Source organism: Oryzias latipes, chromosome 7 (genome assembly GCF_002234675.1).
Source record: "Oryzias latipes chromosome 7, ASM223467v1".
NCBI classification, from domain to species: Eukaryota; Metazoa; Chordata; class Actinopteri; order Beloniformes; family Adrianichthyidae; genus Oryzias; species Oryzias latipes.
In genome coordinates, this window is record NC_019865.2 from 10,843,678 (window position 1) to 10,971,611 (window position 127,934).

General features: G+C 38.8%; 9 protein-coding genes across 14 annotated transcripts; 3 read left to right on the forward strand and 6 right to left on the reverse strand.

The window, feature by feature from the left end:
* The first annotated feature begins 9,986 nt into the window (after positions 1 to 9,986).
* alx3 (ALX homeobox 3) lies at positions 9,987 to 14,094 on the forward strand. Its single transcript, XM_004070679.3, has 4 exons — positions 9,987 to 10,403; positions 12,632 to 12,906; positions 13,013 to 13,135; positions 13,288 to 14,094. The coding sequence occupies exons 1-4, from the start codon at positions 10,034 to 10,036 to the stop codon at positions 13,627 to 13,629; spliced, it is 1,110 nt and encodes a 369-aa protein (XP_004070727.1). The 5' UTR covers positions 9,987 to 10,033; the 3' UTR covers positions 13,630 to 14,094.
* A 3,354-nt stretch (positions 14,095 to 17,448) lies between these two features.
* Positions 17,449 to 21,946, forward strand: rbm15 (RNA binding motif protein 15). The gene has a single exon (XM_023956555.1). The coding sequence runs from the start codon at positions 17,613 to 17,615 to the stop codon at positions 20,148 to 20,150; it is 2,538 nt and encodes an 845-aa protein (XP_023812323.1). The 5' UTR covers positions 17,449 to 17,612; the 3' UTR covers positions 20,151 to 21,946.
* Positions 21,947 to 25,184: 3,238 nt separating this feature from the next.
* slc16a4 (solute carrier family 16 member 4) lies at positions 25,185 to 52,583 on the reverse strand. Of its 4 annotated transcripts, none has more exons than XM_011477026.3 (10): positions 52,309 to 52,583; positions 48,974 to 49,106; positions 39,976 to 40,078; positions 39,605 to 39,737; positions 39,291 to 39,434; positions 38,999 to 39,160; positions 38,257 to 38,898; positions 32,670 to 32,881; positions 30,665 to 30,758; positions 25,185 to 28,089 (listed from the first exon to the last, which is right to left on the reverse strand). In XM_011477026.3, exons 3-10 carry the CDS (start codon positions 40,066 to 40,068, stop codon positions 27,881 to 27,883), a joined length of 1,689 nt encoding a protein of 562 aa, XP_011475328.1. In that variant the 5' UTR covers positions 40,069 to 40,078; positions 48,974 to 49,106; positions 52,309 to 52,583; the 3' UTR covers positions 25,185 to 27,880. The 4 variants fall into 4 exon arrangements, with proteins under 4 accessions (XP_011475328.1, XP_004070456.1, XP_011475327.1 ...); XM_004070408.4 differs by having other exon boundaries at positions 39,976 to 40,108; XM_011477025.3 differs by lacking the exon at positions 48,974 to 49,106 and having other exon boundaries at positions 39,976 to 40,108.
* A 359-nt stretch (positions 52,584 to 52,942) lies between these two features.
* On the reverse strand, positions 52,943 to 56,513 carry lamtor5 (late endosomal/lysosomal adaptor, MAPK and MTOR activator 5). The gene is made up of 4 exons (XM_004070409.4): positions 56,340 to 56,513; positions 56,189 to 56,250; positions 54,278 to 54,395; positions 52,943 to 53,266 (listed from the first exon to the last, which is right to left on the reverse strand). Exons 1-4 carry the CDS (start codon positions 56,372 to 56,374, stop codon positions 53,206 to 53,208), a joined length of 276 nt encoding a protein of 91 aa, XP_004070457.1. The 5' UTR covers positions 56,375 to 56,513; the 3' UTR covers positions 52,943 to 53,205.
* A 2,225-nt stretch (positions 56,514 to 58,738) lies between these two features.
* Positions 58,739 to 62,618, forward strand: prok1 (prokineticin 1). The gene is made up of 3 exons (XM_023956248.1): positions 58,739 to 61,110; positions 61,680 to 61,805; positions 62,183 to 62,618. Exons 1-3 carry the CDS (start codon positions 61,036 to 61,038, stop codon positions 62,300 to 62,302), a joined length of 321 nt encoding a protein of 106 aa, XP_023812016.1. The 5' UTR covers positions 58,739 to 61,035; the 3' UTR covers positions 62,303 to 62,618.
* A 2,433-nt stretch (positions 62,619 to 65,051) lies between these two features.
* On the reverse strand, positions 65,052 to 67,420 carry LOC105354358. Its single transcript, XM_011477027.3, has 6 exons — positions 67,260 to 67,420; positions 66,862 to 67,170; positions 66,543 to 66,681; positions 66,343 to 66,461; positions 66,209 to 66,255; positions 65,052 to 66,095 (listed from the first exon to the last, which is right to left on the reverse strand). The coding sequence occupies exons 1-6, from the start codon at positions 67,339 to 67,341 to the stop codon at positions 65,943 to 65,945; spliced, it is 849 nt and encodes a 282-aa protein (XP_011475329.2). The 5' UTR covers positions 67,342 to 67,420; the 3' UTR covers positions 65,052 to 65,942.
* A 516-nt stretch (positions 67,421 to 67,936) lies between these two features.
* znf335 (zinc finger protein 335) lies at positions 67,937 to 82,381 on the reverse strand. 3 transcript variants are annotated; one of them, XM_011477031.3, is made up of 28 exons: positions 82,026 to 82,381; positions 79,969 to 80,162; positions 79,614 to 79,881; positions 79,418 to 79,495; positions 78,057 to 79,211; positions 77,798 to 77,977; positions 77,506 to 77,694; positions 77,167 to 77,419; positions 76,913 to 77,090; positions 76,687 to 76,799; positions 76,598 to 76,616; positions 72,484 to 72,600; positions 72,300 to 72,376; positions 71,994 to 72,154; positions 71,475 to 71,695; positions 71,249 to 71,348; positions 71,074 to 71,162; positions 70,728 to 70,984; positions 70,538 to 70,649; positions 70,252 to 70,449; positions 70,030 to 70,172; positions 69,791 to 69,930; positions 69,561 to 69,658; positions 69,397 to 69,477; positions 69,096 to 69,173; positions 68,973 to 69,014; positions 68,750 to 68,849; positions 67,937 to 68,579 (listed from the first exon to the last, which is right to left on the reverse strand). In XM_011477031.3, exons 2-28 carry the CDS (start codon positions 80,158 to 80,160, stop codon positions 68,458 to 68,460), a joined length of 4,761 nt encoding a protein of 1,586 aa, XP_011475333.1. In that variant the 5' UTR covers positions 80,161 to 80,162; positions 82,026 to 82,381; the 3' UTR covers positions 67,937 to 68,457. The 3 variants fall into 3 exon arrangements, with proteins under 3 accessions (XP_011475333.1, XP_011475330.1, XP_011475332.1); XM_011477028.3 differs by having other exon boundaries at positions 69,388 to 69,477; positions 82,026 to 82,379; XM_011477030.3 differs by lacking the exon at positions 82,026 to 82,381 and adding an exon at positions 81,228 to 81,899 and having other exon boundaries at positions 69,388 to 69,477.
* A 2,458-nt stretch (positions 82,382 to 84,839) lies between these two features.
* mmp9 (matrix metallopeptidase 9) lies at positions 84,840 to 89,119 on the reverse strand. Its single transcript, NM_001104880.1, is given in 13 exon segments — positions 84,840 to 85,528; positions 85,630 to 85,733; positions 85,839 to 85,989; positions 86,073 to 86,212; positions 86,292 to 86,514; positions 86,611 to 86,766; positions 86,859 to 87,032; positions 87,119 to 87,292; positions 87,620 to 87,793; positions 87,879 to 88,007; positions 88,107 to 88,255; positions 88,337 to 88,575; positions 88,837 to 89,119. Coding segments are annotated over 13 exon segments (2,073 nt in total). The 5' UTR covers positions 88,975 to 89,119; the 3' UTR covers positions 84,840 to 85,406.
* Positions 89,120 to 99,006: 9,887 nt separating this feature from the next.
* LOC101166301 (adenosine receptor A1) lies at positions 99,007 to 106,270 on the reverse strand. Its single transcript, XM_004070681.4, has 2 exons — positions 105,505 to 106,270; positions 99,007 to 102,091 (listed from the first exon to the last, which is right to left on the reverse strand). Exons 1-2 carry the CDS (start codon positions 105,843 to 105,845, stop codon positions 101,335 to 101,337), a joined length of 1,098 nt encoding a protein of 365 aa, XP_004070729.1. The 5' UTR covers positions 105,846 to 106,270; the 3' UTR covers positions 99,007 to 101,334.
* Between the last annotated feature and the right edge of the window lie 21,664 nt (positions 106,271 to 127,934).

Here is a 127,934-nt window from a genome sequence, read left to right on the forward strand (position 1 = left end):
TTTTTTCAAAGTCCACCACCATTTATCCCCCTGCATTTCAGTCCTGAACACCAAACTCACCCATTATTTCCTTGTTACCTGTTTCCCTTACATGTCTGTTATATTTGGCCTCAAACAGCCTCTTCTCCCCACTCGATACCCTGGATTATCTCACCCATCTCCCTCCAGAATTTCTCCCAATTTTATTCACAGTTTTCTGCAGAGAAAAAAACAAAAAGAACATGCAAAATCACACCTTCAACTTCCATCTTCAGATTTTATCACCCTTTTACCAGCTCAGTGGTATAGTGGTGGGGTGTTTGACCTGAAACTGGTAGTTCTTGGGTTCATTCTTTAAAATTTTAGCTAATTTTCACCTAATATTTTCCACCAACTCTTCTGTTGGGAACAGTTCTAGTTCACTTTTCTTTCCATCCTTGTGATGCCTGCTTTTCCCTTTCTCTCTTGGCCCACAAACACGTCTTCCTCTTTTCCCTCCTTACATAATCAACTGGTGCTGGTTGCTGAGTACAGGTGTTCAACCAGCACCGGTGGCGATCGTTGTTGACTCAGGACCAATTCTGTACGGAAATTCTTCTGGTGATTTGCACGTTTGATTTAGCTTTGGTTTTTATATCAGATGCCTTTACTGACATTTACAAAGACTTGGGACCGGCACACAAAAACACTGATTGTGCCCCCTTGTGGTTGTATTTTCAGCGTACCCCTGCTAATTTAACAGCACACAGAGGGCTTTTATCCATAACCCCTCCCTGTCACTGTCTATTTTGTCAGATTTTAATAGACGTCAGCTTAACTTTATCTATGACTAATATTCAGACATACAGGGAGCTGCTATCACATGTGCACATCTTTAAAAATCCACTATTGCTTCTTTTAAAAACTACATGAATCAATCAAGATAAATGCAAAATCATGTCTGGATGGGTGTCGGACTGGATTTTAATAAAACTTTATTTAGTGTTTGCACACCATGTGTGATCCTCTGTGTTTGAAATCTAAGATGAGTCACTGAGGGGGCAGCCTCGTGCCTCCCAGGACACCTAATACTTTGCATGCTCCAGGGCTGGTGAAAAGAAAAAAGGCACAATTGGATTAGATAACAAAATACACTCAGTGTTTGTTTTAATCAGTCTGGTGACACAGGGAGCTCTTGAAAGAGCTGAGTAAAGAAGGCCTGGAGAGCAAGAAAATCAGAGAAAAACGTGGAGCGAGGGAGACAAATAGTGACAGAGATGGAAAAAAGGAGAGACAGAGAGTGCAGCCAGGGTGATTAGTCCCAAGGCAGCGACTGCATAATGGAGACTTGGAGCTGGAGGGGAAGCTGTCTGGGGGGTGGCTGGCCTCTCAAAGTTCATTGTCAGGTCTCAAAACCAAGGGGACAGTGGTCATATCCACTATCCCAGCATTCTTCTGGATGAGCTCTGACCTATAAGTGGCCTAGCTGGTTTGTTTTCCATGATAATCCATGGAAACACATTACTTCCAAGTCAATCTGTACATGGCAATTGTGTCCAAAAAATAGAGATTTTTCTATTTAGATACAAGGTCATTTTGAGGCTGCGCAGTGGTTGGGTGACATCTGACTGTTTGGAGCGTTCTGCCTTCTAAACACCCAATATTATGCCGGTTTTTTTAGACAGTGTGCATCTCACAGTTCAACTTCAGACTTGCTGCTGATTTTCGTGCAAAGGAGTTTTCAGCTGAACATTCTGGATTTTTTTTTTCTAGGTTAATCCCCTGCTTCTTCCCCTATGACTTCTGAATCAGACACAAGCAGACTCCGTGACCCTAAATATGATGAAGAGGGTGGAGTGAGTAAGAGTGAACCGTTGATCTGATGGTTGATAAGGGTCAGTGTTGTTACTCAAAGCATGTGAAATTGATTCGGTGAATGTCAACAGTCTGTCTGAGATGTAAAATAATAAAAATAATATCCAGACTTCTTTTAAAAAAAGGTTTCACTAGAGTTTCACTTTTGCTGCTTTCTTCTTTGGACAAAAATATTTATATTTATAGTTTTACCTGTTTGTTAAAATGAAAATAAATACATAGAAAAGTTTCTAAATTTTTGTCTCTGTTCTCATTAACATTTAACTCATTAACTGTGGTAAACAATTTGTAAAAATATATTTAAAAACCAGTTAATTTTGGAAATTGTGACATTTACCAAAATCACACAAATGTTACCTTTTATTTATTCAGAGGCTTACATTTATTTCATAAATAAAATAAAATAAGTAAGAAATACATATTCAGTGGATCATGATACAAATATTGTTTCACAGTAGGTCCATTTTTATTCTATATAATTTAAATCTTTAAAAATAATTTTCCCTAAATTAATCCCACTACACACTTTGTACATGCTGAGCTATTTTCCAACATATGAGAAAGCGCTCGTGAGCGTATGTGAGCCCCCTGAGGACCTAACGGAGCGGACAGGACTTGAAATTTATGAGAAACAAAGTTGCTCCAAACTAGGTAGAGAAATGTTATTAGATATGCAAGTTATAGCAGCAAAGCCGGAGGAGTTTTATGATAAATATAAATACATTGACCAATTCATGATAACTTAGTTCTTAAAATGAATGAAACTTAGCTTAAGACAAAGCCTCCTTACTGAACCTTTAGTTACAGTTCTACTGAATGTGAAAATATCATGTCTGTAATCAAACTAAAAATCATGCGATCATGCAGGGTGAGACAGCATTACAAATCTGAAGGAGCAAGCCTCTAAAAGTATGGGTCTCTATAAAAATCTACTGTTTTTAATAGAGGCAAAATAATAATAAAAAGACCTCATATTTACCCTTCACCGTGTTGTTTGGAAACAAAATCCTCTGGTCGGAAGTGCAACTTCTGCTGCAGTGAAGTGGGCATAAATTAGATTTTCTAAAAACTTCACGCAGACTCAGACTCTTGCGTGTCTCGTCTGGGAGAGCGCGCCCACTCCTGCCTTGATCCTCGTAAATTTAGCTGATTTGTTCTAATGGTGGTAGTTGTCCAGCAGTGTTTTTTTTCCCCCCTTCTGCTGCAGGACTGCCTAACTGAAATTTAATGTAATGTAAGAGGAAAAGTTCATTTTAGTTGAGCTTAAAACACCAGCAGCACACTTCATCTGTTTTAAAAATACTGAGAACATGCTGAAGACATTACAGCTCCAGCTTTTGGGCTGTAAGTTGGAGGCTAGTATGATGTTCCTGCTGAAAGCTTTTCCAAATCACTGAGAAATCAAGTGAGTAAGTTGAGATTTTTGCAGCTGCTTTCTATTCCTCTATGTGCACAGTAATTCCAAACAGTTTATTTTCTATCCAGCCACTTTAGCCCCAAGGTCATTTGCTTTTTCACTTTCTAAACAGGCAGAAATCTCAAATGTTCTTTATTGGTGGAACTCCACTCAGCCTAATTCGCCACGCTTGTCTGCTCTTCCTCAGCAGTTGTGACTCGTATTCAGATGTATGTTGCTGCTTTCATTTTTTTTACCTCTTGCAGAAATGCCAGATAGTCATGTAAATTTCAAGAAGAAAGATTTTAGCATTTTTTTATTTGGTGTTTTAAGATGAGTGTATACTTTCTGCATAAACAATAGATTCTGGGGGACATGTACATTTGCATATTAATGTTAAATTTGTGTTCTTTTGCAAAATAACTTAAAGGTTTAGAATATAAGATGAGTGAGGGCATTCAACCAGCTTGAAGTAGTGTTATGGCCAGAGTCTGGGTGGCTGTTTTCGCGCTCTGTACCCAGGCCCTCAAGGCACCGGTAGCATGATGAGACTGAGCATCCGTTTGGAGCTTGACCCCAGCTTTCTGTGTGCAGTTCAGCTTGTACAGCTGTGTCTGATTGGAGAAGAACAAAGGAGTGAACCGAACCTCAAGACTTTGGCATCCAAAAGATATAGAGGAAAACGCTTCTCCCAACAGGAAGCACTGATGTTTTTACCAATATTTAATGCAATACTTAGTGGTTTTGCAGACCATCATCTTTTTGATGACTGCAGAGAGCTGCTCATAACAGAAGTGCAGATCTATCTATCTATCTATCTATCTATCTATCTATCTATCTATCTATCTATCTATCTATCTATCTATCTATCTATCTATCTATCTATCTATCTATCTATCTATCTATCTATCTATCTATCTATCTATCTATCTATCTATCTATCTATCTATCTATCTATCTATCTATCTATCTATCTATCTATCTATCTATCTTTATCTATCTATCTATCTATCTATCTATCTATCTATCTATCTATCTATCTATCTATCTATCTATCTATCTATCTATCTATCTCTTTCTCTGTGTCTCTCTCGGTCGGTCGGTCGGTCGGTCTGTCTGTCTGTCTGAAAAAGAAGGATGAATTAACTAATACTAAGTACCTTTCGCTTCTCTGTTTTAGCTCTGTGTGTGTGCGTGTGTGTGTGTGTGTTCAATCAATTAAAAATTAAAACTCAGCAGGCAAATAACACAGGACAGTGTTAGCTAGTTTTACTTACAGTACAGTTTTTCTCAGTCGCTTTAGTACAATTCTCAGATCAGAATTGAAGTTTGCAAATCCTTGTGTGCATTTCTCAAAACACTTTGTACAAAAAGCAAAACACTATGGATTTCTTGCAAAAGCCTGTAACTTGCTCAAAATCTTTAGTTCATCTCTCAAAACAAAGTCTTTATGTCATTGAACATGTCAGTGCCATCAGAATGTCAAGTCCTTTTGTCATTGTCTACGAACAAGACAGTCAAATGACTTAGTCATGTTGTCAATATAACTGTGTACTTTAGAGGGAGGTTCTGATGGAAACTATGGCTAAAGTTTTGATGACAATTATTATGACAATTATTGTAAAATGTTAGTCACACCTTTTTTTTTTATTACAAGAGACTGGACAAGATTCACATTTACACTTTTATTGTTCATATTGTAATTTGTTGACAGACCATGTCATACCAACATAGAAAAAACCCACTGCAAACAGTAACACAAAGGGAGAAAAGATGGGACAATATTCTGTCCAACAGTACAGGCAGTGCAGTAGGAATTGGTGTGGTCTTCCTACACCTATTGTCGTTCCTGTATGTTAGGCCACAAATTCTCATCCACATCACAGCGAATATCCTCTCTTGCAATGCAGCGAAATATGTTTGTCACATTGTGACAACTTGGTCAACCATTTTGCAGTTAATGACTTATACGATGAACAAATGACTAGGTGTTTTGAGGAGTAAGACTATTGCACAGTGAACTATATAATACATTTTGATCAACATGACATAAACAATTGATAATGGAGCAAAGAGCAGAGAATTGTACATAATAATTTGCATGGATGTACCAAAGTAATTGCAACTTGTTCAAAGAAGTGAGAAACTGCTAATATGATGTGCACAAGTGACATCATGATGTGAAGATTGAACAAATAGTTTTGGGAATTTCATTCTGATCTGAGAATTGTACTAAAGCGACTGAGAAAAACTGTAACAGCTGCAGAGGCCAAGTAACATTTCAAAGTCATTGAAATTACGTAACATTTTAAGAAAACTAATCTGATGTGGACACCCTCCCAACTGTCCAGAGATAAAGGAAAAACACATTTTACGTAGCTGTGCCTTTTTTTTATTTTTTTTAGAAAAGCTCCATGAAAGAGGCTGTGGTGCATGGAAGATGTTTCTATCCTTTAGCTCTGTTATGATCAGTTGCTGAGGCTCCTCCGGTTCAGCAGACAGAGCAAATATTGTTGTAAATGCATAAATAAATTAATTAATTTATTAATGAAAACACATTTTCTTACTGAAGTCAAACAATTCTAAATTCAGTTTATTCAACTTTGCCTACTTTTTAACTAGTTATGGTTATTATTATTAAGGACAAAAAAAAAGCTAAATTTCTTTAGATGATAATGTTAGACCCGCAAATCTCCCACAGAAATGTAATTGTATTGTAAATGTATTATAATATTTTGGTATGTTGGAGATTACCCCGAACGATTGTTTTAGATTACTGTTTAAAACAGCCTATAGAAATAAATGCATTTTATACTAGAACAACATCCATTGTTACAGCTACTATAACTATCCATGTATTAGTAGTATTAATAATAATAATAATAATAATAATAAAAAATAATAACAACAACAACAACAACAAGAATAATAATGACTTCCTGATTTTGACAAGAGCATAGACATGTGTGAAAACTGCTATTCACAAGGTTATTTTGTTTACCGACTGTGAACAGCCGGGCTGCACCAGTCTGTCCCTCATTAGTCTCCTCACAGCAGAGAGCTCTTTATTAAAGGAGACTGAACTTTAATAACCCTGCTGTGTTTCTATTTCTAAGCTACTGTGCTGCTGAGTTAGCAGCTTATTTCATCCTTTTAACCATAGGAAAAGAGGTTAATGCTTTAACTAGGCAGCAATGTCAGAACTTAAACTTGTGCTTTTATTGGTCTTTCGGTTTGTTTCCATTTGAAATTAAGTTATCATCAGACTTCGGTATACTGCATTGGCTTTATGAAAAGACGACCTGTGTTTACAGTTTTCATTATTGGTGGAGAAAATTACCTGTCATCGCTATCTTACAGGTGTGCTGTCCTTGGCGATTCAGTTCTACTTAACTTTGACGCAAAATAAATGGTGCAGCAAGTTTTTTATGATCAGCCGGCAACAAAGTACTGGATCTTTTTGCTTCTGGCTTTCTCACACTGTCAAACACAGAGTCTTCTGGGTTTGCAGATCAATAGAGGAAAGTTTGAGCTGCCTATTGTGACTTTTTTTTCCAGCAGAAAGATGAATGATATGTGGTTTCATGAAGAAAAATTCATTTTAGCAAACATCTGACAAAGAGAGCTGTTCTTCCTGTGTCCAGCTCCAGCTCTCATTGGGTTGCAGACAACTTTGTGATGCCTTATTTAAGGTCACGCAGAGGACAGAATCGCCACTTCCCATCTCCCTTCAAAACCCCAACAACCCCTTCCAGAGTCCCAGAATGCACCTCTTCCAGCCTGGCGACCCTGAGGTCGGCAGCTGTCAATCACAGTTCGAGCTGGAACTTCTGGACACAGAATGGAGGATGTGAGGGAGGCCTCTGAGAGGAGCCCCGGCCCTTGCATATGGGATCATCTCTGTGCATTCATTGGCGAGTAATTCAATTAGCTATCCTTCTCCTTTTCTAATGCAAACCTCAGGTTCAGTCGCCACCCGTGCAGGAAAGGAAAAGGCCTAAGGCTGCAACAACCAGAACAAGGCAGTGGGCCTGAATGACTTTTTTTGTGGTCCTTTATGTTGGTCCTCATGGAGGCTGGTCTGCAACGTCTCTCTATTAGTGTTTTTAAAAGTCTGGTTTTGTATGTTAAAGTTGCATCTGTTGTCTAAAGTAAGTGTGAGATGAACCTGTCCGTGAAAGGAAGTAAGGTGTCACAGGGTGCAGTAATGCAGACAAAGAGGATGTAGGGGGTTGAGGTGGAAGTAATTCTTTAGCCTAAGGGTTGCATGGTCACAGTGAGAGTGCGAGGTCACCTTAATCCATACTTTCTATGATCTGCTGCTGCTGGTGGTAGAGAAAGGGGGGGGGTGGAACTCCTTACAGGCTGAAGTGATTTCCTGTGCAAGTTCATGCCCAGGACACACTTGCGGGACAGGAGTTTGTGGCTGTAAATAGTTGAGCTGGTACTGTTAATGCTTATTACACCAGCCGCCAGAATGTGAAGATCTTAAAGATGACGACCCATACTGTGATTTATCTGCCAGAGTCCCCTGACGTGTACATTTCATGCTTTAACACTGTTACCCTGCATCTCAGAGATCACACATTCTTCCTCTTCTCGCATATCTGGGGTGCATTTACTCAGCTGGGTTTGTAAATTCAAACGTGCCCTGCTGCCTCTGGCCAAAGGCGACAAGCTTGCAGAGAGATTTAAGAAACATGTTTGGCTTAAATGCATCTTAGAACCCTTACTCTGACAGAATTCTGGACTTTTCTAACGTTTAAATTATTAAACTGTAATGCAGGATGACCTTTAAAGGAATACTATTTTTGATTGTCAGTGAGATTTAGGAGAACTAAACATTGTATGTCATGCCCCTTAATATGTCACATGTTTATACTAAAGTGTGATCCGTGAAAAACTTCAAAAATGAATTTTTGATAGAATCCTCATTTTATTGTCATGACCCTCACATGACAACATTTGCAAAAATGATATCTTTGCAAAGTATCTTGTTGTAAAGTTTCGGAGCTGAATGTTTCAGAAGCACTGTGGGCAAAAGCAGAATGAAATGGGGCTTGCAAAACTTCTGCAGCTAAATGGACCTGGTGTTTATACACTTGTCTATCACCCGGACCGTGCGCGGCATCGAGTATCCGGAGAAAAGATAAGATGCCCCAAGAACAAACGACAGCGTATCTGAGCGCAGTCAGTGCGCGCTGCGTTCGGAGAGATCCCAGATAAGGCGCGCATACATGTGTCAGAGCGCTTTCTCCCCATTCAGCGGGAATACATGCATCCAATTTAAGGAATGACGCATCAGCGACTCGGAGAACGCCTTCCTTTTTGTCTTGCTTTAAGAATACGGATGATAATGGACTTTTTAACGTTGCATTCAATTACTTTTATCCAAATAAATAAATAAAGGGCTAAATCCCAAAGTGCTTTAAATTAAACTTAATTCTACCTAAAAGCTTGAGTTAAAATGAATAAGAAACCCCCGTTTTGATAAATTTTTGAGAAAATCCTGTTTTGTGTTTTTTTCATCACATCTAAAACAATATTTAAATATATTGCAGCATAAATCTTCAAAATCTGCTAAATATTTGGCAAAAATCTGACCCCCCCCCCAAAAAAAAAACAAAAAAAACAAATACAAAAAACAAACCTTTTTTATACAGCTTTTTTTTCTTTTTCAGATAGCAGCCGACGCAGTCCGAGGAAGACTTCTTACATTTTTACAGTCGTGACGTTTAGGCTAAATCTTTTTTTTAATTATTTTTTTTATTTTTTGCGTGTCGTGCACGTCTCATTTGGAGAAAAAAAATAAGGATTTATTATTTGTATTTTGTCATTTTGTTTAAATTTCTTTTGTGTTCTTTGGTTTTATTTATAGTAAAAAACTCATTCTTGCGCAATTTAATCCAGTATATTTCACACTAAAATATTAGGCAAAATCGTGAAGGCAATAATTACTAATAAAACGGGAAACTTTAATAATAACAACTAAAACGGCAAAAGAAATAACACCACAACATTTATGTATATTTTAGCCCACATGACGTTTAGTGTCAGGACAAACGGTACGCGATAAAACAACACCAAACAACTAGTAATAATATTATAAAAACGGAACATTTGGCCAAACAAAAAAAAAAGAAAGTTGTTTCTGACCTGTTCTGGCAGAAGTTCTTCTGTCCCGGCAGCTGGTGCATTTTTCACCTCATTCCTCTTACCTTCCATGGGAAGAAACCGCTTTTAAAAAATAAGAAAAAGAAGAAGAAAAGCGAGCGAACAGCTGAGCTTTTATGTAAAAATGTTGTAATAACCAAAAGTGAGGAGAGAAATCTCCCAGCACCACAAACAGAAAAGTGGCTCCGGCTTGATAATGACTGACTGAGTGCATTAGTCTAAAATTATACGCAAAAGTTAAGTTTAGTTTTGTTTTTATTATTATTCTATATTTTAAAAAAACAGCCTATTTTAAAACAAGTTAGTTTGTATCAATTAACTTTCTTGTGATATTTTGCAAGTATATAGTCTTAATTTTCTTCACTCCGGGAAAATAATAAAATACGAATTAAATGGTTATTTGGAGTGACAGAACCCGCGCTTGATTGAATTTAAATCTGCACCAACGCAATAAGTCCCCCCCCCCCCCCCCCACACACACACACATCGTTTCACGGGTCTTTGTTTCTGATATATTAAATCCCTCCCACTTAACATGAACACAGGAGAAAGAAAAAATACGCCTCACTTACGCGCCCTCGGTGACAGCAGCCAGTCGCTTCTGCGTGGACTGACTGCTCAAGCGGTGAGATGGACGCAGACAGCTGTGCGCCGTTCCCTCCGCAGAACAGCAGGACGACACAGACAAACTCTCCCGGAGTGGATCCCGCCGCTGGAGGGGGTTCTGGTTCGTTTCTGCCCTGCGATGAACTTCAGAAACCGTTGCACTCGCACCTTCCTCCTCCTCTTCTGCCTCACCGCTTCAGCCTGCGCGGGGACCTTTACGCGGCGGCCATGAGCAGGTTTGGAGAGTCTGCGGTGAACTTTACGCACGGTTCTGCCACGGCGAACCCGTCCTGTTCTCCGCCCAAACACAGCAAATTTTTGGACGGTTTGAACCAGGATCAAAAAGCAGCGACGATCAGCCGCAAAGCAGCGTTTTATGAGAACAGCGCGGACGGTGAGTACAGAACAGATATTTTATCCATTAAAGAAAAAAAGTCTGCATCCACTTTATTTCATTTAGGAATTTAACATATTTAAAAATACATTTTAGTAAATGATTGCGATGAAGGGTGGTATAGAAAAAGAAAGACTGAATACAGACAAAGAAGCAGAAAAAACTACTAAGACTTTAGGTAGAGAAGGTGCATAATATTTTGTGAAATGTTTTTTGTGAGAAATTAATTGTCAGTTTTGTTCTTTTGTAATTTTTCCTTTACTGATGTGAAGTCGCGTTTTCACCTGCGTTGAAATAGCTGAGACTATGGGGCGCCCCCCCCCCCCAATATTGCAAATAATTAACAAAAAAGCCATTAGATTTAACAGGTTTACCTTCACATAGTCCTTTATTTATGGTGTTTAAAGTTGAGACTTGTTTGAGTCTCGTGAACTATTTATGATTAGAATTCACCCACCATTTCAAAATGTTTCCCTCCCCGTCCTTCTATTGCCTGTTATGCTTCAATTATGAAAAAAATGAAGAAAATATTTCATTTTTTCTCAGTTTTTTTTACTAAATAAAGAGGAAAATGATAACATTCAAGTGAGCAGGCTTCTGCTCGTATTTAGGCGTTTCTATTCGTTGATGTGGACTGTGGAAGCTTGTTGTGCTCTTTATGTTAGTCCGTATATATGGAACAAACCCAAACGCACTTTCAATCCCCCCCTAAATATGTAATGGCAGTGCAGTCCGTCTTGTAATTTTAATTATGTTTTTGAGAGCGCATCACAGAAGAGCTGGGTGCTCGATCATTTTAAAACAAGAATATTTTGACATTTAATTGCAAGTTTATAACAACACATCATCGTTTATCTTTCAGCTTTGTTTTTGAAATTAAATAACAAGATTTCTTCACTTAAAATGTATGAACTTAATGTTTACAAAAAAATATAAATAAAATTGCCCAAATAATTATTATGTTTGATTTTTATGTTTGATTCATTTTGTATATATTTCATTTTTTTTATTGATAACACTTTCTTTTTACAATTAAGAACAATGGTTGCCTAAATCTTTGAAATAACGGATGTATTTTTTTCAGTTTCCAAAAAGTTATTATTTTAAACAGAAGCAGAAGAATTGTTCTGCATTAGCCTTTTTTTAAATAATAAAAAATGAAAAATGAATGGAAACTGACCTAGCATAAAAACTCCTATATTATCATTGTTAATATTAATATTATTTTTAACGGGTTAAGCAAAATGCCAACATTAAAAAAAATACCAGCGAGAATATTTAGGTTTATTGTGTTGTTGTTTTTTTGTAACCAAATCGGAACAGATTTAAAGGCGCTAATAACAACTGAACATGTTTTCAGAATGTGATTTATCACTGATAGAACCTGATTAACTCAGTAACTCTGCAAGTTCCACCATTAATCTCAGAGAATGTCTTTGCAGTAATCAAATGGAGTGACAGCAGATGCAGTTTTCCATCAGTTTATTGGAGTTGGTGTAGAATAACAACACACTTTGTCAGGAGAAGTTTTTCTTTTAATTAAGCACAGTCATACTTTCATACAGCGATCAGTCTCTGTATGGAGGCTGTGTAATTTAAGTAATCTTTATAACTCTTTGAGACACAAAAGAAAAGTATTACATAATGGTTGGGCCCTAAAGATGCTGTTTGTGTTCTGTTAAAAATATTGCTGTGCCAGACTATAAAAGGCTATAACTGACAAGTTGCCCAAGAGGCGGCTGTTTCCACTGCCAAAACATGCTAATTTGATTGATCACAGTAAAAAAAAGGAAGCTCTGGTGTTGTGTCTTCACAGCCATCTTTTTGCTGCCTCACAGTTATTTAATAGTTTTGTTTTGATTATTTGTGTTTTATCATTTGTTTGTTAATACTTTGCAATACTAATTACCTTGTTTGTTTGTCAGATTGTAAAAGTGTAACTTTTTGAATATTTACTTTGAAAAAACAAGAAAATGTAAATTTTCAAGTATGTTAGAATCATTAATACGTTTAAAAAAAAATTTGAATTTTGGTACCGTGGAGCTCCGGAACGTCGTTAAATCTAAAAGAAATCTATGAAAAAAATATATGTTCAAACATAGAGCTGTCACTGAAAATGTGAAATGAATTACACTTAAAAAACAGAGTTAAAGTTTAAATGAAAAAACAGGTTATCAACATTTTTTAATGAATGTGTTTATTTTTCTGTCTTCCTCTGTGGGCCTCAGTCAGAGATAAGGGAGCACTGAAGAGCATGGGCTTCCCTGGCCTCGGCACAGATTGCTGTGGCAAACTAAAAGAACCAGGCAGCAGTTTACAAGGAGACTCCATTGCTGACTCCATTGACTTATCAGGGAAAAACAAGAAGCGCCGCAACCGTACCACTTTCAGCACCTTTCAGCTGGAGGAGCTGGAAAAAGTGTTTCAGAAGACGCACTACCCTGATGTGTATGCCAGAGAGCAGCTGGCTCTGAGGACAGAGCTCACAGAGGCTCGGGTTCAGGTACTTTGGGAAAGCTGTTTGGATTTCTTTCTTTGTGTTTTGATCGTCCATGAGAAGAACAATTTGTCGTCCTTAAACGTTCCTGTTTTTGCCACTTATTTTAAAGGTTTGGTTCCAAAATCGCAGAGCCAAATGGAGAAAGCGGGAACGCTATGGGAAGATACAGGAAGTCCGCAACCACTTTGCAGCATATGATATTTCTCTTCTCCCTCGCCATGATGCATACCAGGTTGGTCACTGCAGATCTAAGGATCTATGATTTATTTTGTTGATAATTGATCTTGCAAAAAGGTTACTTCAGTTGCAGCTCTTTGCTAATAATAGTTAAATGTCTTTACATTCCAAGTACTTGTTTTTCATTGTGTCCTCTTCCCGATGCAGAGCAACCTGTGGCCAGGAGCAGCTGCAGGTGGAGGTGGCGCTTCAGGAGCTACGTGTGTCCTTGGAGCGGACTCCATGGCCTCCTCCTGCATGAGTCCATATTCCCACCACCACAGCAACCTGCAGAGCTTTATGGGCATGCCCACCTCCCCCACCCACACACCTCATCACCACCCACCACACCATCCCAGCATCAACAGTCTCTACTCCCTTCACAGCTTCCCTGGTGGCCTCGGGCCCCCTCCCATTGAGGGACCAGATGCCGACTACAAACCGACAAGTTTGGTGGCACTACGGATGAAAGCCAAAGATCCAGGAAGCCTGCTGTCATGGCCCACATGACTACCACAGTACCATGCTGTGCTGTGTGCACAGACTGAGCCAAACACTCATGACCCACACACAGTCCAAGATGTACACACTTATCTCAGAAAATGACTTGTGTTTCCTTTTTTGTACTTAACTTCGCTCAAAGCCTATTCAAAATTGACAACTTACAACCCGAAAGAACAACCTTGCGTCCATTGTTCCAAACTCAAAGTACTGAAAACTGACTTCAGTTTGATGTTACAAAACTGGAAAACTTTTTTTTCTATTTAAGTATGTACAAAAAATTATATTCATCACTATTCTTTGTTGTGCTATGATAATTTGAGCAGTAATACAGATCCCAATCCACATTACTGTCTCAGTAAGAGACTACGTTTGATAAAATGCATATTTTAAAAGATTCGAAAATGAAACAAACTTATTAAATAACATTTTCTTTTGTGATTCTTTAATAAAAGCGAGTTTTGGAGAGCACCATCTTTGTGTTGAACATCTTTATTGGAAGAAAATACCTGTGAATCCTTTTTTTTAAGGTATATTTGATACCTGGTTTCTCACAAAGGCCTGAAATACCACATTTAGTGTCAGATGAACAGATGAAAAGAAAGCTTTTTAGTCTTCACCACAACTGAAGTGCAAAATCTCACTGATTTAAAAAATTTCACAGCTTGTGGTAATCAACCCATTTAACCAGTGAATTATATCTGACAGAGATTTGGGATTCTGTGCACATCGAGTTGGTCCAACTATTTACCATAACCAGATTAACATGTTCAACTTTCAAAATGACCAAAAAAGTTTTGTGGATTGAAAGGAAATGGCATGATGTGCATGTGGAAGATTTAGTTTCTTAAAATGTCTCTGTTTCAAATGCCCAAAAACATTTTAAGTAATTGTTAAAAAATGATCAAATAGCAATGTACAATTATATCTGGTTACAAGGCCTACATGACATATCCTATGTCAGACGTGCAAACATGTCAATCTGCTGCAGTTTTAGGAATTATAAAACGTAGGTTCACTGGTGAACAAAGGCCCCAAAGGACTGTATATGGGTTTAATGGGAATATTCTCAATTCTCTTTCTTAGCTTCACTATGACAACCACAGTCGGAACGGATACGCTGACATTCGCTCTCTCAGACATGTGTTTCCAATAGAAAAATGCCCAAACCCATCAGAAACACTTTCCACACCCACAGCTTCAAATTCCAGCAAGGCCCTGGGACTCAGCAGCCTTTTCTGCAGCCTCTACTGATTAAGTCCCAGATTAAGAAGTGAAGATAAGAAATGCTGTCAGGAAGAATATCAGACTCGAGAGATTGTCATCTTTAGTAAAGCTGGAGAAATGGCACATAATGGGTTTGTGTTTGGTTTTTGTGTCTTTTTTTTGGTCTTTGTACAGATATGAAAAAATGATCAAACTCAGCGAGATAGTACTAACCAACATGAAATCATGGCATACCTATGAGCTGAACAGCTATTAGTTTTAATCAAACTCTTGTGAAAGTTACTGTTTTTCCACAAGCTTTTATATGTCTTCATTTACTAACATAATCAATAACAGGTCAGCTTGAAGCAGTATGTAGTAAACACAGTTATCTATCAAATTCACTAAAAGCATCATATCATTAAAACAATTTAAAATAGGTTACTTTACCGTGTACAGCAATAATTTTTATGGATGTTTACAGACCTTTGTTCACATTGGAACTGTTTAAGCGTCACATCTTGTACAACAAAAAAAAAAAAACCTTCAAAAGATGATTTAGCCATTAACTGTTTAAGAGAACTGGACCAAGCGAGTGTGACATCACCCATAGAGTGTGGCTTATACTTCCAGTTCCAAAGACCTTCGTCAATTCAGTCTGCAGTTCTTAACATCGCCGTGTTGGAACCAGAAATCGTTAATGAGCAGTAATCAGTCAGAGTCGGCCTGAGATAGCATTTTTATGGCAACCACTCTCCCCAATCAGGAGTGAGCTTGTTGGACGTCCACTCCTCTACCACTTGAAAGTGTGCTCTGGAGAATCAGTCAATCTAACTCTTGTTGTTTGACCACATGCTTTTATTGAGGCATCTGCTTGGTCAGTTTATAACTTGAATAAGTTGCACTTCCTGCGCTGCCAGGATGAATGCTTCAGTGCTGTCCTGTAGGCCAGGCCTTTCTAGCCATTGGTAGGACTTCTTGACATAAGCCACTTCCTTAATGGTCCAATGGGACATCCCATGTAGGGGCTTGTCCTCCCATGAGGATCTGTCCTATAGCACCGCATCCTCTGCTCCCCATTGCCTGAGACTTTCACAGAGCACACTGTCAATTGGGGCCTTGAGCTTGATGTATTCATGCATCTTGGATTTTTCATCCTGGATAGTGGTTTCCACGCTCAACAGTCCTCGGCTAACGGACATGGTGACCAGTACATTTACCAGCTTGTCTTGAAAAAAGTGTGCTTGATCAAACAAGGCTTGGGGTAAATTTGACTTCCTATTTTTCCTTCAGACCTTTTGACCACTTCCATCTTGTGGTACATTAAAGAACACCTGTCTTCCGTTAAAAGCAAATTCGAATGATGCCTGATACACTTTACACCTCAAATTCAGAACACACACACATACATACAGTAAAACAAAATGAAAAATGAATAAAAATTTTAAATCATACTTCCAGTTTCACTACTTTCTGGACACTTGCAAAGAGGCTTCCGATTTAGAAAATAAATCATATGGAACATGTCCATGTGTTTTTGTTTGTATCTTTTAATATTCAGTTAATATGTTGATATTTGGGTCATTCCAGAACTGGAGGACATTTGGGCTGCAAAATTCATGAAGAGCAAACTTTGACTTTTCTAATTCTCTGCTATATAATCGTCAATAAAAGGTAATATCTGTCAAAGGCTTGATTAACTTTGCTTACAGATCAACTGCGAAATATTTATGACATTATATTGATGATGACAAGACTTGATGCAACCTTGTTATCAATTTTTGCAAGTAACAGGGTTGCAAACATGTATTAATATTGACTTTCTCTCAGGAGTAGACGCTAGTTGTTTAGCTGTCACTGAGTACCAATAAGAAAATTAATGTGATTTCAATGGCATGCCTTTTTGCATTTCTGACCACCCCAGAATGAATGGTGATATCTTGTTTTTCTCAGTTGCTACTTTACATGCTAATTTGATTGCTTACTTACTCATAAAAAAGCAACAACAATAACAATAATTGTCTTACTCTGATTATAGGGAAACAGGGTTGCATGAGGCGGAGTGAGACATTCAATCTAGGATAACTATGTGTTAAAAATAAAAGATCCACGTAACTTTTGCTCTACCCATTCTTTTTGAATACTGTTTGATGATGTCAAGTCCAGCATATCACTCTTTGCTATATTCTAACCCTCTTACCTGTTATGGTAAAAGGAATTGTGTGGATTCGGTGGGAAACACATTGTATTGATCATAAATAATATTTGAAATACTTCTTTTATTTAAAAAAATCCCACGGTTACATAAAACACCAATCAAAACAAGATATACCAAAAACTGAATCTAAAATTTAATTTTAACTGCTTTTATTGAAGATTTAATTTGGACAATGGGGGACGGGACAAGAAAAAATGCATTTTAGGGGGTACATTGAGCTTATTTGGCATTTTTTAAATTATTTTCAGTAATTATTTTCACTTAGTTTTGCATGTGGATTATTTAAAATAGGTTTATTCTGAAATGACCCATTTTTTAATCCATCGCTGTGTGCGTGATTGACGGGATTTTAAAAGGTTTTAACCAATCGCCGCCCCCCAAACACCGGCCAATCAGCGCATGGAGGCGGGTCTTCTCACAAATCTTAACAAAATGGCGACTGTTGTTGTTTTGCCGCAGGGTCGGTAAATAAATTCTTTGAACGTATTGGATATTTTCTACATTATTTTGTGGAAGGAGTGCAGGAAAAAGCCAGTTACCACAAAGAGTTTACTCTTCGTGGGCTGCAATGAAAGGAAAGGAGCGGTCGCCGATTAAAAAACGGTCCCGGGCCTTGGACGACATTCGAGAGAGGGGAGGATGCCACCCGACCAGCAAGAAAATGGGGGCTCTCTCCGTTTCCAGTGGGAGTAATAATGGAAACAGTTCGTCCAAAAGCGACAGCGGCTCAACGAGACGGAGCTTGTTGGGTGAGAAAAGGGACAGAGATTTTGAGGGCCATAGTCGGACTGGAAATAATCACAGCTGTCAGTCTGCTGCTTCCAGCTCCGTGGGTAAAAACCACAACCTGAGCCTGTCGCTAGACCTAGCCTCCCCGCGAGCCTCTTCGCGCGCGGAGCAGCGTGTTCCGCCGCCCAGCACCGAGAGTGAGTACAAAACACTCAAAATCAGCGACCTTGGGAATCAGCTGAGCGAGGAGGATATAGAAGATGGGCTTTTTCATGAATTCAAAAAGTTTGGCGACGTGAGCGTCAAAATTAGTCGCAGCAACGACGAACGGATTGCTTTCGTTAACTTCAGGAAGCCGGAGGACGCCAGGGCTGCTAAACACGCCAGAGGCCGGCTCGTGCTCTACGACCGGCCGCTGAAGATCGAGGCCGTTTACACGAGCAGGAGGAGAAGCCGCTCCCCCGTGGAGAGGGACTTGTACAGCGCAGCACAAAGTCACAGACACTTGCAGAGACCCCTGTCGCCCACCGGCCTGGGTTACAGAGACTACCGGCTGCAGCAGCTGGCTTTGGGACGGCTCCCTCCTCCCCCTCCGCCCCCTCTGCCCAGAGAACTGGACCGGGACAGAGAGTTCGCCCTGTTTGAAGCCAGGGCACGTCCAGCTTTCCTTGCAGAGCGAGCAGCTTTTCGTGAAGAGGATTTAATATCTCCGGAAGACGACCAAAGAGCAAACAGGACTTTGTTTTTAGGCAACTTGGACATAAACATTGCAGAAGCAGACCTCAGGCGGGCTTTCGACAGGTTTGGAGTCATAACAGAGGTGGACATCAAGAGACCATCACGAGGACAGACCAGCACATATGGATTTCTTAAGTTTGAGAACCTTGACATGGCTCATCGTGCTAAGCTTAGCATGTCTGGAAAAATAGTGGGTCGCAACCCTATAAAAATCGGTTACGGAAAAGCAACACCCACGACCCGTTTGTGGGTCGGTGGACTTGGACCGTGGGTTCCTTTAGCTGCCCTGGCCAGAGAATTTGATCGCTTTGGCACTATAAGGACCATTGACTACAGAAAAGGTGACACTTGGGCCTACATCCAGTATGAAAGTTTAGATGCTGCTCAAGCAGCATGGACACACATGAGAGGCTTTCCGCTGGGAGGCCCAGAGAGAAGACTTCGGGTGGATTTCGCAGACACTGAGCACCGGTACCAGCAGCAGTTCTTGCAGCCTCTCCCTATTCCACCGTTTGACATGGTGGCTGACTCGTTTGTCCACCGCGCCACGCCTGAACCTCTGAGAGTCAGAGATCGGACTCCACCTCCACTTCACTTCAGGGACAGAGAACTCTTTCCAGCAACGGAGTGGCCCAACCCGGCCATTCGTGAGCGGGTCCGGGGATCCCCCTTTGAGCCTCTGGAACATTTGGAACGCGACCGGAGAACTCGAGAGCCTTGGTCTTTGGAGCGTGAGCTGCAAGGGCGAGAACCAGGACGTAAGAGACGCTTATTGGAGGATGGCCGTCACCTAGATCACTCTCCTGACAGCACTGAGAGGACAGTGAGACGTAGACGTTCTTCTCCAGATGGCAGTCCTGGGGGCAGCAGCAGAGACGGAGGACGTTTCAGTGACTCTGAGCATCCTGTGCACAGTGAAACGGCCTCACCAGCCAGAGAACATGTCATTAGCCTTGAAAGAGGTGGGGCGGATCGAAGGGTTAAAAGCCAGAGTCTTTCTGAGAAAGGACTCTCATCTGCTGGTGAGCGGAAACGCAAAGCGGGCGACAGTGGCAAAGTGCCTGCCAAGAGAGAACGCTCTGAAAGCAGCTCTAAAGGAGCCCAGCAATCCAAACCTGATGGCACCAAACTCATTGTGGCATGGCGCGGAATGCTGCTCCTGAAGAACAGCAACTTTCCAGCCAGCATGCATCTCCTAGAAGGTGACTACGGCGTCGCCAGCGACCTGCTCATCGACGGCTCAACCGGAAGGCAGGTGAGCGAGCTAAAGATCACGCAGCGTCTCCGTCTGGACCAGCCAAAGCTTGATGAGGTGTCTCGGCGCATCAAAGTCGCCGGTCCAGGCGGCTACGCCATCCTGTTGGCAGTTCCTGGAAGCACAGAGGACTCCTCTTCATCTGATCCTATGGCCTCAACCCAGCGGCCCCTTCGCAACCTGGTGTCCTACCTCAACCAAAAACAAGCAGCTGGGGTCATCAGTCTGCCTGTGGGAGGGAGCAGAGATAAAGACAACACAGGGGTTCTTCATGCTTTCCCCCCCTGTGATTTCTCTCAGCAATTCCTGGATTCCTCTGCAAAAGCTCTGGCAAAAAGCGAAGAAGACTATCTGGTCATGATTGTGGTTCGTGGAGCATCTTAAAAAAAAAAAAAGAGAAAAAGTCACAATGCACTATGTTCAAGTGGAATATAAGAAAAAACAAGTCTGCTGTTTGTCAGTAATTATTGCATGCTGTGTTCTGCATTGTGGGGTACACTAGTATGGTTCTTGAGTGTTTGTAAGGTGCCATGTAATTCACTAAAAAGACATATGGTGCCCTGCAACCAAACTAAAAGGTTCATCTTAAAAATATCAAGTGAGTATTTGAATTTGATCAGTCACAAATGCTTCATTACAAATTGATGATTTGGGGATTTATTAGTTAAAATTCAGATGTTCTGCAAGAATGAAAAACCTCAGAGTATTTACACAATAACTCGGTGATAAAAGAAGCCCAACATATAAAAATGACTTTATTTAATTTTTGCTTTTAGATCATTTTTTTTCTGATCCACTATGTTGCATTACCTCAGCCTGTGCTGATGGTGTTATTGTTGGTATTCTGAAAAAAACAGCAAACCCCCCCTTACCTTCACCTAAAGTGCAGTGAATTGTCAGCTCTTTCTGCTTTGAGTAAATTGTGAACTCAAGATACTTGAGGAAATGGAAATAAATGGTTCTATTAACTGTTATAGAATGGCAGTAACAAATATTTTTGTTGTAAAGGGAGAACAGATATTCCAATAAGGTTAAAACACATCACACAACTCTTCAATGGAACTACATCCGATAACTTAGCCGTGTTCTTTAGTTAAAATAACACCATTTCCGTTAAAAGTTTCAAAGAAAAAATGAGTTGTGCTCTGTGTTTGACCTCGGTTCCACAGTAGTTAATTGAAGGTCACCATTTGGTTAGAGTCCATGTATTTCAGCTGCAGTTTTGTGAACTTTTGCTGGGGGAGGGGTCAGGTTTTATTGAATCAAGTTCCTGAAATTTTTTGTTTTTTTTTTGCCGAAATGTAGCATAACTTGGGGATGCTAATATCTGTGTGTGGATAGCTGAACACTAACGTTTAAGCGGTGTTCCTGCCCAGGGAACAGCCCATAATATGCAAAACGAATGAATGCAAATACTTACATTGCAATTTTAGAATTTTATTCGTTTTAAAGCTTTTTTTTTAATTTAGTGCCCCCTTTTTTCCTCCACACATGGATGCTTGCAGAGTGAATAAGTTAAAGTACAGTTGAGCAGAAAAGCTGGAAGGTTTGGTGATTTGTGACAGTCCAAGACATTTACTTCCTGTAGACCCACAACAATCAAAATCCGTAACATGCTGTTATAGCGGGAGAAACCTGCTATTTTTTTTTTTTTTTTTACAGCAAGTAGATCCGTGCAGTTTTATGGTTTTAGATGTACATTAGCAGTAAATGTAAAATTTTAGAGCTCTTTAAGTATTTCTACTTATGCTTGCCAATATTTCCCCAAAGTCTGCTGACCCTATGAGCTCCAGTATGTTTGTCATGCAGTAGTTATTGTGTAAATGATAATTTGCTGACTTTGGTTTCATATGTACTGAAAACAATGTGTGGCAGACTTGTAGTACATGTGACCAGCAGACCCGCTTAAGGGTTGGACTCCCGTCAAACGAGCTGCAAGACTCTGCAGAAAGAAGCGGCGCCCTAGTGTTTGTGAGTCCTCGCTGACGAGGCAGCTTTTAAGTTGTGTAGCCCATCTGCACCTGTGATGACTTCTGTTTTAAATGGAAAATTGAGCAATGTACGCTGTGTCGTGGAAAAGGATGATCCGTTGTGCCCATGCCAAGCTATTGACATACCTGCAAGTGCGTTTGGGCCCTAAATGTGACAGATTATCAATAAATTGTTCATTTGAAGGGAAACCTGTTTCTTCGGTGGAAGTGAATTGAGGAAACACGCTGCAATAACTTATTGTGTTTCAAAGGAGTTTTCACTCGAGTGGAGACAGTTTGCACGTTGTTTAGCTCCAGTGAGGAGAGACCTGTGTTTCGTGTGAGGATAACTGTTTGCTTACAGGCCGGTTCTGTACTCTAAAGTTCCTCGGCGTACATGAACGTCTCCCACAACTCCTTCATTTGGCACACGATCAAGATGGAGGAGATACCACCCGCCTTTGCTTCAACCAGCGCGAAACGGCGGCCGATTTCGTTCAGCCGTGCAGTTTGGAAGGGCTGGAGCAAACAACGCGACATGCCAGGTTCCAGCTGTGGCCCAGAGATTTCTCGTGCATTGTTCCGGCCTCTGAGCAGGAGGCTAAAGAAAGTTCATCGCTGACTGCCACACACTGCTGCGGAGAATGTCTGTGACATAACTGAGATCTCCAACTGAGGCTGCTTGTCATTACACTCTGCCCAGTTATGATTTGATTTGACTTGTCATGTTTGCATCAAGGGGAGAGGATTGCTTCAAATCTCAGCTAGGAATATTGTTGACTGCTGTCTTTGTGCTCTCCTCTCGCCGAGCCTCCTCTGAGGAGCTGAGCCAAGCAGTTTGTTTTCTGTTCTGACGCTGCGTCCCGCCGTCATCGGAGGCCTGCTGCAGCGTGGAAATGAAAAGTGAACAGGCCTCTTTTGTTTACATTGTCGGCCATCGCTGGAAGGAGCCCAAGCAGTGGATCATTCCCTTGACTCAACTTCTTCTAGGAGATCTGTTTATTTTGCCAGTTTCCTGTTATAAGTTTAAGGCCTCTTCACACAGGAAAGAAAGTTTTCTGTGTGCTGCCTCCATCCGTTTTAGCTGTTATCTGTGAGAGAAGAGAGTCAGTGTTCAGTGCTCAAGGAGGCTGCCCCCTACGTGAGAAACATCGCCACCTTGAGGACGATGGGGGCCTTCTTCTCTTGCTTGCTGAGGATTCACAGTTCCACCGCTTGACAGTCTGGACAGGGGGGGTGTCTGCAGGCCTGCTTGCAGCACGGGCGTCGTGGTGAGTGCCATGCATCAGCGCTGTCTGCCATGACTGTATCCATGGCTCAGGCAGCATTGGTGAGTATTAAGTGTCAATGCCATATTTTTCTAATCAAAAACATTCAATACTTTTCCTTTTAGCCTTAGCTTTTCTCCATTAGAGGGTATTGATAATATACAGTATTTTACAAGCCAAAAAAGGATCATCATCTTTCACTCTTTTGCCTACAGTGTTGTTTTTAGAAGTCAGACTTAGACAACATATACTCTCTGCTGAAAAAACAGTTCTGATTTGCATTTGATCATTTTAAAAAGTGATGTAACATCCATCACTGATGGATAAGATGGTGAGGTAAGTACCAGAAATTTGGTTCGACTGAGTTATAACTGAGTGTATATTGCTCAAAATTTAAATACTAATTAAAAAAATAATTAAAAAAACACTTAGGTCTGGATCAGTAAGACACAATTGTGTGAAAGACTGCAGACTTTTGACAGACGTCCAAAAGTTGATTATTGATATCATGAGCAAACATATATATACGTAAAGGGTCATGCTAAAAAAAAAGCTGTATCCAAAAACATGGATGGAAATTTGGAAGTCGGTTTGCTCTAGCAATAGAGGTAACAGTCCTACGGAAAGAAAAGCTTTCTGGGAAAACTCTAATTTGTCTTTCAAAACAGATCATCTAAGTTAAAGTTAAAGATGTTTTGTATTTTCTCAGTTCTAAATGACTTGCATCATTTTGAGAAAGCCCCTTGGATAAAAGAAGAAACGGCTTCAATCTAAAAGTGGTGACCTTTTTTTTGGTTTTTTTTTTAACTTTTCCTGAAAGGAATTTAAAAAGAAATGCTTTCAAAACTTTGACGGAGACTTTAAAAGGGCGGTCAGCTGCAGGAGTTGGTGCTTCAAGAACCACCATGACACAGCAGCATTTATTATGTTTGGCTTTCTTTAGCCAGAAAAAACACCACAGACGTTTTTCAATCTAAGATTTAAGAAAAGAGAAGTATTAGAATGTCCTCTTTTAAGATTACAGCTACTTTTCTCTTTTTTGCATTTTGCCCAGAAGTGTTCAGGGTTTTCCTGAGGATTCTTGTTTAACTTTTGCTGCTTTTAAAATCCTTATCATTCCATATTCAAAACAGTTTTAAAGGACTTTTTTCTCATTTCACCAACATTTCTGAATATGCTCTATTCCTTTGACTTAGCTGTTTAAATGATTGATTCATGCATTTTTCAGTTCAGGTTTAAGTAGCCGACTGACCAAATGGCATAAAACATACCTGAAAAAAACCCCGAAATGGTCAACAGGAGTGGATGAACAAAAGGTTGAAGTAATACTTTGCTAGAATTCCTGGTTTAGACAAAACCGCAGACACAGAAATGCCTGTTTATAGTCCCGCATAAACCTATCGACTGGTTCCACAGTGAAGATTTATTTTCTGCAGTTTGAGGAAAACAAAGAAATAAACGTAACCCTGCCTCTACCAGCAAACACATCTTAGTAGTTTATGTATTAAGTTTGGACAAAAATGAAACCGATCACAGAGTATTCAATCGATTGTACAAAATGACACTTTTAGTAGATCATAGCTAAAGTCAATTAACTGAAAAAACAAAAGAAAATACTTCAAAGTACTTAAAAAAAGTATTCATATTTGACTTTAGGTTTTATTTGGAGCTAAAGTCTCAACTCAAGAAAAATGATTAAATTCAGTTAAAAATGACTGATATAGAGACAACAGTTGACTAAATCCAGTTTTTTACTTTTTAAAAAATTTCCATTCATCTCTGTTATAAAGCAAACTAGGTGAGCATATTTACAAATAAAGATTTATGCTGTAATTGGGGACACTTTGGGGTTTATATCAATAAACATAAAAATCATAAAAATGTCTGAGTCTCTGCATTTACTGTATTTAGTTTTAAAATGCATCATTTTATGGTAATTTAAGCAGATGGAATTCCAAATCCAAGTGCTGATTAACATTATTTGCTGTCCTGACATTAAAACACTAAAAGCTTTTGAATCTTTTGTTTGCAGATCCACCTGGACAGCGTCGTTTCCAACGCTGGGTCTGCACACGTGTACTGTAAGTAACAGTTAAGTTGACTCCATATGTCTGACATGAATGGAAAAAATACTGTAACAAGTCTTTGTTGGGTTTTACAACCAAGGAAAAACATTAATATAATTGGATTAAGGAGTCACTTTTTTATTAAGGGTTGTACCAATAAAGCATATTTTCCCTGAAGAATATCTTGTGCATTTATTTTCTTTTGATCTACTCTTTCTTCTGAGATGTCTGAGTCACACAACCGCAGACTAACTCACACATGAGTTCATCACAGCCATAACCCATGCAGCTCTGTTACCAGGCTGAAACAGGAAGTGTTTGCTGTCAGGGGACAAAATCCAGGTTTGGTTTAGCAAAAACAAAAAACAAAAACACTGGGAAACACTTATTCCCAAGTTAATGCACATAAAGCAACAAAGACTGGGGGTAAAATGTCTCATTGGTTTGCATGTGTGGTGGTTAATTTACAATTGAGAGGGCTTTTAAAATCAAACATGTTTTTTTAAACATATGCACAGGATATAAGTAATTGATCCAAAACATTCTAAAGCATCAAATACTAAAATAATTTTACAAAGTAGACGGGCTTCAGTGGCCCTAAATCACAGAAGCATATTGCTGGTGAGTCAAAAGAGCTTTTGTGCTTTTCTGTCGTTATAGAACCAATACAAAGAGCCTTGCTCTGTATTGTGAGAGTGAGATGAAGGGGAATCATTTGTCACTAATTGAGATGACATTCTTAGAGTAGGACTCTTCTTTTGCCACAAGGGGGCAGCAGAACAAAACACATGCTGAGGCTGTTTTCAAGTCTGATAGAAAATATGCTAATTTAATCCATCCCATCCAAAGGGTTTTATAAACTAACAAACAGTAGTTGTCTTAATGTGATCTTTGGCTGTCATTTCAGAGAAAGTTTTATAGATGATACATGACCTTATAAGGCAGTTGTGGAATAACAAAAAACCCACCATGAACACAAAAACCGATAAAAAATTCCCATGTATGAACAGAACAAAAGCGTACATTTGCATTCCCATAAATTGGCTTCCTGCAGGCACCAAATGGTCTGAGTATTATTGTGTAAAATTCCAGTTGGGGGTTTATAGTCAGCAATTCATCCATCTTAATTGGTCAAATATGTATATAAAAAGAACAAGATCCCACATTATTATAGAAAACATAAATGTACAGCGGAGTTCATTGGTTATATCTTCCCTCAGCTCCACTGGGATTGAAAAATGTATGAAACTTTAAGAGGAAAAGGGCTTTCGGGCTCCTGATTTGTGCGCATAAATTAGAGGAAAATCTTTCTTGAGCACTTGCAGAAAACAGATGAGGAGCTATGACTGAGGATTGGACATGTTTCTAGGTGCTGCACTTAAAAAACAATTTCTGCTATTCATGTAAAAGTACTTTATAACCAACATGACAAAAAGACAAATTTCAAGTTGTTACCCATCGTATTTAAAAGACAAAAGTTTTTACAGATAAGTGTGTTGCTCTCGTTTGTGCAGAATATTGTTGAAATACCTCAATGGAACTGAGAAGAAAAAAACTACATTAAATAAAATTTAACATGAAATGTAAGATGAAGAGAGGAGATGTAAGACATGAAGAGAGGCTAAACAGCCAACAGTTGACCTAGGAAGCACTAAAAGCCTAACGTAGGCTGGCGTGCAACCTCAGAGTCAACTATTTTAAACTAGCAATGCAGGTTAAAGCTGTCAAACTGAATGGCTAAGGTGGTAAGAGGTTTTATAGAGTACTCTTATGCAAGAACTGACAGCTGTGTTTTTAGTCTAAGTAGTTCAATCACCATTTGAGGAGCAAATTTAGTGTCGAGTACTCCTGGTCTATATATAAAATGGGAGCAGTTTAAATTTCAGTTTAAAAATAAGGGACGAACGTTGTAGTGAAGCATCAGTTTGCGCTTGATGGTCTTCCTGAGGGTTACCTTATGTGAATGCATCAAGTCAGGAAGGAAAAACAAGGCTCAACTATTAGCATACTTTCAGGCTGACTTTTGGGCTCTAAATGGCATCGAGCTTTTAAAAAAAAAGCCATAAAACAGAAAGCTAATGCACACATGTCTAATATGAGATACAGACGAAGGTATTAGGACTTTTTTAAAAACAGAACTTTTATAAAGGTTTATAAGGAGAAAAAGCTAACACTTAAAAAGAAACCTGTTAAACTAAGCTAAACTAGTACATAATCACATTTTCCTGTCGCTGTGCTTTTTTGGCTTCATAGTTGGGATTACACATGGTGTCCCAGGAACAGGCTGCAATGATGTGAGTGATGAGTGTTCTGAGTACCTGGAAGCTAAAGGTCAACAGAAAATGACATGTTATCTCAGCTTGGCCCAAAGTGCACATCAGTGAGTACAGGTATGCCGAAGCAGGTAAATGCTTCCAGAGAGGTTCGCTCTTCATGAATGTGAGTGAATCTGACTTTTGTGGCATCTTCAAAAGCTGGACTATGAGTTCATGTTTACTGGTTATTGATACTTGGGAAAAGAAAAAAGGCAGCAGACTTTTTTTTTGTTCTTCAATAAATTATGTGCTTGGGATTACCCTCAGTTTTGATGCTTGTGCCTCTGACAAGAAAACATACAGTATTTTGGCTTTTTAGAGGTTCAGCATAATAAAAAGTTCACACCCTCATGAGTTTTTATGTTATTTTAAGGCCGATGCTTAAGTGAGCGCTCGAGGTCTTGATTTGAAGCCAGTGTCCAAGGTCCAAGGCATTCAGGTTAGAGGTCGAAAGCATGCTGCCTGAAGATACAAGGCCTTTCCTGGAGTTCATGCTTACACAACACCATTCTGCAAGTGGTCAGGGGCAAAGCAGCCGTTGGTCTTACAGCTGCTCTCTGCTGTCTTGGTCTGGGAAAGTTTCTGTCTGGCCTTCCAGCGCTGAGCCAACGGCTCCATGAACAGCGAGAGGGAGGAGAGTAGGTAGCAGAGCCCCGCCAGATAAAAAGAGCAGTCATATGTTTGAGTGTAGTCATACAGGAACCCTGCGAAGCAGAAACATGTTAATGGCCACTCCAATAAAAATCGTGTTTTTTAACAAGTTATTGTGGCATTTTTCTCATGATGGAGGGCATATATAAAGACAATCAATATTTAAATTGCAGTTCTGAGTATTTCTTTATTCAAATCATTGTAAATCAAGAGCAGACGTAAACAATGTCATTGGAAAAAGCGTGTAGGTGTGAAGTAGACGCAACCACGAAGAGTCACACGAGCTCTCTGCTCTGCTCTATTGAGATGCATCCACTTGCAGACAAATAGATCCATGAGCGTCTTTGTATTCCTTGTCTAAGCTGTAATCGGGCTCGAAACCGTATGGCTGATTAGCTCAAATACTGATCACAATTTTTGTTGCAGCGGTAATGTTCCTTTAGGGCTGTGAGGGGCTGTAAGCTAGGGGAAGAGTGGGTAAGCAGATGGATGACGGGAAGTGGGCGGGCTTACCCCGCACCAACAGTCACGCCCACAACTCAGATTTCAAAGAAACTACTTCCGCTCTGCAGAAACTATGTTCTGAAAAACAACAGATTTTTTTATGTAGGCTAAAAACGGCATCATCATACTTAGACTGGGAACGCTTTTACAATAGATCAAAAGATGATCTGATCTGATGAGTAAAAGGTTACTCATCATTGAACAGCCAGCTCAAGTAAATATTTGGAATCAGACTCTTAAGGATGACACAAATATTTAGACCTCGGAAACCCTCGATAGAAAGTCTTTCAAATATAAAAATGCGTTCCAGCACAGTAGATGTGCATTAAAGTCACAAGATTTAACCAATTGGACTGAGCTAGCAGAACCACACAGACACAGTATTGATTGCGCTCACAAATAAATCTGCTGATTGGTCTAACCTTTGTTTCGTAGCCCCACATAGATAACTTGGACACTCAGTGATTTGGACTCTCGTGTTTGTGTTTCTGAGACTATCACAAAATCTATGAGCTGTGCCGGGTAAACTTCAACTCATCGCCACAAAAACTCAACGAGCTGAAAAACAGTTGGCCTTACTCCAGGCGCCTCCTACAGCTGAAAGTATAGAATGAGAATATTGTTATGCCTCGTGGCCAACTGTCAGTTTCATACTTGAACAGCAGGGAGGATAAAGACAGCCCCAAGCTATTTCTGTCCCAACCTAAAAGGGCCATTAGTCATGTTTCAACCTTGAAATATATAAGCTCCTGTGAGGGAATTGCTCAACTCAGTGAGGGGAGACTAAGTCATCAGGTTCAAGGGCCCCTCACTTCAAATCGGGGCCAAATGTTTCTCATTATGGCAAGAAGGGGGGTTTTCCTAGAAGGACCCAGATATTAGAAGAAAAAAAAACATGGGCTCAGAATATGTGTTTAAAGCCATATGTAGTTCTGTGCTTACAAGACACAGTTTTAAAAGGCAGGAGATTGTTTCATAATGGAGGTGACATTCAACACAAATTATTTTTTTCAGCAGACAGAAAACACAAATACGGTAATAGTGTAGGAATATGACATAACAAAAAGCAGACACACAATATATAACTCATATCAACCCTACCTGTTATCTGATCCCAAAAGAAAAAGTTGCTGCAGAAACTTTGCTGTTACTGCAAAGGGTCTGACTTGACATGCTTACAGGTATGTAGAAATGTGACCCTGTAACCTTTGTGCAGAATTTCCTAAAAGTAAATCCAGATTTCCAGTACACACACATGCTGGCACAGGTTGTAGGTTGTTTCAGCTTTCATGCTGCAGAGTGGTTGCTTGCTCGTGACAAGCAGACACAGGTTAAGTTCACACAAAATGTGTGCCAGCAATATGGGTTTAAAAGTTACTCTTGCAGCTGTTTATCACATTTAGATCCTTTTTTGGCTGAAAATGAAGTTGCTGGATATTTTCCTAAAGATATTCTGTCATGGTTCTTAGGTATTTTTTAAGCTAAAAACAATCCTAATTTTAGTAAATTTACAAAAAGTGCCCTTAAACTAGTATAGAAAGGATACCAACAGGGGGCAGTACATCACACAGCCAGATTCATTCTATTAGCAATCCTTCGGTAAATTTTTTAAGTATGCCGTTGTATGTTGTCCATAACAAATAACACAACTTCAATGATTCATCAAGTTTCTCAACTCAATATGACGCTGGACTTTACACATTGCTTTTTAAATCAGGGAGTTTTTTACAAAGCCAGAAGTCTGCTGAAAAAATGGATTTACCAACTCAAAGCTCTAGTTTCTCTGAGTGTAGCTTTTTGATTGATTGTGTTTTTGTGCACAAAGAGCACATTAAACCCCAGTAGGTCAAAATAAACAGCCACCATGATGTCAGAAATTCCTATTCAAAAGAAACCTGGCCTTAACACCGGGAGGTAATTTTATGTAACTGCCTTATTCGGAAAGGAGCTAAAAGTATTTGTTTACGTTACAATATACTGTATGTGAGCTTTATAAACCAGAACTTATACGGGCTTAGACATTTACGGATGAATACAGGACTACTCTGTTTTTTCAGAAACAGAAAAAAATGTAGAACTGAACTTGTATGGTTTCAAAAATCTTACTTGAAGGTTTTAACTCACCTGCCAAAGGAGGACCTGTGAGGCAACCCAAGCCAACAAAGAACATGGAGAAGCCCATGGAGTTATTGAGTTTCTCTGACCCGACAAGATCAACCTGCAGGAAAAAAACACAATCCTGATGCTCTTTACTCTGTGATATTTTCATTTTTGTTAATAAAGGTCAACACTATATTTTGTTTCACAACTGATTTTGAAATAATTCTTGTTCAACTTGGTTGCTCGTAGTATTCTTTTAAGTCAATATATTTATTCAAGTGATAATTGCAAATCGATATGATCTAAAATAGTAATTACATCTATCAAATTAAGTTTTTAGCTATTAATAATTACATACCGGTACTATAAAACATTTCACCAAAGATCCCCTGGTTTAAAAGCCAACATGAAGAATCGTCTATACATGAAGTTATTATAATATGGCAGTACCTAATTTTTCCATTTTCAGTAGTAATATATTGTACAAATTTCTACTTCATTTAATTTATAGTTCATACTGCTTAAGCAGCAAATGTTGAGCATCAATTCTTATTAAAATTGTGAATAGCTTCTGAAATCACCAATGTCATGACCTGCCAGACTTTTATTTAGATTTAAAGGGTAATAGGACTGAGAGAAAATAGTGTGCTGCATTTAACATTTACAACACTATTTTGTATTTTGTAATACCACAAGAGTATAAGTTATAATAATGAAAAACAGAATAATGGACCTAAATAACCAAATCTTCACCCTGAATTTGATTTATATCATTCAAAATTTAACTTTTTGAGCTTTTAAGTGTATTATAATGTTAAATAAATAAATAAAAAACACAACCCAATGCGGCATTTTGGTGCTATCAAACATTTCTTTGCATTCCTCCAAAAACCTACAGTCTGAGCACCATCCCCTCCCAATCCACAAAATAGAGCGGCTTCTCATATTGTGAAGGAGAACAGCCCCTTTCAGTAAGAGTCTGCCCTGCCAGCCCTGCCTCCAGGCTAACACACACAGGCTAACACACGCACACACTTTCTCCCTAAGCTAGCGGTGTTTGGCAAAAATACATTCATTTTATTTTGCACAAAATGCACATCCATTTTGCAAAATTCTGATGTTTGTTTTCAGGGGTGAAACTCAGACACGCTCCCGAGGCCCGCTCTAGGTTGACGTCATTAAATGGGCGGCACCCAATACGGAGTGAAAGGCGGTGCCTCAGAGATCGAGGCGTCTTACTTCTGCGTAAATCCAAACTCAGGCCTAGAGACATATCCTGACCTTTGATACCCCATCTCTGGAAAGAGAAACCCAGTTACGTACTTCCCCATTTCAGGTTTGAGAACACGAATGTGACCTTAAGAGACTGAATACCGAATGACTTCATATGCTGCCCCACCTGTAACTGCTGCTGAGAGAAGAGCTCCACCAGCCTAAGAGAACATCTTTCAGTATATTTACATAATGTCATAAAACCATTTGTTTTTATACGGAAGAACAGTAAAATAGTGTGAAACACATTTGCCAAGATTTTTGGTGAGAAAATGAAAACGATTTTAATTACACTTCATTCATAAATGGGAGCAGTGCATATGAGATTACATAAACACTGAAAGCAGGCTGTGGCCTCCCCAGGCTCTGCGCTTCTCTTTCATTCATTGTGGTGTTTGGGACACAATCATGGGGAGGAGGGAAAATGTAATAAACTATCTTAGAAGATGGCAGGCTCTAGTTTTTGCCATCAAACAAGTCTTTGTAGATCTGTCTGGTCATGTCGCACAGAGTTTATATTTTTTTTTACACCTACCAGTACCCTTGGATTTCTACTTGTGGCCACAAGCTTTTCGTTCATACAATAATATGAATCTTTGCTCTAAGTAAAGCATATATATTTTTAATAACAGTTAAAGCTGCCTATTGAAACTGTCTTTTCCTGTGAAAAACGGAATCATCACACGCCTTCCATAATCTACCATATTCTAGTTTTGAAAAACTGTTTGATCATTGTTTAGATTAGGTTCAACGTTACCAGAACGGGAAGAAGCAACGCCATGTAACCGCCGCAGAAAATGGCGAAGAAGACAGCATAGACCATCAACAGGATGTAGGAAGTTGCCAGCGGGGAGAGCAAGTTGACCAAGCCGCAGAGTATAAGGTAGGCTTTATGGAAGTGGTATTTATGGAACAGGTTCCTGTCTGTCACCCAGCCAGAGGCCAGCTGTGCAATGGTCTCCGTGATACCTGTAACAGAGTATGAAGGTGGATCATCACAGGGATGAGAAATAAGACAAAAAACAACAACCCTAAAACTAAAGCAGGTTTATGACCAACAACCCGTGTAATTCAGTCAACCTGTTCATATCAACATTTCTTTATCCTTTTCTTGGGCACCCGTCTTGTTTCTTTGATCCTTGGTTTTGCTGGGGAACAATGACAGGGCAGAAACAGACTACTGTGCTGAGGTCAACTGGAATGTGATAGGCCATGCAGAAACTGCAGTGTTGTATTGACTGCCACAGGAATAGCTACACCAGACAGTGCTAGTCTATTGATCAATGACAAAACTGGTTCCGTGCAGATCATATTAGCCCATCCCGTGTGTAGCATCTGCAGCATCTCTCCACAAATGGTATCCAACAGAGAGTTGACACCCTGTAAGATCCTGTTGAATTTTAATATACAGTTGGCTTTTCATTTCACAGACCAATAAAAATATCACTATGTACTTACTAGGTAAATAAGGCTTCAGCTGAGCAAAACCTCATGCTATAATACACTATATCAACAAGGACTTAAAAAAACAAACTGAAGTTTCAGGAAAAAAACATGGAAAAACCAAGTCAACATGTTTTTCAGTTGCCTGTGTGCTTTTAGCCTATTTTTTACTCTTCTTCAAAACTTTATTTTAATTCATTCAAAGTTATGTAATTTACTATCCTTTGCTTTCTACAGCATTTCACTTTTTTGTGGCTTTTCCAGTATTTCTGTTGTAGATTTTCTCAAAAATTTGAAATTATTCACCTGTTTCATGATTCAATTTGAACTGACAGATAAACTGTTTTGCATTTGCCTGTAGTATGCTCTGGTATGTAGAGTTCATAGTTTACTAAGACTGAAATAGCTAAGCATGCCTGATAAAATAACCACATTTGTTTTATCTTCATCACTGTTTTGGACAATTGATGTGTTACTCTGTGGGGGGTTTCTCACACAAGCTCGGGTCCTCTACCAGAGGGTCCTGCAGTATCTTAGCTGTTCCTAGCACTGCGCTTTTCTGAACTGAGAGGTCTGAGGTTTTTCCAGGTATCTGTTGTAGCCACTCCTCCAGCTTGGGGGTTACTGCCCAGAGTGCTCCAGTTACCACGGGCACCACTGTCACCTTCACTTTCCATGCTTTCTCCAGTTCTTCTCTGAGTCCCTGGTATTTTTCTAGTTTCTCATATTTCTTCTTCCTGATGTTCCTATCGCTTGGCACTGCCACATCTACCACAACGGCTTTCCTCTGTTCTTTATCCACCACTACAATGTCTGGTTGGTTCGCCATTAACATCCAGACAGTAAGAAGGGAATGGACATATCCGGCACCAATGAACTGAGCTGCAAAGCGCGGATCAGCAAGCTGGCGACTTGTCAAAATCTGACGCACTGGAAAAAAAACAAAAGCCAGCTTTTGTGACAGTCTCATTCTCTACCACCTTTGGAGGTGTTTCCCATACCTCTGTCTCTGGTTCTATATAGCTTTTCTTTAGCGAGAGAGAGAGAGAGAGGGGGAGAGAGGGTTATTTTGTTATATGGTTATTTTATTAGGCATGCTTAGCTTTTTCAGCCTTAGTAAACTATGAACTCTACATACCAGAGTATACTATAAGCAAATGCAAAACAGTTTATGTCAGCTTTTTTTTTTCTTTTTCCAAACTGTGTGTTTGTGGACGTTTTTATTCAGAAAGGTCTAAAGGACACTGTAAGCCACATTGCATGTGCATAATTGCATCTGATGAAGGTAGGTTATGAAATTCAACTGTCTTCAATCCTTAGGGCTCTCAAAAAACAGAGAAACATGAAATTGTTCATTTTTGAACACCTCTGCTTACCTAACGGGTTTTTAAAAATCTCTCTTCGCAGAGGCTGCAAAGATGACATGAGGCAGCTGTGCAGTGTTTATGTGTCCTCCTTTTGTGATCCATGACACATCCTGGAGTGTCCTCTGCTTGCATGCAGACAAATTGTGAGTTTGTTTGTGTGTTTTAGCCTCAGCAGGTTGGTTCAGTCCTGCAGCTGTTCCTGGTCAGCATAAAACTGTTTGAATATGGCCTCTCCAAGTAGCAGCACCACAAAGAAAGTGCATCTTAGGAACTGGATCTTTCTATTTTCTTTACTGTGTCATCAGGTTAAGATGCACGACTAGATCGGATGTTTGACCTGGTTTATGCTAAAATTAACCCAATAAATCACTCCATTTTAGCATTTTTTAAAGCCTAAAGCTGGACAGATTGATTGACCATAAAAAAGGATGTTTAGTCCTACGATTAAAAGAAGGCTGTTAGGGACGCTGGTTTTCCCAGCTTCCATAAAACCACTGCTACCTTGCCTCGCCTCTTTCTTTTATGCCCACTACTACATACTGCCTCAGTCCTTTTCTATTACCCACTTTAGAGCTGGACTCAGACAAAACTTGGAGCCCCTCTTGTCTGCACGCCAGCAACTTTACTCAGCTAGCTGTTGCTTAGCGACTCCATTTAGTTCCAACATTGCTGACTGAGAGTTGACGAGCACACTGACCCGGATGACAGGGGGTTTTCCTTTTCTTATGAAAATAAATGGCAACAGTGGGTCACAAAAAGAGGGACAGTGGCACATCGGGATGGTGGCATTATAGAGAGGATGGCACCCGGGTGTTGTGCTGTCCTCTTTTTTTTTCTCATTACGAGGCACGTGAGCACAAAACGTGACACAGGAAACATCTCTAACTCAAAGGAGTCTGTCAGATTTGCCCAGTTCTGGTATTAATCAACAGAGACATCTACATATTTTATGATCTAGTTATACCAACATCTAGAATCCTGTTGAAAAAAATATTTTTTTTAAATATGTGTGCAATTTCATGCTGTGTTCTTGTAACAGCCAGCTGCTTTTTAACAAAAACACTGCAAAATGCACTATTACGACACACACCTATGAAAAAGTACAGTCATTTCAATTATTCACAAACCCTAACTGACAGGATCACGTCCACATGTGGTTGATTTTCAGAATGTTTTGACTGTATCCTGCTTTTATGCTGCGGCCTCATTAATGGCACACTAGTCAACCCACCCAGTCTGTCCAGTGGACCAAAGTTCAGCTTTTATGTAAGCACTTTCATTACATAAGACTGCAGTCTGAGAGGCTCACGAATAATTAATACCTAGAAGTTGACTGAGTACTTCCTTGCATCACTTCTACAATCCAGTCCCAGGGAAACTTGAAAGATGTTTCTTACTGTCACTGCAAAAAGTCTGGTGGAAGTCACAAAACAAACTACTAATACATTTTCTAAAGGCAATAAAAAATTATATTATATTTTATCCCCAAAAAACTTTTATGCATTAAAAATGTCTACTAAATGACTTAAATTTATATGTTCTTTTTATCATTTATTCTTAAAAATAATTTAGGTAAAAAATTATAAATTGTTTTTATGTTTAGATAATTTATATATAAAAAAAAATCTACCCCCAAAAAATAAGATTCCACAACACATTTACAAATAAACTAACGATAAACTCTAACAAATGGCTTTAACCATCAATTTCACTTTTGTGCCGCAAACCTCCTAGCTGCTGTGAAAATTATGCAATTTAAAAAATTAAAAAGTAGGGATCATTTTGTCACTGTTACTCTCAAAAAAGGGATCCATTAACATGAAAAAATATACAAAATTGAGTAGGATAGAGAAGAAGTCAGTATCACTGGTAAAAACAAGCAAATACATTTGATTTTCAGTTTGTTGGATTATCCATCTATTTGTCAAATTTCCATTTAAAACAAATTCTACTGGGTTAGGAAACAGTTTTCACATAACTAGCAATTAAAACTAAATGAAGTTGGAATTTTTATTAAGGAAAATCATGACTATTCTTATCTTAAAAACCTTAAAGAGAACCTGGTTAGTAAAGTACAAGAAAGCCCTGTATGGATTGATTGATTTAATTTGTTAATATGGCATTTTCTTATAAAAAAAAATAATCTAATTTTATTTGATCAGTTTTTAAACCCAGTGCACTTAGCACCACTTTATGGCAGCAAATGGATGGACTCCTGATCATGTGATTCGGTGAAAAATTTGGATTAGATTTTTTAAATTGATTTTGTTATTGACAAATGCATTAATACACTTGTCATTTCATTCACATGATTATAAATATATATTATACATTAAAAATAGATTTAGCAGATATTCACATGAGTCATCCAGCTTGTGTTGTTCAGCACAGTTACAGCATAAATGATGCCTCATCAAAACCGTAGATTACTGCAGCAGCAGCTTTACCAGAACACGACCTAGGTGCATACACTCACACCAAGAAAGTTTGCACCACAAGAAAATGGCCCGTCTAACATCCTAAAAGAAAAAAAAGACATAAACAAGGAGTAATTACAGTTACACGCCTCCAAACTCCTTTTATTCTACTTCAAAAAATAAAATAATGGCATTTTGCTGAGTAATGTGTAAACAGCTACTGGTTATTTTACATGTATTTTCAAGGTGTCTAAAAATCTGTAATGAATAACTAAAGCCCTAGTCACAACTGCCCTTACAGGTGGATACCTACAGAGTCTGTGGTTGAAAAAATGACCAAACCTCTCCAAGGCTCTCACGAAAAACACGGTTATAAGGTGAGCTCGTAAAGGGAAAATGTTCACGCACATTTTTCTACGGGCATGCCTGCGGGTGACAGGTCATAGCGAACACTTATTCAACATGCAGGGTAAGTACGCGTGACAGGTTTCTTTCTTTCCTTTAACCACCTCTCCCAAAAAAAAAATCTCACGCAGGGAGCCCGTTGGTGCTGGTCAAGTGGTAAGTGTGTGCACCTTAGTCACTGTCAGAAATTAGACAATCAGAAGTAGTTTGTGTTGGCATCCTATGGGTGTCCTATGGTCACTTACGTATTACGTGCATTTCCATTTGCACATGGTTAGATAGGGGCCATTACTAACGACAAGAGTGTGGTGTAAGGGCACCGTACAACAGCCATACATCATAAGTATGTAAGTATTACAAATACTTCAGGATACAATTACACACTTACCGTAGGATGTCCTTTGAGCCTCAAGGGATCTGCAAGAAACACCTGTACTCCCCTTAAAATGTGGCTGGTCACGTGTACGACCCTTCACGAAGGGGTTGACCCACAGCACCCCTACAGGTCAACCCCCTTTACAGGTGCACGTGACTAAGGCCTTAGGTATCATTTTGACACCGCATGCTTTGAAATCCTCAGTGATATCTGACATATACTCCTAAAGTATCAGTCTTCAATGTACACCTTGCAAAACTGTTTTTTCCCCCAAAACAATTTTATAGAGTACCGCTAATCATATTTAGAGATTGTATTACCTAAAGTAAGCCTTACCTGCCACAGAGATGATAAAGGAAGCATCCATGGGGTCGATTCCCAGAGTTCGAGCTCTAGCAGACAGGTGGAAATAGGGTATGAAGTACGCCAGCTGACTGAAGACCAAGGACCAAGTGTAGATGCAGAAGAACGGGTCCTTTAGTAACGAGAAGTCCAGTACTTTGACCTTTTCAGCTGTCACTTCAGTGGGTGTAACAGCATTTGCAGAAAATCCAACGCTGGTGGATCCATTGCTGCAGCCATTGAGTTCTGATGGAGTCTCTGGAGTTGTAGGTTTGTCCTCATGGAGGGACTCATTGCCTTGAATACCATTAAAAACCAGTCCAGTCATTTCTGAATTCACTGCCTGCTCCTTTAGTCCTGAATTAAATTCCATCCCATTCTTCTCAGTGTCTCTTTGAGGTGAGGGAGAGGATGGGAGAGAGTCTGATTTGGAAATGCCATTGGATAGATGAGCAGAACCACTTAGGCAGCTCTTGGAGCATTCTTTTTCCACTGAGCTTTTCAGGGAAACAGCAGGGCTCTTTTGGGATGGTAAAGAGGTAGTATTTGAAACCGGAGGTTTCACATTGATGGGTCGCAGAAGCATCCCAGAGGCCACGAGGTTCAGCATGAGACCACCAAGAATTAACATTGCCCCTATATGGTTAAGAAGGAAAGCTCAAGACATTACATAATACTAGCTCTTGTAGTAAAAAGAGTTACTCAGTTACTCGTAAAGAGATTTTTCTTTACCCACCTTGCCATGCATACTGGTCCAGAAGCAGCTGAGTGAATGGAGCAAGAGCAAATGTCAAGCCCATCCCTGAGCGCCCAATAGCATATGCTGTGGCCAACCTCTTTCGGAAGTACAGTGCTGTTACTACAGAGAAGGCTTGGTACAACAGGGCAAAGCCAATTCCTAAAGGGAATAAAAAGAAGGTAATCCTGATTAAACCCAGGATCAACATGCCTGACAAGATCATTGACATCAGTGACAAAAAATAAATGGGTGTTTTCAAGTTTCAAATCAAGTTTGCAATTCAACTCACCTACTATCAATCCCATGCTAATGTAGAGATATACCACACTACTGGCAAAAATACTTATGAGAAATCCTGCGCTAACCAGGACAGCTCCAGATATTGATGTCACTCTGGTCCCCAGCTTTGCACAGGCTATGGAGGCGATTGGTGCTGCAGAGGGGAAAGAAGTTACACACAGATGGTTCTCACACAATGAGTGATCATTATACATAACAGGCATGTAATCAGTTGTCTGCTGTCTCAAATATTCAAAATTAATCAGATTCGATATAAACTTGCTTTGTGACAGAGAAATATAGATCTTCCTGCTGCACACAGACCTCCTGACAGACGCAGACTAGACATGATGGAACCGATCCAGCTAATGCTTTCCGCTGAGCCTCCAAACTCATCTTGGAATGCCACAAAGAAGATCCCAAAGCTCTTTAGCGTGCCCATCACCAGGACATTCACCTGTACATCCACACATAAATTCATACACATTTAATGAGGAGGAAAGAAGGTGCTTGTTGTTTTACCAGTATAGCACAGTAAGGCTTTAGATGTATTTACTTATATTCAATAATAACAGGTGTACCTCTGTGTTTACAGTATATAATGTGCTTCCATGACATATCATTGGATAAATGTGGGGAAAGCCATACGAATGACAATAAGAAGAGAAGAATCATAAAAACCGAGATGCACATACTAGAAAACAGTGAAGCACAACCATCCAGCCCCAACCTCCATCCGGGGGGTCCTCATATTGCACTGCCTTCTCTTTCTCCTTCTTTGAGGTCATGGCATCTTTCCTGAACAGATTCATGGCAGTCTATGTTTTACTTGGAGACATAAAAAAAAGAGACAAATACTTTATTATTTTTAATGCAGGTTCAAATAACTCAATTTTCATGGAAAACAATTGAGGACATGGTCAAAAGTGCCAGTTTAAGCCCAAATGTAATAAATGTATTTCATGTTTTTGTGAGGCATTTAAAAAAAAACACTTCTGGACAGCTTAAAGTGGCCAACATTTGAAAATAGCAAATAATCAATCAATAAAAACCCATTTAAAACAATTAAAAAAAAAAAACAATTTAAATATTAATATATTTTTCCATCAATACAGTTAAATAAAGTGAATAGTAAGGGTACAATGAGTTACAATGTGGAGTATTTAGATGATGAGTCACAGAGCTCTGTAACAGTTAAACCAAACATGGTTATTTTTTCACCTCTGCGCCCTTTCTGCAGAGACCCCTCCTGACAAAATGTCAAAGCTGGATTCCAATTAAACTGTTTCAGAGAAAGAGCACTAATTTGATCGAGCAAACTAAAAGTCTGCTGCCAATTTTAACCTTTTTCTGATGATTTACTGGATTAACAATGGAGTTATTCAGTTCGGTAAAGCAAAACTAATTGTCCAGAGAAACAAACATAATCATTGATGCTCAGTCACTTCTAAACAGTTTAACATCAAATGTAGAAACAGGATGATTTTTTTTTTACATGTGAAAGGTAAAAACTGGGTAAGACCTAATTAAGCTCACATTGTCTTGATTTCAGGCCAAAAAGCATTCTTGTCTCTCTTGTTAACCCTTGTGCTATCCTATGGGGTCCAGATGACCCGATCCTTACATTGACGTGTTCTCCCTACCATTACAAATGTGGATAAAGGTGAAGAGGATTTCATGTAATCCATGGACACCACTGAAGATCACAAATCATTGGGGAAAAAAAGGTTTGGCGCACTGTCTTGTGGGGTCTAGATGACCCCACTCCCAATGTTAAAGTGCCTAGGATAGCACAAGGGTTAAACATTGCTACCCAAACCAGCATTTACCAACTCTACAATGATTGAAATTATCTATTTGCTTTGTCTTTTTGTAACTACATGTTGCTCTAATGTAAAAGTACAATAGAGTTTAAAAATGATCAATGATCCAGGTTGTGATTTCTTTGATTTTCGCTTAATAGCGTTTGGCTGCATTATAGTAAGAACATTTTTTTCCGCAGTTTGACGTCAAATGTTTTTCAAGATTTTTTTTAACATCAAAAGAACAGAGAGGACGGTGGGTGGTGTCTGATCAGACCACTGTTGTAAACCAATCAGAGGACAGTTCTTTTTGTGAAATCTGGCCTAGAAGCTGTGTTCACAGTACATTACATTCATACAGTAGGTTTCTGCAGCGCTCAGAATGCCCAATGCTGGTAAATGCACCAAAGAAGAAAAGGAACGCTCAAGGCAGTCATTAAAAAAAGGGATTGGTTAAGAGTTGTTTTCTCATTAATTATGACTTTAATTTCTGTGCAGGTGTTTATCTTGACTGAAGCTTCTTCCAAAAAAGTTTAAGCAGATCTAAAGTGTTAAGTAAAAATAACAACAAAACTCGACACAATTACTTTTTTTACACTTGTCAAACTTGTGAATTACTTTTAACAAAAAATTACATCCAGAAAGTATCAAAACGTTTGACATTGAAAATACTCAGAATAAAGCTAAATTGAAATATGTACATTTAAATAAATGAAGGCTTGCTTTTCTGTATAGAAACACATGACAGCCTGGTGGATGTAGGCCAGAGAGAACATAAATCCTCTCAAAATTACATATTAAGGTGTGAAATAAAAATGAAAGCAAGAATGTATCATATTTTATTATTTCTTACCTTTAAAAATAAACATTCTCCTTTTTTGTTGCTACTGCAGCAGTTTTACTCTATAGAAAACTGGGCTAATGTGCTTGTAAAGCTCATAACTGACTAAAACCTAAAAGTCTTAAGAAATCCTTGACTGTGGGATTGAGAACAAATCTTACTTATTTTTTATGAATGGGAGCCTAAGAGGTGCATTTCAGTTTGGTTTTACAGTCATGTGCTGCATGAGTGTCACAGACATGACTGCAAAATTTGACCACACTGCAATAGTTTGTTTACATTTCCTGGGACTTTGTTCTTATCCTACATGTTGGATTCCCCCTTAGAGAATGTCCACACACTGTGGAGCCAAGCTTTGAAACTAGCCAGACGTAGGAGTCCACATATGACCCCAACATCAGATCAACCTTTCCTGGGCTGATAAACATCTGCTGATTCATCAGATTTGCGCAAACTATGACAAAGAAGAGCTTAAACATGTCATGGCCTCCAGTCAACACAAAGATTCATGCACAGTACCTTCCTTTAGTGCCATTTCCTCATTAAAAATACATTACAAATAAATATAAAAGGACAATGTGCCAAAAATAAGTGAAGCAAGTGTGGCTTATTTTTATTAATTACCCTGAGTGAGAATAGATGAAAGACCTAGATGATCTAACCCAGAGAAAACTTACCTACATATCAAAACCAAATGCATTTGGCATAAAAAAAGTTGGTTGGGTATTTCATGTGAAGAATCACAAATATTGATCAGAGCAGATGCTATGTGACATCGTCCTGCCATGCTATCACATCATGGCACATTGCAGTGAGACTTATTCACAGTGAATTAACAAAGTTCGAATGCCAAATTCTTTGGCATCTGGAAACTTTATGCCTTAGTCAAAACTCCCCAAACGGGTGGATATGGGCTGCCTGTGGGTGAAGTTGGTTTGTGTGAGGATCCTACGGAGTTCCAAAAGGCACTTACATATCACCTGAACATTTCACCTCACCAATGATTAGAATGTGGCACCAAATAACAGCATCACCCCTACGTCACAAGTGGATGTAGCTTATGTTATTGTTAAAAATACTTCACGATACACTTACTCATTGAACAACAATGGCACGTTCCATTTTCATGACTTCCCAAAAGGTGCCCGCAAGAGGTTCAAGGTAACAGCAAGACACACTTGTGCTCACCTTAAGATCCAGCCCCCCTCTCTACGACCCTCAACGGTTCCGGGAAACCCAAAATTAAAACCCAAGAATTTTTTCTTTTTTAGAAAGACAGAGAGTTCCTACTCCACATGCCTGTGGCATAACTATTTCAAGACCTGCAGTAGGCGTCACAATTGAAATGAGTTTATGTTGTGGATGTAGATTTTTCTTTTTTTTGGTGACAAGATTCATACTGTATTTACAACATCTATGTTTTTTTTCTAATTTAAAACATTGGATGACTTAGACGTTTTTGTCGCATATTTCTATTTAAAAGACAAAAAACCGGTCACTCCTGTTTTAAAGTGCAGTTTGCCAATCATAGTTTACCGCCTGAAAATCAAACATAAAAGGAGCATCAATGAAAAACGCTGAAACAGAAAGCAAGCTTGTAACTTTTTGCCAGCATGTGTAACTTTAAAGTGAAGTGAGTTAAACCTATTAAGGAGTATTTACATACAGTCTCTGCACCTGACCGTGCTGCAGCGCGTGGGGAGCATTAACCTCATCTCAGATGCTTGAGAGCAAAATCACTTAGAAGAATGTAATACATGTAGCACTGCTGTGGTCACAGACCAGCATCACTACTTCAGCTTGACATTTATAAAAAGCCAGAGACCAGATGCGACAGACAGCATGAGTGGATCAAACCTAGATAGAATTGGGCCAGTGTACTGCACCTGTAGTTCCATGAAGGTGGTCATGGTACAAATTGTCCCGAGAGAACTTAAGGACAAGTTTAATGGTCTGAGATTTACACAGTCAGAGTGATGACTTGTATTTTAAAGCCTCATAATTACAAGGACAAGAGGAATTTCTTACTGAAACTTACTGAAAATATAAAATATTTCCTGCAAGTTGAGTTTTGTATGTAGTTATTTATTTGTTTTCAAGAAAATCATATCCGATGCTGACCCACATTTCATCAGCAGCCCAATAAATTAAAAAGTAGACCCCTGCAGATATTTTTGTCTTCGCCATTTGAAGACCTGATTTATGGGTACTTCAAGCAGTGTGTTTACACTGAGCAAACTGGAAACAGACGCCTTAAAGGTACAGTGAGGGGTTTTCTTGCTGGTTTGCAGCAACTTCAGGTAATTCTAAAACATTTTATGTGTTTAGTAATTAGACGATTTATCTTTTTGTACGGTATCTAAAGGAAAAAAAGGATGTTTATGCAGTTTCAAGGTTAAGTATCTTACCTTAATGTTGGGTTAAAAATGGGGGCTAGCTTGTAGTTGGTTGGAAAACAATCATTCACAAAAAAAGTACAAATTAAATAAAACAGCAAACTTTGAATTACTTGTGAAGGTTGTTTTAAAAATGTTAAACCGTTTATTTTTCAAAAACTTCAAATGTGTGTTGCTATGGTGATTGTGGATGTATGCAACAGAGCACTGTTATGGAGCTGTTAAAGCAAAATCTGACCTAGTGAGAAAAGGATAAGATATTTTTTCTTAACAATTTTCTTAACTCCCATGTTTATATGTCCAACTTTACACCATTGATAAACACAGGTACAGCCTGGTGTTAACATATTTTGTAGTATATTTCCTTTTCTTTTGTTCTATTCGTGACAAATGATAAAGATAAGGTTTTTGTTTCCTTTTGCTAATTTTATTTTAGTAGAACTCATAGTTGTGCTATATTAAAGGCTTTTTTAATTGCTAGGTGGGTGGACCTATGGGTGGATTTCATACAACCCTCACTTTACTTTCTTCCTAATGCTGCGTTCACACCAAATGCAATTCATGCTTCAAATTTGTGTCAGCCACCTCTAGTTGGATGTATTTGCTTCTCAATCCTTGTCCAAATCTGTGTTTATAAATTTGACACCCCAGGTGCGTGTGGGACGAGCTACCGCCAAGTGTTGTAGCCTGATTGCTAAATTTAGTGGTGTCTGTTTATATGTAATTTCCAATACATGGAAGACACCTGAGAGATCGGATATATTTATTTAAAAAAGTTCTACAAAAGCATTGGTAATTGTGTCTCCATGTTTGGGATCATGAGATCATTCAGAAACTCTCCAGGTACAGTGAAGCTTCACTCATGCTGCAGGAGCTGCATCCCTGTGACCAAGTTTGACGGCTTGCTGTCCCGCATTAGTCCGAGGGGGGAAAAAATCAAAAGAAGAATACAATATTCTCATATCATATCGTAAAGTTCAGGAGCAGAAAGATCAGATTCTCCCCATGTTGGAATTGGATTCCATGCGCTGACCGCGTCACTGAACATGCCACAGGCCCAAAGCTGAGTCCCTAATGGGTTTTCGCCAACATTCAGATTGTTTAAAATCTGGACACACTGCCCTGCGATGCCCAAATCATGCCGGGATGCTCAAACTGTCGGAGTTTGGCAAAAACTCTTTCCTTTTATATGCACAACATGCATTTCCATCTTTGCAGAAGTTCGGATGTTGTTTGTTTTCATGGGTGAAACACAGACATGATGTCAAGGCCGGCTCTAGGATGACGCCATGAAATGGGCGGCACCCACAGGGAGCCGAAAGCCAGTGCCTCCAAGATTGAGTCGTCCTAATTTTAGGTAGGAAATGAACTGCACAAATAGGTCATATTTCATTCAAAGATCGTTCTTTGATATGCCAAAGGTAACATTTTATCATATACATGGTACGATTTTTGTTTTGCAGAAACTAATCAGTCGTAGACAACTTCACAAGGTTTCCTTGAAATTTGATGCCCTCATTTAAGTTTGTGCCTTACATCAAAAAGTTTAAAAAACACAAAAGAATGTTACCATTCGAAGATCGATCTGCAACCAAAGAATACACGATTTTTGTTATCTACGTTTTCTTTTTTATCTTTAAAGAGTTTAGAAATCCCTATTGCCACATTCTTTCTCTATTTCCTCACTAAATAACACAACCAAAAATCCAAACTAAAAAATACCAGAGGGTAGCAGAATGCCAGTGCATGGCGTCTGCAAGCAAAGTAGCGCCCAAGAATCGGGCATGTCCCATTGGATGAGGTCAGCAGCTCACGCTCACCATTTCACTTCAACCAGAACACCTCAGACTGCCAGCACAATTCAGATTCCCGTTATCCCAGCTATGGCATGTCATGGGGAGGACAGGAGAATATTCACCTCACCTCACCTTGAACGTAAAAAATACAAAACACATGATTGTGAATTATGGGAGAACCAAGAATGAACCAAACAGATGTTTCCATCCTGACAAAAGGTGAGGGCGCTTGAAGTGGTGGAGGGCTTTACAGACATGGATGTTTTTCTGGGATCCTTTATAGGATGATACAGATGATAAAGTGCAGTATGTCTGGCAGGATTAGAAGAATGGACAATTTTCTTGGCATGAGACAGTTCTTCAGGACAACTGGATTCTCAAAGGTTGCTCTAGAAGACGTTTTCCCGCTAATATAAGAGTTGTTTCTTCAGTTTTAACTGTTGATGGGGAATTTGGTGCTGACTGCATCATGTGACATAAAACGTTTTATACAAGATGTTGCCAAACAGGCCCCACGGCTCTACTTCTTGGATCTCTTCCAACTGCTAGTACATGCACTTGTGTCGGGTAGCGACAGTTCAATGTGAGCACCATATACTAAAATGCGTTCAAGAATGCCCGTTTAGGACGCTCTTGAACGTGCATCACATGCCCGGTGTTGTACGTAGCATGAGTCTGAGGGAGTCTTCTGTACACTTGAATGTTGGATCCCTGCCTTCCTTGATATGAAAAGAGCAGTCCAAGACAGCTAAATAATGGTCCTTGGCATTTTCCCATTTTAAATAGTCATTTTCCACTTCACTGGTAAGATGAGTGAAAAGACAATCCCCATCCGTCCAATCTATCTATCCATTCATTCAATTTCCAAACCTGCTTAAACCTTTTTTGGGTCACCAGATTGCTGGAGCCCATCTCAGCCAGTGTTGGGGAAAGGCATGGTTTACACACTGGATGGTTTGTAAGGCCATAACAGGGCCACATAGAGACATACAACTACACACATTCACACCTATGGAACAATTTAGATTTACCAATCAGCCTAAGAAGCGTGTATTTGGAATGTGAAAGAAAGTGCCCAGAGAAAACCCTTGTATGCATGAGGAAAAAAATGCAAATTCCAATCAGAAAGGAACGGAAAGGAAAAAATGCCCATTTTCCATTTTACCGCATTACAAGCAACAAGTATCATACTAATCAAGATGCTGCAAAAACCTAAACACATTGTTTTACTCTCTACAACCAAACCCTGCAAAATGCATATTCTGTAGTATAATAAAGGTCTTAGAGCTACAGCATTAGTAGTAGCGGGGTTTCAAGGGAGCCCAAACCGACAGTCCAAACAGGAGTTGCAAAGCTGAAAGTCAAAGTTTTAACATCAACATTATCCTATCTTGAAATGCTCACATGCACTGTAGGTTAACATGATTACGCAGTCTGTTAAAAACAAAAATCTGCGCGTCTACCCATTAAAGCAGCGTCATTTATGAACAAGTTAAACATGACGTGGTTCAAACTGGTTCTGCTCAGTCTGTGTGCCAACCGCACCCCACAAAATATATACCGTTTTTTCCATGTAGCATTTAAACATGTTTGGTGTGTCTGAAAGCCATTGGACATTGATTTATCTGTAAAACCCGGATTCCCCAGATCCCAACACTTAAAACAGCTCTGCATTTCTAAATCCTGAACTTAAAGCTGACAGCGCAAGCAGACAAAGTGCAGCTGCATGATGCAACACTTACGGATATTAGCTCAAGTTTTACTGTATGTAAATGTCCTGATCCAAGTCCAAAGATTTTTGGTCAGGCCCTGACGTTGGTATGTCATGTGGGGTAAAACACCAACATCCCAGAGCCAACATAGTGTATAACCTACTCAGGCTGATACAGAGCAGTCATCACAGAGTTCATTTTAGGTATAGTTATTGATGCCTTGAAAAGTTCATTTACTTTTGCTGAAAAGTATGCCAACAGAGTTCCAGCATACTGGAAACAAAAAAAGCTGGGATTACCCACTGGATGCTTTTCCACACTTATTGACACACTTTATTGTCAGTGTTGCAACCCAGTTTTTGCAGAAAGAATCCTGCAGTCAAAAGGCTCCTGAAAACATCTGCAAGTGCTCACCTGTATTTCTGTGTAACATTTTAGGATCACAACCTACACTTAAACACATCATATGCTGTCAAACATGCTCAAGAATGCAGCCATATTTGTGGCATGTAATGCAACAGGACACTTCTGAAATGGTAGAAAACTGGGGCCCTAGTCGTCACTTTGAAAAGTTTACAAAGCAGTCAGTCGGAAAATTCCACAGAACCTCTTACAGCTGTCCTTGGTATGGAATTTGCTCTCTGAGCATCCTTATTTTATCAACATATCCTATTGTATGCTAAGATAGTAGTTAGCCAATGTGTCTGCTCAATGTGCATGCGAATTCTGTGACCCCGGAATTGATTCATGGATGCTTCAGTTGGAGAAAAACTGAAAAAGTTCTCCTGCAGCTCTTCTTATTAATGTTGTTATTTTCATGTGTTCTTATAAACAAAAATATGGTCAACAGAATTCACACATTTGTGAGAATGAATCTTATAAATAAGGTTTTTATATCAAAAACACTGGAGCTACAGTATAAAAATGATCAAAAAAGAGCATTAAAAAAGGTTGTTACTTCTTTTTGATCCCCAGTGGTTTGAATATTTTGACTTGTAGGACTAGTTATCAAACTCAGACTTTCAGGGACAAGGGAGGCATTTGAAGCCACGTGAACTCAATAAATTAGTGGGTTTATTTAAAATGTATTCTGGTAAATCCTGTTGGGTGCCAGCACTTTTTGGGTGTGAGAGAGCAAGTAAATACCTGCGTTGCTGTCTTCTGTAGTGTGCTTGTAGGCACTGCAGGTCAAGGCAATACTCACAACACCTATGTTCTCTCTGTCATTCTCAGACTGCATGAAGGACACTTAGCATTATAACAGTATCCAGATGCACACCTGCAACAAAAAGAAGAAAACAGTGAGGAGAAAAAAATATTTTGGATCAAAAAGAGTGTTCGAAAGCAGTGCTTCTCAATTACTTTTAGCAAGGCCCCCTTAGGAAAGAAAAAATGCCCCCCCACACACACTCCTACTCGCCACGGTGACAACATATTAGGTTAGTATCTATAGAAATTGTGTAAGTACACCTAAAATTTTATCTTTTAACATTAACAAAAGAAAAAAATATATAAATCCACTTTCAACAAATATTACATTTATTTTACCACACAGAAACTGTTGTTGTCTAAAACAGAAAAGAAGGTTAAAGTGCCTGAAATAAAAAAATCTGTGATTCCTTATTTAAACTAGAAACATTTCGACCAACTGAACCATTTGATGCTGAGAACAATAATTGTCAATAAATAATATTAAATGTAAATTAATGTGAAACATGAACACAGCAGCACCAATATATTTAACGTTTTTCGTCTGAAGAAATAGGTAAAAAAAACATTGTGCTGATTTTTTTTCTAAATGATGGATTCTTTATTTATGATCTTTAAAAGTGCAGCTGTTTTCCTGCATTACCTGCTGTCTTTTTGTCAAATACTACACCAACTACAACAGGAAGCAGGAGCGCGCAGCTGCAGGGACGGCAGTTCACAGTTTCAGGCTGTTACAAACTCTGTCATATAACAGATAATAGGAAACCATAAGTGGTGCACATTTTTTCCAAGCACTGAGCCGCTGTCACCGCCCCCCTTTTGCGCCTCGAGCAATTGTGCGTGTTATCTGTAGCTAAAACCGCCACTACTGCGCGCCCCTGCTGGCATCGCATCAGAGGCGCGCCCCACTATTTGAGAAGCACTGTTCTAAACCATGTTCTGATTTTACAGTTTTAGCCCAGAAGAACGATGCAAACCTTCCTTACAAACCTGGTCAAACCCCTTGAAACAAATGCAAATATCAGTTCTGGCAACTAAATCAGACAAATAAGTCTTACAGTCTTCATTGGATCTTGCAGGAACAAAAACCTTCAAACATTCTCATCCCAGGGGGAAAAATATAATGTAAAACCAAAGCACCTTCTCATAACAGGCAAGTTCGGAAAACAAGCAGTAATAAAGTTAGCAAGATCTTCCTCCACAAACCTTTCTGAAGTGAAGAAACAATCCAAACTACACTCAACCTTTTTGGTGGGAACTGCTGTTCTCCTTTCTCACTCAAGAACTGACACTGCAGGCTCAGGGATTAGTTTAAACATATCATAATATGTCGTGTGACACTTGCAGAGAAACTCCCATATCTTGAAGAGAATGTTGTGGCCTAACTGTAAACTTAAATTCTGCACAATCCTGTCTTCACACCTGAACAACACAATCACCTCAACTGTCAGAGGCTTGCTAGGCCTAAGAGGCTCAGATAAATCAATATCCCAATAAAGTTACTTACTCTAGAAGTGGTTCAAACCAAAAATCACAGTTCCATAAAAGCAGTATTTAGATTTGGCGTAAGTGACATGTAATTTCACTGTGAATTAACAATATTCATGGTTATTTTCAAATAACTTTAAGTCGTAACCTCGTTGTCTCTGCTTTTCTAACAACTCCAGTGATTAAGAAAACTCCAAGCTGTCATCTTTGAAAGAAAGCTGCCTGTCTACTTCCTAGAGCCCAGAGAAAATCTATGCATGATCCCAGGGGCATTGTGAGATTATGCAGTGAAAGCATCATGTTTAACTGTAAGCTTCTGGCTAAGTCCTCAGGGAACGTACATAAAACCGCATTATTGTGGAAGACAACATAGTGGTCTGAACACTGCAGCCAAGTCAGCTTTCATGATATGAATGTGATTGTATTTTCCAAGAGTCAGCATTAGGGTAACAATATAAAAAGAGTTGTATTCAAATTAAAACAGAACTCCCTCTATACTGTTATTTTTCATCTAGCAAATAAATATAACAAATGAAAAAGAAATCAAGCTAACAATGGCTCTAATGTATTCACTATCTGAATTTTTTAGCATTGACAGAGAAAATCTAATTAAGATAAATGTTGATGGCAGACCCAAAATTGGTCTAAACTCAGAGACCTCACAGGCCGTTTTTTTCCAGATTAGTTGCGCAACACCTCAGTTGCATATTTAAGATATCAATCTAACACTGCGCTGTTTGTCAAATGTGCTCTCTAAAATCACCAGCACACTTTGATAGTTCACATAAAGTCTATGAAAATATCTTTTTATTTAAAATGCTAATAAAAACAACCTTTGTATGGACTGTTAGTGTTGTTAAGCGCGATTATATGCTCCTGAGACCTGGTCTTGGCGTGGGGTGCATGTTTTATTTCTATAAGGTATTTGTCTCCATATGTGCACATGGGGGCTTTGAATTTAATGCACTTTAAAATATTTAAATGAGGAATACACTGTTCATCTATATTTTGCTTTAAACTTTTAAATGAATGAGTTTGTTGCTCATATATTAAAAACTATTTTTTTATTATTTGCAACATTAATTCTAGTAAATTGCAATTTATTTTTGTTTCGTTAAGCCACGTTGACAGTTTAGTGACACTTTAAAAATAGTCTAAATTCAGTTATAGTAAGAGTTTGAAAGTAAGACAGTTCCCTGATTTCCTGTTTTATTAACAAAGCCACAAACGTGCCATGCATCCTTGATTGTGTTGTATATGGATGAGGTAGTTTATTTACAAAGACACAAAAAAGTGTCTCTGATAAACATTTTTGGTCGAGGCATATGTCTGCAACAGCGCACTAGCCACTAAATAACAACGTAACATAAAAAAGTAGCATCTCTTTTACGCAATTACCGTAACAACGTTTGGAAAACGCACCAAAATACTTTTAAAAATCCTCTTTTCCTCCAATGGAAAATCAATTATCTATTATTTCACTTGAAAGCCATGTTGGACACCTTGTTCAAATGAAAAAAGAGGCGTTGTTCAGGCAGATGCACAGTCCTGACAGGCTGTCACAATAAGATGTTATGATATGCTGCAAGAATAAATACATTCTGTTTTAAATAAAGAACAAAAGAAAAGAAAAACACAGCAATAAAAAAGTTTTAAACGCTAATGAAATCAACTAAAAACTTTACGCACACACAACCTGATGTTTGAACAGTTTGTTCTTAAAACTTTCGCCTCCAATAGCAGTGAGACATGAGTGAAAAGTCTGCAACAGCAGCGCCACATACCTGAAGTTATTGTCGTCTTGGTCCTGCTTCTGACCTCATTTGAATCATGAGTTCAACCTAAAGGGAATTGTGGGCTTTTCTCGCCACGGCGCTGTGCGTCTCTGCAAGACATGTGCAAAAAGCGGGGAGGGAAAGTGGCAGAAGCTGCAGCAGAGCCCAGTTCTCCTGGGATGACTGTGCCATAACTTTGCCTCTATGCGCGGCTGCCGCTGGACTGCATCTCAAATCCCAGCCTCAGCATCGCGACAGTGGCCAACAGCCGCAGAGCGCAAAGCCTGCGCTCTTAACCGAGGGGTCACGTGACCAAGACGCACAGGCGAGCCCCATCTGAGGGTGCGGGTTGGGGGGTGGCGCTCTGCAGTTACAGCATCCATGGCTGTTCACTTGCAGGACAATTGGTTCTTCCCACCAAAACAACCACTTTAGTGAGCTCAACTTTCTGCTCCAAACAGAGAAATCTTCCTAATAAAGTCTTTGCATGTTTCCCTCTAACAAGTATGAGTTAAGAGGCTTCACTCCATGATTGTCATGATTGCCTGAACCCTGCTACTCTATTCAACTGTGAATGTCAACCTGCCAAGGAAAATAATTGGTAACCCATGCAGGCTAACGATGAAAAGAGACAGAGGACACCTCAAAGTCAAGTTAAAGTTTATTAAGAGACATATTTCTGTGAATGACTGTCCTGTTTTTTACAACAGCAATTTCAGGGAAATCCCCACAAAACGTGCACATCATATCAATGCAACTCCATTACAACTGTTTTAAATAGAAAACCACAATACTTAGAAAATAGTTTTTCTTTTTCCTGTTTTTGCCAAGATGCTGCAGAATTTTATTATGAATTCAAGTGAGCATCTCATCTTTACAATAAAACTCCAGGAAGTCCCGTTGTCTTCACGATGTAATTTTGTGGACGGCTATTGTGATTGTCCCGTGACTTCTCACCAGAATGTTTCTGCAAAAAGCAAATCAGAAATTAAACAATGCATTGGGGCAAATGTTCAGCAAAGTGAAGAAATCATTCTAGGTGATTGTAAATGATCAGTCAGACATAACATGCCAAGATTTTGGGTTGGCAAATGTTAATCAAATTTGCATCAGTCACACATTCACCTGTCCATATAACATCAGTCTACACGTGTGGAAGCAGCAGAAGAGCCACATTTCATTAATCATTTCTGAGCTCATCACATATAAAAATGTAAACATTTTTCCTTTGGCTTAGATAGAAAAAAGAGATTTTAGACACTATATTCATTTTTTTTTTATTTGAGTATAAATTGAGTTGGTAATTTCATAACTATATAGTTGTTGTTTTTGTTTGTTTGTTTGTTTGTTGTTCAGCTTCATTAGAAGTTTTTTTTTTTTGGTGTTGTGCTACTTAGACAACAGGATTGAATTCTATTTACTTGTGTTTTTGGTAAATTTCTAATTCCAAATGACAAAGTCCATTTCAGAGGTGGGAATTCCACTACATTCAATAGTTTAAAAGAGTCCAGAAGGTGGCAGCATAGTCCAAAAAAATAAATACTCAAATCCAGGTCTGCCTATATGATTATCCATGAGTCTAACCCTCACAACCACTTAATCCTGGATAATATGGTTTGTTTTGTATCTCACTGTTAAGCCACTTTGAATTAAATCATCCATTAAATGACTTAAATGTACAGTATTGAGGAGGTGGGGAAATTATTATATTCCAACATCCGGAAGTTCCAAAAGTCATGAATAGTATAGAGGAGCCAATACTCAGAAAAATAATTAGGCATGGTCTCCCACGTGACCAGCAGGTATAGAGGATGCTCATCTCTGCTGCACCTCTGTGGCACAGAAGTTGAAGCTGATTGCACAGCGTCTTGGAACTCTTATTTGTACACTTCCACATTTAAAACTACAAAGGCACACCTTAAATGCACTAAAACTAAGAAATAGAAGAAGTTGTGCAAAGGCACAGTCCATGGCTCACCCTGACTCGGACTCTAGGCACACAGTCGGTGTGTCCGTCAGGTCTCTGGTGAGAGCAGCTGCTTGTTTAGCCAGAACAGACACCACACCTCCATGTTCATCTGACAGAGATCCACGACCTAAAAAAAAAATATGTCAAAGACCCGCTCTGATGAAAATTGTGTTTTAAACATGTTCTTTTGGCATTTTTCTGATGATGGAGAACATATTCAAAAATGCATTTTTCAGGATTTGTTTATTCAAATCGTTGTGAATCAGCAGAATCCAGACTAGATCCATGGACGTCTTTGTTTTTCTCATCCGAGCAGTTATCGGGTTAAAAACTCTAGGACTGTATAGCTCTGATACTGCTCGCTATTTTTGATGTACCGCTAATGTTAGGCTTGGGGTCTGAAGGGCTGAAAGCTAGCAGGAGAGCATGTAAACAGTAAACAGATGAGTGACGACAAGTGGGCTTACTTCACGCCGACAGTCCTGCTCACAACTCAAGAGGTGAATTTTTAAAAAAACTAGTGCTGCTCTGCAGAAACTTTGTTCTGGAAAATGACTATTTTTTTTGGGTCAAAAACAGCTTCATCATAAATAAAAGACTAGGAATGCTTTTGAAATAGATCAAAAGATGATCAGAGTGGGACTTTAAATGATGACCTGCTTTAGATGCATCCTTCTGCTCATCAGATCAGTTCATTTGGACTGCAGTCTTTATTTAGAATTTAACTTTTTTCTTAAAGTAAATCTGATTTCACGTTTTTACAATGTCAGAGCACCAACAGTGTGATAATTTAACATGTAGCTTTAACATCTGGCAGCAAAGGTGTAATAACCAGCAGCAGATCAGACCACCACAGTGAGCCAGAATTCTTTGCTATGTTTGCTGGTCTGAACTGTTACTATCATATAATAGATCAAATCAGTTTGCCTCAAGAGGAAATTGTTACTTATTCAGTTGAAGACCCATTTTTAAATTATTCCGACTCAGGTCTTCAACACGGAAAACAGTCGATCAGTCATGAGAGCCAGGCATGTCCAAAGTCCGGCTTGTGGGCCAAATCCGGCCCCCTTTCAAATTTTCACCGGCCCGTAGGCTCCTACATAAAATCAACAGAACGCGTCCTGCAACAATATCTAAAAGCTGTGTGGTTGGCTAAATCAGACTTTATAAACCTGTGGAAACACTGTTGTGCGACCCTTTTGTGACACTCTCTAGCTCTTTAAGGGTCAACCTCTTAAAGGACAAATGGAAAATTTGAACATTTTTTCAGTGAAATATAAAACAACTGTGTCTGCCTAATGGGCCAGAAGACTGTGGCTGTTTTCATGGAGTTCAATATCAAGAGAAACTACCAGATAAGACATGCTAATACGACAAGCTAACTGTGAATGAACTGTGCAAAAAATATACAAATGTGACAGTAATTTTGGTAAAAACGTAGTTAGATGTCTGTTTTCTATGTGAAGACTGTCATGTAATCATGAAATGTCATGAAAAGTATCCCATTGCAGTATATTTAATTTAATGTGTTTCAAATAGTTCTAAGATTCACTGCAAATATGGGCCTCTTTGGAAAAAGTAACACATCCCGTTATGTAAGCAAAGGATGTCTTTAGGAGACAGATGTCTACACATGATCTGCACTGACCTAAACACTATGGGTCTTCTTTCTGAGTTACATCTTTGCCTCTCTCACTCACTGGCAACATTTCTCTAATGAGATTAAAGACTAAAACATCAGAAATAACAACATGATCTCTCATAAACAGCTGGCGGTGGAAACTTGTGTTTTTGGGGAAACTAAACTGTTGCGGGAATTTATTTATTAGCGAAACTGACGAACTAGAGAATATCGACTACGGGGTACTTCGTGAATAAATACATGTGATGTGACTTCCTGTTAACTCTGAAGAGTCTTACAGCCCAAGTTGTGTCCTTGTTGGTCCGTGCATAGAACCCCAACAACAGCTGGATTTTTCATGCTGCAGAAAAAACACGAAATCAAGAGAATTAGCCAAACGAATGTACGAAATGTAAAGAAACAAGCTAGTTAGCATAGATTAGAACTCACGTATCGTCAAGGTGTTGTTCGAGGGTTGACTCCATCTTTAGAAAACCGTAAAAAAATCAGAAAATGTAAAGTTCTATGGCCCAAAAATTGTATTTTTTGTTGTTGACGTTTGTTTCCTTAAATTCCTCCTGACAATCATGTGACTGTGACGTACAGTAAGAGACATCGCCAGGGTCAAACAAGACGAAGCGCGAACGGCTGAGCCAACTCAAAACTACAAAACAACCAACTAAAGACAGACTGATAACTGTATCTTTTAGTACAAATTAAAAATAATTGGTTTTCAGTAGAATAGAATAGAATAGAATAGAATAGAATAGAATAGAATAGAATTGACGGCTTAATTCAAATAAATGATTTTTGGTGTATTTTTTAATTCTTGTGACATTTTTCTGATGATGCAGGACACATAAAAAAAATAAGATTAAAATTGCATTTCTGAGTATTTCTTTATTCAAATCGTTGTGAATCAGTAGCATGTGCAAAAATGCCATTTGAAATATCCTGCAGATCTGACGTAGAAGCTACTACAAGCTACTACAACCAGCAGCATTTTCCATTATGATGGATTGGCTTGTAGATGACTAGATCCTTGTACATCTTTGTTTTCTTTGCCAGAGCTGACATCTGGATCAAAACGGTATGGCTGCATAGCTCCAATATTGCTAGCCATTTTTGTTGCATAATTTTAGGTTGGGGGCTGTGAGGGGCTGTAAACTGATGATAGGAAGCAGGGATTGGCTTAGTCCTCGCCAACAGTCCCGCCCACAACTCAGAGATGAATTTCTAATGAACTACTGCCACGCTGCAGAAACTATGTATGTCCCTGAAAACGACAAAGGTTTTTTGATTTAGCCTAAAAGCGGCATAGTTATAATTAAAAGACTACCGGTACTGGAAACACTGAAAATAGATCGAATGATTATTGGAGTGGGACTTAAACTGTTTATCTTACTGCAGTGCAGTGGCGGTTTTTGATATGGTCGATGTGGGCGGTCGCCCAGGGCGGCACTTCATAGGGGGCGGCATTTGCCGTTCCTGAGGCGTTACACATAATATGCTACATACTAAATTCAAAGAGGAAGCTTGGAGCTTTTAATTTGAAATTGCTTGAGCAGCCGACACTTAATGCTTTTATTTAGACACATCAGACTCTAAAGAATGTCTTCCTCCTATTTGCTCTTCACACTTATGGTGCAAAAAAAAAAAAAAAAAAAAAAAAAAAAAGAATACCTCAGAGTGAAACAACGTAAAACCGGCACATGAAAATGAATTAGGCAGAACAAACATCCGTGCTCAACCCAATTTCGAAAAAAGCAGGCAATGGAGATTATTTCCCACAATTCTTTGCTCCGACACAGCAGACCCGATGCGCACGTGACCACCGCCCTCTGCTGCAAGACGATTGCGGCCACACCTCTTTGTAGTCTTTGGAACATAAGTCAAAAAACTCGAGAGGGGAGCGCAGCTCGCCGGTGGCTGGCTGAATCACACTAACAGGTGATTGGGGGTCTTTTTCTATCTGACAATCAACTCTGAGCCGCAGCTGCGCGCTGTCGTCATGGAGACGGAGCCGCGTGTGTCAGAGGGAAGGGGAGGGGGAGGGGGGATTAGATCAGACCATTTTTTTAGGATTGAGTTTTTTTGGAGGATTTCTGCTGTTGGTGTTGCACAAATTTAGGGAAATGCCAAATATTTTTGGAGTAATCCCACTGATGAGTTCTAAGATTTAGTCTTTAATGTTCTATAAGACCTAAACATATTAATCACAATAAGTTTTATTTTTTAGATCTAATCCCTCAGATATGTTTCACAGAGACACACACAGGACGTCACACATTAAGAAATTATTGCTAAAAATGAAGCAGGAGTCTAGCTCTAAAAAAAAAAATGCTCTAAAAAATGATGAAAGAGCAAAAAAAAATGGAATTATTTGATATGTAATTTCTTATTAATATTTCCAGGCTTTCTTTGTTTTGTTCTGCAGCATGTTCATATTTGTATAATTTTGACAGAACATATTTATATGGAGAACAAAATATTTCAAGTTATTTAAGGTTTAACTTGAGTTATTCTGGATTAATGTTCCTGTTTTTATTAATATTTATGTTCAAAATGTTCAGTTTAAAAGGTTTAAAAGTTTAGCTTTAGTGTGTTCAGTAAATGTTTATCTTCTTCGGCCCAAAACCTAAAGCGTGTTTTTAACTTAGGCCCCTGTGTGACTGAGTTTGACCCCCCTGTAATACGAGTCTAGAAAATTCATGCATTTTTTGAGTAAAATGGCTAAATAGAAGACAGGGAACACAAATTTTGTATGTGTGCGGGGGGGGGGGGGGGGGGGCGCTGGTGGGGTTACTCGCCCAGGGAGTAAGTTAGTGTAGAACCGCCACTGCTGCAGTGGTCCCTTTTTTATTTTTCTGTTTTTGCCAGTCCCTTTTCAGGATTCTTAAACCCCAACCGATCACAACAGATTGTTACCCAATCCTGAGTCTTGTTCTGTTGGTGGTTTCTTCTTCATCTTCCATTTAGAGGGAATTTTCCCTTTTCCACAGTCACCTGTTACTTCCTTACTATGGAGATTACACTGAGCAGCTTTTGATGTTTCGCTGTTTGTCACTTACAATGGCCTTAAGTGGACAATCAAGATAATTCTAAGATATGGGAATGATTTAAACTAAATTTGATAATAACTTTATATCTAATAAGGTTGATGTGTCTGAAGTGTATTGCTTTGTGTGGTGCCTTGAGAACATATCTGTTGTTTACACATAAATAAACATAATATAGCTAAATAAACGTTTAACTAGCTTTAAATAAAGTACACCAAACAACATATAAAAACAATAAAGATGCAATAATGAGAGCTAGATAAAAGTAAAAAAAAAAAAAAACAGAGTAAAACCAAATTAAGTTCCAAATTTATTTACTCACCAAAAGACCACATATTACTTAAGAGGCAGATTTTACACAGCTGATAGTTAAATACAGTGATGAATAATATAATAGCAATTGTATCATTGAAAGTGAAAAAAAACAAAACACCAACAGCATTCTGTGCATTTAAGCACCATTCATATACTTTTAGACCAGAGGTGGGCAATCTTTTAGACTTGTGGGAAGCAAAAGGGTTCTAAAATTTTGTAAGAGCGGCCAGACCAGGAGCAGATAAGTGGCATGTTTTGGTAATCCACCTCAAAAAATAAATAACATGGAAACTAAATTTAAAAAAGGTTTTATACTTCAAAACAAAGGTCAATTTATTTGTTATGTACCATCTATGGGGAGACATCGCAATTACAGAGAAAATAAAACAGGATTGAGGATTATCACTATAATTTGTTCCAGTTTGGCGGGCCAGATGGAATAGAATTTCCCCTGGCGATAGTTTGCCCACCCCTGCTGAAATCTCACCTTTGTTATCATTTCAGATTGAAGCTGAATTGTTATCATTTAAACTTTGAATTTCTAACCTTTAACATATTTAAAGGTGCAAATCATAAACAAACTTAACATGTTTATGGTCATTTATTTTTCCTTAATAAAAAAAAGAACTGCACCTTATTTTTCATTTAATAATAAAAAGAAAACAAGATGCCCAAAATATCACCAGTAAAATGATCCATAAGCTTTACAGTTAATTGAATCTTTCAAGCTACAGAAACAAAATGTTAAAATTCTGAATGACTTAAAAGAAACAACAAACTTGTTCATTAAAGCCTGACTTCAGTGTAATCATTACTCCTGCTGATGCGTATTGTCAAAGGAACTTTTTGTTAAGTTTTCTTGAGATATGTTGGCTCATCTTTCTGCACAATTCCTCCTGTCTGCCCCAAGATGGGGAGGCTTCAGCACTGCTGCTGACCATGCAGAATTGAGTGAATGTAATTATGTGACCACTGCACTGGACAAATCCATCACTTTCTTAACAGCGAGTAATGTCCTGCTGACTAACCCGTGGGCTCAGTACTCTTTCATTCTTTTTGTATCTTAAATCACAAGCTGTCTGCATATGCGGAGAACCAGCTTCCCATCACCATCTTAACAAAGGATTTACTGATGTGTTAGGAATCTGTGACTAAATCTAGCTTTTAACAAGAATATTTAATATTATTTAACAAGAATATTTAATTTATTATTTCAAAAGTTTTATTTAAATGTTACTTTTCAAGTTGATAGCAAGGTTAAAACTTCAAAATGCATCACCATCATCAAGACATCCCATCAGACCCCAGTTTTCCAACATCTCAAAATAGTGCTCTAAGGAAATTACAGTAAAAACAAATATTTTGCGTGTTTTTTTTGGTAAAGATTACTATTAACTGTTGATATGTACAATTTTTCAATCAAAATCTCAGAAACTACACCCAGCTTAGTTTTGAAGGAGTCAAACGGACAAAGTTTTATGCGTGAAAAATACTACATACAGCCTCTGTCCTCTGGACGGATAAGATGATGAATCTTCTGAGCAGAAAGGCAGAGAGGGCGTAGAGTGCTTCTGACACCAGGAGGGAGGAGAAAACGTTGGGTAGGGGGAGGGGGGGTCGCAGGTAGATAAAGAGTGAGAATTTGCTCTGAATCTGACCAGTTCTGTTAATAACCAGCATCGCATCCAGAATTTGGGAGTCAAGTGGAAGAGCCACAGTGTCAAAGTAACGTTTGAGGGTGTTGACCGCTGCTACTTTTTACTGTTCCTGTCATGGACATCAGGGTGGTGTTGCTGTCCCTCCTTATGGCATCACTCAGCTTCTCCAGAGGAGCTGTTATCACAGGGGTGAGTCACAAATATTGTCTCCTGATTCCTGCTTTTATTTAATCAATTCACAAAAAGTAGGATTAGACATTATTACATTTTTTTCTTTTGCAAAAGAAAATATGAAACGTACTTCTGTTTACTAATTGTGAAATTTAATTATATATATATATATATATATATATATATATATATATATATATATATATATATATATAGTTTAAAATAATTTATTTACACAGAAACTGTATCTATCCATCCATCCATCCATCCTGCACATTCAAAATTGGATTAAAAAGGCTGACGACAGACCACATCCTCCACATCCTCCTCCTCATCTTTCCTCTGGAAAATTCCAAGGAAATTAACTCAGTCTTTAATTGGCCTTCATTTTTAAAAAGAATAAGAAGATGACAGAGATGACAGGCAGTTCATGAAATATTTCATGCTGTAAATCCCAAAGTAAATCTTTGATGCAACAGTTAAAAATGTCCCTTAAGCACTCTAGCATAAATGGAGACGAAATATGATTGTTCTTTTTGAAAAACCAAAATAATACCGATCCTCCTGTGTGTTTGTCTCTTCTGCAGGCCTGTGAGAGGGACGTGCAGTGTGGCTTTGGTCTGTGCTGCGCTGTCAGTCTGTGGCTGAGGGGTCTGAGAATGTGCATCCCAAGAGGCGTGGAAGGGGATGAATGCCACCCTTACAGCCACAAGGTGGTCTAAAATATCAACCAAATCTCTATTTTCAAGCTGCACACACACTTAAAGCCAGGCCCAAACACCTTTTCTCTCTTTGTCACTCTTGTCCTCAAAGATTCAGATTGTATCAAGTGCAGCCAGCTTTTTGAGAAGTCGGAGATATCTGCAGGGGCTATTGATCTTCTCTGAAATGAATGAGCCGATTAGAGTTATATATCTTTTTGATTATCTGAACAAGTCAACAGTTAACCCTGCTAGCACAACATTCATCCCTGCAAGTGACTACAAACACTTTTTTTTAAAGAACTGCAACTCTTTTGTCAGTATATAAAGGATATAAAATGTCAGATTAACGTAGTCTGCTCTTTTTTTCTTTATTTCCACACTTGCAGGTGCCATATGCAGGGAAACGGCTACATCACACCTGCCCCTGTCTTCCCCATTTGGTGTGCACAAGATATTCTGATAGCAAATACAGATGTACTGATGACTTCAAAAATATGGACTTTTAGTGGATGCTTTTAAACCTAAACAAAGAAGACCGGAACAGTCTGCGGATGGCAAACATCTCTATGTGTGTACTCGTTATAAACAAAATACATGGTTGGGATTTACATTTATGCACTCCACAAGGACACAACGCAACAAGTATAGCTAAAATAAAAATAATTTATTTACAAGAGCTGCTGCAGAAATGAGGCATTTTAATCTATATACCAAATGATCCTTCTGTATGTGTCTGTGAACCATTACGACTTGATTCCTTTATATTCACTTTATGTTAAATTATGCAGTTGTCAATAAAGTTTGCTCAAATCTTTTCTTTCATGTGTGGGATTTCTGTGAGCTTTGTTATAACAAAGAAAAAAAAAATCAGAAGGATAAATTGAACATAATAACTGGGAAATAGTATGTATATATTTAGTTAATGTTGATGTCAGTTACAAGAAAAATTCGACAGAAAACTTTTTTAGGAAATGTGAGAAGTTTGGATGTTCACAGGATATTTATCAACATTTGAAATAAAAGCACAAATAAATGGTAAAATAAAAGTCTCATTGATATTCTCTCTTAGTTTTGTTTTGCCGTATCTGCTGATGTGTCATTTTTCAGGTAAAAAAAATCCAGATAAGGAATTATCTGTATTTTTAAGTCACGGCATTCAAACATTTATTCTCATCTGAAATCAACCGTAAGCTACATTTTTTGCTGAAATTAAGGCAAGTTTTTCATAGACGATACAGATTTAAATGAACTGACTTTTTCAAAAAGCAACCCTCTGACTCTGACCAGGCACATGGAAAGAATAAGACATAAAGAAGGGTACCAAATGTATTTCGAAAAACCTCCCAGAAACACAGAAGTCCCTTGCGAAAACATTTTGCTTTAAATAGTCAAATTGGATTTCATATTCTACGAATGTTCAGAAACACAAATATTAAAGATGTAGAAGGCCAAAACACACAAGTACTTGATTACACAGACAAGACAAACATGACTGGGCAACAAATGATTCATTTCATTGCTTCCCTTTGACCCCATTTCCAACTCAGACCCTTCTCAGAACACAAAGTATAAAAGATTCACAGATCAGCATTCAGGAGGCTGTGGCTGCTTGTTTTGTGAATGTTTGGGTTTAGGACTTTTTCTCATAAAGGATAGACAGCTTAAGCCAGCTCCAATAAAGAGTGATGGGAAATCGCTGAGTAATGCTAAAGTTCCCACCGTGTTATTCTGTCACTGTATAAAGTTGTGTGCACACATCCATGGCACATTAACTCTACAAAACTGTGAAGTCCAGATACTGTAAGTACTGTGAAAACTTCATCAACAGTGCACCATGGTTACAAACATCCAAACCAACCATTTAAATGAACATAAATACTAGATCTGCAGAAAAGCACAAGGCTTTCGAGCAATAGCAACCTTAAAAAGCAGCTTCTCCAGCTTGATGTTGACAGGATGACTGAATATAACTGAAAGTGCTGAGGCAACCAAAATCTCTGCAATGTTCAGGTCTATTTAGATTTCAAACAGGCATGTCACCTTGATCCATGTTCAGTAGCTGTTGTGTGTCCAGATGGGCTTCATCTCGTGTCCAACAGGTGTTAAGTATTAAACTGACTGAGCTGCTTTCATGGTTTGCTGGGAGAGTCCTGGGATTCTGGGCTGAACTTCCACTTCATTAATTTTGCCAAAACATGGTGCCTGTATTTTGACAACAGAAATGGGCGTGTCACAGACCAGGTTTTCCAACATCCAGAGGAGGTAGTGAGCAAAGATGGAAATGATTCCTTGAAAGAACATCTAAATCTAATCCTCAGTATTTTCTTATTTCTATCCTACACTTGGATTCTTGTTTTCTTTTCCAGCAGAAGTGAACAGGGCACGAGAGCATGAGCTGTTGCTGACAGCAGGCCCACTAAAGATTTAAGGTCCTGAAATAACTGTGACCTGACACGAGAACCTGCATTAGGCTCTGGACTACACAAATCACCAAAATCCCACTCACAAAACGATGGACATGTACAAAGAAATGTACCCAAAACTAATACATTTGAGCAAAGATCTCAAGTGAATTAAATAAACGTGAATGAAACATTGTTAACTCAAAACCTCCCGGATTAATTTTTACATTATTTTTTCAGTCTTGCTAGTCGAAATGCAACCTGCTGTGCAGGGCTGCCAGGTGATCGTTGGCACGGTGGCTTCCATAATTGTTGGCGCAATCCGTGTTTGTAAGACATGAAAGTCTTGGTTCAAGTTTCTGCTGGCCACTATGGAGATCTGACTCATACAGTCATGCTTTACCATTTGTCACAGATTTTCCCCATTTTTTTGACCCAAGATTAAACAGCCAACAAATGCTCTGACGTGAAAAGTCTAATAAAAATAATTAAGCAGGACCAGCCTGGCGCCTTCAGCTGGAAATCTGTAGAACACAAATAAACGAATCTTTTGCCGCCATGCTCCTCTGCTTTGCCCTTTTCACAAACTGCACTGCACATAAAGAAAACACTTCAATTCAGCTTCATCCTGAATATGATTTTTTATTTTACTTTTCTGCTCTTGTGTCTCTTCTAGGTTAATACGATCACCTAAAAGTGATGTGATTTATGAACAAGTACTGTTATTTTCTCCTTTCTCCTCTTAAACCTTCATCAAGCTAATTCCCTCCCTGTTTTCCAGATTTAGTAAGGCATATCAAGAAAGCATCTGAAGTAATTTGGAACATTGTGTTTAATCAAATAACCAAAGCATGTGCTACAAAATACTTTATTTTTCAAGCAAAAATAGGTTTTTATGTGCTACCACAATAGATTTTAGCTAGTGGCTGTCAATCCATGCCATGCCTTACAACAAAAAGAAAGAAGAAAAAAACGCTTGTGATGCTCTGAAATGTCACAGAAATAAGAATCAGTGAATTCTCTTCCACCTTTGATCCAGAAAGAAACTTGACCTTTTGCAAAGAATATTAAAATAAACACATCCAACTTTTTTTTGGTCTGAATAGAGGACAATACCAGATCTGGTAGAGGGTCAGGTACCCACTGACGTAAAAAAGACAATAAGCCAGACATTGATAGAAAGTGAGATAACCTGATGTCATGATGAGATATATGTCTGAAGATCCTCAAGTACAGAAACCACAAAGTCATTGGCTCATTTTAAGATGACAAGTACATTTAATCCTATCAGAATGTATTCCTTTGTCAAGGAGCGTATTTAAACCAAATAATGTAATAATTTATCTAATTGGAGTTGCAATTCCACAAATATAAAGAACGTATGGTAAATCCTACCCTCTTCATTCAACCTCATGAATATAACTTAACATCAACAAAGTTATGTTAGCAGAATAGGAGGTTTTAAGGAATGCTTTAAAGACCCACTCCGATGGAAATTGTGTTTCCTTGTGTTTTTAACATGTTCTTGTGGCATTTTTCTCACAATGGAGAAAATATATGAAGAAAATTAAGGTCTTAAACTCAAATTTCTAATGAACTCTTTGCAGAAACAATGTCCTAGAAAAATGACGTGTTTTTTGGGGCCAAAAACGGCATAATGATCATTAAAAGACCACAGGCAACCCTTTTACAGTTGATAAAAAGAGGATCGGAGTGGGATTTTAAATTCATCAGATGTGAAAAGCTAATTTGCCAAAACAGAGTACTCCACTGTCCCATCATGCTCTGCTCCGGGGCCACCTGCTTGTGTTTTGTTCACCTGCAGGTTTGCATAAACCACCTCAGGTTTCTGGTGAGCTGTAAAGTCCACTGTTGTGTAGACGATGCCATTTGCTTCCTAAAAATATAAACTGTGTCAGGAGGCTTTTGCTGGAATAAACAACATTTAAAGCCCAAAAATGTCTCCCTGACAATGAGTCATATAGACTACATTTCCTGTTTCGGACCTACCAAGGCATCTTGTTTGAGTGACTCACATCGAGTTCCTTCACACGTGTCTACAAAACAAGGGAAAAAACAGCACAACATTAGTGCTTCCGTCTTAAAATAGAAACCATTTGTTTCTGGAAAAAGATTAGGTTTACCAGATTGTTCACTTTGTGCCTTGACTCTGCAATAAACAGCACCGATCACTGCAGTGACAAAAACCATCACTGTGATGGACACAACAGCAATAAGCGGCAGGCTAACCCCCCGGGAAGCTCTAGAAAGAAGGCAAATGTATCTTATGTGATCCTGAACAACTACAGCAATGCACGACATGACTGAGCAACTGAGTGAAGACCTGCTGCTGTCGCTGCGGTCCTGAGCCAGAACAGGTCCTGTGGAGTCAGGGAGTTCTGTGGAGCTGGTGGGGGCTTTGGTGGGGGCTTTGGTGGTTGTTGTCAGGGTAAATTGAGTCTGCTCACTGTAATCGGAAACTTCTGCAAGGGGCAAAAGCATGAATTCACTTGAGTTAACAACCAAAAACAAACCTACATGAATTACTGAAGCCTTCTCTGAGGACAATAGCAGGCACAAGATATCATGAAGATGTAAAAGAATATTTGAGAAGACGATGAACATCTCACAACAACATAACCATTAAAAATGAAAATTCTTACCAAAAACCTCAATGTAGTAGTCACTGTAGACTGGGGTTCCTTGCACACGGCATCTGTAGAAGCCTGCATCCACCAGCTGCACATTTGAAATCTCAAATTCAACCAAACCATACATCTCAGTTTTTCTAACTCTTCCTCGCAGGGAATCGCAGGTGTAGCCTGCACTGTCAAGCAGCCTGTAGCAGCCTCCGGGATACAGTTTGCAGCAGTATTTGGTGTAGCTGTTGTAAAAGGGAGGAAAGGAGAACTTCAAGGAGATGGGCAGAAACCTCTCCGTCTGCTGTTGCTTCCCTTCTGAGTGACAGAAATCTGGAGAAAAAACAAAAAACAAAACTAAAAAAGCATTTCTATTCATTGCAAAAACAAATACTGATGTAGAAAAACCGGCAAAACCTTACTTAGTAAAATGAACAAGAAAAAGACCAACTTCATCTTGATTGAGATTGAGTTGAGTTTCTTGCTTAAGAAATAGAGATGCATAGTTCCCTCTTCTCGTCTTGTAGACAAAGACACGAAGAGGAAATAGTTTATTCATCAACTGGGTGACTTTTACACTCGTGTGGCTGCTTTGGGATGGGTTTCAAGCAGCTGTGAAGAAATATATTTCAACTCAGGTTAATATGAAAAGAGTTAAGGGTGTACGGTCAGAGGACCCTTTAGTAGGTTACCCTCCTGCCAATCTGGGGTTATACTAAAAAGTTCGCCACAGACAAAAGACAAAACATTAGAGAAAATTGTAAACACAAAAAGGCCCCAGAATTCTTAAGGTTAAGATTGTATTTTCCCCCTTTTGCATTTAAATTAAACAATTCTAAATTAATTCACTCGAGAAATTCTAGTTTGTGTTTTCACCTGATGAATTAAATTATTTTTTGTGAAATGTTTTGCTGGAATGATTCTTTTCTGGAGTTTAGCCACAAAAATGGTCATTAAATTCATGATTTCATATAAAACACAGTACAGTTAAGCTCACAAATCTGTCACAACTTTTTACTTCCTCAAAATTTCTGTTGAGCTATAAGTTTATTAGTGAAAAATAAATGTCAGTGAGAGTACAGAGAAATATGCAGGCACGTTGGGATATATGCTCATGTACACAGAGTGGTTTATTTGGTGTCAGCTTTTATCTTATTATACACTTTTTACAAATGAAATCAAAGCACATCTACAGAAGAAAATGCAAGAATACAGCAATGTATTTACAATAATGTTCCACAAAGTTGCAGCAGCGACACAAACAACAATGTTGTAATATTACCAAAATAAAACATTATCTTTCTGTTTTGTTCCACTAATAAACTAAAACATAATATAATTTCCTAGAACTGTGCGTGAACATTTGCTTGAATAACATTGCCTTGCAAGTGGAAGCTGCTGAGGCACATATAAACTGGAGTTTAGACAAAGCCTCTTTAAATAAATGCTTGTTTACAAAAAGCTGCTAATGTTGAGCTGAGCTGCTGCCAAGAGCAGATGATGCTGCAGAGGAGAAGATGCTTTATTTTACAGCCAGGTAAATGCATGAATGCAAATATAAGTTGAGGTCACCGTTCCACCTTGGTTTCTTTTCGTCCTGCTCCACACGCTTTGATTATTTTACTCATTGGAGAAAGTAACGACGTCGTACTGGACGCCCTGTTGCTGCAGCTGCTCCAGCTGTTCGGGTGTAGCTTCAGTGTAGACGGTCTGAGTTTGCACCATGGCTGCGTCTGCTGCAGCTGCAGGAGTAAAGATAAGTTTGTCTTTAAGGTGATATTTTTCTTCATGGTATTCATTTATGTTAGAAATAGATGTCCTCATTCTACCAACACATTTCAATTGCTTGAAAGTTTTTTATTAGGTCCATTTGTGGACATTAATACATAGTATTTGATATTTATAGGATTACCTGCAGAGTGAGCAGCAGCTTCAAGGTCTTCAGGATTCACCATCTGTTGTTCACAGTTGACTGGCAGATACTGGATCTGACCATCATGACTTACAGCAATCTATACACACAGAAATGACAAGGCATTGACTTTCTTGACAAAAAAACACCAATTCATAGTAATAATAATTTAAAACGTTTTCTCTTAAGGTGGAATGTTTTAAATCAGTAAAAGGCCCCTCACCTGTTGCTCTGGCTCGTACTGGATGATCTGTCCGTCTGCCATCTAGGGAAGAATTGCAGAAAACAGACATTCTCACTTCCAAAAGCAATCGTTGTCTAACAGAAAAGGTGGAACAACACTAACCTGTATGTGGTTACCATCAGCTACAACCACGTATTCCTGAGGGATTATGAGCTGCACTCCGTCCTGTGAGATTATGTACTGAACCCAAGAGAGCAAACGTTACAAAAGAGAGGTGATACAAACTGAGCCAAAAAAGCCACCCCTCTGAGTGGTTTGCTGTTTCGTTTCCCCAACACCAAATGTCATCACATGAATAATGATTTATAGAGAAAAATTATATTGAAAACATAATAATTGCTTCTATTATTCTGTTGTTTTTTTAAGTAAAATAAAAGAACTAAAAGCTGCTAACCTCAGTCACCTGGTTTTCTCCAGTCATGAGCTGCTGAACTGCTGTCTGCCCATCAATGGTTGTTATCTGTTGGATGTATGTACCTTCCTCCTGAAAAATGCAAATAGTTATTTCAAATGAAGACATTCTAAGGAAAGAAAAATCCCCTGCATTTTGGTATCTTGTGCTGTTACCTGGTCAGACATCGTCTGCTCCTGAGCTACAACAATGTGATCATGTCCCAGAGCCTGCAGCTCCTCTGGAGTGATCCCCCTCTGATGAGACTGCAAGGCTGTTGCATGCACAAACAAACATGTAAACCGTTTTATTTTTGCATTTGGTGATGCTTTCAACAAAGATTGTATTTATTTTCAGCCTGTTGGTTTTATCTGTTTTCAGAACCAAGTTAGCTGTAGATCCTCACACTGCAGTGTGGCTAAAGCCTCCTCATCACTCTGCACGATGATGGTTTGCTGAGATGTGGCGGTGCGGCTTTTGCGAGTGGGATGATCCTGATTGTGGAGACGCTCCATGTGAAATTTTAGATGACCGTTACGATTAAACCTAAAGACAAAGGCAGGAAAATGGTCACTAATAGCTGTTCGTTGCAGGTCCCGTTGCACGTCCCGTCTAAATCCAACAGATATCTTGTCACGGACCAACCTTTGACTACAAAATTTACAAGCAAATGGTTTCTCATTGGTGTGGGTCATCATGTGTCTGCGCAGGTCTTTCTTGTTCTTTGAAGCAAAGCTGCAGCTTGAGCACTTATGGGGACGCAGGTAGGAATGCTGCCCCAAGTGAGCCTGACAGACAACGTCAGAAAGACAAACATATATTTGTAACTTGAACAGAAATTCTCAGAAATGCTTCTGTAGGACTCACTTTGACCTCAGACCAGGAGGTGGAGGTGAATTCACAGTCTGTACACTTAAAGGTGTTGGGGTCCAAGTGCGCCCTCTTGTGGTTTTCCATGTCAGAACGTCCATGGAAGGTCTCCATGCAGATGCGACAGGAAAACCTCTTTGTGCCGAGACTGGGAGAACCCACTGCAGAAGGAGAAGCTGGAGCTTCGCTGCTCAACTGGCAAAGTCAAAAATCACAATCAGACACGTATAAAAGGGCTTACATCTTTATAAAACACAAATCAGACATTTTAAACAATGGTTACCTCCACTTGTTGCAGAATGCCATCAGCCAGTGCAGAAGTCAGATAGTACTTGTCACCCTTTAGGCTCTCAGATTCTGAGACTTCTAAAATCTGAGAACTGTTCTCACCATTACTGGAGAGGCGACAGTTTACAAGATTAGAATTTATTGCAACTTTATACAAATGAATCCAGGTGTCATTTAAAAGTTACCTGTAGCTGGCGTTGTGTATTTCTGTAGCAGCTTGCTCCTCCACACAGAAATCTTCTGCTGCCTCACAGGCTTCGATGGCGATGTGGGTTAGCTCTCCTGTTTCAGAGGTGGCAGCCTCATAGGCCTCCTGCAGCACCGTCTCTCCATTTTCAGACACGTGGAAGGTCACAATCTTTTGTGTTTGACCGGGTGCCGCCGTTACAGAACTCAGGGCGCCATTTTCCAAGGTTTTTCCATCCGACTTCAGCACTGCTACCTGTGGAACACAGCCAGTTCACACCGTTCAACGCAACAACATCTACAACGGCGTCTCCAACAAATGTACAGAGGGATGTTTTAATGCACCTGCAAGCCGTTTCCCACTAGTTCTCGAGCGTTGCTCATATTCAGCAGCAGGTCCAGGGCGTTTTGAGCAGAGAGATCAGAGGATTCAGCTGAGGAACATATTCAAGCATCATCAACTCTCCTTTAACAGAAACAAACTCCTCAGAAAATTTGCCATAATAAAACCATTGCATACTTTGTTCATAAATTATTGTAGTGTTTCCTAAGGCATCTTGAGACACTGAAGCTTTATCCATCCCCTGCATGGCCTGCAGAGTTGCAGAATCCACTGTGACCTACGAACAGATGTGTAATGAAATAACACGGCTCACTACTGTCCCAGCTGCTTTCAAAATATAGAATATGATGAAGCTAAATCCAGTCTGGACCTGAACAAATACCTAAACTTTGAACAAACTCACAATAGTATTTTGCAAATCTTGTGCTTCGTCGTTCTTTTGTTTGAGATCTTCAATCTGCTGCAGGCTGAAGAAAGGTCTTCGTCGTCTCATTGCAGGCTCTTCGGGGTGAGCTAGAGACCATTCGTCAAAAGCTTCAGGGTGGCGGCACTGCACGTGTAGCCTCAGGTTCTTCCTGTGCTTGGTCATGAAGTGACACATGTCGCAGGAGAAGGGTTTCTCTCCTGCACACAAATACAAAACAACCCGAATGCCATACATACACGTATCCACTTTATAAGTCTCCTTAAAGAGTGCAGTCCTTTTTCAACAGAAGAGAGGAACATTAGAATTTGACAGGTATTTTTATGTTTGAAATATATATATATAAAGTAATAGTTGCATAATACTTGTATTGCTTTTCTCTCTTGTTTTGGTATGGGATTAATGTTGATTCTTGTGTACCACACCCAATTTATGGCCGCCACTTCTATTCTATTCTGACATGTTTTGCCAGACACAGACAATAATGAAGACACTGACCTGTGTGCTTAATAGCCAGGTGGGAGACCAGAAATTCCTCTTTGGATGTGGAATATTTACAGTAGTCACACTTGAAGGGTCTGTCATTAGTGTGGGACAGCTGATGATTGAGCAGCAGCTTCTTGTTCGAACACGTATAGTCACAAAACTCACATTTAAACCTGCCAAAGGCACAATACATAGTCAACACCTATATGACCTCACAGCCGTCTCCAAAAGTAGATAAAAATCAATGGATGTATTTTAGTCAAAATGCTGGTATGTGTGTTTTCTACAAGTTTGGAGTTTTGTATTTTTGAGACTGACTTGTTTTCTCCAAGACTCTGGATGTGGGTCAGCAGGTGCATTTTAAATGTGTACCGCTTTTTGAAGGATTTTCCACACTGCAAAGACAGAAAAGCATTTACAAAAAGTAACAAAGATGAGGAACCTTTCATGGCAGAAAAATAGAAAAATCTGTCATATTGTGTGATTAAAATACATTTCTGACCTTGTCACACATGTGTGGTTTCTCTGAGCTGTGGGTCTTCATGTGCTGGGTGAGCCTCTTTTGCATGGGGTAAACTCTGCCACATACAGGGCAGGGGAACTCTGACACCTTTGGTGCCTGGAAAGATATATCACGTTTTATTTTAGCTTTAAGTTAATCCTAAATTTTATACAAAATAGAAACATCAGCACTTTGATCAAAACTGGGTGAATCATTTTTTTTTTTTTAAATGCATGTTCTGCAAATAAATACAAATCTTCATTACCGCATTTTCCAGACTACAAGTCGCCCTTTTTTCATAGTTTGGCAAGGAGTGCGACTTATACTCCGCAGCGACATATATTAGAAATAAATTCATTGTTAACCCTCCTGTTATGTTCATTTGTGAGGAACAGAGATGATGTTCCTGGGTCAATTTGATGTATGAGGTATGTTTTTTTTTTTTTTTTTTTTTTTTTTTTTTTTTTTTTACTTTGTTTTTATTGAACGTTTTCAGTTGTCAGCATTTACATACACGGGTCAGCAACCACAACAAACAACAGAACAGACACAACTAACTGCAATTGGGCTGTTTTTCTTATTGTTATTACATTTTTTTTTTTTTTTTTTTTTTTTTTTTATTAATACCTACACGAAATCCTCTAAACCTTTTATTGGTTTTCCATATAGTTGTACCATTTTTTCCATTTTTTTTTGAAAACGTCTAATTTTAATTTGAGTAGAAATGTCAATTTTTCCACTGAGTAAATGGTCCATATGATCTTCAACCAGTCTTCTTTTCCAGGGGGCTCTACTTTGTGCCATTTTTTTGTTATCGTTTTCTTGCTTGCCAAGAGTAATATCCTTACTAGGTAAACATCTTCATTCAGTACAGAGTCTTCAATATTACCCAGATACAGAGTTGTAAACTCGTTTGGCAGGTGATATCCAATAACATTTTTTATGACAGTTGTTACATCATTCCAAAAAGATAGTAATTTAGGACATGACCAGAAAATATGAGTATGATTCCCTTCTTGACCCCCACATTGTCTCCAGCAAGCCTGTAGATTTTTTAGTTGTCTGCTTTTGATTTGGGGCGTTATAAAATACCGTGTGAGATTCTTCCATGCAAATTCCTTCCATATTTGAGAGCTGGTAGAAGAGCACTGTGTGAAACACATTTTAAACCAGTCTTCTTCTGTAATCTTTTGATTAAGCTCAGATTCCCATTTACTTTTAATGTAAAATGATGAACTTTTCCTGTTTTCAGTAAAAGAACGGTAAAAAGATGAGATAACCCTTGTTTTACTGTTTTTATAAGCGTCTAATATTACTTTAGTTATACTGTATCTTTTTTTAGGTTCTAGGTTAGGTTTAATTTCCCTTGTATAAAAGTCCTGAATTTGTAGATATCTAAACAAATCTTGATTTCCCAATCCAAATTTATTTTTTAATTCCCTAAAGCTAAGTAGATTTCCGTCTTTTGTAATAGAGTACCATGCAGTTATGCCATTGTCTATCCAGTGTCTAAATGTTGAATCATATCGGTTTGGTTGAAATTTTGGATCATAAGCAATCCAACTGAGTATTTTTATTTCCTTTTGAAGTTTGTATTCTTTAACTACTTTTTCCCATAGTTTTATTGTAAAGGATGTAATTAAGTCAACATTACTTTGGTCATAGTCAGTACATTTAGCGTCTCCTATAATCGTTTGTATTGGTATGTTTAAGCTTTTAATCTCTAATTCTTTCCACCTTGCTTCATATTCTGGTACACACCAACAGACTAATGGTCTCAGCTGTGCTGCATAAAAATATTCTTTGAGATTTGGTAATGCCAACCCCCCTCTGTCTTTTGATAACTGAAGGGTGGAAAACCTTATCCTAGGTTTTTTCCCATTCCAAATGAATCTAGATATATTTTTATTCCATAAATTAAACTTATGCTGTGGTATTCTTACTGGTAAAGCCTGGAATAGGTAGAGAAATCGTGGGGTGATATTCATTTTAATTATTTTTACTCTAGAGCTGAGATCTAAGGGGTAAGTTTTCCATTTTTGCAGATTTTTTTGCATGTTTTGTTCAATCGGATCAAAATTTGTTTCATATAGTTTGTCAATCTCTTTAGTAAGGATGACCCCCAGATATTTTATTGTCTTACTTTCCCATTTCAAATTGTAACTTTCTTTAATCTGTTTAGACGGAGAGTAGTTTAGTGTAAGAATTTGGGTTTTATCTATATTAATTTTATATCCGGAATAGTGACCAAATACTTTCAAAAAGTCCATCAGTATAGGAAGCTCGTTGTCTGGGTTCTTGAGAAAAATTATTATGTCATCTGCAAAGAGGCCAATTATGTGCTTTGTGTTGCTTATCTCTATTCCTTCGAGGGCTTCGTGTTGTCGCAGAGCTTGTGCTAATGGTTCGATGTATAATGCAAAGAGAGTTGGGCTTAAACAACAGCCTTGTCTTGTGCCCCTTTCTAATTTAATTCTATTTGACAGATTTCCATTTACTTTTATTCTTGCTGTTGGGGCTTGGTATAATGCTTTAATAATTTTAATAGAATTCTCCTCAAATCCAAACTTTTTAAGGACCAAGTATAAAAATTCCCAGCTAACACTGTCAAAGGCCTTTTCTGCATCTAGGCTAATAAGTGCAGATTTAATTCCCTTCATTTGTACATGGTTAATGATATGTAGACTTTTCCTAATATTGTCTTGTGTCTGGCGTCCTTTAATGAAACCCGTCTGGTCTTCATCTATTAGATCAGATACAAAAAGTTCAAATCTTTTGCTTAATATTGATGTATATATTTTAAAGTCTACATTCAAAACAGAAATTGGTCTGAAGTTTTTGCATAATTTTGAATCCTTCCCTTCCTTAGGGATAAGAGAAACCACTGCTTCCTGCCATGAAGGGGGGATAGTTCCTTCCTTTAAAGTCCAATTAAGGCATCTCAGCAGTAAAGGTGACAGGTCACTTTCAAACAGCTTATATATTTCAGAAGGGAACCCATCACTACCGGGTGTCTTGCAGGTCTTTAATTTTCCAATAGCTAATCTAATTTCTTCTGTCCTAATTTCTGATTGTAATACTCTGTTTTGCATTTCTCCTATTGATGGTAAATCAAGTGAGTTAAGAAAGCTAGTTACATCGTCTGCACTTGCTAGTGAGGGCTTTGAATATAAATCTTTGTAGAAATTCTGAAAAATTTCTAGTATTTCCTCTGGATCATCTGTTAATTTGTCTGTTTCGGGTTTTTTGATACTAGTTACTGTATTATTAGATTGTTGTTTTCTTAATCGTCTTGCTAACAATTTGTTTGCCTTTGGGCCGGAATCATGATACATTTGTCTAACAAACCTTGTTTTCTTTTCAATTTCTTCAGTTAAAATGTCATTTATTTCTGTCCTTAGTGTTTTAATTTGTTGCAAGATGGTTTGAGATTGACTTTGCTTATGTTGTTTTTCTAAGTTGTTTAAAATTGCCACTTTCTGGTTGTATTTATCCTTTTTTTCTTTATTTTGTGCCGATGTAATGGCAATTAAATTTCCTCTCAAGACTGCTTTTAACGTATCCCACAGAATATTGGGGTTTACCAATGTATGAGGTATGTTAAGTGTTAAGAGTATGTTAAGTGACTCAGAGAATCAGCAAACTTTTTTTTACAGTAAGATCTTGAAGGCTAACAACATAATATTCTATTTTCCAATGATTTCATAGATTCAGAAATGCAATAAAAATGACAACTGTTTCTACAAATACAGGATGACAACAGAGTATTAGTTGGCCAATGATGCTTCATGAAAGGAATAAATAAATAAGTATGAGAAAGAATTACTGTGAAATTATGAGATAAACAGTCTGCTATGATTGTGTCATATGAGTTTGTGCAAGTTATTATATCTTGGTCTCAGATTTTGTCAAATAAATTTCCCGTCAAAATGCGACTTATAGTCCAGTTCGACTTATCTGTGTTTTTTTCTACTTTGTAATGCATTTTTGGGCTGGTGCGACTTATACTCCGCAGCGACTTATAGTCCGGAAAATACGGTATTCTATGCAGATTAATTAGTATTCAAAAATACTTTAACAAAGTTTTCAAAAAGGGAAAAAGTAGTTTTCTTACCAATTCAGTCTTTCTTTTCCTGTAAGACAGAATAGAATGAATCAGTCAGATGTTCCACACTTTTAGAACGTGTTTCTTTAGATACTAACTTGTCTTTGTTGTGGACGGCTGAATGGCGAATGACATCTTTGCGGTAGACACTTGAATAGTCACACTCCTCACATTTAAAAGGCTTTGTGCCTTCGTGATTGAACATGTGCTCCTGTAAAAAAATTAAAAATAAAAATCAATTCTCGGTAGTTAAAAACGTTTTTTGAAAGGATGAATAGAGTCGTAAGTAAACGTTAGGAATGAAACTTGTTTTTCTCTGCAAACCTTGAGAGAGGACCAGCGCTTGCAGCGATAGTTGCACTTCAGGCATTTAAAAGACTCTGGGTCATTGCCTTCATGAGAGTTTACATGAAAGCGCAAATCGTCCTGAGTAAGGAACCGGGAGCCACAGATCCAGCAGTTGTGAGGTCGCAGGAGAGGTTTAAAGGACTTATAGTACCGACTGAAACATTAGGAGAGAGGTTAAGCCTTGTCCTATTTCCTAATCATTTTTAAAACATTTAACATTTGAGACTTACTTTCGATTGATGTATTTCTTATATTTCTTGCGTAAGAAACGCTTGGAAGGTCTGCCACGCTTTTTTGGGAAAAACTCCTCCTCGGGTTGCGAGTTGGATGACGGGTCTTTGTTTTCAGAGTCTGACTGGCTTATTGCAGCTACCGCTTTGTCTCCAAGAGACAACATTTCTGTATTGTTGCCCAAACCAGAGGAGCTTGCCTCCTCGGGTGTGCTAGGATCTACACCCGCCATCGTGTCAGTGCTTTCTGCTTCTGTGAAAGAAAAGATTTAGAAGAATCACATCATAGATATTCTGAATTGATTCTGTTAACTTTGCTCCAATGTACTGAAAGCTAACCTTTACCGCTGTGAGCTTCATCAGAAACATAGTACTTTCTTGGACGGCCCACCTTTCGCCGAGGCCGTCCCTGTGAGGAGGAGGAAGAGGAGGAGGAGGAGGAGGAGGAAATGGGAGTAGAGGGTTTCCTCAGAACAGCTGGAGGTCTTCCTTTGCCATCATCATCAGCAGGGCTGTAGTCACTGTCCTCTGTAAACAAACAGATTATCAACAGAATAGATGAATTAAAGTTCAGAGAAGGAATCAATGTAAGGCCAGATTTATTTAGGGTGAAATCTTTAGTCTCCCTGACCTGCAGGATCATCAATAGCACCAGCATCAACAATATCGTCTTCCTCCTCTTCCGCTTTCTGAGGTTTATCCTTCATCTCTGCTGCCTTCCTCTCCTCCGCCGCCTCCCTCTCTGCTTTCTGACGGGCTAATGTTTCACTTTTAGGAGGACGTCCACGTTTACGCTTCTTTGGTGATTCTCCTGCAAAGGAAACAGCTGTGATAGTGACAACTAAAGAAAGCGGTCACACATTGCAGTAGTGGGTGATCAGAAGGCCTACCTGCAGGTTTGAAGTGCTTGTCCTTCATATGGTTGATGAGTGTGTCCTTGGACGTGCTCTTGTATGGACACATCTTGCACTTGAACTGTTGTACGATCACCACCTCCATCAGGTCCTCTAACTCAGCCAGGTTTGGTGGCTGGTTTCCAGAACCCTCAGCTGCAGGTGGGGTTTTCATGTCTCTGGACTGTCCAGCTTCATCATGGGAACCTTGGGGCTCTTCTTGTCTAGGAGACTGTCCAGCTTCATCATGGGAACCTTGGGGCTCTTCTTGTCTAGGAGAGCTCTGCTGGGCAAGCAGAAAAGACACATATGTGCCACTGCTGCTAATATAGATCCCACTTTGGCTTTCACTGCACTCCAGTGCCTCAGGGAGTCCACCAGAACCAGCTGTGTCTGCCTGTGGGGGTTCTGACGAGGAGCTGTCATCAGCATAGACAGACGCCTCAGGCCCATTGCTGTTCTCCATGTAACAGGAGTGTTGGGGCTGCTGCTGAGAGTGCTGCGGTTGATCGGGGTCCTGGTTTTGCTCGTCATCTTCATCATCATCATCCCTTGACTGGTACCTGGAACAACCTGGCTGCTCAGAGTCTGCACAGTCTCCACTGTAATCAGCCCCATATTGGCGTCTTGTCTGGGTCTTGTGGTCTGCGCTGCTGTCAATGTAATTGCGGGAGTGCTGTGGCTTCTCTCCGTCATTAATTACACACTCAAAATACCCGTTGCTGCACTCTACCACGTGGTGACTGCGGCTGGTTGGATTTGAGTCTGCCCCACTGCACTCCACATATCCCAGCATGTCCTGATCACTGTTATTCCCGCTGTAGTCAGGAAAGCTTGACTGAGAGCGCGTTTGGTCAGGTTCTTCAACTGAACACTGCACATAGGAAGATGAGGACTCCTTTGTCTGGTCTGGTCCGTCTGCACTGCAGTCCATGTACTGGGAGGGGTGGGAGTGTTGAGGTTGGTCAGGCTGACTGCTGCTGTCCTCAGGGTAACCGGAGTATCCAGGCCGATCATCGGGCTGGTCAGGTTCCAGACTGCCCTGCAGGTCTCCTTGATCCAGACAGGTGGATGTTGGACCTTCAGGGAGAGCGTCAATAGCCACACGATTGGAGAAAGAGGAGGATGACATCTGAGCCACCATAGGAGCCCCTGCATTAAACAAGCACATATTCATGGTTTGCACACATTTTATTTAAAGAAACCACAAGTTTTCTTGTGCCTCAGTAAAATGTAAGAGTTTTCTATTTTGTCTAAATAAGTTGGGAAATATAAAACATATTTTACTTGTTTTGCGACCACATTTCATGATTTAGAGAATATTGAAATTCAAATGAATAAGCAAATGTGCAGTATACCATCATCTGGTCCTTGTAATATCAGGTACTGTGTAGTTTCTGCACCTCCATCTTCTGCACTGGTAACTGCTATGCATCCTTAAAAATGACACACAGACATAATTACAAATCTGACCCATTTTTCAAAAATAACTTTACATCAAAGGTGTCCTGTGCATATTGTACAATAAGAAATAAGAATTTTCATAGAATATACCATTCATTATATCAGGGCCAATAGTGGATTCTATGATCTTATCAATGGCAGAGCCAAGATCGGATGAAGTGGAGGCAGTGGAGTCAGAAACCACCATGGCTCCTTCTGACACGGCGCTGGAGTGGACCAGCACTTGTGCTGATTCAGACACCAGCACTGATTGAGTCACAGTGGACACACTGGTGGACGGAGCAATGGAGGACGAGTCTGGGAGGTGAACTGATGAAACTCTGACATCTGTACTGGAGCTGGTTTCTGGAATGAACACCTTTCCAGAAAGTAAAGACAACAATCCATCATGAAAGACCAAGTTTATGATGGTTTTCTCCCACAAGAATAAAGGAAATGAACTTACCACAAGACCCTCTGAGCTCTGTCCCACATGACAGTCTGACTCTGGGGCCTGCGCGTGAGGGGCAGCAGCATCACTGCTATCTGCGGACATGGCCTCAGATGACTCCATACCCATTCCACTTTCAGACGGCTCCTCCATCCCTGAGGGCCCTGCATCACTGCTGCTCTCCACCTCATTCTCCTCTGCATCCATAACTTTCCAAAGGAAAAAGAAATCACAAAGCTAAGGATCAAAAATACTTGATTAAAACAGTAACAACTTGGTTAGGTTACCCTTGGACTAATATCAACAGCTGAACTTCAGAACAGTCTCATAGAATATAGACCGAGATTTGAGATCTCAGTTCTTATTCTTTTTTTTAGCACCAAGATGTGCAAACATCTAAATGACTGTCAACTATTTAACTGACTTCAAATCGAATTGACTTATTTAAGACTGAGTTAGCAGATATTTTTAAACTTTTTTAAATTACTTTGTGGTCCTCTATGTGCAGTAAGTATCTTCTCTGATAAGCAAACACAGCTGCAAGCTCATCAAATTATGTCCGAGTCCTCATGAGAAATAACTCGGACTAGAAAAATACATAAAGACGCTGCTCCAAACGTCTTCTCATCAAGTCACTGCTGAGTTTATCTGTAGCATGAATCCTAACATAGAGCCAGAAGCATCATGAGACTGTTCTTGACCTGCAGATCATCCCCGTGTCTAAATGAGGATCTCATAAAATGTGCAAAATGCTGAAGATGTTATAAATCTAAAAAAGATCCTCAAAAAAACATGGTTGTTTCATTGGCCAACTGTATGATAATCTTACGCTTACTGTACTTGATGAAATTTTTCCTACAGCATGAAAAGGTAAGAAAACATTGATGACTCTGCCTTGTGTTTCATCTGACATGAAAAGAAGTTTTATCATAATATTGTTTCTGGAACACTTTGGGTTTGATCTAACCCAGTTTAGATGAAATAAAGTCCCACACAAACCTGCAGAAATTGTATTCTTTTACAAATATATTATTTGACTTGTACTTTACAAGGGTTTGTACCAGTTCAAACACTATTAGTTACGGTAATTCAAACAAATAATAAAGACAATGCTATTTAAAACTGCTGTCAAATGTAAACAAAACAAATTGTAAAAACAAAAAAACATGGTTAATAAATAAGGCAAAACTCTTTAATTTTACAAACTCCTTAAATCTAATGTACGTGAATACATTAATTGGTTCGTTGTTAAAATACCAGACAACCCAAATTACCTTTTGTATGTCCGTGTTAGTTTGCTTTTAGTGTTTAGGAATTGCTTAACTCTATAATGAAGCATCCAACTTATAGTTCCCTCAAGTTTGTGTTAAAAGGCATAAAAGAAATCCGTCGGAATAAAATAAATAATGTAATTCTCCAGTTTGAATTATAACAGCAATCCTTTCTGAGTATAGTATAGCCGGGGTAAAACAATGGAGGAAGTTAGCATGAATGTATATGTTTGGAGTGGGAGATTCTGTGCTTTAACAAAAGAAGATAGCCATCTCTTGTTCACTTATTGAGACACACTTTATTTGTGGAGAAATTTGTCTTACGTTATCTCATTTTAATCCGTCAGAGTAATGTTTTACCTCAATATGTCTACGACCACAACGGCTAATGGGTTAGCATTAAGCTAGTTACGCAGCATTGTCGTTAGCTCAATCAGTTCTTTTTTATAACAACAAAACTGCATACATCACATATGCTAAAAAAATTGTTTGCGTCTATTTGACGTAATACATTTTAGGGACTTAAATGTCCTAGCATTTATGTATAAACTGAGCGTTCACAAATAGCCGAATTAACCCAAACTGCTGCGTTTGGGCGTTTTGAGCTGGCCTAGCTGCCCACGATCCTGCCTGCTCCGTTGCACCATAGACGTCTATTTTCCACTCAGGCATTCTGAAAGCTCTACTGGTCAGGGGACCTCGAGGGCCTCAGCAGTGGCAGACCGCCCAAATACTCTCCCTGAAGAAAATGATTTTAAAAAATCCATCTCTATTATTGGGGTCACAACTGTTTTTTCTTACCGTGTATGTTCGTGTAGAAGAGTATCGTTTAGCGTAGACGCGCCAAGTGGAGCACAAAATGGGAACTAATAATGGTTGGTTCTTTTCAGTCGGGCGCCATGAGTATCTCCTCGCTTCCTGTCCGTCCAACCGGATCTTATTTATATTTTGGTTTATGACTGCGTCCTCCGCCATCAAGGAGTTATTATTTCTGACAGATTTTTTTTACAAGCTTTTTTCCCTTTAATATTTTTTCATTAATAAACGTGTCTGTGAGGGAAATAAAGCAAAACAAAACAGATCTATGAGCTCGTGGACTAGGGTTTTTAGCGGCGGAGTAATACGATCTCAAATACTTTTGGGATCCAGTTTTAAAAAATAAAGAAATCACATTGTTCTCATCTTTCTTTTGGACTGGTGGAATGGTTAGCTCTTGACATAAATATTGTGTTGTTGTTGTTGTTGTTGTTGTTGTTTTGCCTTTGATGGAAAGTGTATTTATAAAAGTGAGCAAATAGAAAACTACCACACCACTAGGACTAGCACAAAAAACATTTGATTTGCCAAGCAAAATATGAAAACTCCAATGGTGGGTTTTTCACACATCGAAAATAAAGTAGCCACAGACTGTACGTAGTTTTAGGTGAGTAACAATTCATTTAATCAGTGATCTGATTCATATTATAATTTAAAAGTCAATATTGGTTCATTTTGAACAATCAGATTCACTGACCTAAAATTGATCTTTTGTCAAAAATTCAACCGTGACTCAGAGATAAATACCTGGGTACTGAACAGTACAAGTGAAGTTTTCCAGATTTCTTGCAACATAATGAAGTGTAAATTAAAAATGTGTACAAACACAAAAGTAAACAAGAATTAAAGGCAAATCCATTCACATTTTAGTTTCATGAAGTTCAGCCCTCTGTTGTTTTTTCCACATCAAAATATGACATTTGGAACATCATTAGAACATTCTAACACACAGATCACGTCTTTGCAAATTTCAATGTGTTTCCACACATGGGACTGTAATGAGGGCTTGGTCATTTTTTCCTGCCATCACATGTGCGTGTTGTTAGAGGTGATCCACTTGGTCATTTTTTGTTATGGTTAAATAAACCTACTGTCCCTCAACCTAAATGATATTTTCCAGATTTCTATAATTGATTTATTTCATTTTGAAACAATTTTATAATGGCATAGGTCATTTAAATTAACAACTTGCCTCATACAGGGCGACCTGTTTGTGTCATAGAAATATAAATGGAATCATCGATTAAGTGTCACACCCCATAGTTGCAAATAATTGTGCCTCCTCTTTTGCTTTACTACATTTCTTAGAAGGCTCAAGGCACTTTACAGTCACAGGCCCATTCACCCATGCACAGACTCACTCACTCGTGGTGGCTCCGCTGCTGAACACTGGCACCAACCTATAACTACCAAAAGCAATGTGGGAATCGGTGTCTTGTCTAAGGACACTTCAATACAGGAGTGGGCAGGGTGGGAGCTGAACTTGAGAAATTTCGATCAGAGGTTGACCAATCTATTAGAAATATCCCAGAATTTCAGAACCAGTGCTCTGACACATGCAAGATCAACATTTTTTTGGCATTAAAACACATTTCTTGAGTTACTTCACACATCAATTTTCGATAAGGGATTGATGATTTAAAATAGATATTACAAAGGACCAAATACAAGTACTCAATAGGACTAAAACAGTCCTACATAGTTTTTTTTAATCCAGTGAATAAATACATGAAATGTTTTCCCAAGTAGTGTCTTAAAATTTAACTTAAAAGCACAAATTGAGCTTGTAACAGACTCCCAAACAGACAGCTAGTTTAATGATTGTGGGGGCTGACTCCTAAAGGATCTCTCATCAGTTCTGGACAAGGACTTCCACGAATCGTGGGTATGCAAGGGCCTTGAAGAGAAAATTCTTGTTAGCTGATAGGCATGAACATTATCATTTAGACACCATAGAGCAAAGTTATTGAGAACTCTATGTGTTAGTGGGGATGGATGAAATGGAGTGTGTCAGCACAAATGCAGGTTAGATACAGTTTATTCTATAAGGGCAATTAGAAGGAGCAGAACTAGTAGTGAATCCTTTGAGCATCCATTTAGAAAGACAAAGCAGTTATTCCTATCAGCTACATGCAACTTTAAACTTTAAATTAAAGTGATCATAGCTATGTATGGGCAGGCATTGCACAAATGAGCAAGGAATTTTAAATCTATATTTCTCCTACTGAACAACAAGTCCAGTGCCTGAAACAAATATCAAATGACAAAGCTGAAGATAAATTTTGCCAACACATAATGATAGGATGGTAAGTGAGGAAGTTATCTAACTGAGTGCAAAATGTTATTGTGGATTTAGAAAAAACTGTTGCACATTTGATAGCAAGCTAAAGGTGTTTAGTGAGTGATGAAAATTTGGGGCTACAAAATATGGTCCAGGCTTCCACTGTTTAACACCTCACACTGCCAGATCTCTGGATGTCTCATCCAACGTCATGATGGTTAATAATTTGCAGGTGGATAACTTTCACAAGTGATCAAAAATTTTCTATTGCATGCGTCCACAATAAAAGTAACAAGCAAATCCCGTATACTGTAGTAGTACATTATATTATAATTGTAATTTCCTACTGTTTTTTTTTGTCAACATAAAAGTGTTTACTGTGATATGTCTCTAATGTAGTTTTTGTGCTGTAAACTTTTGTTCTGGTAAAATCAAGTTTTATCTTAAGTGTGTTGTTAATGTCTGCAGATAGTTAGAAAGAAAGCGCACAGCATCCAAAGGACACATTTCACACACAATTATAAGTCACATAAATAGTTTTATTGACTGAGATGTGTTGCCTTCCAGTGCAAATGTTTGGCTTCCAACAATTTTCAGAAAAAACAAAACCAAACAAAACAGGATAATCAAAAACACATGAGGCTGCAACAATAAAAAATGACTTTAGATAAATTCAAACATATATAGCTATAAATATCAAATAGTTCAATACTGTTAAAAGTCTGAACCTGTCAGACATAAAAATAAATATGTAAATCTGCCATCAGATTCCAATTTTTTTGTTTAAGGTTTGGCTGTAGATCTCAAATTCCAGGTAAACACACACACACTACTGTTCACCCAGATTAGAGACAAATTAATGTCAAAGATGGAAATTTGCTGACCCGTATGATCCCTTTGAACTAAAGCTAGGCCAACACATGCGTAAGGATTTATCACCATAAACGAAGCCAAATCTCACATCATAGAAGTACTCACATGGTACACAGAGGTTAAAGGCAAACATCACATTCTTCAAAGCATTTATACATTTGCAAAAGTGCCCTGACATTTTAGACTGTTTTCATCTCATCCTTCAATTCATTTCAGTAGCGACTTGAGGGATTGGTGCATTTTAGGAGATCATATTTCACGTAGCCAACACGATCCACCTGCCTACGACTGTTCATCCGCCAGTAGAATTGGTCACGACAAAAGAAGGTGCGACCTAAAGGAGAAATATTCCAAAATAAGAAAATTAATAAAAATTGGATCAGTTATCTCTGCAGACAGATTGTTTTTCTGGAGGTTGAGTTCAGATTTATTTACCTTCATAGAGAAACACATCATGAGCATCAATGGGAACACCACCGAAGACAACATCAATGTACTTGGGGTAGCCTTTGTCAATTTTCTGGGTCTTCACATCCAGTCTGTGTTAATCAGCCACAAAAATGACAAAATTCTGTTAGATTCTTTAAAAAAGACAACAACTAGCAGTTAGAATCTAAATGTGCACCCACACTAAGTACACTCACCTCCAGAAGTTCTCACCACTGAAGAGCAGCACTTTGTCCTTTCCTTTCTGGAGTGCTCCTTCCACTTTCTGAACGCTGTCCGGCAAGCCAAGCTTCTCAATGCTGCGAGGACCCAAAACATTCTTACCCGTGTAGACCCAGAACTTGGTGCCTGTGGTGACAAAAAAAAAAGGCTCATTGAACATGTGGACAAGATACCAGTTGTTTGATTTAAAAAGGATGAAATCTTATTACCTGAAAAAAAGTACAGCTTCTTGGTCAGGATATCTTCAAAGGCAGAGTCAATAACAGCTGGGAGAGCAGGCCATCTTTCAGAAATAAGCATGGGGCTTTCAAGAGCTGCATCCCCCTTTCTGGACTTTCTCCAAAAGTGCCTGTTGATTATGATGTAAAAGTAAGATTTTCTGTGTCTTTGCTCAAGATCTATTTGAGTAGAATGGTTCATTTACTTACCCGTCTTTAAAGAAATAAAGATCTCCTCCAATCACAGTGATTGTATCAAATTTGGTGACCTTGCATGCATCCTTTGTTGGATCCAATGGATTTAAAGTTGTGGTGGCAGGGCGATTGGTGGGTTCAGGTTCATCAGTGGAGTCAGTCACATCAGGGTCTGGGGTGGCTGTAGTGGTGGGAGTGTTTGGTTGAGGGACAGTTGGTTTAGGATCTGTTTTGCTTCCTAAAAAGAAACACATGTCAGTGTTGTTTGGAAGAACAGAAGGCACTTTTGATGAAACTCAGCATTATGAAGTGATAAATTATTCCATGGACTCACCATAAAGATACTGAATGCCTTCAATATCATCTTCATGCAGAGAGAAGTCTTCCACATAACTGTACATAGGGTACATGAGTGCATCTCTAATATTGGAGTGATCCAAGCCCAGGGCATGTCCAAACTCATGAGCTGCCACCAGGAACAGACTATAACCTGGAACAAAAGCAATCAAACTTTATCAATTTGAAAACTCATAAAATTCAAATGAACTTGACATTATTTTGTCATTAATTTACTTTGCTTACCCTGATCAGGACAAAAGCCCCATTTCTTATCATCATCATAGCTGGCAGTGGTACCACACCACAGCTTCCCATCTCCTCTTCCTTCACTAGTACATGAGTCGTACTCCTTCCCAAGGAACTCAAATGGAAAGTGGCAGGGCTCTCCTTCAGCATTTCCTCCAATGGTAGTTGTATCTGGCCAATCACAGATGCAACAGTTCCACATAAACAAAGGAAAAGGCCAAAATCAAGATTCACAGACAGGGCTTCATGAGAATCACCAGTATTTGGGCAGAATCCATATTTCTTGTCCTGGTCGTAGTTGCTTGTGGTGGCGCACCAACGGTAGCCATCCCTACGACCTTCTGTGGTGCAGCTGTCATACTCATCCCCCAGAAAGACGAAAGGGAAGACGCACTTAGCCCCATCAGAGTTTCCTCCGATTGTGTAAAGAACTGTCAGAAGGATGGTCAAAGGTAGGTACAGATGAGTCTCTCTTTTTCATTTTGTAAAATTTAATTTTAACTTATTTAGTTTTAGTCTGACAATGATGCTCAACGCTGAAGACCAATTGTGCCAGTTCTCCAGAATTTCTTGCCCTGTTTACTGCAGACCAAGATCAGGTGTGTTAAGTCTATCAACACCTAATGTGATCTTATAGAGCCTGTATCAGTGACTAGGTCAGGGGTAGCCAGAAAGAAAGCAGGGAGGTGTGTTTGTAGGGCCAGGATTGCACAGGCTTGATCTAGACATTGATTTTAAGCAGAAACTGTCAAACTTACGTTCACTTGGACAGAAGCCGTATTTTCCATCTCTATCATAGTCATCTGTGGTAGAACACCACGGCAGCTTGTCTGCTCGACCCTCGCTGGTGCAGGAGGTGTATGTTTTGCCGCCGAAAACAAAGGGGAAGTGACACATGGCACCATCAGCGTTTCCATAGTAAGTCTTTACCACTGGAAAAGAAGATTTTGTGTTTAGCACATTCTCCTCTCTTTCCACTAGATGGAGACAATGATACATGCAATGAGGCATGGTTACCTGGTCCTTTTCCCAGAGTCCAGAACTCATCATCATCAAAGTGGGCATCTCCCTGTATGCCCTCACCAGGAGGATAAGCATGAGCTAGAAGCCCATCTTTACCATCAAATGGGTATAGATCTCCATGGTCTAAGTAAAAAAAAAAAATCACGTTTGTGTAATTTGATGCATCAATCTGATATATGTCAATATATAAAATAGTGAAAAAAACATACAAAAAAGAAATACCTTTTTTTCCAAATGATATCATGATGTCAGCGGTGCCATCGAAGAGGCGGGTAAAAGTCAGAGGAGTCACATCACTCCACACCTTAAAAGCTCTGGCAAAGGCATCATCAGTCACTGAGCTATCCAAGTCTGGAGAATAGTTCAAGATCCTGTGGAGGAACCCAAATACATATGAATGGTGACAAATCTTGATGATTTCATTTAATCAGAAACTAAACAGCTTCACTCACCTATACGTAACATCACCATGATCCCATTTGAGGTCTCCATCAAAGGTTTTGTAGTTAGCTACATCAGGGACACCACAGCGAGGCTGTTTCATGGCCTCCAGTGTTTGCATGTCCAGTTGTCCTGTCTCGTCTAGGCCCAGTTGCCTCTGCATCCTCTTCAGTGCCTTGGAAGTAGAGGCCAAGGACTGGAAGCCACTGCGTTGGAAGGTGTCCATATAGCCAAACTTCTTTAGATAGCTCTGTAAAACAACATGGCAAAACCATTAAAAAACATTAGAAGCCATCAATCTGTCTACTAGAGAGAATTTGGTGTTGAAGACTGTCTGCATTTTATGACAGTAAAATAGAAACTTCTGTAAATGGTTACATCTGAAACATATATCAAAGCATGAGCATTTAGATGTGAATGCCTGTAAAGTTCATTAGTTTCCTGCACTTTTTAATTGTTTTGTAAGATTAATCTAAAAAAACGACAAAAAAAACAAACATCTGCTACTCACCTCTGCCAGGTCTGTGTCACTCATGTTCTTTATGACATCTCCAGGGAAGGTGACAAAAACAGACTTGAGGGGAACACTCCATGAACTCTGGATGCTGATCCCCAAAAGTAAACACCAAGCAAAAGCACTGCATCTCATTTTGAGATCTAATGTGGACTAGTGCAAAAAGTAACTTAAATACGCAGTCAAATCTTGCTGCTAAGGTAAAAGAAAAAGATTATCAGCAGATCAGTTCTCCTTATTCTTCAGTCGTATCTTCTTTCTTTGTTTTGATCCTGGGCTCTTTTCATCTGGTTGTGTTGTGTTTCAGGTTGGGGACCTAGTATTTATACAGCAAAGTGTTAGTCACTTCACCTCATTCCCGCCTACCCAAACCTCAGTCCTCCTACTTATATCTTGCAAGAGTGTATGGGCTGAATCAACTTGGGGAAATTCCAAAACATCCACATGTAACTTTAACTGATGTATTTTTTATTTTTATTACAAATTTAAAGACAGTGATGTTAATCAGTACTAGATGGAAAATAATAAGTTACTATTGGTTCAAGTTGTAAAAGTTTTATTGAAGGGCTGTTGTCATTAAACCAAACTACTAATGAGCTTATACTATAACTTTGAGTCAAATGCAGTTTGATGGTATAAAACATACTTTTAAAATAAAAAAATCCGATAAAAGTACAGAGACGTGATTTCTGTCAGTCTTTTAATAAGAAGAAATTCTCACCATCTCCTCATGGAACTCAGCCAGACACTTCTGCTTTTTCTTTTTTAAGCATTCATATAAATATATATGAAGACATGTTTACTTCAAGTTCTCTTCATAAATAGATACATTTCCTCTAGATGTCAGAGCAAATAAAAATTGGGTCAAGTTATTTAAAAGCAATAATAAAAATACTAAACCTATTTGTAATTGTTCAATGTTATGGTATTCTTAAGATGTATTGACCCGCAATTTAAAGATTTTTTTATTGTGTATTTATACCTTTGTTGTAGGGATGATTAAAAGTTTAGTTGTTACTTAAAGTCTGTAGATTTGTGGGATAGTCTGTTGTTTTTTTGTGTTTTTCTTCCTTGGCTTTTTTGGGAACTACCATCTTCCTCATCACAATATTTGCTGATGCAACTACCCCAATGGCTCCATCTCCAAAATCACCAGTTCATTACTAACATATCCTCACATCATTTGGCAACAAGTGTTACATCACATGTTTGGGTATTCTTCCTTCAAAAGTATGACAACGCACTTTTTATAATTGTGTCCAACAACAGTCAACTATATCTCATCTCAGATATCTCTTCATATCCAACAATCTGAGAGTCAGACAAAGGAAGGGTACGTCGCAGTGTCACACATTTAGACAAACATTCTCACATTCACAACTAGAGATAATTTAAAATGATTAACCTATGATGAATGTTTTTGGAGAATGGGAGGAAGCCAGTGCCCAGAGAAAATCCACACATGCAGCCTAGCTGGGGCTACACTATGTTCAGCCAGTGTTAATCTGTAATCCCAAAAGTAGAAAACAGTTGTTGTATGGTTAACATAGTGTCGATGTTTACAGAAGGAAAAGGTGTAATGTGGGCAGATGTGTCCGGGCCAGTAAGTCATGACTCAGTCTGATCCTGCATGATTGTGCAAAGATGCAGGACTGTTTTCAGAGAACACATCGCTAACATTCTTTCTTCCCATCAATTTGTGTTTTTATATTCAAACAAAAACATTTGACCTGACATGGGTAAAAAATAATTAATTCGTTCCCAAGAAATATCATTTCATGAGAGAGGAAAAAAAGCTAAAAAATAAAAAAAACTAAAGACGAAAAACTAATCTGAAAATGTCTAAATCTCACATGTACTGGTAAGCCCTGTTCACATCCAGGTGAAATTTTGTTTTACCTCCAGAAACATTGTTAAAAAAAAAAAAACCAGAAATTTTGCATTGAGGAATGAAGTGCTTTTTATTTTCTGGCCTTTTATGGAAGTATTTTAATTATCAGTAAAGAGGAGGTGAAGTTGTTAACCTTTTTATTCTTCTTCAGAAAAGTGACTTATATGTCTTCCACCCAGTGACACACATCCTCTAATAACTCAGCTCCAATATAGATCAATTCAGGAAATGCTGTCATATCCCTTTTGTATCAAGCACTTCCCTTTTGTTCTCCATTGACGTGTGTAAAATTGGGTCTTTTTATCCAATTACTAAAGTAACAGGTGAATAGTAAAGACTACATATTGTATTCAAAATATTAGCACAAAGTCACTTTTTACAGAATGTACCAATAAATGCCTGTCAGAAACATAAACAATAGAATCCGAGGCCACTTAGATTAGGTTTCAGAGGAAACATTCAGACAAATAAAATTATTACAAATGTTTTTTCTTTTCCTTTTAAAGCCTTTCAGACACAATAACAAGGTTATTTCACAACAGACTTCCCATTGGATCCCTAGTGCTCACTTGAAAACATCTGCCACTGATTTTTCATGGCGTCATATGTTTAATGAATGTGGCTCCATGCAGCTTAACAATTGCCGCATTTCAATTGCTTTGCCACTTAGTTCCTAAAATGGCCTCTGGCAAAGAAAAACAAAACATATACACATTTTCACATGGTTTTTGCCCTAAAATCCCCCTCAATCACAGGACAGCCGCTTGGCACACACTGTGCACTCATACGAGATGGAAAACTGCGTCATACGAGTACTGGATAATATCAGAGTGGAGCGCTGAGATCCCTGCCACTCACGTGGGTGGAGTCTTTATAATCATTTTAAAAACATTTAAAACAAAAGCATCAAATGCCAACTTCGTAACTTTTGTGACGTCTTTGTTTCTTTCCCAAAGGAGCAAAAATAGCATTAGAATTAAACAGAACCACTGGTCTTTGCTCTGAACGCTGCATTTTAAGGTCAGTCGTTGGGGAGGGTGAAAACTGCACAACCTCAAAATTTAAGCGGTAGTGTCTTCTGCCAAATCCCAGTTTATATCAAGCTCTAAATTTCTCTCTGACGGCCCAGATTCGAAGTTTACAGTTCAGCATCACATATCACGTTTTGTCATCTAGTTGTGAACTGTTAGATTTAAATTGCCTAGTTTGTTGACAAGAGATGTCCTTTATTCACAGTGTTTCTTTTTTTTTTTTTTGTGGGCTGATGCAAATGTAAAAAAAAAATCCCCGTCCTGTCAGTTGATGTGGTCTGTAGACAGCTTCCTTCTTTTAGCTGCTGTCGTACAACGGCTAATTTGTTGATTTTTGTGGTGGGACTCTGAGACTTAGCAACATGCAGAGCCTTCACTGTTTTTGATGTGGAGGAAATATTTTCCCACGTCCAATTTCCAGGTACTAACCAAGCAGTGCTGAGTCTGCTCTGCTTTACAGTAATTCTTGGACTGTTTTTTGTTTTTATGCCCAGTTGAAGCTTGTTTTTGATTTTCAAGACACCATCCCTGGTTTCTATTGCGCTTTCTATTTTAGTGATATTTTACTGCAAAAGGGATTTGAGATGGCAAAAGGTGTTGAATTTCCTGTTCAGTTGACTGGATACTGTACATGCTTTAAAAAAAAAGAAATACATATATATATACATATATATAATGTATTCTGCGTACAAACACTCCCTCTGTTTTATGTACAGTCACCTGACTGGGATTGTAGGAGCCTGAAAACCCAGTTTTGACTCATGTTTTCCAGGAGCTGAAGAAAGGAAGGATACTTCTGCTTTACTAGTCACTTTATTTAATCCAGACTGTTACTCAGCTTGAGGGGCATTTTAGTTCCACTCAAAAAACGTGTTCACACAAGTTTTTGACGAGCTCACTGCGTTTGGAAACAAAAAAGCTAAAAAAGACAAAAAGGAAAAAAGGTGAACAAGGCAAATTTGTTTTGCAAGGTAAAGGGTGCCATGGGGCTTCCTATCCTGACTGTTAGAATCAGTGACACTAGTTTAGAAAACACTAAACACACAGACTTTCATTGATTGGATGAAATGTCGGAGAAAGGCCTACTGGTTCATAAAGGTCAACAGTAATGTTAGTTTTATAAACAAATCATCATTTCTCTCTTCTCCCTTACTTGTTTCCCTTAATGGGACCATTCAATAGCAAGAATGTGGTAAACCCACCTGAGGGACATATGTGGGGCTAGAGCCCAGCCTCATTCAAACGGATGAAGCAACTTGGATGAGTGGCGAAATGTTTTAAGAAAAGAAGACAAGAAGTCCTGAGGCCTTGACTCAGTGTCAAGACATCATGGAGACGAATGAGAATCTTCATTAACAAGGTAAAAAATTGCAAACACAAACACCCGTGTCCACTGTAATGCAAAATATGTCAAGACCTTCTAAAGGGCCTATACCATACAAAATCATTGTGAGCTTTTTAAGTGTATCATAATGTTTATTCTACACAAAAAGAAACCCTTGAGAGGTACAGTAACTCTTTTAGTAACTAGGGCCCAGTTTAAAATAAATCCCTCATTTGAAACAGAATCTAAAGTTTCCATAAAAATGCTATGACTTAAAACAACATTTCCTGTTAAGCAATTTCTTGTTTTTTCAGGCAAAAATGAACCGTTTTGTTTTTGTTGGTTTAATACCGGATGTAGGAATTCATAATTACTTTAATATAAAATCTACATTTCTTTAGGTTATGTCCTGTTTATGGGAAAGCAATGGTTCATGACCAAACAAGATTTAACAAAATTAATCATTGATCAAATCAATTAAAAAACTATATTGTTTACTTATAAATCTAAATCCAGAATTTCAGCAGAAATGTCATGCTCTACTTGTAACCACTTCTTCTGTTTTGCACCTGACTCATCAGCTGTAAAAAACAGATGATTGAAAAAAAGCCAAGAAAAAAAAGAGTTTAAGTGCAAAGTTCTGTAAGATGGACTTTATTTAGACTAATTCCTAATTACCTGTCATTTATTATGCAACTTTTCCTGTTGAACCGTGTCGTTGCGGAACTGTAAACCCACCAAGATCCATTCACACTTCTGCACAAAGTTCTCTTAACAACTTTTTCAGGTTTCAGGGTGGTCATTCCCTAAGCTGGCTTCATATGATATGGTATATATTAAAAATCTTTAGTGCCTCAATAAATTTACATCATGACTTTTATCTGGTCTCATCTGACAAGAACCTTTTACATACTTCTCAGATCATTTTTCATTCATAACACCATTTCTGCATGTGGACATGTGATAACTTTTACATGAGGCCAGTGTTAAATGTCTGTACATTATTTTCTTTATTTTCATTCTGTTTCATGCTGTTTTTTTCAAGACTGCTCTGTTGACCTACAAGCTGAAGGCTGCTGTGTTGGGAGTTTTGTCTTCCATTTTTCACCTTGAGGAAGAAGTTTCTGAGAAAGCGAAGGGAGTTTGGGATACAAACTGATAAGCAGGAACTGTGAACCGAGACTCCCCTGTCTGCAGCAAGAACTTTAAAGTAGTGTATTGTTAATTACTGACCTTGCATCTCTTAGACTCATTATTCTTTTCTGTAACCAGGGCAACCAATTGTAAATAAAATAAGAGGTCGGAAAGACATCCAGAGAGCTTTTGGAGACATAGGCGTTGGACGGTTGTCTGTTTCGGCTCTCCTTGTGAGAAAAATCGTACTGGGCTCTTGTGTGTGTTTTATAATACTGTCGTGAGTTTTCAGAAATAACCTTGAAAGCCAGAAATAAACTACAGAAAAATAAAAATTTCATGCAACAAACTTGAAGAAATCAAAATAATGTTATTTTATTTATTGATAAAACACAAATAAAGCTAAAGGATGGTCTCTTTTTGATTGTTTGGGATGTCTTTGGCATTTAAAACATTTACAAATCCTTTAAGTCTTTGGAGAGAGCTGCCCAACACTTTCTTTGATTTCCACTTGAGTACTCCACAGAATTGGGAAACACAAGTAGTGATGAATGAGACAGGATATGACAGCGAGTTGGCAAAAATTTTTTGCATTTGTGCAGATGTTCTGCAACAACTTTGTGCGTGTGTGATCTCGATGGTGAGAATGTGCTTTGTTGTGAAATTTAGAGCTTTGTGGATCAACCATATAATTTGGGTTGCATGCGTAGGTTACTTGTGTGACACAGTTTTGCTGAAATACTTATAGGGAGATAAGTGTGTCTTTAAATTATTGTAAGAAAATGTGGGAGTCTCAGTCAGGAGGAAGACAGGGCTTTATCGTCAACGCCTTTACTCAAAGCCACCAGACTCTTCGAGGAAAACTTAATTTTGTCTCATTTTGATGGTGATTTGTCTGAGCTCATGTAATTATACAATATCACTGACAGCATACAGGTTTGGCCGAGTGCCATGAGGGCGGAGGGGGGGACTAAAATCTGCACACGGCAAGTTGAGGCAAGCAGATTTGTGTTGACTTTATGGACAAGCATTTTTTCCCCTACCACTGTTGAAAGTAAACGACTGCCAGTTACAAGCTGTGGGTTTCATGGGTGGGTTCCAGCCAAAGCACAGCCACAAAAAAAAAGAGGAGGGGGGGGGCAGCATTGGCCTTTACGCCAAATACTCTTACTGCTTTTTTGACTAAACATAAAACGCCTTCACAACACTTTTTAAGAGTTGTTTTCAAAAAACTGCCACAGAAATATATAAAACAAGGGTGTGTTAACCCCCCCATCCATTTAAAAGTTTAAAAACAAGATTTGAATGGTATAACACTGCAAGCCTCTTATGCAACGTATGCTTATTCAGCAGGTTTTACAAACCACACCTTCAGAAAATGGGAAAACGAATGGGAATTTCCCTCCTATGATAAAGAACCTGATAACAGGATGGGAGTGAGTCAGGCTCAGCACTTCAGCTGCCTCTGCACACTTTGCTGCACATATATGCAACTTTTCCCCCCTCAGGACAAAGACCCATTTAGTGATGCATGCGCTATGTCATTTTCCCGCAATAGAAGAAAACCAACGTGAACCCTAGATTCGCCATTTCCGGTTACACATCTGGCGATGACTCCAACCGGGTCACTTGTGTACACAGAAACAAATCCAGCCAAACATATTATTAAAAATGTCAGCAGCATCATTACATGCCTAAACAGTGTAGTGCTGAAAAACCCAATCTGGTTTGTACTTTGGTACAGAAGTGCATCAAACTGGATTTAGTTGAGCAAGAAAAAGATTTGTTAGATGAAGAATGCTTGAAAACAGCTGCTTCAAATGTAAATATTTTTGTCTATTTCTGCCTAACTTTTAGCAAATTCTCAAGTTGAGGAGGTTTTAGAAAAGGAAGTCTTTGAAATAGTATTTATATTGCTCATTCTGAATCAGCAGTGAGTACGAAAGCTTGCACCATGCTGCCGTTCTCAAAGAGACAAATAGTAGTTAAGAGACTTTCTCCACATCGATAATTGTTGAAAAGGATTCGGTTTTAGTGCGCTTATTGCTGCTTTGTCAGATTTGTTTCAATCAGGTGAATCTAATTAATAGAATGCAGGGTAATCTATGAAACCGCTTTTGACTAAAAAGCAGTGAAAAATATAGATTCAGCCCAGCTCTGAAATAAAAACATTAGAGTGAGAAATGAGTTGCCAGCAGGTGCCACTCTTTCACAAAGAACCGTAAGTAAATGAGGCCAATAGAAAGTTAGAAATTCAGCTCAATTTGAAGGAATTAATGTCAACAAAGAAGAAAATGCGGCATTCTCAAGCTTCAGCAGCTTCACACAATGCGTCTGGAAATGCTCTCAATCACCAAAGGCAGTGAATTATTCACCTATTAAATCACACATTATCAGTGAAGAATATCTCTTGCAGATTCATAAAAACTTCATCCTGTCAAGAATTTATAACACCTTTTCTTTGGTCTGCACTCCGCCAGAGCTCCAAGCTAATTTACAACCAAGGTTCAAAAATAAATTTAGAGGATGTTATTTATAGTTGATTTATTTTTCAAAGACGATAAAATATTGATGCTGGTTTAATTTTGTATGTATGTGTGTGTGTGGGGGGCCTGATTGAATAATTGAAGGCAATAGAATTTTTATTTTTTTGCAGCTATTTAATTTGTGAGTTTAAGAAACGATATTTCTGCTTTAGTTTGAAGGATAATCAAGATTGCTGAGTGTGATAATCAACTCTTGAGGGGTTACTAATGTTTCAAATCATTACCAGAAAAACTCATGTTCACCTATTTCCAAATGCAAATTTCAATCTGTTTTTGCTTTCTGCTTCTCATGTGTTCATCATTTTGGATGCAGTGTCTAATTAGAAGCAAGGCTAACCTGAGTTTGATGTTTCCGCTCCACTTTTTCAAAGCACAGATGAGCATGACACAGATGCTTTTGTAGCGGAGGGCAAAATTGGTGGCCTTGCTACATACAATAAGGCTGATCTTTGCTCTGTGAAGCCATACACTCTAAACAGTGTCAACAATTACTTTCGTGTGATCACATCCTGTGCTTTCATGCATAACACCACCACAGCATAAAGAGCTTTCTGTACAGCATAAAGAGCATCTTCCTCTCATGTTACAACAGTATTTATTACAGCTTTTCCCCACAACAGATGTTGCAATTGTAAAGAGGTATTAGAGAAGCTGTGTGTCCGGCTGTGAAGCAGTACCGGAGGTGAATAACCCCTTTCTATAAACAGAGTCCAGGTAGGTCAAAATCACTCTTCCATTTTTTATGAGAAAGAAAAACCTCTTAGCCGTGGACTCAAATATCCTGTTGTGCATTTTCCCTTCAGCGTGTGCTTTGCTGGAACCACAGGGAATCTTCTGAGGATTGGAACATATTCGTTCTCAAAGTGCACACCTATTATTGGCATGACACATGACTGAAACAAACTGGTTAGAGAAAATATTGATCCAAAAGTGTGTGTAACTCACCAAAGGCCAAATTCAGAGGTGTGTCAATTGTATTATTTTTTTTTTTTAACTTAGTCCAAATCATTGTTACTGCAAAACATACTTTTTTGCAACATAATACAGCCAATGCTCCAAATTTGGGGTCTTGAAAATGTAAAGATGATGCAGAATGATAGCATATTATTATATCCAAGCTCTAAATCGCTTTTTTTCCTCCTCAGAGCCTGTGAGAGGTGACCTCCGCTGTCCAACGGGAAACACTTGACTCTGTCGCTTCACTCACTCCTTTTCATTTGAAACCTTTCTATTTGGCCTTTTTCCGTGAAATCCAATGGGATAAGAATAGTACCTTTACCAAAATCTCGTCTCTGCTCCTGAGTGAAAAATATTACCAGGCCTGGAGATTAATTCATAAAAGCTCCTATATCATCATCACAATAAAGAGGGCACACAGAGAGTGTAATCCTCTCTGTGGGTTCCAAGTGAGTGCTATACATGAGGCAGTAGGGAATCTCTTCATAGTCTGAGAGGAGAAACAGCACAGTAGGTGCGAGATGTTCTCTACAACCTAATTCCACCCCACACGTGAAAGAAATACCCTTCCTGGGGAAAAGAACAAAGATTGTCAGAGCCGTTACAACTCTCAGCTGTTATCCGACAGGCACATTAATAAGAATTTTTACAGTCCTGCCGAGCAGCTGCCTGCTTTTATTACAAATCTGTGTTGGAGATGTTGACTGTTGAGGAATAATTATAACCTGAGAAGGACTGACTCATCGAGAGAGGTGAAAAAGTAGTTAACACCTTTACTGTTATTTTTCCAATCAAAGTCTTGCATCTGCATTGAGATTAAGTGTTAGCTAAATGTGAAATGGACACCCTGTCAGTTTGACTGATTGCACTGGAACACGTTTATAGAATGTGGGAATGAAGAACAAAGATTTTCATTTTCTATACCGTTTTTCCCTTTCGGGGTCACGGGGCTGCCGGAGCCTATCCCGGCCACTTGTGGGCGAAGGCAGGGGACACCCTGGACAGGTCGCCAGTCTGTCGCAGGGTAAAGAAGAACAAAAATCTAAAAAAAAATGTAGGATTCTTATTAGATTAGAAAAACAAAAACAAGACACAACATCATTATCACCTTCAAAGTTAAATGGAAAAGATGTTTTCTGGTGGTGAAGTCGCAGAAATACGTTTTTTTAAACCCCAGCTGGTGTCTTTGCATCTTTAAACCGCTGGACTGATGACCTACTGAAACAGGTATAGAAACTGCTAGGATGGATGTATAAAGGTGGGTAAAAGGTTTTTTTTTTTTCATTTTTCCTGGTGCTCTGAGCCCACCATCCTGCTTATTATCCATGTTACCATGCTTTAGCACACCTAATTTAGCTCCCCATCAAGCACTGCAGAGGGCTGGTAATGATGGTCATTAAAGTCAGGTATGTTTGAGCAGGGAAGCATACGTGGGCCATGGGGATCAGGGTTGAGAAACAGGATAACCAGTCACTTAATCATTTGGCTAAACCTCAGGTCTAGCCTGTGTTTGCTTGAAGCTAATAAAAGCAACAAAACTAAACTAAACTGTTTTTGTAATTTATTGCCAAATGATGAACATAGTAGTATTTTCTTTCACTTTTCTTTGTGGAAAAAAATAACAGTTTTTTTCTTAGAAATACGTGTAATTTTTTGAAGCCGGACAAGCTTTCCCATCTTAAAGCACAATAGTTGCGCACAGGGTTAGCGTGTAAAACCAAGACTTTGACACAGGCTCATAGTGAAGATTACATCCATACTCTTTAATAAATGCACTTTACTTGAGGCTTTATAAGAATTGTGCTTTGAGTTAAAGGCTGGAAGATGCCTTCTGTACAAAAGCAATGTCACAGTATTTCCTCCCTGCTAAAATGCCTTTGTTACATAAACAGAGCTAAAAATGCTGAGTAGTGCTTCAGTCAGAGAGAGTTCATAACATACGACAAGATTTTGTATTGTCTTGTTTAATTTATGTGTGCAGCTTCAGCAATTAGTGGCTGTCCAAGCACATTATTTAGCATAAATCCTTCTTGAAATTAATTGAAAACCGTGGCCTGTATGACCTTTCCATCTGCTGCTGATATTTCGTTTTAGCTTAGAAATGATACATAATGGCAGCTGCTTGATCTCAGAAGACATTAGACCAGAAACAATTGAGCTGAAATATAAACAGAACACTACAGATGTTTGTTAAATGGCAAAAAGGAAGAAGTAATATGGCACTCGCAAAAGAATGCTTCATTTAATAGTTATTAAACCATTTTTCTTATTTTTGCCTTTAAAGTTGGCTAATTAAGTATATTTCAACCATGCCAAGATATTGACGTGAGCCAAAGAAGTGAGTGGTTTGGTTAAAGTTATTTTTCTGTCTCTTAAGATTTAAATATCTCTAACTTTTTTCAGTTAGGAGACAAAATATCACTTTTTCAGGAGATTGTCACACATTTTAGTGAAATCTTATAGTAAAAGGGATCAAACAATACATATTTACATTCCTTTACATTGTGTTTAGATGAAAAGCACTAAACATACTTTATCTATTCTTCTACAAACATACCAGCTTGGCATTATGCAAAACTTTGAGCTTGCATGGTAGTAAATGCTCACAATCTTCAGGTTCTAAGAAACCAGTTCAATCAAGACTTACCAAAATACTGTAAGGCTGCTTAAGCTAATATCTGCCGTGCTAAGGTTTTCCAAATGCTTCTGAAATAGAGGCAGAGACATGATTCTCGCCGCCACCAGCCGGCGTGGAGGCCAGATAAAAATGCTCTTTAAGTGCATCTTGTGTTTGTCCCTCATGAATAGTTGCCAGACCTTCCTGCTTGTCCTGCAGCTTGTGAACTGTTAAAATTCTCCCGTTGCCTCAGTCTGCTACTTTCTTATTCTTGTCCACCTCCTCTGCCGTGTATTACTGATTTTTTTTTTGTATCAGGGAAAGCCTGGAGTCCATGGAGAGCTGTTGAGAGGTTACAAAACCTTTCCTACAGCACTTACTGAGGTGCTGCTTTAAAGTTGTGCAATTTAGACCCTGAAGATAAGAGGAGCATTCACAGCTGTGCTGCTGGAATCTTATTTACAACATTACATTCATTTTTTCTTTCCATCATTGACAGTTTAAACATATACATAGTGGTATGAAGTACCCTGCTCTATTTGTTCTAAAAATGTTCAAGCGAGCTGTGGCATTTTATAATCGTATAATTAGCAACAACAATAATTTATATTGCACGTTTTGTTATTTCCACGCCAACTGTTTCATCATAATGAAAAAAAGCAGTTATAGTGGATTGATTAAAGTCTGTCGCCAGTATAACTATCAAAAGGACCTCCTTTATAGCAAGTTTTTTCAGTTGCTGCTCTTCTTTTTCCCCCCTCTGACCAAACTTTGAATAAATATCCTGAGAAAAATGTGAAAATCTTCAAGTGATCAATGTGGTGTTGGTCACTCAAACACTGCAGCCTTGCTGTAAAGCATTCTCTGCCTCTCAGAAGAACACATTCCAATGAAGAGAGCAACTGCTTTTGGACTGATCAGTGACAACTGCAGTGATCGGTTCTGTTTGTTTGGAACATATTCTGCTCTGTTGAGGGTTAATCTCGGTTGCTTTATTAAGGTGTTTCTGTCTTCTGATCCTCTTGTAACTGAGGTGAAAGTTCTTGCTGCTGTGATAGATGACGTTTAAGGTCTTCCATCTGAGATGTATCCACCGGCGTTATCTGGTGTGGAACCAGCATGGGCATTTCTTTCCTGTCGCTGGGCTGGAATTCCAGGGCTGGTGTTTCCTTGCAGCAAACGTATTGTTGCCAGATTTTCCGGAAGGCCGAGCGAAACCTCTTAATGCGGAAAGCATAGACGATTGGGTTGACTGCAGAGTTTCCATGTGTGAGCAGGATGGCAATATAAAGGAGGACTATGGGCTTCTTGCATTCGGGGCAGAAGAGAGTGATGCAGTTGATGATGTGGAGAGGGAGCCAGCTGACGGCGAAGAGAAAAAGAACCAGAACCAGAGATTTGGCAAGATTTAGCTCTTTGTCATAATATCTGTTCGGCTCTGTGTGATTAGCAGTGATCTTCTTGTTATTCAGCTGCTTGTGGATCATGTAGAAGATCTCTGCGTAAAGAATCAACATAAACAGCAGTGGCGGCAGCACCCAGCCAAAAAAATTAAAATACACCATGTAGTCCATGCTAATGACGTTCTCGAACTGGCAGGTGATAACGAGGTCCGAGCTGATGGAGCCATTCTGCTGGAGGCGCCTCAGGTTGTTCCAGCCTAACATGGGTGTGAGCCCTACAATGAAAGCCACCGTCCAGCATATCACCACTGCCAGACCTGCTCGCCGGCGAGTCACCACTCGTTTGTACCTGCAACAACAAACAAAAACACGTCACATGTTTTCTTCAAAGCACTCCCCGGGTATGGATTGTTTTTTTCTTTTATTTCATTTTTATGAAGCAAGTGTCCTTAGGGTGACAAAAGCTACAAGGGCCTGATTCTCCAGCCTATTTGCAGTAAACTATTCATTTCAAACAGTGCTACTTCTTCTTGAACCCTTTAACACTTAAGCTTTAGCTCCAGTGTTTACATTTTTCGACTTCTGTAACTCTTTAACCATTTACCGTATAATTTAAATCCAGTGGATTCTGGAGCAAATAAAACCAGCCTTATGCTGATGTGCAACTCTTCCCAGCATTGAGGTGTTTACAATTGATCTAAATCAGTTGATTCTGTTTCTGATCTTTATGTTGATCACCTGAACGGTCAGAGTCGCGGTAAGTCAAAAAGCATGAGTTATTCAGCTGTTGCAGGCAACACCTCCGGTGTTAAAGGGTTAAGCAATGGATGCGGGCTGTCTGTGGGCAAACAGTGAGCACACAGGTTGTACCAAATACTTAAACAACATTTAAGGGTAAGTAAGGGTGAAGTAGGTGAGACGCAGGCGTGTGGCACGACAATGGTATGTTCCATTTTTATAATGTCCCTCGAGGTGCCCGTATGAGACTCAAGGGAACTGCAAGACACATGTGTTCCCCTTAAAATGCGGTCTTCCTGTCTACGACCCTCCACAGGCCCAGACAACCACAAACACCCACAGCACCCGTAAGGGTCAACCCTCGTATTGGTGCATGTGACTAAGGCATAAAGCCTAATGGTGTAAGAGTCTGAAGCTTAAACACATTACCAGTAACTCAGTTCAAAGCATTCTTTGTCATGAGATGTTAGAGACAGCAAACTTATCTTGAGTAAATTTAGGTTGACAAGTAGACTAAAACTTAACCATCTCTGCAAGTGAGTGTTAGTCTGTCCGCCCATCGCGAGTATTCCGCAATAAGCGTTGAACTGTGGAGGTTAAACCACAAAATGATGCAGCTGTGGCCACAGCTCACTGCTTCATCAGCGGAGGATCAAGCGCAGAAAACAAATTTCACACACCTCAGGTCTGTCACAGCTGATGAGACTTCAAGTTGAAGTGGCCAAACGGTTTCAGTCTGCTTTGATGGGACAGAATTAAATCTTTGGTTTACAGAATACAATAAAAAAGATCTACAGATAGTTGCCAACCTTCATCTAACAAAAAGAAGACATAGCAGGATGTAGGAGCAAGACTAAGATAATGGGTGAGGGAAATCCTATCCCAGCTGCTGTGCGAGACCAAAAATGACCAGAAGAGTCAAACTGAAAGCAGCCTGGAGGCAGAGGTGAAAAACCATTTATATGGTGTTTGTTTTCCAGAGAAAACACTTGCAGCATGTCAGCCTGACCCTTCATGAGGTGCAGCGCGATACCAAACTCCATTCTACTGTTTAGTCTGGTTGTAACAGGTGATCTGTCTTGGATTAGTATTGATTAAGGGCACACATGTTAAATTAGGTTTAGGTTTTACAGCTGTGTGAAAACAGAGCCTATATGACACAGATTAGGGGAGACTTCAATAACATCCGTGTGCAAGAAAGAAACCATGTTACACCAATTCAGCCTTTGGAAAATACATTTTTGTAACATACTCTTATTGAGAATTTTCTTTATATTTAAAGCAAAAAAGAGAAGTAGGGAAAGGCTAAGTTTTTATTAAGTTAATATGACCACAGAACTATACAAAAGAAAAGGATGACAGTGAAATTAAAGGGATTCTATAAGTCTTGGGTTGACATGTCCAAAGTCTGGTCTGCAGGCTCCTGTTATAAAATCAATAACATGTGGACCCCAGCACTTCTTCCACTTTCGGCTTCTCCCATCAGGGGTCGCCACAGCGAACAAGTCGCATGGTAAATTTGGCAATGTTTTACGCCGGATGCCCTTCCTGACGCAACCTTCTCTAACCGGGCTTGGAACCGGCAGAGGTAGATGTGGACCCCAGCACTAAGAACTACAAATTCTTAATTGTGATTGGCTAAATTCTGTTATGAGCTATTGTAAACCTTGACCTTCAGAGCATTAAGGGTCAAATGAGAAGAACAGATTATTTGTTTCTATGATTAAAATAAGATAAATATTTGTGTTATTTTCCTGTTTACAAGATTTGCATTTGGAAGTTTACAGCGATAACAGTTTACAGTTTAAGATGAATTATTTTTATAACAATAAAGGTGGCATCATTAATAATTCATTTTGTCACCTTTATTTAAACCCAGATTTAATGTTGACAAAAAATACTTTCATCCAGGCAGACTTTTATTTAATTTTCTTTCTGGTTTTCAAATCAGAAATTCACAGTATTTTTGGCTAAAATGTACTCAGATATTTTCTGTTCTAGTATGAAGAAATGAAAGTATACCATTGCTAGAAAAATTGTAATTTAAGTCCAACTCGAATCATATTTTGAAATATTGTAAGAGCATTCCAAATGGTTTTTAATTGTGATTGTACAGTTTTTCGCCTTTTAACCTGTGTTGTTTCTGAGTTATGGTGGAACTGTTGGCGTGGAGTATGCCTGTCCCTACTTCCTGACATCTATCTGTTTACATACTCGCCTGCTAGTTTACATCCCCTCACACCCCCAACCAATAGTACCGGTAGGACAAAAATGGCAATATTGGAGATATCCAGCCTCTAAGTGCCAGCTCGGACGAAGAAAATGAAGACATACATGGATCTAGTTGTCAAAGCATGATGCATCAGAATGGAGTGGAGCAGGTAGCTTGTGGCTTGCCATGCATGGTAACTTGTACATCACAAGCTTTTTTTCTGCTCCTGCAATTATTTGAATAAAGAAATATTCAGAAATGCAATTTTTGGCTTACTTTTTCATAAGATCCTCGATCTGCAGAAAAATGCCTCAAGAACGGAAAAAAAAACCGTGGCACAATTTTCATTTGAGATTGTCTTTAAATAGTTATTTTGCATTCAACGTTATTATGAAGATTCAATGCAAACTGAATAGTTAGCCCTCACACATCTACACCAAATCTCTTTGCAAAAAGTTTGGACAAAAAAAGATACATTGTCTGACATCCTTGCAGATGTAGAAATAGGGATTATCAGATGAGTACACTTACATTTTTAAAATGTTACATCTTAAAAAAAGGGTAACAGAGGGTGCCACACTTTTGTGTCAAATGCTGCCTGAACAGGCACAAGCATGTCAGCTTTTGCACCGAATCCCATGTGGAAATGAGAACTCAGGTGACCGATTTCAGCCGCGTGAGGAGAGAAACATCAAAGTGCTCTTTCACGGCCAACACTGCATGGGTGTGAATGTGTCCTACTTTATGTTGTCATGTATGCTGAGAACCCCCCCCCCCACCCCCCACACACACACACACCACCACCACCTCACCTGGTTGGGATCTTGACCCTGAGATAGCGGTCAATCGCGATTGCCAGAAGGGCCACGATTGAACTTTGAGTCAGCACCAGCACGGTGCACGCCACGAGCAGGCAGCTGTAAAAGTGCGTCTGAAGTCCGATGCTGATGGTGATGGCCAAAGGGATGACGAGCGCTCCCACCGCGATGTCCGCCAGAGCCAGGGAGACGATGAAGCAAAACGTGGTGTCTCTCAGGGATTTGTTAATTTTCACAGCCCAAACTACCATAACATTCCCGACCACGGAGGCGACCGCAATCAGCACCTCCATCCCTATGTAGAGGGACTGTGCTGACAAGAGTGTCCCAGCCATTCCAGGAGATGAGGAGTAGGTATCCTCGTTGAGGAATCAGCCCAGCAGCGAAACGGGAAACCAGCGGAGCTGCTTGGTTTTCTACAGTCCCCTCGGCGTTTTCCAAACGAGCCCTGCGCTCATCCCTGTCATGGTGCCTCGTTAAGGTTGTCCGATAGCAGCCGAGAGGAAATCCACTTTGTAGTAAAAATAGTAATAATCATAAAAAAAGAAGAACAAAAGCGTCAAATGGAGGCTAAAAATCGGGAGTTTGCGTTTGGAGCTGCTGTCCAGCGGTGGATGTGCGTCGCTCCTGATCCGCTCCCAGCGCCTCCTCCTCTTGGCTGGATGCACCTGCGTCTGGTGAGCGCAGCATCCTCTCCACACACTTTGATTTATCCAGGAAGATGCTCACGAGAAAGCAGGTTATAACCTCACAACTGTTTCTATAAACAAGAGGATACTCTTGCAGACACCCCCCCCCCCCCGCCGCCGCCTCTCCCCCACCTTTATGTGCGTTTCACAAAACAAAGACTGCTGCAAGCTTCATATATTTTTATACTTTTCTTGGGATAAGCTGTCCTCCTTTGAGCTCACTCAGCCTGCTGTTTTCATTTGAACCCAACCATTTCTCCTGGAAGGTATGATTGCTTTATTTTTTAATAAATAAAAGCTGCTCTGACTTCCTCCTGGACCGTCCTGAGGAGAAGACAGTCTCTCTGTGCAACACTAGTGTAATGCATATGCCCTTGGAAAAGCTTAGAGTCCGGATCAATTGGAATTTGATCTACAGAGCATGTGGCAAAGGCAGTAAACCCAAGAAGACAAATATAAAATCAGAAACAAACACTCCAGTTTTTGTCCACCTATGTATCAAAAGGTGTAAAATCTTTACAGCTTACTTTTCAAAACCCCCTAATCCACATTCCTACAAACACTACAAAGAAGATTAACACAAACAATGCTTTCCGGTCATTCAAATACTATGTCAAAGGTAAACTCTGCCCTAAAAGCTTGATTTCTTAGTAACATCTACTTTCAGGCTGATTTGGATCCATTTATTCCCTTGTTATGTCCACTCACCGGTCACTTTGTTAGGCACACCTGACCAAAAGTTGGTTAACGCAAAACTCTGGTCAGCCAATCACATGGCTCAGTGCATTTAGTCAAGTAGACTTGATCAAGACAATCTGCTGCAGTTCAAACCGAGCATCAGAATGGAGAAGAAAGGAACGTGGCATGGTTGTTGGTGGAAGATGGGCTGGTCTGAGTGGCCTATGAACAAAGAGAGGTGTAACACTGCAAACACTCCAAATGCTGCACTGCTGGGGTTTAAAGGTGAACGAGCGGCAGCAGTGTGAGCTTTGATGCAGACTCCAAGTGAGCAGGTATGACTGAATATGCAGACGGCACAGATGGTCCACTGTGCTCACTCGCATATAAAAGAAAGTCCAGGGTTTTAGTTTACAACAAGTATGGGCTTCAGAGTGAAACACAAACAAAAGACTAGGCAGGCTAACACAATGCTCTGCATTTGTATGAAGACAATGATGACAGGAGGACCATGCAGTAAACCAAAGCAGTATTTGTGCTGGAGCACTTTCCATCTGTGAGCACAGAGTTGCTGGCGTGCTGGACAGAGGTCAACAAGTCCAGACTGAGGCAAGATGCAGCCACATGGGCCTGTTGGAGCAACTGCAGCTCCATTTCACTGCTGACATTGTAATGAACACAAGCCCGGTGGTGGCTGCATGAAGAATCATTATGCAAGTAATTACGGAGCAAATGAATTGACAGACAAATGAACAAACCCATCAATATGGCGGACAATTAGATTCTGTTATCTGGCTGATCAAGGTTGCACCTTTCACTGTAGAGTTCTTTAATTATAAACTAATCTTGTTCACTTATGTTGTTCAAGCGTGTCAGGCCACAGCGTACATCAGATGGATAAAGACCCACTCCAATAAAATTACTGTTTTTGGTGTTTTTAACATGGTCTTGTAGCATTTTACTTATGTTGGAGGACATACGCGAAAGAATTTAAGATTAAATCGGCATTTATAAGTACGGTATTTGTTTAAGTCATGATGGATCAGGAGCAGATAAAAAAAAAAACGCTGTTTGAAAAAGCTCTCAGTTGTGACCCAGCAACCGCAATGGAAGGGCCAAAGTCTCCCAGCTCCACTCTATTCTGATACATCCACTTGTGGACAAACAGATCCATGTACGTCTTCATTTTCCTTCTCTGAGCTGGTGTCTGGATCAAAACTGTCTAAGCTGGACAGTTCATATATTGCTCGTCATTTTTGTTGCACCAATAACGTTAGGTTCAGGTTGTGAGGAGCTGGAAGCTGAGAGAGATTATAAACAAAGGAATGATGTGATATCAGCGGAGACTTACCTTTGCACAAACAGTACCCACAACTCAGATGCGATTTTCTGATAAACAACTGCTGCTCTGCAGAAACTATGACCGGAGCATTGTTTGTGTAATAAACAAACAATTGATGTTTGATGAACTGTGCAGCACATTGCATTTTTCCTGATGAGCTGGGAACAAAAATACTGCATGTGTTACAAACCCTACTTTCACTGCTGCTGCTGTTTTGACTCTTGTGACACAGATGTGGCTCAGCACTCGTGTGCTTCTCATGAGGTGCTTCATTACCTTGATTTGATGTGAATGTGACTGCAATAATGAGTTAAAAAAGGGCTAATAGGCTCACATTTAACTTGCTGAAGAGCATCAGGAGACAGTTTTAGGCTTTTTTTTTTAAGCCAGGCAAATGGTCTTAACATTTTCATTCACATATCAACAGTCAAGAATCTCTTGATTGACTCAGAAGGAGCTCTTCTACATTAGAAACCCTGAAAGGAGAGTTTTACGCTTTATACTTAAGGAAAATATTCAGAAATCTTCAATCACTTTTAGTTCTGTGGTAAATAATGCAGCTGCTTATGGCTTGGCGTTTAAATCTCCATTTTGATGATCCACATGAAAATCACTTCAAACATCAAAGATTGATCCTTTAAAAGAAAAAAAAACAAAGACTACAAAGGTTTAGAAGATTGTTCCCCTTTGCATCCATCTTTTGTTTGATAAAACATTCTTCCTTAGTTAGCATCTCTGCACAATTGAGCTAAAACTGAATTATTTTTCTTCCTGTATAAGAAACAGCCAAAAAAGCACCAAATGGAGAGGGTAGACCACAAACAATGAAAACAAAGCATCAGGGTTGTTGTATAACAGCTACTTTTATGAAATGTTTGTAACATTTTTATTTCATGATCCCTTTTTAACTTCCTGTTTATCATTTACAACAGCTGATTGAAGTTCATCTAAACAAATGGCAGCTTAATGCTTTTTAGAAAGCAATAAAACCGACTGACTGATATACCCACAGAATCTTGAGGTATGGAAATGCTTTAGTAAACATTTGTCAGATTTTGCCATTTGGGTGTTTGTGACAGGGATGTTTTTGACCAGTAAAGTGCAACAAGGCTCAGCTGGGTAAGGCAGACTGTGCAGCTTAATGCATTTTTCCTGATGAGCTGGGAACCACAATACTGCATCTGTTACAAACCCTAAACCACTTGTGTTAAAAAAAAAAAAAAACTTTCAGCATGGCATGATGAATAAAAAATATGAGCCCAATGCCTTTATAGACTTTTAAAATGTTTTTCCCAGATCTTTGTATCATTTTTAAATATTACAAAATGCAAACAGTAGAAAATATTTTAAACTTGACTTCTTTCCATCTAGTCTGGAGACTGTGAGGTCACACAGGATTTGTGTTAGATAATGAGTTTCTGTTGAAACTTTCCTGTTTTCTTTCTCCTGCTTTTAACAGACAGATTGGTGCTTTGAAGTGGTTTCTAACAGTTTCTAACAAGCTGGCATTATTTTTACTGAAAAAAGCCACACTAGTCTTTGAGGGGAAAAATTATGAGAGAACAAAAGATAAAGACATACAGTATAAAGAAGGAAGAAACCTCTATAAGATCAAGTGAGTTCATGAAGGGAGACCATATACGATGAGACAAACAGCAGGGATTGGACAACAAGAAAAAAACAATGAGAAAGTAATTCTGAACACATGGGGTTTCTGCAGGCTTCTGCTATTGACCGAGAGAAACAACCAGAAAAGCAAAAGGTACAACACTGACAGTGCGCAATAAAGGCAGGAAATCCCAGACGGTGAAGGCAGGAGAACTGAGTGGAGGTAACCTGAAGCAGTACACAACTGGATGGAGGTCATGTAACCTCATAACTCATTGGCCCTGAACAGATGAATTAACTTGTTTTTCTGAATCATTTTTTGTTATTAAAAACAATACTTTGTCCTAGTTGAAAATGCAATGCATTTTTCTTTCAGTTTTTAAAACACTCCAGATTTAAAATAAACCTGCTGGAGAAAAGCTTTTCTATTTATAGCATTTTTAAAGCTTAGATACTGAAAATAACGTGCTACTTGGCGCATTAAATCCAGTGTTTTATTTTTATTCTTACTACACGTGTTCAAAAGATCACAACCAAAAATGTGCAGGACAGATGTTTACATTTCACACTGTATATTTTTACATTTCCTCTTTCTTGTGCAAAGGAGAAACCCAAGTGTAAAGGGTTATAGTTTACACAATCACAGCCTAACAGTTAATAACATAAGTATTTTTTCTTCAAGAAGAAGATAATATAAAGGTCCCGAAAGGAGATCCAAGTAGTGAACCCATTCATCCATTTTCTTAACTCGTTGTATCCCCTTCAGGGTCACGGAGCTGCCAGAGCCTAAGCCGGTCACTGTTGTGTGAAGGCACTGGACAGGTCACCAGCCTGTCACAGGGCCACACAACCACACACACTCTCAGTCACACCTAGAGACAAGTAGAGCGATCAATCAACCGATGAAGCATGTTTTTGGACTGTGGGAGGAAGCCAGAGTGCTCTGAGAAAACCCACACATGCACGAGGAGAACATGCAAACTCCACACAGAAAGATCCCAGCCAGGATTCAAACCAGGGCCTTCTCGCTGTGAGGGGAAAGTGCTAACCGCTGCACCACTGTGCAGCCCCAGTAATGAACCCTAATCTAGTTTAGGTGAAAAAAAACCTAAAAATTCTTCCTCCTTGTTGTTAGTTGAGCTCCCTTTCTACTATTTCTCTCCTCTCCTTTACCAGTTTGGAAATTTACCGTCTTTCCTGGAATCTTCTTCTTCCGTACCATTTCAACCCAACAGTGACATCAGGGGGAAGAGTCTTGATGACAACATCAAACATTCTTAATCTAGACCCATCAAATTAAACAAGTTAATTAAATATGACAGCTCTAAAATACTACCGCCAACTGCTGTAACATTGATTCAATTTTACTGGACTTTTTTCAGAAAGATAGGTGTTAAATCTCTTTGAAAAGATATCCATTCTAATTTAATTTGCAGGAATAAACACTTCCCAGTCCCTTCAGAGATCTGAGGCTGGCAAAACGTTTGCAAGCTTTACTAATGACTCCTCAAATCAGCCTCCTCGCTTGTCAGTCTTCTTGATTCCAAATGCTAAATTTGAGGACGCACAATGTGAAAAAAGATTAGCTGAGATTGTGAAAAAGGCACAAATTAGACAGGTGGGTCAAGCGTGATGTGGCTCAGTCACTCAACAGCTCCAGTGATGAAGAGCATTGGCCTTCTCAGTGCACCACTGAAGCAGACAAGAAGGAAAAATCCATTAAATGACAGGATCTCTACCAAATAACCAGAACACCTCAGAGAATAAAGGGTTTAGTCTTTTTAAACAAGACTGGATCCTTTTAGAGTGTTTTTGCTCTTCTGCTTGTGAAAAAAGAGGAAATATTCTTAAAAGTACTCAAAACAAGAGATTTTCAAATCAGCAGACATTTGTGGAGCCAAATTATACTGAAGTGACATAAAAATCTTAAGACTACAGTTTTTTTCCTCCTAATATGTAAATGTATTCCTTTTTTAACAGTACAGACAACAATAAGCAAATTGTTGACAGGATGGAAACACTTTACTTGAATGCAGGACGGATGCATTTACTGATATTAAATTGCACATCCATGTGACCCAGATCTGGCATTAGATTCTACCCGTGGACTTTTAAGCCAGCTACAGTCACGCCAATAGAGTTGTGTAGAATGCTGTGAATGGAAGCCATTTACTGCCTTTTGATTTTCAGTTAACACTCAGGAAAAAAAATGAACGTATGATTTTGCCCCTCTGGGAGCTGTCACATGACCCACCCACATCCGCTCTTCCACTTCAGTGACCCTCAGAGAGAGTCTTATTTACCACCACTCCTACAAGCAGCTTCATCTGACGGAGTGAAAATGAAACATGCCAACAGCTAACTTGTCAGCTAGCATCCAGCTGTCACACAAAACCATCCCTTGATCCTAACAGGCGTGTTTTGATGTGTGAATCTCTTCACTGAGCATGTTGATACCAGACTTTCTGACAGAGCAGAAGCTACAAAAACAGTCAGTTTATAGGAGCTGTTTTTTTTCTAAATATAACAGATCAAATGCAGCAAAATGCAATTTATAAATAATCTTAACACGGTTTCCATGAGCTACAATCTCACAGAGAGATTTAAATATGAAGGGGCAAAATCTGTTCTTTATCCAAATGGATAATCCCAAATACACTTGTCATATGTATATATATTTATATATATATATATATATATATTTCTCCAGTTTCTCATTTTTCTTCTTCCTGATGTTCCCATCGCTTGGCACTGCCACATCCACCACAACGGCTTTCCTCCAACCGAGCTACCCAGCCGGTATATAAAAAAAACGCCCCTCTCACCCTCCGCGGGTGGTTTTTCTCCTCCAATTCAATTCAATTCAATTTTATTTGTATAGCCCAAAATCACAACAACAGTCGTCTCGATGGGCTTCGAAGTAAAACATGAAATCAAAAGGATCACGAATACAGAGAGTTCAATAGAAAAATACTAAAATGAACTAACAAACTGACTAAGCTATACTGGCATCCCTGCCCTTAGACCCCCCTTCGCGGTAAGGAAAAACTCCCAAAAAAACCGGATTCCGGAAAAAACGAAGAAACCTCAGGGGTGCCCACATGAAGGAGGGATCCTCCCCCAGGACGGACAGGCGATTTACCAGAAATCTTAGAGAAGAATTAACTTATCTAAATCTACAACTACATATATAAAAGTCCAGCAGACGAGCTTCATCCAGCCGTGGTTGTGGGGACAGTCAAAGGCGCGAGTCGAGCCGGAGACAGGAACCACAGCCAGGTGTAGGAGCAGGAGCAGAGACGAGGTACTCGGTCAGGTACAGAGCAGAGACGAGCCAGAGATGAGCCAGAGGCAGGATCCACAGCCAGGTGTAGGAGCAGGAGCAAAGGCGAGGTAAACGGTCAGGAACTGGAGCACGGATGAGCCAACTGGAGTCTGGAAGCACTCCCACTCCCCAGGAGGGGAGAGGAAAAGAGGGACAATACATGAATCGCACTGCACCAAACAGAGGCATGGAGAACTAAATGATAAATTATGATCAAGAATAGAGGAGAGGAAGGGTAGAAGTAAAAACAGGAAAGAGGACAGAACCCCAGTGCACCATAGTTACCCCAGCTTCAACTTCTAGCAGCCTTTTAAAAGAAATAGTTATTATTAAGTTTAATTTAAACAAATTAACATTAAGTTAAATAATCTCTGAATACTAACTAGTCTGACAATAAGCCTGTCCAAAGAGGAATGTTTTCAGTCTAGCTTTGAATGTAGAAACTGAGTCGGCCTCTCTTACATGAGCTGGGAGTTTATTCCATAAGACAGGGGCTTGGTGACTAAACGCTCTACCTCCAACCGTACTTTTACTAATTCTAGGAACCACAAGCAGTCTTGCATTTTGCGAGCGAAGTGTTCTCATCGGATGGTAAGGGACTATGACGTCCTTAATATAGGACGGGGCCATTCCATGTAAGGCCTTATAGGTTAACAGGAGGATCTTGAACTTGATTCTGGAATCAACTGGGAGCCAATGGAGCGAAACTAACACAGGAGTGATGTGATCTCTTCTGCTAGTTCCAGCTAATAATCTAGCTGCTGCGTTCTGAACAAGCTGGAGACCTCTTAAGGAACTCTTAGGACACGCTGCTAACAAGGAGTTACAGTAATCCAGCCTCGACGTAACAAATGCATGGATGAGTGTTTCAGCATCACTCTTAGAAAGTATATTTCTGATCTTAGCAATATTCCGCAGGTGAAAAAAGGCAGTTCTACACGCCTGAGATATGTGAGCCTTAAATGATAAATCCTGGTCAAGTAAAACCCCAAGGTTTATATATATATATATATATATATATATATATATATATATATATATATATATATATATATATAAATATATATATATATAAATATACACATATACATATACATATATTTATATATATATATATATATACACATATACATATACATATATTTATATATACCTGCAAACATGTTGATAAGAAAGTTTAAATGAGAAAATCACATGGAAAGTATGTTCGTCATAAATACCAACTGAAGAGAATCGCAAGGACATGACCTTGTTCCCCTAAACAGCAACAAAATGACAGAAATAATTCAGCAGTTTGAGAAGTATACCCTATCAGACACACCTGACAAAGCCTGCAGGATGCAATATTACTGTGTGCAAATAAATTACCAATTAAAAACTCATTTGCTCCAGCAGGGTTTATAGGGCAGCGTTCTGTCTGTAAAGTTCCTGCTTTGCCTTTCCCTCTGTTTTCAACAAGAGAGCAGAAAGACATAATATGTTCATTGCTACACTTCTTTTTGTATATTGATTTCTTTATCGATTTTTTTAGAGTGGTGTTAGCAAAAATGTCATGACCTTCTTACTCTTTGATAATACAAGAAGAACAAGGAAATATAACATTAAATTTTTTTTAATCTTTATTGAACACACCCCATTAAACTCTTTAGTGTTGACATAGAAGTATTTACACTTAATTTAACGGATTCGCATAATTTTGATATAAAAACATTGTTGCTGCTTTTCCATCTTGTACATTTCTCAAGATAAACTGCTACATTAACATTTCTATCTACAATCTAATATCAACATAAACTTAACTTAAGAGAAAAGAAGGGCTAAATTTTATGTAAAAAAAAAAGATCGTTAGCTTTATATTATTGAAGGTTTTTATTCAAATATGCAAATTATGAATTAGGCTACATTCATCTTCTTCCGTTTATTCCCTTTCGGGGTCACGGGGCTGCCGGAGCCTATCCCAGCCACTTGTGGGCAAAGGCAGGGGCCATTCTGGATAGGTCGCCAGTCTGTCGCAGGGTAAATTAGGCTACATCTAAATGCTAAATGCTACTATAGAGATGAAAATATCAAAATGTTTATGTGAACAACACATACCTAAAGTACATATTCAGAAAAAGATTAGAGATGAGAGAATAAGAAGTATATTTCACAAATACATTTTAGCTCACATCCTATAACCATTCATGAAATAACTTCATAAATACTACCACTCCTAACACGGATGAAGGAAGTAGAAAGCAGTTTACATTTTTTTAATCCTATACCCCCCAACTTCTTTTTAGACGTATGATGCAGTCAGACTAAACATAATCAACTATGTGGCATTCCAATTAACGTTTTTGTTCTTTAATATACATGGAGATTATTTCAGTCGGAAGGTAAAGTAGAGCCAGAGGTAACTTGTTTTTTTTTTTTTTTTTTAAGCACGGGACTTGTGAGGGACATGTCACTGCCTTGTGACAGAGACAGACTTTATTCATCAACAGACATTACAGTGTTTCTCCATTGGTTTGGCTCATTTCTTGAAACAGAAATTACATTCTCAAAACTCTAAGATCATTTGGCAAAACAGTATTACAGTTTAGCACAACAAAAAAACTCACTTGCAAAACCTAATATATCTCTCAAAACTGTTCACTCGTGCTTCAAAACTAAATTCATTTCCCATGTAAAGAGTCAGTGCCACCAAAATGGCAAAGATCCTTCTCAATTGCTTTGGCTCATTCCTTGATCAGACCGGACGTTCTCAACACTCTTAGTACTTTGCTCAAAATAATGTGGATGGTTCGGAACAATGCCATGGTTCACCTGCAAAAGCCATATCTCTCCCAAAGCAATTCACTCATGTGTCAAAACTAAATATCCTTCTCATTTAAACAGTCAGTGCCCCCAAAATACTTTGTCCCTTTGGCATTGTGTTAGCACTGCAAGTCAAAATGATTAGATGTTTTGTCACTATAGCAGAGGACCATTGAAATAAGCCTCATGTACACCTTTCAGTTGTAGCTCAGTCCTTTATTGACAATGGTTACTGTACTGTTTTTGTATAGCTAACAGAATAAAATTTTGTACAAAACTGAAAATAAGAAAAAGGAATTTTAGGGTAAGAGTAGCCTCTTAGGTTTACAGTAACAGCACACGTTGCACTCATACTGCCAAGGAAATTCTAACCATTATCGTTCACACACATATAACTTTCATACATCAGAATAAAAAGAAAATGTTTACAGCATAATATACTTTATAATTTAAACACAAAAAAAAAAAAAACAATGAAAATGATATGCAGCCTACAGTGCTGTAAAAAATTCTTGAGTTTCACAACTAACAGTTCTTCACCGGTCGCTGTCCTCACCCTCCCTCTCCTGGCCATCGTCCTCACCCTGCTGGCCGTCCACACTCTGCTGTCTGTCTGGCCACAGATTCTTGTCCACATCACAGCATATTTTCTCCCTTGTGATACAACGAGGGAAAAAAACGGTATGCATGTGGCAACCATCCCCTACACCGATCTCCTGTAATATCCTCACACACAGCATCCATTGCATGGAGCAAGGACCTCTGATCTTGAGCTCGATGCTCATACACTCTCCACCTCCAGGCGGAGAAAAACTCCTCAATAGGATTGAGAAAAGGAGAGTAAGGTGGTAGGAACACTATGACCATCCTTGGATGAGTTTGAACCAGGCCCTGATGAGCAGGGCCATGGTGGAAATTCACATTGTCCCATACAATAACATATAGTGGTAGGTGAGGCCCTAAGAGACCTCTCTCAGTTTCAGGGATCAAATCAAAACGAAGGCGGTCAAAGAAGATGAGGATCTTCTGTGTATTGTATGGGCCAAGACTGGTGATGTGAATGGCCACACCGTTCTCAGATATGGCGGCACACATAGTTATATTGCCCCCTCGCTGGCCTGGGACATCCTTCTTTGTTAGTCAAGTTCTAGTTTCACCTGACTGTCAATTGCTGTAATAAATGTATCAAATGTTCCAAGGGATTCATATATCGTATTCATGGTATTATGTTCTTGACTGATTTTGACAATTGAACAGACTATTGTGCATGTGATGACTTACACAATGAAATGATGCTGACTCATTTTGGAGGGAACAACCATTAGACTGAGAATCAACAATCAGTTTAGATCAACAAGATCTATTCACTTGGAATCTGTGCTAAATGAAGGCTACCTGTACTTAATCATTTGAAAGATGTACTGACACATTGAGACATGTAATAAGACATTTGCAATTTGATGAAACTAATGAGAAATGCCATTCTGTTGTGAACAATTGCAGAGTGGTTTGGAAGTTTGTCCATGTTGTTTTGAGAATGTAATTTCTGTTTCAAGAAATGAGCCAAACCAATGGAGAAAAACTGTAAAATAGCTTTAGGTTTTTACATTTTTACAATTAAACTATCAAAAATATAAGCTATGTTAATTTCATACATCTAAAAATAGACTTTTTCAGTACATCAATTTGATTTGTAATAAAAAAAATTAATGTCCAAAAGGTACAATTGCAAGTATGATGACACATGTTTAAACAGAGGACATGAACCTGGTTCTGTACAGTGGCTAACAAAACAATTACGAATAGGCTTTAAGGAGAAAAAGCAAACAGCCAAGTTTATTTTTTACAAAGATCTGTGTAATATGGGTTCCTTTTAAAAAACAAAACAATCATTTTTCTTAAGCCTCACAGCCGAGCACATGAATCAGCGCATCTTAGGGAAGATAATCACTTTGTATGATCCACTAACACATTCAAGATGAGCACTGCTGTAGAAAAGCAGATAAAAAGATTTTATGCACTACCATTAAACTCAGGTTGAGTTCCATTTTCAATTTTTTATGCTTTTTTTTTTTCTTATGCGAGCAGAATTCAAAACTCTGAAGGAAAGAGGAGTGGAGCAGATAAAGATTACCCTCAGGCCAGCGTTTCCAAACATCACCAAGGATTTGACCCCAACTCACACAAAGAAAAGAAGAACATAGATTCAATAAAGGGCTAGACAAGAATTTACTACAAAACTTTGACACTCAATGCCAAATGAGTACCAACACAGTGTCAAACAATAAACAGTCAATGAGTCAGTTAATAATTGAAAACAGCACATACAGTATTCACCAAAAATGCTTACAAATTTTAAAATTAAAATAAAAAAAGATGATTCTTGAGGATTATTATAATTGTGGACAGCAGGAGAAGGAAACTACTAAATTTCCAAATTTTGAAGTGTCAGAAATGTGAAAAACCGTAGCATGTAAAAAGTGCTAAACTCTAATATTCTAGAAAAAGAAAATACAAATATGGTATAGAAATAAACAGAAGGCAGCGTAACACTGTAAATCCGATTTTCTCAGTCCTGGTCCTCAAGGAGCCTCAGTATGATTATTTTCCTCATATCCCTGCTCCAATACACCTGATTCAAATCACGATCAGCTCTCTCCAGAGCTTATGAGCTGGATATTCTCATTCAACTTATCAGCTCTGTATTTGGATCAGATCTACTGGACCAGAGAGAAGAGTAAGACATGCAGAACTGGGCAGGGAGGCCTTTAGAAGGGCTCAGGAGAACAAACCTTTCAGTCCAAATATCTCTGTGAAAAGCACTGTGTCATTCTTCTCAATTGTTTTTATATATTTCCAAAATTGTATAGTACCATAAATAGTGAAGTATTACTTCTTTGTTGGGCTGCACGGTGGCGCAGTGGTTAGCGCTCTTGCCTCACAGCAAAGAGGGCCCCCGGTTCAAGTCCCGGCTGGGGGACATGAAAAACACAACATCAATGGGGGACCTTTCTGTGTGGAGTTTGCATGTTCTCCCCGTGCATGCGTGGGTTTTCTCCGGGATCTCCGGCTTCCTCCCACCGTCCAAAAACATGCTTCATAGGTTAATTGGCAACTCTAAATTGTCCATAGGTGTGAGTGTGAGTGTGAGAGTGAATGGGTGTGTGATTGAGGATATTCTACCCTGCGACAGACTGGCGACCAGTCCAGGGTATCCCTTGCCTACGCCCAAGTGGCCGGGATAGGCTCCGGCAACCCCGTGACCCCGAAAGGGAATAAACGGTCAAGAAGATGAATGAATGAATGAATACTTCTTTGTTGATTTGAGCTGCTTGTTAGGACTAAATATGAATAGATGCCTCTGCTAAAAGCATAATCACCAACCAAGATGTATGTAGGAAAAAATTTTTACCCAACTCTAGATTATTCTGCCCTCTGCATTTTCCAGAACCTACTACTGAATACTGCAAATACAGTTAAAAATAAATAAAGACAGCAGATCATGCACTCCAACGCTAAAGTTAAAACATTTTTCATGCCAGTCTTTGAGTGATGACTTTTCAGCTGCTTCCACGTATTTATTTCAGCAAATAATCGCCTACAAGCTGCTAATACTTTGATGGCACACTTTGAAAATCACACATGCTGTTTTCATGAAGGTGGGGGAACTGGCACGACAATATTTTTTTATTTATATCTATTTGGCACCACAACATCGGTTTGATTGAGCTAATTTTACCATTAATTATAAGTTCTCTAAATAACCTTAGTTTCTCCTTGAAGTAGATCAAGTGTTCAGCTCTGCGTGGTGCAAACTTAATTAGCTAAATTCTAACATGTTTTGCTGTAACAAAGTTTAACAAAAAAGGAAGCACTTTGAGGGAGATACAACACAACCCAAACTCAAAACATACAAAGTTAATCCTTTAACATTTAATTAAATTAGCTGTGGCAAGAGCTATTTATCAGAAACATGCTTTATGTAAATGCAGTGTTTGCTTGTTATTGCCTAAGAAAATGTTGCACATTACAATTAAATCAATCAGTATTCAGAGGAAGAGGAAGGAGTAAAATAAGCTCCACATAATTATAGCCTTCAAAGAATGAAGAAGCACTTCCTTTTGAAATCAGGCTCTTCTTGTTTGACTCTGAAGCTTAGAACTTTCCGAGCATAAAGGCAGTGCAGATGTAATTGATGGAAGCGCAGAAGATGTAATTACATGAAGAAAGTAGGGGATAGGTATCAGTTAGGTCTCTTGTGTGACCACAGAAACTAGAGTAAAAATGAAAGGAAAAGGAGAAAAGAGGCAAAAACATACAGGGATAATGACAAGTTTCAGATTATTCAGACAAGGATTTTACGCACCTCTCTGCACATCTACAGTCTTTGAACGTGTGTTTGAAGACCCACTCTAATAGGTCTTATTAGAGTGTTTTTAACATGTTCATGTAGCATTTTTCTCACGATGGGGGACATGAAAAAAGAAAATTAAGCTTAAAATTTCATTTCTGAGTATTTCTTTATTCAAATCATTGTGAATCAGGAGTAGACGGAAAAAATGTTGTTTGAAAAAGCTTTAAGTTTCTACATACAAACTACAATTAGCAGCCCACAAGCTCCCTGCTCTTCTCTATTCTGATGCATTCGCTTGAAGACAAACAGATCCGCGTAGGTCATTGTCATCCTCGTCTGAGCTGGATCAAATCTGTACGGCTGGATAGCTCCAATATTATTCGCCATTTTGTTGCACCGTAAATGTTAGCTGGAGGTTGTGAGGGGCTGTAAGTTATTGGGGGAGAGAGTAAACACGGGCTTGATGGGAAGGTAGTGGACGCTTACTCCACGCCAACAGTCCCACCAACAACTCATAAGTGAATTTCTAATGAACAACGGTTTAAGTTTTTTTGATTTTGGCAAAAAACTGAATCATCATAATTAAAAGACCACTGGGAACACTTTTAAAATGGATCAGAATTGGACTGGAGTGAGACTTTAATGGTCATCTCGTATCAAAAGATTTAATGAATCTCTCTGTACATCTAATAGCCTTTGAATGTATTATAGTTGCAGCTCATTGTGCTGTAAAGTTCCTCGTTAAAACAGGTCATGACAAGGGATACAAATCTGGGTCAAACAACGAGCTTTCGGTTTCTGTGGAAGAAATCCAGTGCAAAATAAGTCAAGAAGAAGAACTGCTCCCTACAGGGGGATGCATCAAGAAGCAGCAACATTTTGTCTGCACAGTTTGTCCATGAATGATTCGCTCTTTTCTTTACAATCAAACAAGGTGTCGGCTGTGGAATTTCAGTTTATCATTCACAAGTTAGAGATTAAACATTTTTCATTAGGAGGGAATAAAGAAGGGAAGCAATCATTCTAATTTAATTAATGTATCTCATTTGTGCTTTTTGTTGTCACATTTACAATGGCCAAATTGATGCATAATTTATAATGGTCTCATTCTCAACAGAAAAAAACAAAACAAAACAACAAAAGTCTCCTTGCTGCTCTATTTTCCTAATTGTCGGAAGTGGTCATGCTTTGCTTGAGGCTGGCACTTTGCAGTTTGTGAAATGAACTCTGCTGTGGAGATCATGCTTTTTCCTCAGTTTAGTCATTTATTTCCCTGTGAGAAAAAAACATTATTTATTTGCTAAATGGCTTCTGCCAGTGCAGCTCATTCAAAATGCAGATTTCCATCAACATAATGAAAAGGTGCATATTGATTTTACATTCTTGTGACCTTCTGCTAAAAGCTTTAATTATGGCAAATTTTCTGACAGCATTTAACATTTATAAAACAAAACAAAAAAAACTACTTTTGCCAGTTTATCTTTGTGACATTCATGAAGTAGAAACCCCAGAAACGTATTGATTTGATGACCCTGAGGTCTATTTGTAGCAAGATTCATTTTCCGGAGCTGTCTGCTGCGCTGACAGCTGCGATGGAAGGGTTGACTTTGTTTTATGGTTCCAGTGCGGCTCCAGTAACCTTAGCAAAAACATGACAATCACACATCCATGAGACGCCGCTAGTGGATGCATGAGAAAATCTAGCTTGTTTAACACATCACACTTTCAAAAGTCGACGCACTGGAATAATCGGGTTTCTAGTAACGGATCAAAGCTTTTCATTTAAATTTGATTTGGGGTGACTGTAGCTCTCCTCTGATCTTTCAGGTGATTGTTTGATTATCAGCTTTGACAGCCAATGTGCCCTCAGCCAAGGCATTTAGCTCTAAATACAATTGTTTTGTCAGCAGTTTGTCATTTCCTGGTTCTGTTCCAGTTTGTCATGTTTTAGCTGATTTCCCAGTGCGGGTAAAATACAGGGTTGTGTCAGGAAGGCCAAGGAGGCATAAAAGTTACCTGGGCAAATCAGTGAAAGCTAATTCGCTGTGACAACCCCTGAAGGGATTGCCTGAAAGGTTAACAACTTTGTCCTAAATGGTCCTTTATTTTATTCTTTTATTTCAGCGTAGTGCGAGTTAGTTCCAAACTACAATATAAGCTACGGTTTTTCAAAGCAATCTAGGCAAGGCAAGGCAAGGCAAGGCAAGTTTATTTGTATAGCACAATTCGTACACAAAGTAATTCAAGGTGCTTCACAAAACAGAAAAATGCATTAAAATCACAATACATCATAGAAATAATCAACGTAAAATTTACTTTAAAAGAAAAGAAAAAATAAAAAAAAATAATGATAATTGAAAATTGATTTAAAAATAAAGGAAGGAAAGGAAAGAAAAGTGCAGATAGGACCTTTCAGTCATATACACGGCTAAACAGAAATGTTTTAAGTCTAGATTTGATTATGAACACAGAAGACACCTGTCTTACGACTTCAGGGAGGCTGTTCCAGATTTTAGCTGCAGAATATTGAAACGCTGATTCCCCTTGTTTAGTTCTGACTCAGGGAATCAACAGGAGGCCGGCCCCTGTGGTCCTCAGAGTACGAGATGGTTCATATGGCACTAACATGTCAGAGATGTACTTTGGTGCTCGGCCATGGAGAGACTTGTACACAAGCAGAGCTGCTTTGAAGTCTATTCTTTGAGGTACAGGGAGCCAGTGCAGAGACCTGAGCACAGGACTAATATGATCATACTTCGTGGTTCTGGTCAGGACTCGAGCAGCAGCATTCTGGATGTACTGAAGCTGTTTTACAGCTCGTTTGGAGAGGCCGGTGAGCAGGCCGTTACAGTAGTCTAACCTACTGGAGACAAATGCATGAATAAGTATCTCCAGGTCTGGCTTTGACACTATGTTTTTGATTTTGGCAATGTTTTTCAGATGGTAAAATGCCGCTGATGTTACTGACTTGATATGGCTGTTAAAGTTCAGGTCAGAGTCCATGATTACCCCTAGATTTCTGACTTGATTTGAGGGTTTTAGAGACAGAGAATGAAGGTAGCTGCTGAGACTTTCTCTTTGTTTCTGTGGGCCAAAAATAATAACTTCGGTCTTGTTTGAGTTTAGCTGGAGAAAGTTGTTCTGCATCCACGCACTGATCTGTTGGAGGCAGTGGCTGAGTGAATCCACCGGCCCATATTCACCTGTTGTCAGTGACACATAGATCTGAGTATCATCTGCATAGTTGTGATAAGATATGTTATTACTGCGTATTAACTGCCCTAGTGGCAGCATGTAGAGGTTGAACAGAAGGGGTCCCAGGATCGATCCCTGGGGCACACCACAAGTCAAGGCCATGTAGTCTGAGACACAACTCCCAATTTCAACAAAATATTTCCTGTCTTCCAGATAAGACTTGAGCCAACTTAGGGCAGATCCAGAGATGCCAACCCAGTCTTGGAGTCTGTGCAAAAGGATCCCATGATCAACAGTATCAAAGGCAGCACTCAGGTCTAGCAGGATTAAGACAGTGACTTTGCCATCATCAGTGTTCAGGCAGATGTCGTTGGTTATCTTGATAAGAGCAGTTTCTGTGCTATGATGGGGTCTAAAACCTGACTGGAAAACATCAAATGAATTGTTTAATAAGAGAAAATCAGTGAGCTGTTGGTAGACAACTTTTTCAAGGAATTTTCCTAAAAATGGCAGATTAGAGATAGGTCTGTAATTATTCAGTACAGTGGGATCAAGACCGCTTTTCTTCAGGAGAGGTTTAATGACTGCAGTTTTTAAGGCCTCTGGAAATATTCCAGATTGAAGAGACATGTTAACTATTTGAGTAATTGATGGCAACACACTGTTCAGGACAGACTTTAGAAATCTAGTGGGTAAAAAAAAAAAAAAAAAAAAAAAAAAAGAAATCTAGTGGGTAACACATCAAGGCAGCATGTAGACAAGCTCAGACGGGTGATGGTCTCTTGGACAGTTTGGTCAGTGACAGGTACAAAGTGAGTCATCTTAGAGTGAGTAGGTGGCCGTTCGATAGTTATATGTGTTGTGGAGTTGATGGCTTTTTTAATGCCCTGAACCTTGTCATTAAAAAATACCGCAAACTCATTACATTTAGGTGTGCAAACCAGTTCTATTGGTAGCTGGGTTGGAGGGTTAGTTAATCTGTTTACTGTTGTGAACAGGACACGAGAGTTGCTGCTGCAACTTCCAATGATTTCAGAGAAGTACCTTTCCCTTGTTCTGCATAAGATCTGGTTGTAAGCGTACAACTCCCCCTTATACATTTCATAATGAACCTGGAGTTTTGACTTGCGCCAGTTTCGCTCAGCTCTGCGGCACTGTTGTTTCTGTGCCCTGACTAGATCATCGTTCTTCCAGGGAGCTTTCTGTCTATGTTTTCTCAATTTAACCTTCATAGGGGCAATGGCATCCAGAACATTCAAGATGCTAGAAGTAACAGAATTCAGCATTTCATCAACATTGGCACCAGAGGCGTTTTCAGGGTTATTCATTTCTACAAACTGTGCCCTAGTGCTCTCATTTATTTGTCTCCTTTGGACAACTGCAGGGCCAGGCGGTGGTTTGGGAGCAACAGACAGGTCAAAGAATACACAGAAATGATCAGAGAGGGCGACATCAACCACACTGACATTGTAAATATTAACCCCCTTTGTGATGAGCAGGTCCAGAGTGTGCCCTCTGCTGTGGGTGGGGCAACTTACATGCTGAATTAGATCAAAGGTTTCAAGGACAGCATTGAGCTCTTTTGCATTTCTGTCATTGACATTATCAACATGAACATTAAAATCACCTGTAATGACTAGACCATCAAAGTCTGTGCACACAACTGAGAGTATTTCAGTGAAATCATCAATGAAACTTTGGCTGTGCTGAGGAGGTTTGTACATGACTATGCAGAGTAAGGGAGGAGTTTGTTTTAACTTAATCTTAAAGGACACATACTCAAATGATGAAAACACACCAAATGATAGTCTGCGGGTTGCAATATTATCTCTAAACAGTGCAGAAACGCCTCCACCCTTTTTATTTTCTCGTATTTCCAATACATGTTTGTAGTTGGGGGGAGTTGATTCGACTAGAACTATGTTTCCTGTGTTTTTGTCAAGCCATGTTTCAGTTAAAAACATAAAATCAAGATTAAAAGAAGAGATAAGATTATTGATTAAAAATGATTTGTTGCTGGAGGTGGTTGTGGTGCTGGTGCTGCCGGATCCAAGTCTTTGACCGGTGGTGGTGGTGGAGGTAGTTGTTGTTGCCGTTGTGCTGTGGTTCCTGGGACACTGGATCGGTCCTTCCTTACTGCCTTTTCAGGGCCTTGGCCTCTTTGCCCCAGAGCGTGGAGGAGGTTCTTCACTAACTCTCTTGCTCCACCTCTGTTCAGGTGTGGGCCTCTTCCCATGAATAGGTCCTTTCGTTTCCAGAATGTATTGAAGTTCTCAATGTAATGGAATCCTCTGGAAGCACACTCTCTGGAGAGCCAATTGTTCAGCTGAAACAGACGGCTGAACTTGAGTGACACCCCATCGATGTTAGGAAGAGGTCCACTGATGAATGCTTCAACCTCTACCTTGTCAATCTCTTCAAATAACTTGATGAAGTCTTTTTTCAAACGTTCAGATTGTTCTTTTTTGATATCGACAGCACCTACATGGATGATTATTCGTTTGACTCCTTGGTACAAATCACTGGAACAGTAGAACTTGGGCAACGTAAAGTTTGCATTCTTCTGTGGCTGACTCCACTGATAGCGCCATCTCCAAGCAGCAGCGTATCTCTGACCTTGACGTTTGGCACAGATTTTCTTTCTGCCTGTGCTTTGTTGCCAACATTATGACTCCTATTCTGTGGTCCAATTTCACTTTGTTCTTTAACATCACATTGGGTTAGGGGCAAAAATCTGTTTGTGAGCTTTATTTCGGATGTTCTGTCATCTTTACGCTTTGGCTTGACACAGAGTTCCTGAAAATTATCATTAAAATAAATAAAAATTCTTTTGCTCCATTCTCTTGACAATTGAAAAAACTTGATTCAAGGCTCAAAAAACTCAAATACACTGTGATCTTTGGTAAAAAAAAAAGATTAAGGATGTTATTTTAAAGTTCAATAAGTCAACAAGTTAAACTAGTATTCATTGTAATGATTTAGGAAACAAAAATTTAAATTTATGTTCTATGAATAGGTGCTAGTTTTAGATTTTTTGGAGATTGAATAAAATGAGCCAATTTGTGTGTATTCTGGATTTATTATATAATTAGTCATTTCCACATCAAAATGAACTACAGTTTGGTACAAAAAAACTAAAAATAATAAGAACCGTTTGTTCAGAACTAACGAAAAAAATTCTTCTTTTTGGGCTGTATAACATTAAATTTGAAGCAATTCTATCCAACAGCTTTTTAGCTTGTTTTTCTGTTTTTGAATGCTTGTGTGAAAATCCTTGTTTTTAGGTTTTAATATCTTATCATAGGATTTATTGTAAAGTGAATAAAAGGAAGTAAAAATAAAGTAAGTAAAAATGACTTGCTTCATGGACAGATAAATTCTACTAATTTTCTTTTAAAGATTAGTGTTTTCTATTTTAGGCTACCTATTTATGCAGTGCACATTCATTAGAACACCCGTAGAAGTAGAACTTAATATCTGAAACAAAAAAATATAGGGTAACACTTTATATTAAGATTCCTTAACAAGCTTTGTTAACGCATTAAAAAAGCTTTATAATAGAATTTTTAGGGTGTTAGTAATACACTTTTTTAAATTTGTCTGAGTTAAATTATTACATTTCTTTTACAGAAAGATTTTTGTATGTTTAGTCTGTTTAAATGTTATAAAGTTCTTTTTCTTTTTTTTGTTGTTTGTGGTAAAATCATTCCACACTTTAGATGAAGTGCTGCAAAACATTTAATAAACTGTTAACAAAGTTAATTAAAACATTTGTTAAGCTTATAAGCAGTTCAGTAATATGGATTTAGAAGACAATGGTCTGACTTTAGATGTTAATGAATCTTATCAACACTTTCAGGTATTTGCATGACATCTATAATGCTAATAAATATATTACTAGCATCTTAAACATTAATAAAGCCTATTACATTTTTTAAGTTAGTTAATAAAACTTATTAAGCTTATTAACACTTAGGGGTTGTGGGAGACATATATAATGCTAATAAATGTCTTACTAGAACCCCAAACAATAATAATATTCTTAATTTTTTAACAAAGGTTGTTAATAAATCATATTAAGCTTATTAACACTGACACATTTGTTAGGCATCTATAATGCCAATAAATGTATCATTAGCATCTTAAAAACATCCTAATAATAATGTTGTAAATGTGTTAACTAAGTAATTTAATAAGCCTTATTAGACTTATTGTACTAATAAATGTCTTACTAACACCCTAAAAATACTATTATAATGCTTGTTAATGTGTTAACAAAGCTTGTTAAGGAATCTTACCAAATATAGTAAGACATTTTACATTTAGGACTTTATGATGTCAGCAACTGGTGGTGTAGGACCTAAATGCACAAAACCAGGCTTGGTGGCAGAAACTAAAAACGTAAAAACTAACGTGACAAAATTCATGAACGAG

What these genes read in the sequence shown, in the direction of transcription:
- LOC101166301 (XM_004070681.4), bottom strand. Translation starts at nt 105,845, where the DNA reads ATGGCTGGGACACTCTTGTCAGCACAGTCCCTCTACATAGGGATGGAG. An exon ending in AGGGTCAAGATCCCAACCAG is followed by an intron (nt 102,092 to 105,504) that starts GTGAGGTGGTGG and finishes TTGTTGTTGCAG; the next exon opens with GTACAAACGAGTGGTGACTC.
- alx3 (XM_004070679.3), top strand. Translation starts at nt 10,034, where the DNA reads ATGGACGCAGACAGCTGTGCGCCGTTCCCTCCGCAGAACAGCAGGACG. An exon ending in TCACAGAGGCTCGGGTTCAG is followed by an intron (nt 12,907 to 13,012) that starts GTACTTTGGGAA and finishes CTTATTTTAAAG; the next exon opens with GTTTGGTTCCAAAATCGCAG. An exon ending in CTCGCCATGATGCATACCAG is followed by an intron (nt 13,136 to 13,287) that starts GTTGGTCACTGC and finishes TTCCCGATGCAG; the next exon opens with AGCAACCTGTGGCCAGGAGC.
- lamtor5 (XM_004070409.4), bottom strand. Translation starts at nt 56,374, where the DNA reads ATGGAGTCAACCCTCGAACAACACCTTGACGATAC. An exon ending in GAACAACACCTTGACGATAC is followed by an intron (nt 56,251 to 56,339) that starts GTGAGTTCTAAT and finishes TTTTTTCTGCAG; the next exon opens with CATGAAAAATCCAGCTGTTG. An exon ending in ACAAGGACACAACTTGGGCT is followed by an intron (nt 54,396 to 56,188) that starts GTAAGACTCTTC and finishes TTTTTTTTTTAG; the next exon opens with GTCGTGGATCTCTGTCAGAT.
- slc16a4 (XM_011477025.3), bottom strand. Translation starts at nt 40,092, where the DNA reads ATGAATCTGTTCAGGAAAGATGCCATGACCTCAAAGAAGGAGAAAGAG. An exon ending in TTGTGCTTCACTGTTTTCTA is followed by an intron (nt 39,738 to 39,975) that starts GTATGTGCATCT and finishes GTGGATGTACAG; the next exon opens with GTGAATGTCCTGGTGATGGG. An exon ending in CTTTATCATCTCTGTGGCAG is followed by an intron (nt 32,882 to 38,256) that starts GTAAGGCTTACT and finishes ACTCTGTTACAG; the next exon opens with GTATCACGGAGACCATTGCA.
- znf335 (XM_011477028.3), bottom strand. Translation starts at nt 80,160, where the DNA reads ATGGATGCAGAGGAGAATGAGGTGGAGAGCAGCAGTGATGCAGGGCCC. An exon ending in ATTACAAGGACCAGATGATG is followed by an intron (nt 79,212 to 79,417) that starts GTATACTGCACA and finishes TGTTTAATGCAG; the next exon opens with GGGCTCCTATGGTGGCTCAG. An exon ending in AAGAAATACATCAATCGAAA is followed by an intron (nt 77,091 to 77,166) that starts GTAAGTCTCAAA and finishes CTAATGTTTCAG; the next exon opens with TCGGTACTATAAGTCCTTTA.
- LOC105354358 (XM_011477027.3), bottom strand. Translation starts at nt 67,341, where the DNA reads ATGCATCTCTATTTCTTAAGCAAGAAACTCAACTCAATCTCAATCAAG. An exon ending in CTACTACATTGAGGTTTTTG is followed by an intron (nt 66,682 to 66,861) that starts GTAAGAATTTTC and finishes TGCCCCTTGCAG; the next exon opens with AAGTTTCCGATTACAGTGAG. An exon ending in CACTCAAACAAGATGCCTTG is followed by an intron (nt 66,096 to 66,208) that starts GTAGGTCCGAAA and finishes TTATATTTTTAG; the next exon opens with GAAGCAAATGGCATCGTCTA.
- rbm15 (XM_023956555.1), top strand. Translation starts at nt 17,613, where the DNA reads ATGAAAGGAAAGGAGCGGTCGCCGATTAAAAAACGGTCCCGGGCCTTG.
- prok1 (XM_023956248.1), top strand. Translation starts at nt 61,036, where the DNA reads ATGGACATCAGGGTGGTGTTGCTGTCCCTCCTTATGGCATCACTCAGC. An exon ending in GAGGAGCTGTTATCACAGGG is followed by an intron (nt 61,111 to 61,679) that starts GTGAGTCACAAA and finishes TCTCTTCTGCAG; the next exon opens with GCCTGTGAGAGGGACGTGCA. An exon ending in GCCACCCTTACAGCCACAAG is followed by an intron (nt 61,806 to 62,182) that starts GTGGTCTAAAAT and finishes CCACACTTGCAG; the next exon opens with GTGCCATATGCAGGGAAACG.